This window comes from Salarias fasciatus, chromosome 1 (genome assembly GCF_902148845.1).
Source record: "Salarias fasciatus chromosome 1, fSalaFa1.1, whole genome shotgun sequence".
NCBI classification, from domain to species: domain Eukaryota; kingdom Metazoa; phylum Chordata; class Actinopteri; order Blenniiformes; family Blenniidae; genus Salarias; species Salarias fasciatus.
In genome coordinates, this window is record NC_043745.1 from 1505397 (window position 1) to 1647577 (window position 142181).

Here is a 142181-nt window from a genome sequence, read left to right on the forward strand (position 1 = left end):
ACCAAAATGGAATGGATTCTCAGTTAGCCAAGACCCTCCTTTCCACAAAGTTTGATTGCAATCCGTCCATTACTTTTTCCGTAATGTTGCTAACAGACCAACCAACCAACAAACCGACGTGATTACATAACCTCCTGGCGGAGGTAACAATAAACTACAATGATTTAGAACACTCAAAGTGTAACAGTGTAAAAAAATGTGATTTGTCTAAAGTGTCATGATTCAAACTTCAAATATAATGATGTGTTTGATGTGCTGCTGTTGATCTGCTGTCGGTGTTTTCTGGCTCAGTGTGTTCAGAGTGGCAGCGTTTGCTTCCAGAATGAGACTATTTGCTGGTGTTGTGGTTGAATGAGCTCATTTCCAGATGTGTGAACAGTTAAGTTGGTGAGAAACAGTTTCTTTGGGAAGAGATTCGCTGTTTGGATGGAAATGCAGGCTGTGTTCAGAGTGACTTCAGTTTTAATCAACGCTTGTTAGCAGCTGAAGAAGAGTTTGAATACATTCGACCTGATAGCGAGTGAACAGAGCGAGAGGAAGAACTCCCCAGATGGACTGAGTTCAGAACCAGGACTGTAAAGCGCTGGTTGAGAGGTTCTTGGTCCTGCAGCGGAGGAGGTTCTCCAGGGTCTCAGAGGCGGAAGACGACGGTCTGCAGAGCCGTCTGTCCAGGGTGGAGCCGTCATCCACCTGTGAGCTGCAGATCCACTGGATCTGAAGGATCCGGTCACGAATAAAAACGTGGATTTATTTATAGACAAAGCAGATGAAGCAATGCAACATGTGTGAAACTAAAAAACGATCCATCATTTCAGATTCGGCCTCCTAAGGGAGTCATAATTACAGCTGAGGAATCAAAAAAAAAAAAAACAGGCCCTCACACACACAAAGAAAAGACATGAGACAATTTTCTTCAGTCCAGGCTGGGATACTCTTGGGATACTCTGGGGTATTAATCCATTTTGATTTCTCTTCAGGGTGATTAATCCAGACATGCACCGACAGGACGAGCGCTGGAGCCACGCTGGGTTTGTTGACTGTCTGCTGTTTGAACATGACGGCAGGTTTCTCCACCGCTCCGCCTGCACTGCTGCAGTGGTGACTGGCGTGGCTATTTGTAGAACAAACCACACAGTTTTGGTGGTAAACATAAAACAACCACAGCTCATCCACACTCAGAGTGACGAGATCGTTTACTGAAGGACTTTCTCTCATTGCAGCCAGATGTGAACAGCTGGCAGCTCGTGGCCCACGTGGCTCCATCAACAGAATAACAAATGATGTTTCCTCTCAGATCATTTCCAGCATGTTTGAAGCAGGCGTCATTTAAAATAACTTCAAATTACACTTTGAATTATTGCTGTCGATGGTTTGTCTCCATTAAGGCCTGAGAAGTGAGTAATAATTTTGATCAAGAACTTCCTGAAAATATCCTCAGGATGTAGCAGAGAAATCGATCAGAATTAACCGGCACAGCAGCTCCGTCTTACACGATGTGGAAAGCAGGATATGTTTCTGAACCGTTACTATGAGAAGGTTTTCCTCTGAATGCGGCAGTTTTCTGATTTGAGTTCACAGATTCAAACTTCTGGAATCAAGCAGTTGAACGAAGCCGCCCTCCCAACGGTGTGAGGGGAATGATATGCTCCCAGCTCATCTTTATCACGACTACCTGTGTCTCATGTCACTCAAAGTTTGATCAATTCACCTGGAGGTCGTGGTTTTCAAAATAAAAGCCACAAATTCCTTCAAAGTAAAAGATTTGTTGAATCAAAATTACAGATAATATCTTCAAAATAGAAATTTAAGAGTTAGCAAGACTAAGGGTTTGTTAGGTGTCAAAATAAAAGCCTCAAACCCCTTCAAAACAAAAGCGCTTGTTTATTGAAGTGACATTAAAGGGGCTGTATCCTGCTTTTTTAGCTCGTCCAAACCCTAGAAATGGCATTAACATGGTAATAGTTTATTTTTGGCGCTAAGGAAAAGTAATTTTGTGTGAAATAAAAGATTTTCTGGGGCTAATTCTGAAACCCGGAAGAGAAAACGCTCTGTTTCACTGAAAGTCCCGCCTCTCCCCCTGTGGACTTTGACTGACAGCGAACTTCAACCAATCAGAGCTTCAAAACAAATACGCTAGCTAGCTTTAGCTCTTTAGCTCTAGCTTCTCTGCACGCAAAGACAGGCGAAAACGTCTTTTCCTGTGAGAAACTCACCAAGCGCAGACCCTTCAGACCCTTCAGACCCTTCAGACTCTTCAGACCCTCCAGACCCTTCAGACCCTTCAGACTCTTCAGACCCTTCAGACCCTCCAGACCCTCCAGACCCTCCAGACCCTTCAGACCCTTCAGACCCTCCAGACCCTTCAGACCCTCCAGACCCTCCAGACCCTTCAGACCCTTCAGACCCTCCAGACCCTCCAGACCCTTCAGACCCTTCAGACCCTTCAGACCCTCCAGACCCTCCAAACCCTTCAGACCCTCCAGACCCTTCAGACCCTCCAGACCCTCCAGACCCTCCAGACCCTTCAGACTCTTCAGACCCTCTAGACCCTTCAGACCCTTCAGACTCTTGCTCTTGCTTGACTGTTGCTTTCAGACGATGGTTAAAGTTTATCTCCGTAATCAGAGTTAGAAAAAAGCAGCAACGCTGATTGCCGAGGGCCTGCGGGGGGGGGGGGGCTCAGGGGAGACATCTTCACCGTGTGACGTGAACGTGGGAAACAGAGCGTTTTCACGGTGGGAGGGGCTGCCTCTCTGAGCAGCACAAACACGAGGAAAGCTCAAACACACAGGCATGAAGGAAAAAAAATGCTTTGGGGTGTTTTTGGTGAGAACATAACTATATAACAAGGTTAAAACATACAAAAAGTGAATTTTGCATGATACAGCCCCTTTAAAACCTTCAAAATGGATATTTAGGGTTAAGCTACACATGATGACGTCTCAGTCACAGTCCTGTGGGTCACAAGGTCCTGAACAAGGCTGCTTACAGCTTTAGTTATTTATCAAAACACTATCTTTTTTAATAAAAGTTTTAACACTTATATTCGTCAAACTGAACATTGCAATAACAGGAAAAAAATAAACACCAGCTCAGATTCATATAAACAATATAGGAGAGTAAAGATGCACTATATGTCAAGAAGTCAAGAAATCCCCACACCATGATGTTGGATACACCAAGCTGTACGAATCTCACACAGGGTTCCCAGATTTTAGAAAATGTGTTTGTTTTTAAATGTAATATATCAGATAGTCCAGTGACACCAAATCCAGCACCACCTTCTGATTATCTTCTTTTATAATTTTAGGAAGGAGATTTTCAAATGGAGTAGCTACAGTAGTATTTTTGAAAGCATCTTCCGATCCACTTTAAGAAGAGCTATTGGTCTATATGAGGAACAGGACTCAGCGCACTTCCCTTTTTTTAATATGACAGAACAATTGGCTTCTCTTGGGGTCTGACATAGTCTACTATGCAAAAATGAATAGCTAAACATATCAAGTAATAAGTCACTAAAACCATCAGGTCCAGGGGCTTTTCTATTTTGAAAGGTTTATATATCATTCAATACTTCTTCTTTAGAAATGGGAGCATTAAGATTAATTTGTTGCTCTGTTATGGTAATTATTCTTTTCATTATTAGCATTGTTTTTGGCTGCATGACGCTGAAATAAGATGGCAAAGTCTTCCTGAAAAGAACGGCCACAGTCTGAGCAGTGGAGCTGAGTTTAGGCTGGTGGAATCAGAAACAGATGGTTCATAACTAGAAATGTTCTCTCATCCAGATAAAGCAGCTTGGCTCTTCAGCCAAACCAAGCCGTGTGTATGCCACACAACCAGAAGAACAACAACACCTGCCAAGTTTGATGGGTGAAACACATTTACTTTGTCCATAAAGGTCGTCAATGTGCTGAAATGCTGCAGAGACACGTCTCCTGTCTGTGCTGGCTTTCAGTGAAACATTTATCTCTGGGTATTTTTGGACAGGACAAACAGTTTCCACAGTTCATGTCTGCCGGTGTAAACCGACCAGAAGGCCTCAGTGGCTGAATAGAATCCAATATTTACCTCTTTTCTTCAGCCTCATATCAGTCTCTGATATGAGCGAACACGACTCAGAAGTCTCCAGCCGGGTTTCTCCACAGCGTGCTGCAGCTACGATTCAACGCCAGGAACCTCCACGCCCCTTTGTCATCTGGATTAAACCAGCCCTGCATATTTCACCGATAACGACATCCACACTCACTGTTCAAAGGCTTCAGCGAGATCTGGAGGAGGAAGAGTTATTGAAGCTGGGATTGGCTGCAGCGCCCTGAAAAGGAAGCGTGGATCAGACACTGAATGAATGAGTGTGTAACTCGCTGACTTCTCTCAGTCCACACTCAGAGCTTCACGTTAAAGTTGAAAACTGACTCCGAGGCGACGAGTTCAGCTCATTCTGACAGAACCAACAGCTTCAGAGACGTGTGTGTTTCAGACCCTGTTCTGCAGTTATGACCCAGGTCGAGGACCTGTGAGGACCTGCAGTCTCCTCAGAGGTGTCCTCTCCCCGCCTGAATGACTGGCTGCTTGACTGGCTGACGTGGGGCAGCTGGGGAGTGCTGATTGGTTGGATTTAAGGTGGTCAGCTGCCAGGAGTCCAGGCTTTGGAGGGACAGGGTGTGTTTTATCTGGCACTGCCACGTTTCCCTCCTGCTTTTTCTTTAGGAGGTTCAGATTAGAAATGGTCATTTAGTTCCCTTTTTCTTTTCTCTTTATGAAGGCTTAGGGACCTTGGTATATTTTTGTTTTTGGAACTTAACACTGTTCATAGCCTTAAGAAATTGGTCCTTAAAAATTGCTGGCCTTCTCTGCAGTGGGAAGTAATTGGCATTATTCAGCAACTCTGAAGGTTTATCAATAACCCACAAAACATACATGTGTTGTTATTACGTTTAATACTTTGTTTGAAAACTTCAAAATGTTGGGACACAACACACAGGGGAACTGGTAACTTGTTGAAAAGTCAATAAATTCAGAATTGACTTGGACAACAGTAGGCTGTGAGACAGGAAGCTGCGTCTTATTGTGTCTCATGCTCTCGTCTTCAAAGACGTCTGGAAATGCACTGTTCCTGGTCCTTGTTCCTGTTCCTGATGCTGGCTTTGTACCTGTTCCTGGCCCTGATCCTGGTCCTGGTCCTGGTTTTGATCCTGATCCTGTTCCTGTTACTGCACTCCACGACTGTAATAAACAGTCTCACATGCTCAGTAGATGTAACCTGGAAAAGTCATGTTGACATGAGCAGCGACGAACTGCTTCACACGTCAATCTGGGATTTCACTCAGCAAATCCGTTCGGGGAAGGAGGGACTTGCTGTAGAACTCTTTGCGTTCATTGGACGAAGGACACAGTGCGCCCGCCTGACCATGTTTGGTTTCAGCCAATCACTGCAAAGAAAAAACCTCCTGCTGATCGTTTTTCTAAGACGCAATAGAGGATTCATCCAAAACAGATTTAATCGCTGTCGGGATATCCATTGTTTTCGCTAGCCATGCTAATATTATTAGCAGTCCATCGCTTCCTGCTTCCGTCAAAGCTTCATGTCCCGCCCTAAACGACGCGTGATTGGTCCGGCTGAAAAAAGTCTGATCCCGAGTGCATAGGCGCGAGCGGTGCAAGATGGATTCTCGTGGTGTGTGAGAAATCAGCTTGCCGGTCAGAACAATGTCTCCATCAGTCCATCTCCGTCAATACGTCTCCATCGGTTCGTCTCCATCAGAGTATTTACATCTCCACCCTCATCACCAGCCATGTCGTAGAAATCAAACATGATGACAATGGAAGACCGCCTCCTCGCGTCCTCAGAGAACTTCCTCAGGTGTTATGTTGGAAGTCTGAGGTTTACAGTGAGACGGGTGGAGACGGGTGGTGCTGACCACTGTGTCCGACAGGAGGATTCCCCTGTCCCAGAGGTGGTTCAGTTCAGGCACAGTGGACAGGCTAACATCCACCCTCACCTAACCGCTGATGCTTCCCCATTCTCTCGGTATTTTCCTCAAGTTGGAGTCGAAAACTAAAAACAGTGTCGAACATTTCCCTTCACAAGTCGCCGCTCCGTGAACAGCAGGTCAGACAGGTAGAGTTAAAGACTGGAGATGAGACAACCTGCCCTCACTGACTGATCACTACAACAGGCTGATCCAGCGGCAGTGCCATGATCATTCACCAACATTACATTCATATCAGAATAACTGAACATCAACTCCACAAACAACTGGTTTTCCTGTAAAAGAAAAAAAAAAGGACTAAATTCATCACCTCTAATTATCCACACACCATGACAATAATGCTTCTCTAGTATGATTTGGATTTATTGGATCATTCATTTAGTGCTCTGTCCTCCTCAGGGTCACCGGGGGCTGCAGCCAATCCCAGCTGCTGTGGGCGGGGTCCACCCTGACCGGTCGCCAGTCTGCCTCAGAGCTGACAGCCATTCCCGCCCAGGGTCAATTCAGGGTGACCAAGTAACCTGACATGCATGTTTCTGCACCATAGGAGGAAGCTGGACAACCCGGAGGGAACCCACAGACCCACAGGAAGAACATGCAAACTCCACACAGAGAAAACCCAACAGATCCACATGAGCAACTGCAGGAAGGAAAAACTCCCTTTTAAAAGGAAGAACCCTGCAGAACCAGGATCAGAGGAGCAGAACCCTGCAGAACCAGGCTCAGAGGAGGAGAACCCTGCAGAACCAGGCTCAGAGGAGGAGAACCCTGCAGAACCAGACTCAGAGGAGGAGAACCCTGCAGAACCAGGCTCAGAGGAGAACCCTGCAGAACCAGGCTCAGAGGAGGAGAACCCTGCAGAACCAGGCTCAGAGGAGAACCCTGCAGAACCAGGCTCAGAGGAGAACCCTGCAGAACCAGGCTCAGAGGAGGAGAACCCTGCAGAACCAGGCCAGAGGAGGAGAACCCTGCAGAACCAGGCTCAGAGGAGGAGAACCCTGCAGAACCAGGCCAGAGGAGGAGAACCCTGCAGAACCAGGATCAGAGGAGGAGAACCCTGCAGAACCAGGCTCAGAGGAGGAGAACCTGCAGAACTAGGCTCAGAGGAGGAGAACCCTGCAGAACCAGGCTCAGAGGAGAACCCTGCAGAACCAGGCTCAGAGGAGGAGAACCCTGCAGAACCAGGCCAGAGGAGGAGAACCTGTAGAACCAGGCTCAGAGGAGGAGAACCCTGCAGAACCAGGCTCAGAGGAGGAGAACCCTGCAGAACCAGGCTCAGAGGAGGAGAACCCTGCAGAACCAGGCCAGAGGAGGAGAACCCTGCAGAACCAGGCTCAGAGGAGAACCCTGCAGAACCAGGCTCAGAGGAGGAGAACCCTGCAGAACCAGGCTCAGAGGAGAACCCTGCAGAACCAGGCTCAGAGGAGGAGAACCCTGCAGAACCAGGCTCAGAGGAGGAGAACCCTGCAGAACCAGGCCAGAGGAGGAGAACCCTGCAGAACCAGGCCAGAGGAGGAGAACCCTGCAGAACCAGGCCAGAGGAGGAGAACCCTGCAGAACCAGGCTCAGAGGAGAACCCTGCAGAACCAGGCTCAGAGGAGGAGAACCCTGCAGAACCAGGCTCAGAGGAGGAGAACCCTGCAGAACCAGGCTCAGAGGAGAACCCTGCAGAACCAGGCTCAGAGGAGAACCCTGCAGAACCAGGCCAGAGGAGGAGAACCCTGCAGAACCAGGCCAGAGGAGGAGAACCCTGCAGAACCAGGCCAGAGGAGGAGAACCCTGCAGAACCAGGCTCAGAGGTGGCAGATTTCTGCTATTGTGGTTGGGGTGAGGGGGTAGAGAGAGAGAGAAAAGAAAAAGACAGACAGACTGAATCAGTACAGGAGTCCTCAAATGGAGATCTTTGGAGAGAGAGAGAGAGAGAGAGAGAGAGAGAGAGAGAGAGAGAGAGAGAGAGAGAGAGAGAGAGAGAGAGAGAGAGAGAACAAGAAGGAGAGAGTTCATGGACAATAAGACAAACGATGGTTATTGACATCTGGCAGTGAAACGTGGGGGGAGAAAGGAGAGAAGACGGCCTCCTGAACTGAAACTGGTTCCACATGGCAGAAGCCTGAGGTTCAGCTTAGGATTCAGACTAAGGTTGAGTTTAGGCTGGTTAGGATGTGTTTTCAGAGAGAGAGAGAAAGAGAGAGTCAGAGCCAGGTTTCCTCTGAATTACAGCTGCACTTCTGCGCTGGCTTGATTTTTCAGCACCAGATGTTGGCAGCTGGTCAGTAAGTGTTTCTGCCATCTGAGGTAATCTCTAACCTCAGACTGCTGGTGTCCAAAACTGAGCTTCAGATGATTTTATCTCCACACATTCAGACTATTGCAACAGTCCTTTTCTTTCATCCAACAGATCAGCTCTGGACGCCTCCCGCCAGTCCAGCACGCTGCTGAGGAAGTTCCACATGGCTCCAGCCTGCCTCTCTGTAAGGCGACATAAATGTGTGTCAGCTTTTCTTCCTGTGTAGAATTGTTTCCTCCTCTCTCCAAACTCACATCAACACGTTCTGAACTTTCCCTGCTGGTGCTTTTGTAAATTCAGAAAGCATATATTTCAGATTGTTGTTTTGTATAATCAATTTTATTTTCAATATGAACAATATTTGAACACAGCACTGGAAATTAAAGACAAACACAATAAACATAAAACAACAAAACAACCACAACAAAGAGAAAATCAAATTAGTTTGTCTTGACCCCTTCAGTTATCATCTTAAAAGACCTGCTTCCTCGTCATTATAATGATAATAGCAACAATAATCACACAACAGAAACAACCAATAATATAATGAAACAATATTAATCAAAGAAAATTAATGAGTCAAAAAATTTGATACATAGTTTAACAAGTTAAAAGTTAATAAATTGTTTAACAAGTTAAACTGCTGTATGTTTGGACATCAGACATGCCCTGAATACTTCCTGGTAGTTGGTTATTCTTTGCCTTAAACATGATTCGTGCTGTCTGAACAGTCTTGACCTCAGAAAGCGTGAATGTGTGTGACCGCTCTTCCTTTACTGGCATTACCAACGTTTACTGAGCTGCAACATGTCGGTCTGTCAGTGAATCACTGTTCCTGATTGTTCTCATCGTCTCATCTCACTTTGTTCTCGTCTCACTGTATCCTCATCTCGCTGTCCTCTTCTCATGTCACTGTCTTCTTCTCATCTCTTCAGCCTCCAATCATCTCTCATATGTCAGCTGTGGCCCCGCCCCCTGTGATCAGAACAGCTGACCTGTGATCAGTTTGCATGTGGCCAGTATGCCGGTTTGTTTCTGTGTAATTCTATTTGGTTTGAGGTTCCTGTCTCTGTTTCTTTTCCAGCACCATGACCTGATCAATCCTCGCTGTTGTGGATTTCCCTGATCTCTCTGCTCGGTAGTTCTGCGTTGTGTTTCCTGGTTCTCTGTAAAACAATATAATGAACAATTCATGGACATCAGCTGCTTACTTTGAACAATGTCAGCTAATATTAATGATTTACCCACTTTGTAAAGTCTCAGATCAGGTTAAACTGCTGGGCCGGTTTTGTGCCATGGGCCTTATGTTGAACACTCTAGCCAGAAGAGAAGACGTACTTCAGCTGTCGTTATGGATGAGCTGGTGAAGTTCACAATTACAATCAGAATCAGCTTTGTCTTCATACAGAGAATAATGAAATAGCATGATTCTTCTCTTTAATAAAGCCAAACAAATACAAACATACAGCAAGAAATATGCACACAAACAGATGAAAGACAGGAGCACAAAAAGTATAAATGAGCAGAATGTTGTGTTACAGTTCACTGCGAAAGTTTACAGCTGAGGTATGTGGTTTTACAATTTATAATATCATCAGGGACACCTCGGGTTTCATCAGGTGTTGCTTCCCAAAATCATATCCTAAATAAAAGATCAGTACCTCACAGAGCAGTTCTGCTTTTCATGTTTCTGGAGAGAAAAACACAAATAAAGTCAAACAAGAGTCATTTAAAGCCACACTGTGCAGGACTCCAGGCTTCAGGCTGTAACACCATAACACTGCCTGTCTTAAATGAAAATATTCCCTGAATTTCCCTGTATTTACGAACATGTGGTGCTGTGAAGGCAGAGAACAGCTGAGACACACACATTCAGACACATTCACACCACCTATGCCTGTACCGTTATACTGTGTTTATCCTCAGAGAAAAGGAGCTCTGTGTTACAGAACAGAACAGAGGTTTCTTCAAGCGTTACTTTGTGATTTTACAGGGCGTGGTGGATCGAAGAGGTTCAGGAAAAACTTGGCTCCTTCAGGAAAAGGTTGTGAGTCACTGATATAGACAACAGCTCACAGTGTTATCATAAACTATGATATTGATGAAAAGGTTGCTTTAATTTAGTGGTCTTGATCTTTATCCACGTTTCAAAAGCTTATAGTTGAATATTAAGACATTCAAACTGTTTTCTTGTCAATAAAAAAGAGAAGAAACGCGCACGCATCTGTTCAGGTGTAATGACACACCTGCTCTGCGGTTCACCTGAGACTAGGTGGGGTTTGAGCGGCGGGCGCAGCGCGCATGCGCCGCGCATCAGCGCACTATAATAAGCGCAGCCGGGCTGAGAGTACAGTATCTGGACCGGACCGCGGCGCAGGAGATGGGGGACGGCGCGAAGAGGAAGAAGGATGACAAGTCCTCCGACAGGGTCACGCTCAAGAAAGAGATAGGACTCCTGAGCGCGTGCGCGATCATCATCGGTGAGTGTGCGCAGCCTCCTGAAAGTTGCAGCTCGGTGTGTGAGAACTGCGGGAGCGTGGCCGCCGCGCGGCCGCTCCGCTTCACGGTCACACTCCACGGCGCTCTCAGACACGTCCGTGCCGGGCTCGTGCGGGGATGATGTAACTCCTGCGGCTTGGCACCGAGTAGACGCGCGGAGAGGTGACTTTTACGCACGAGCGCGGGGATGCGCGTGCAGCGCTCAGGGGCTTTGTGTGTGGAAACTGTTGCATCAGTCCGGGTCTTCTCAATATGGACATGCCGACGTGGCCGCATCTCCTCGTGCTCAACTTCAAACACGCGCAGACAAAGGCATGGGAGTGCGCGAGGCGCGCGCTCCCGGACTAACTCCTCATATTGCTCCGTTCAGAGGAACCCTGGACGCACACGCGCGCGAGATCCGCAGCCTCTGGAGAGCACGACTGATTTATAATGGAGGAAGTTGCGCTGCTGCTGCTAACGGTTTCCTGCACTTCTATATGTGGTGTGACGCTACAGTCAGCAGCCACGGAACAGCACAGGAACAGCACAGGAACAGTGTGAGGAACAGCACAGGAACAGTGTGAGGAACAGTACAGGAACAGTGTGAGGAACAGTACAGGAACAGTGTGAGGAACAGTGTGAGGAACAGTACAGGAACAGTGTGAGGAACAGTACAGGAACAGCACAGGAACAGCACAGGAACAGTACAGGAACAGTCCAGAGGAACAGGACAGAGGAACAGTACAGGAACAGCACAGGAACAGTACAGGAACAGTCCAGAGGAACAGGACAGAGGAACAGTACAGGAGAACAGTAGAAGAACAGTGAGCTGAGGAACAGTATCGGAGGAACCCTAGATGAGAGTCTCTTGAGGGCCGTGTTGGCCCACGGGCCTTATGTTTGACGTCCTGGTCTAATCCTCCTGCTCTAGATCGTGCTGAGAACAGATTTATCTGCTCCTGGTCAGTGAGGGGTCGACTATTTCATTTTCAGAAGAACATTAAAACAACTTTAAAATTGTGGATATTAGATTTTCGTTTGAAAATTCAAACATTACACTCAAGGTATTTTTTTTATCAGGGTCAAGAAGGGATGAATAAACTTCTACACTCAGGTTGACTTTTATTCTGTGTGGCCATGAATTATTGATTAGTGGAGACGGAATAGTGATTCAGGCCATGAAACATTCATTTGCGTCCAAAATTTAAAGTTTAGCTTCAGAAGTCATGTCTGTGCTCAGAACGTCTACCACAGGGAGAAGTCTTATTTTTGGCACTCTTGAAACTCAGTACTGTCCTCAGACCTGCTCTTTCTTTGATAACGTCATCTTCCGCTTGTCCCAGATAAACGGTAGAAGGTGGATGGATGGATGGATGGATGGATGGATGGATGGATGGATGGATGGATCTTCCGGGTACACAATGTGGAAAAAAACTGTCGTCTAACGTTTTACTTGTTTTTAGAGAGAAAAAATGAATAATAAACTATTATTTAAAGTTTTGTTTCTCCCTTCTTGACCCCGATGAAGAAATTTACCTTGAATTTTAATTTTATTATTTGAATTTCAGATTGAAAATCAAATATCTTCTGATTTCCATCCATCCATCCATCATGGATGGATGGAGCTGAAAATTAAATAATTCAAATGCACACAGACCTGCTGCTCTTCCGACACGGCTAATAATAACTGCATGGTATACTTGATCCTCCGGTGTTTTATTTTGGTCATAAATCACGTCAGCGTGACAAATGCTTTACAACCTGAGCACATCTTCAGTTCATGCCTTTCATCATAAAATCCCTCCACTCATCAGGTGGTTTGAACATAACGTGCCCCCCCACAGAGAGCTGCTCATCCTGACTGCACTCTGGTGACCGTTGTACCTGGAGCCGTTGGCGTCTCATTTCCTCAGTAATACTGACCGAATTCCATCGGTATTACTGAGTCTCAACTCATGTTAAATTGATCGGTACCATGATTCGGTACCTGAACGCATCCTTGTGACTGTGAGAGAGTGGAAGAGTGTTCGATTTCCCGTGCTGGACTTGAACTTTGCTTGAACTTGAACCATGCTGCTCCACAGAGCAGCATGGCTGAATCACGGCTCCACTCTCCAGAAAGCGATGCAGGTTCCGCTCGCTGTGGAGGGAATGCTTCGAATCTGAGGAAGCCCTGGCTGAGGAGTGCAGTGTTTCAAACAGCTTCAGATCTACGGCTACAACTCCTGCACTCGCTGCCGTTAGCATGCAGCTAGCATAGCATTTGTTAGCAAGCTAGCATCCATTAGTGACTTGTCTGCTGCCAGCAACTAATTAGCATTTTTTTCCACATAAACACACAAAAGTACCGAAGATTGGTACCACTGAGCACCGGTACCGACTCATAGGTACCGGGAAATGGTACTGCATGGGTTCAGATGTGTTCAGATGTGAATGGTACCTGGTTCTGACCTCTGCTGGTCCTGATCTCTGTGGTCCTGACCTCTGTGGTCCTGACCTCTCCTGGTCCTGACCTCTGTGGTCCTGACCTCTCCTGGTCCTGACCTCTGCTGGTCCTGACCTCTCCTGGTCCTGCCCTCTCCTGGTCCTGACCTCTGTGGTCCTGACCTCTGTGGTCCTGACCTCTCCTGGTCCTGACCTCTGTGGTCCTGACCTCTCCTGGTCCTGACCTCTGTGGTCCTGACCTCTCCTGGTCCTGACCTCTGTGGTCCTGACCTCTCCTGGTCCTGACCTCTGTGGTCCTGACCTCTCCTGGTCCTGACCTCTGTGGTCCTGCCCTCTGTGGTCCTGACCTCTGCTGTTAAAGTGCGAGCCTCTCTCAGCGCCCTGCCTTCACCACGTGGCTCTGCGTGAATCGTCCGAGCCTCTCATCCTCCTGCAGACAGTGATTACTGCCTGCGCTCAAACAGTGAGTCCACGTCGAAGAAACTTCGGCCTGCAGAACCGTCAAACACACGGCTGAAATTACAGAGAGCAGACAGGAATGTTTTCAGAGGCTGCTGTTTCCAGCCTGTCCAGAGTGAAGCAGCAGCAGCGGATCACTGGTGCAGGAGTGTTCTTGTCAGACTCACACTTTTATCAGTGGATTTTAGGAAACATTCTTCCTCCTGTGTTCGGACTAAAGCAGCGGTAAACACCTGGGACAGTCTGAACACGTCTGTTCACAGAGCTGATCAGGCAGCACCAGGCCCCTCAGCTCAGCTTGACGCCTGTGTCTGCAGGGTGAATTACCGCCGGGCTGTGAGAGCATGAATACCTGTGTGGGTTTGGCTCCTCCCACCTGTCACCTGCGTCTCAGGAAGTTTAAATACTGGAGAGGGGCTTTCAGTGCACACCCCATCAGACACACTCTGTGTGAACTGAGCACGGATTTAAACCATTCAATATAAACTTGAGAAAATTTCTGCTCCGACGGCGGATTTCAGCTCTTTAACTCGAGCGATCACAGAGGCGCTGCTGTAGAAACTAGTTAATTTTCCCTCAACAGGTCAGCTTAGCGTGGTGTGTTGACTCGGGGGGTGGATGAGGGGCTTCTGAAACACACCGGCGCTGCCTGGTTGGAGGCTGGAGGTCTGTCATGTCAGCAGGACGTCCTGCAGAGATCTCCAGGTTCGAGGAGTTGACGTGTTTGAAGGCTCATCCTCTGCACACACACACACACACACACACACACACACGCAGTGACGCACACACAGATCTTCAGGAATAATTCAGTACGGACGAATTCCTGTTTGGATCCACGTCTCAGTAAGAGATCCCACGTCAGGAACAGTCACACATTCAAACCGTGCGTTCCTCCTTAAAACCCTTTGACCTCATTGACCGTTCCCAGCGTTTAAATCCACTGTCGACCTGCAGCAGCAGCAGCAGCTCTAAGCCTCACGATTTCCTCCAAAGCTGCACTGCCACACGTTAGCTCTCATTTGTTATGCTGAAGAAGGAATGGACACTGAGCTCAGTGACCGAGAGACACTGGACTCTGTTTTAATAATTACGTGGAGTTTGTGTAGAAAATACTTCAACTTTATCATATCTTCTCATGTTTTATGATCATGTGGACTGAATGTTCAAAAGAAATTTTAGTCTTTGAAATATGTTGGCTCCCATTGTTTTCAATCATTTTCTGACTCTTCAAATAGTTAAAAATGAGCAGCGGATGGATGTATGAGAGTTAAACAGCTCAGTTCAGCGTGTTGGAGGATGTGTGTCTCATGCAGACTTCGCCCTGAGTCATGCTGCTTCCCACCACATCCAGCCCACTCACGGCGATCCGGACCGCCGCTGCCTGCGCGCAAAACCCAAACACGGCAAATATCAGCAGTGAACTGGATAGGCAGCTCCCTCAGGGTCAGCGCTGCCGCGGGACCAGAAAAACAGGACCTGGTGCCGCGACCTTCACCGTGCAGCAGGAAGGAGCGCTGTGACGGTGCCGGAGGCGGACTGGGTCAGTCGGACTCTGATTCACGACTTTCAGCAGAGATGCCAAACTTCCTGACATAACAAACACAGCCCCGGCGTTATGTAACATCTCCCGGTGCCTCCGCTATCGCTTCAGACAGTCGTGAACGCTCTCCTCGGACTCCGCCGTCAGCGTGCCTGGCCGGGCGCTCACTGGAAGATCTTCACACTTGGCCGAGTCGGCGTCTCTGTGCAGACAGGAGAGCAAACAGGGAGAAACGGCACAGCCAGGACCCCGTGTCTCCGTTACTATTATTGTTACTGACACATTATTTCACAACCGGACAGAAATCAGAAGCACAAAGCAACAAAATCAGCAACCTGACAGTGTAAACTACCGACACACAGTCAAAACTGAACGATGGGTGGAACGGTTCAGTGACGGCTGAAAGAGCTGTGGGATGAGAAAAAAAAAATTAACCTATTCGAAAAGGAAGACTGAAAACCAGACATAACAAGCCAGAGTATTGTGAACGGTTCCATTCTCTGATCCTGGTGTGTTCTCCGTGCAGATCACAGCACTGCAGCTTCTCTCTCCACTCCTCACTCTGCCCTGGATTCTTCACCCAGTGAAACCATTCATTTAAAACCACTTGGATTGATCCCACCGGGTCCACAGGCCTCACTGGGATTTATTGATGGAGACAAGACCCTCCTCGAACCAGATGATTGTAGGGTTTACACTGTCTGCTCCTGTCAAAACCCAGCTGATATGAGAACATTTCAAGTGAAAACTCTTTTTTTTTTAGTTTTTTTCTTTTCAGAAAACACAAAAACGCTTTGAGCCCACCTTGGCAGCTGTTTTCAAAAGCTGGTGTTTTCAGTGTTCTGTCGTGGTGCAAACGGACCCCCAAAACACCATGAAGGTTTTCTGCCTAACGTGAAGGAGTTGAACTTTCTAATTGAACTGTCACGTTTGTTAGACAGGCATCTTAATTATCTGTTAGGATAAAAATGTTAAATTGCCCTGCAGGGAGCCTCTGCAGTGTGGCTCTCGGAGCAGAAAGCCGGCTGACACGCTCTTCCCAGCTGGCTGTGTCGTAACTCACCTGACATTAAACACCCAGCTGAAATCAAATCGCTCTCATCTGATGTACCGACATGTTCGTGGTGGGATTTTTCTGTACGAGTTTCCTGAAATTCAAAAAAAGCAATATATCATCGTGCTCTCATAAGATCTGCTCCTGGAGCCTGAGTCCTCGGGGCAGATGGAGGAGGGGATAATGACGCTGATGATGAGGGTGATAGGTTGTGGTTTACAGGAACAGATCCTCTCATCAGATTTAACATGTCTCTCCGACACTTGTTTATTTAACACCTTAAATACTTATAGTCTGGCTCCTATATATTTCTAGGTATTTCTATTTATAGACAGAGGAAGATGTAGTGCTGTTTTATGGTATTTGCACAGCTTGAGAATCGGTGCAGGAGCAGAATGGTTCCACCTTAAATCCATCACATTAGACTCAAAGTCCGTTTACACAACGTTTTCACGTGAAAACACAAAACTTTCTTTGTGTTTTGTGGTCTGTTTACAAGACGCCGGAGCTCAGAAGCAATGATAGCTCTTTCAGAAGGGTTCCTAAGGTGGAACGTTTGGAAAACGATCAGGCTCCCTCTCCATGGAAACGAAGGAAGCTCTGCCCCTGGTCCTGGTCCCAGTCTTGGTCCACCAACTAGTGGAACAACATGAAAACTCCATGGTTTTCAGTGTTTCTGCTGTTTCCATGGAAACGCACATCGTTTTTAAAGCATTGCCATGTGAACGCGCACATATTCAGAAACAAAAAAGCCGAAGCCATGCATTTCTCTAAAGCCACAAACAAGAGTTACTATCAGAGGAGATAATCCAGATTATCTGAAGATGTGCTTTTCCTTTTCACCCTTTCTCCAACATCCAACACCTTCCTGAGCGGTTCTACCAGAAGGAACCTGCTGTTCCACCTCCGGCTGCTAGGTGGCAGTGTTTCTGTCCCCAGCCCGTCCTTCCACAGAAGAAGTCAGTGAGGCCTGAGCTCTCCTGTCCAACACACACCTGATCAAACACTCTTTTCAAACCGTTTCAGTTGGTGCTGCTAACAGAGACCAAGTGGATCAAAGTCGACCTCGCACCAGAGCAGCAGCACACATTCTCAGAGTTAGGTTGTAAATTCCTCACAGACGTGTTGAATTGTTCATGTGAAGCGGTTTTTAAATGAAGAACCTGTGAAAACAATGAGTCAGAATCTGATGGCTTCATCATGAACTTTCCCCTTCATGATCATGAAGTGACAACAGAGACGGAGTTCTGAAAGATGGTTCACTCTCAGGGAGTTTCAGTGAACCCCAAGACTGAAAATTCAGACACGGAAACTTCACAGATTAACAAAAATCTAATTCAAATTACTTTAAAAAATCATTTTAATTAAAGCTGATTAACAGTGGCGGGGCTGAAAGTGGTCAGGTCTGAGGTCTGGATCTCATCTGGAAAGTCCTCTACGAGGAGGAACTGAGACTGAGCAGGGCGGAGCGGGATTAAACCGAACCCCAGGGTGGAGAAACAGACGTCTGAGGAATCCTGTGGAGCTGAGAGGGTCTTTATTTGAAGCCTGGCCTGATTTAATACAGGTGCCTAGTGGAGAAGCTGAGGAGGGATGAAGAGGAAGAGGAGGACGAGGAGGAGGGGGAGGGAATGAGGAGGAGCAGGAGGAGGAGGAGGAGGGGGAGGGATGAGGAGGAAGAGGAGGAAGAGGGGGAGGAGGGATGAGGAGGAGGAGGAGGAGGAGGGATGAGGAGGAGGAGGAGGAGCAGGAGGAGGAGGAGGAGGGATGAGGAGGAAGAGGAGGAGGGGGAGGGAATGAGGAGGAGCAGGAGGAGGAGGAGGAGGAGGGGGAGGGAGGAGGAGGAAGAGGAGGAGGAGGAGGAGGGGGAGGGATGAGGAGGAAGAGGAGGAGGAGGAGGAGCAGGAGGAGGAGGGATGAGGAGGAAGAGGAGGGGGGGGAGGGATGAGGAGGAGCAGATGCAGCACAAGCACAGACAGGTAAGAGGAGTAAAGAGGGAGGAAACTACAGAAACCACCTCGCTGATGTAGTTCAGTAGTGATGACCTTGTGTTGTGCAGCCCTTGGTTCTCTCTACATCCTCCACGCGCTGATTTTCTTCTCCATCACTCTTTCAGAGGCAGTTCGGTGTGGAAGCATTCCCTCGTCTTTCAGCTGCTGCTAGTCCTGCTGTCAGACTCATCTGATCGGTCACCATGATCACATGCAGACTTTGACTGAAAATACTGAATGAAGGATAGTAGATGATGTTTCCTCAACAAATAGTGACATTTCAATTGGGGATTGACATATGGTGCAGCCCTCTCAGGACACCATGCTATTAAACACCTCTCCACAGAAAACAATCCTCGTGATCAATTTCAAGTCTTTATTATCTGCCAGGAGGGCGATTTGATCTACATCCACATCTGAGAAGACGAAGACATCAAATTACTCTATGAGCTGTTTAAGACCCTGAGCAGGAAGCTCCAAGGTCTTGAAGTCCTGTGTCTGGACATCAGGGCGTCTCCATCCAGAAGGAATGCAAATATCAGCACATACACACCCTGTGTAGGATCTGGATGTAAAGCTCTTCAGCTCCACTTCACTGCCGTCCTCATAGGAACGTGGGGTCCTGTGGAAATGCACACAGCCTTCAGAATTCATGTGTTAGTGCAGTCTTGTGTAGCATGCAGCTTATCTGTGTTAGTTGCACTCAGCTCAGAAGATGAAGTTCGGCTCCAGGAGTGGAGAGTGAGAGACTGAACACAGTTGGATTAAGGTAGTACCTTTTAATGTTATCAATATGCAAGCAAACAAAACAGTAACAATAGACAAAGAATTTAAGGAACGGCCACTCAAAAGGATTCATAAGGAAATAAATCTACAAATAAATTAATGGTCGACACTAGACATGAAACACCTCTTCGATTGTCAATGATCACAGCAGTAGATATCAACATTTTTTGCTTCTGATAAAAATTGGCAACCCAGCTCATCGGGCCCGACTTGGATCAAACTCCCAGGAACAATCTCCAGGCTTTTATGCCCAGACTAGGCTTCCTGGCTTGCCATCAACCTGGCCAGTTCCACAGTTTAACAGTCACACGGCTCAGGTTCAGACGCTCGTTGGCTCCGGTAGCCGGCTCCTGCAGCTTCCTGTCCCAAACGTACCTCTCTTGCTGCTGCTGGCCGCCAGCTGCAGCCGGGATTTATGCTTTTTGGTTGGATGCACTCCTTCACGTGATCGGATGACCTAACAACACACAACAGCTAGGATTGAACCATGAACTACGGCTGCAATACACGGATTACCTAATATTGAAAGTGATTAGGAGGTTGATGCTGCCGACTAGACTATCTGACAACAGGAATCACTTCTACAACCAGATCAGCCATGTTGGGAGCTTTGGCAGGTCTCAAGTGGACTGAACAACTTCTCATTTAGGCTGGGTAACATCTCTGTTTGGTCAGGGAGTGCTGGTTTCCCCCCAGGTAGAGCTTCAAGAACACATGTAGGTGGTATTCCTTCAGGTTCAGACAAGTTCTCCCCAGAATCGGGTTCTCCTACTCCCATAGCTGAAGAGGCTTCAGTCTCAGCAGAGGACTCACCACAGACAGGTAAGTGCAAACTTTCTGGACCAGGATCCACAGGCTTTGGTGAGGACCCAGGTGAACCAGCAGCTTTGGGCAGAGGCTGAGAACTGAATTCAAAAGAGGGCTGAACAGGTGAACTTTGGACCTGGAATGCGGCTGGCTGTATCCGGACTTGAGGCAGAGTCCATCCATTTTCTTGCTCAGCACAGCTCTTCAGTGAGATCAGCACTGTCTGGTTTCTGGTTTTGGGTTTGAGGACGATGTGGTGGTGTAACTGATGCAGGATCCACATCACCACATGCTGGCAGGAAGGGGCCTGGGAGAAGTAAGTGTCGGTGTAGCGTACCAGTCGGTCCATCTGTCCTGTTCTCAGGCCACACTGTGTACACGGGCAGGTCTCCAGCCCTTTTCACAACTGTGTACACATCTTTCTCCCATTTGTCTTCAAGCTGCTTTCCACAAGTCTGACATTTCACAAAAAAACTCGATCACTTTTCTCTAGACTCATAAACCAGTAACGTCATTACGAGTGCAGTTGTAGATGTGCAGTAGGTTTTACGTTAGTCATTCCACCTCGGAGTCTTGTGCTCCAGTTTTCCAGTCATGTTGAATAGGGTCCGGTTGAATCTCTCAGCTTGGTTCCCCTGAGGATGGTAAAGGGGTGGTTCTGGTCTTTATAATGCCAGCGAGTAGGCAAAGTTCCTTGATCAACTTCAACTTGAAGTCAGGCCCTTGGTCCATGTGGCGGCGTCCTGGGATCCCATAGCACACGATGAAGTTCTCCATTAGACAATTTGCCAAAGTCTTCACCTTCTGGTTTGTTGTAGAAATGGCTACTGAAAACTTTGTGAAGTGGACGGGGAAAACGAGAATGTCTTTTATATTACTTTTTTCGAGTGACATGTCCCTGCAGATTAACTCCAAGTGACGAGTGGTCCTGATGTTAATAAGTGGTGCTGATCTTGAGTCCCTTGCATCTCACACAACAGTCACAGGTGTTGATCTTTGCTTGGATACCATCTGACATGCAAGGCCAGAAAAACTGGGAGTGTACAAGATCTCGGGTTCAGTCAATATCCACGTGACCCATGTCATCATTCAAAGCTTTAAAGCTTTTCTTCTTATCTTTATCCCCTGAGGCACTCACACAGAAAACTCAATGTATCGTCCTTCTATTGGCGCCATCTCCTGCTGGGTAAATGTCTCCATCTTGTTCTGCTTCTCACCTGCAGAAACCAAAACTTTGGTCTTGGTGAGGTTCTCTCCATCACCACTCTTGTTGAAGTGATGCAGGTTTTGCTTGTTTGGCAGTTCACTCAGCTGACCAACAATGATCCTATTCACTGCAGCAACCGCCAGTCCGATGCCTGGTTTAGCAGTGTCACCGCCTTGCATGGACTCCACCTTAAAAGGCAGGATTGACAGGACACGATCCTTCTGTCCGGCCCCGGTACGAGTTCCTGAATAAAGCATTCCAGCACTGTCTGGTGGCTCCTTGGGTTGCTTTAAATCGGTGCTAGCTCTTTCCACCTTAATGTTAAGTGCAAACAATTTCCTTTCTCCAATTGAAAGCTGCTTCTTCTAATTAAGCTGTGAACACTCCTCCAATGAGTGCTCACAGGAGAACTAACACATGTTAGAAGTCTCATATGAACCTGGAAGTGCAAGAAGTACTATCACAGTCAAGCCAATCCCGCCACCAAGCTTGGATTTATGCCAGTTTTTATGTGCACACAGAGTTAAAAATGGCCATTTACTGTGTTACTCCACACTGCTCATACTAAGGATCGACCAATTATCAGCATGGCTGATAATATCGGCCAATATTGGGCATTTTTTTAATAATCGGCATTGGCCTTTTTTTTCCCCCAATAACTGATGAAATAAATGTATTTAAAAACGTGCTCTTTGGATCATATATACAACCGTCTCTCTCTCTTTGCCTGAAGTCACTACTCTGGGCTGTGTAACAATGTCCCACCCACAGCTAAATTTTGACGCCAAAATGTTCATTTATACTGCAAATGAATATCGGTTCAACATATCGGGTATCGGTTTCCAAAAGTACCAATAATCGGCATCGGTATCGGCCCTAAAAAAGCCATATCAGTCGATCCTTAGCTTATACCTTGCAAAGTGAATTATTATGAATCAGCATCCGAGCCAGTAATGCTCACCTCCAGCGGTGTTCCCAATGTTGTCTCGGCCGGCCATCCCCCCTGCCGACTGAGCAACGTACCATCTACGTGTCCTCTCCTGGCAGCTGGTGGAGTCAGCGTCCTCCTGACGAGCTGAGACCCTGCCGCTCACATCCTGGCAGCGAGGCGGTGGTCTCCTCACGGTGTTCCAAGTTGGCGTCACTAACCCTCTCGACAGCAGCTGGCTGAAGGCGTCCCTCACATCCGAGTGGTCATGCGTCCTCTCTCACAACTCCAACGCTTGCAGATCATCGGCGTTCTTAAAATCAGCATGCTGACAGCTCAAATGTCCAGAAGCAAGTTTTCTTGACAAATGTAAGCGCTGTCCACTACCACTTAGTCTGGTGCATGAAGGTGCAGCTTATGACTTGTGCAGAGGCTTAGATGATACCATAACTGTCCAGACAATTCCAGTAATATCTGAACATTTCATTTGTCTTCGTCGTCAACTCCACCGCTTCTCCACAATGCGTGCTCAAAAAACTGTCTGCTCTGTTTCATGCACACCTGCATGACTGACGGTCCTGCTTAATGCACTTCCAGTGCCACCCACAGTCACAAAATATAGAACTTTTTGCAGTAGTGTTTGATTTCTGCCATCTTCGTTTTTTTTCTGTGAGTTGCTTCTTCTTGGCAGCGACAAGTGCAGAGTCTGGGGTTATCGCATTGAGGCTTCATATGGCCCTCTTCACCACACAGATAGCAGTAGCCGGTCCTGGGAACAGGTTCTTTGGTGACATTCCCGCCCTCTGCACCTCACCCAAATTACAGCCAGGTGGGGGCTTGAACGCAGTGAAGTGACTGGAGCCTGACTGCGCAGCAGTGAGGGCTGCAAGTTGCTTCTGCATATCAGCTATTTGTTGAGTGAGTCATCCCAACAGCGGTGGCAGAATTGAGTCAGTAAGTGTCAATCAAAGTCTTTGTTTAAAACTCTGCTGCTGTACAGCCTGATTCAGCGCCACCTGCAGGCGCTGCAAATAGTTTGGTGGTTTCTCTCCATCGTCTTGGAATGTCTCCATAAATTCGATGTATAGTTCATCACCATCCTGAACAGTGCCATACGCTGAGTCAAGTGTCTGTAGATACACTGTTGGTGCGATGTCAGGCCTCAGGAGCTTAACCACGTCAGCAGCAGGTGGTAACAAGCTGTCAGAGATCTTGTGTGAATGCTGGAGATCGAACGCTGCAGGATCCTTCAATAGCAGCTCTACTCCAGACCTCCATGTATCATAGTCTGACTCAGTTTGAAGTCTGGGCGATCTTCCAGAGAAAGCGTTGAGATGCTGTGTGGGGTGCAGAGAAAGTATGTCGTCATTCTTGATGATTTGCTCAACCACATCCCATTGAACTTCAGGTGGAATAAGGTTAGCATGTGACGTACCTGGCAAGGAGGCTCTTGAGGCATATTGGGCTGTGGGATCTGGCTGGACCTTTGGCTGTGGCACGGTGTTCTGGCCTCAGCAGCAGGACAGAGTGGGTGACCACAGGTTTGTTGTTCTGACAGGTAGCTTTCAGTCGGCAACTTCTCTAATTCTTTCGCACAGACTGTAGGTACATCCAAAATCTCACATGTCACCTCCCCATTGTCACACACGTATATACGGTTGAAATGGGCCCCGTGCACCCAGCGCTGTGTCTGAATTATATTCAGCAATGATGGAATGGTGAAAAGAAGCAGAATCAGGTTCATCGATATGTTCAAACTCTGAAGTAGAGCCATACTGCTTTAGGAATTTGATAGTCTCTTCATCTGTTTTAGGTTTTGTTGCTTCCTTTCTCGAAACTGCATTTGAAATCTTAATGCCATGTTCCTCCAATTTGTCCAGTTTTACACAATAAATATATTGGGAATAAGTGTTGGGAAGGCAATATACCGGTTGAATAAGTGGGCTGTAAACGAGCTGCGAGGGGTGAAACATAAAGAGGAGCAGCTGCATCCAGAACTTCCTCCCAGCCCGACCAGAGCAGTGCAGGTTCCGCTTGGATCAAACTCCCAGGAACACTCTCCAGGCTTTTACGCCCGGACGAGGCTTCCTGGCCAATTTCACAGTTTAACAGTCACACGGCTCAGTTTCAGACGCTGGGTGGCTCCGGTAGTCGGCTCCTGCAGCCTCCTTTCTCAAATGTGCCTCTCTTGCTGCTGCTGGCCGCCAGCTGCAGCCATGGTTTATGCTTTCTGGTTGGATGGTCATGTGACCGGGTGACGTAACGACAACATGTAGGAGTAACTGTTATTATTTTGTATCATTAGGAACGAGGGAAAAGGGCTTTTCCCGGCTGGGTTACACTTGTGATTGTTCCACTCCAGTATGGAATCTAAATGAGCGCAGGCCTCTGGTTCTATGGGGACTGACTCCTGTCATCCATGTCTTCACTGCTCTGGCTCTTTAGGGAGACATTAGATCCTCTTAAACCCTGATTTACTGAGCAGATAGAATAATGTGACTCTTCCTCCTCAGGGAACATCATCGGATCGGGAATCTTCATCTCCCCCAAAGGAGTCCTGGAGCACGCCGGCTCGGTGGGCCTGTCGCTCATCGTCTGGGTGTGTGGGGGCGGGATCTGCACTCTGGGCTCCATGTGCTACGCTGAGCTGGGAGTGACCATCCCCAAGTCCGGAGGAGACTACTCCTATGTGACGGAGATCTTCGGAGGGCTGGTGGGGTGAGTCCTGTGTGTGTGTGTGTGTGTGTGTGTGTGTGTGTGTGTGTGTGTGGTGTGTGTGTGTGTGTGTGTGTGTGTGTGTGTGTGTGTGTGTGTGTGTGTGTGTGGATGTGTGACAGTCTTGTGACCAGTCAGCTGATCTCAGGAGGCCACACTGTTCATGCTGCTGCAGCTGTTAAAGAGGTTCTGAAGGAAAGCTATTTGTGTGTTAAGGACCTAAATTACTTTCCCAAGAAACACACACAAATCGCAAACAAAGCCACTGAGCTTTATTGCCAATTCTGCTGAACATATAAAATACACTGTGGAATCAAAATTCCATCTGGCATCCCCTCCTCCGCTGTCACCCAAAATAAACATGCAGAATATAGACAAAATGTTTCACCCAGAGGAGAATGAAAATAAGAAAATCAAGAATAAATGCAAGAAAGAAAGTGCATCAGATTTTAAAATGCAGTCCTGACAGCACTGCCAGTGTTTCCTCGCTGGTGAACGTACAGCACCTCCTCTGCTCCATGTGTAGAGGCTCTGCGTCTGGAAACATGGCCGATACACTCCTGTATCAAGTCCACCGTGACAGAATGATCTGCTCTGCTCACAGGGAGAGTGTGTATCCATTAAATACTTGCTTTACTCAGCCAGTTTGTGTGTGTGTGTGTGTGTGTGTGCCACTTTGATTGAAGACTGGCTTTATGTCACGTACCCTGAGTCTCTCTCTGAAGGAGACCAATCAAACAGGGTCACCGGAAAAAAAACAAAAAAAAAAAGCTAACCATCATGTTGATAAATGTTTTGGATGTTTCCACTTTTCCCTGACTGAGGCAGAACTGGAACATCGGCTCTGTCGTTGTGGCTTTGACAGCGAGTTTGAGTCCCTGCAGGTCCGCACAGGTGGAAACACTTCAGCTGCATTTCTCTGCTCACTCTGTCTCAAAACACTTTAATCTGCTGCAGTGTGCACCCACAGGCCTGGACGGAGAGAGAGAGAGAGCGAGAGAGAGAGAGAGAGAGAGAGAGAGAGAGAGGCCTGGATGGACAGAGAGAGAGAGGCCTGGATGGACAGAGAGAGAGACAGAGAGAGAGAGAGAGAGAGAGAGGCCTGGATGGACAGAGAGAGAGACAGAGAGAGAGAGAGAGAGAGAGAGAGAGAGAGGCCTGGATGGACAGAGAGAGAGACAGAGAGAGAGAGAGAGAGAGAGAGAGGCCTGGACGGAGAGACAGAGAGAGAGAGAGGCCTGGATGGACAGAGAGAGAGAGAGAGAGGCCCAGATGGACAGAGAGAGAGAGAGAGAGAGGCCTGGATGGACAGAGAGAGAGAGAGAGAGAGGCCTGGATGGACAGAGAGAGAGACAGAGAGAGAGAGAGAGGCCTGGATGGACAGAGAGAGAGAGAGAGAGAGAGAGAGAGAGAGAGAGAGGCCTGGATGGACAGAGAGAGACAGAGAGAGAGAGAGAGAGAGAGAGAGAGAGGCCTGGATGGACAGAGAGAGAGACAGAGAGAGAGAGAGAGAGAGAGAGAGAGAGGCCTGGATGGACAGAGAGAGAGAGAGGCCTGGATGGACAGAGAGAGAGACAGAGAGAGAGAGAGAGAGAGAGACAGGCCTGGACGGACAGAGAGAGAGAGAGAGAGAGAGAGAGAGAGAGAGAGAGAGAGAGAGAGAGGCCTGGATGGACAGAGAGAGAGAGAGGCCTGGATGGACAGAGAGAGAGACAGAGAGAGAGAGAGAGAGAGAGAGAGACAGGCCTGGACGGACAGAGAGAGAGAGAGAGAGAGAGAGAGAGAGAGAGAGAGAGAGAGAGAGAGACAGGCCTGGACGGACAGACAGAGAGAGAGAAAGAGAGGGAGAGGGAGGGAGAGAGAGAGAGAGAGAGAGACAGGCCTGTGCTCACCACCACCACCACCAGCAGCAGCAGCAGCAGCAGCAGCAGCAGCAGCAGCAGCAGCAGCGTTGTCCCTGATGTCTTCCTTGTTGCTGTCCTTGCTGGCAGGTTCCTGCTGCTGTGGAGCGCCGTCCTCATCATGTATCCCACCACGCTGGCCGTCATCGCGCTCACCTTCGCCAACTATGTCCTCCAGCCGGCCTTCCAGGACTGCCTGCCTCCGTACGTGGCCACCAGGCTGCTGGCCACCATCTGTGTCTGTGAGTGGCTCCGCCCACAGCGTCCCGCCTGCGATCCATCCAGCTCCGATTCGCTGGCAGAAGAGTGGAGAGTTACCTGGTTGATGAATCATCGTGATTATACTGAATTATCCACAGCCAACATGTTTAGATATTCATGCTCCTCAGTGAAACTGGAAGATGATAAAACTTTTTACACTGAGGAAGAAGTAAAAGGATTAAAACTGAACCACAGCAGTCATCAGGTAAACTCAGCCTGTTTTGGTCTCAGCTGTTTGGCCTCTTGCCGGTTTTACTCTATAATTTCTTCTCTTTCTCCATAACATATGAAATGAAAAGCACTTTATTTCCATTTTGTGGTTCGAGGCCTGTTTCCTCTCCTCTCTGTTCATTGTCATTCAGCATCACACCATCGCGACCAAATCCCACAATGCCAAGCAGTTTGGAAGTAATCTGTCCACAGACCTCCAGCGTTAACTGCATTAGAAAGGTAGATGAAGAGGGAATGTGTTGATAGCCTAGTTTGATTTTCTGAATGAACGGCCAGTGTACTGATTGTAAGCAGCAGACAGGAAGACGAGGTTGTAGTTTTCATGCTGGTCCACTAGTTGGAGCTGTGTTTTTTACACAGTAACAGCAGGATGTGAAGCTTTCAGTGCCTTTTCTCCATCCTCCATGCTCCGGGTCCACTCAGAGTCTGTATGAAGACATGTTCTCCCCCCATGCAGAATGTGGGAAATGTTCTCTGTGATGGAGAAGAGCTGATCTTCATCTACCAGAACTGCAGAGCCACATGGCTGAGGACTGTTCACAGACAGTGGTTCTGTCTGGAATGATCCCCGACTGACTCTCAGCACCGCGGTGAACGGCGCTGCAGCCGTTTCCTGGTTAGAGCTGAAGCCGAGGCCAACTGCTTCTGCCGGATCTTCTCTGAGGGCCAGACGTCCGTCGGAGACACTGGAAGTCCCAGGCGTTGACAGGATTCACTGTTTTCGTGTTCCTGAAGTCAGTCGCGTCAGTGTTCCCTGCAGCTCAGCCCTGCATGCCAACCTGTTGACTGTCCCGGCTGGGACTTCACATCGTTCGAACCAGAAGTCAGGAGCACGGAGATGAAGGAAAATGTGACTCGGCGTGTGGTATGAGATGTGGCGTAAGCTCCGCGCTTCCTGTGAGGGTTCTCCTGATCTGCACGTTCCCTCGGAGCTGGAGGCGTTGAGAGGCTGCGCTGCTGAGGGCCGTCGCTGTCATTTGACGGTTCCCTCTGAAACGCCGCTCTATTTCCAGCCTCTAATCTGATGGGCGCCGTTCTTTGGCATGCCGCAGTGTGTGTGGAAAGAGCCGGTGGCGAAGCGGCGTGTGCAGCCAGCCAGTTTGGTCTTGTCTGAACTGGATGGGGAGGTGGTGTGTAGCGGGATGGAGCGCGACGGGGTGTGTGTGTGTGTGTGTGCGTGTGTGTGTGTCAGACTGGGGTTAACATTTACAGAGTATGGCCATGGAGTGCCACTATTTTTGGAAACAGAATGTTACAACCGCAGTCCGGAGAGGCTGAGTGCTCGCTGGATCTGTGTGTGTGTGTGTGTGTGTGTGTGTCTTACTGTTGTCCTGCTGAGCGTGGTACGGGTCTGTCTGTGTGCACGTGTGTGCGTGTGTGTGTGTGTGTGTGTGTGTGTGTGTCAGCCTGCATAATGGTGCCAGCCTTTGAGGACGCCGCTAATGAGAGGGTGTGTCTGCACTATTGTGCATTGTTTGGCGCTCCTGTCAGTCAGCGCCATGGAAACAGGAAATGGGCAGAATACCTTGCACATGAATGGCGGGGGGCTCCCATTGGCCCGCCGGCGCTCTGTATTGGGTGTTTGTTGTTCCTATTGGCTGCGCGGCTCCACCCCCTCCATCCTGTGAAGTGTCAGGGTGACGAGAGCTTACGTAACTTTTAGCCTCCGTTCCTGAGACATGTGAGGGACAAAGCTTCAGAGAGCGGAGGAACTTCCACGTCTCTCAAACTGCAAGAGAAAGTCATGCACTGAAACCATGTGCGGTTCATGGGCTAGACACTTCAGTTCCCTCCGGGCAGCATCAGAACCAAGAGTTTCATCCACGAACCACGTCAAGGCTCGCCCAGACTGAGATGAAAGGCTTCAAACAGGAGGGATTCAGTAAAGTTCAGCAATCATCTTTGAAACAGTTGACTTTAAACTGTGATAAATCCTGACCTTGTGTCTTTTTTTCCCTTTGTTTAGTTGACTTGGCCAGTTTTAAATGGAAATTTGATTTTGTTAAAAGATAAATTGGTTTCCTGGATTATTGTCTATTGCTATAATCTGAAACTACCAAACATTTCACCAAGCGGGTGAAGTCTAAACTGTTCATGCTGCTTAGAAGCATGAAGGACGTTTCCTCAGTGTCTGATGCTTCTGAAGCCAACACACCCATGCATGGCGGCTGTCCCGCTGGACGTGCCTCCTCACTCAGACTGACGGTGTTTTAGAAACTTTTATTGAACCCTGGGATGTCTACTGGTTGGGATTGCCGTTGCACAGCTCTGAGGTTCCCGGTTCGAACCTGTTGGGCCTCTGTGGGTGGAGTTTGCATGTTTGTGCTCATGAGCCCATTGTACTGAAATGAGGCGGTAATATTCATGTGCAGTGAGCCTGCCTGGAATCTGCATCTGCCGGTTTGAGAAGAAGCCGGTCGTTCTAACTGTAACTCTGGACCACCTGTGGAGACCGAGCCGCTGCCTGTAGGTTTGATGCGGCTGAGCCGCCGGGACAGCGCCTTCGCCTGTCATGGGTCGGAGTCGCTGGGTTTTGGTGGCGAAACATTGTTCTGGTGTCACATTGCAGCGGATCGTCCAGACGAAGTGTTTTTTCTGCTCCGCCGGGTCTCACTGAGCTGCTCTTTAGGACAACTCAGCGTCTCTCAGCAGAGCCTCCATGAATGACAGTCAGCCCAGATATGTGAGTCCTGCCCTCACTGCATGACCGGCACAGGCCAGCCAGGTGTGCGTGTGTGTGTGTGTGTGTGTGTGTGTGTGTGTGTGTGTGTGCGTGTTCTTCTGAAAATAGCCTGTCCTCCAGGTTCAGGAGTGTGAAGCGACGCCGTGGGCTGAGCATGTGATGGGCTGGTCCTCCAGGCTGATGATGAAGATCAGTATATTGGCTTCAGGCCGGCGTTGACAGTCCGGCCTGCTGCCTCCAGAGCTGCAGCTCGACGTGTCTCCCTGAATCACAGTCTGCAGAGGACAGTGACCAAGTGGGCGGGGCAAAAGTGCGGAATCCTCCTCTGATTGGCTGAATGTGGCGAGCCGTGTGGCTCCATGCAGAACGTGAATGCGCGGCGTGCAGAAGTCAGTGTTTCAATGTGCCCTCTGCCTCATGAGGCTTTATTTGGAGACCAACACAGTCAGAGTTCCCTCTTTCAGTCATACGCAGAAACCGCCAGAACCGTGACTCATTCTCACGTTCTCTGGTGATCAGCAGAGCAGAGCAGAGGCAGTTTCTTCACGCTGTCAGGCCGCAGAAAGACAAGACTGCAATTCACGGGCTGAAGCTGCTTTTTGAAAATACAAATCTCTGTTAACACCGTAGAGCCACGTGAAGTCAGAGCAGAGAAACCGGAACGGGGACGAGCTCTGAACGGCAGGAATCCCCACATTAAATCAAATTAAAAGCAGCATGACGCTCATTGAGTGAGCAGACAGACTGATGAGGGAACAGAAGAGGATCTGAGCTCAGAGACAGAAGAGACACTCTGAGCAGGGCGTGTGGCGCTAACCACCGGCAGAGCTTCACTCAGCATCACTCAGTGGCTCCGCTCAATTTAATTAAACACAAAGGACGATAATCCACCAATCTGAAGATTTCATATTTAACTAGAATGTGGCACTCAGAGAGGCAGACCTCCGCCACAGCTCAGATCAGTCACCAGCAACAATAAGAACACCGTATATACTAAAAAACATTTTATTTCTCCCCATCACAAACGATGTCTGGGAGAAAGCGGTTTGCTGCTTGTTCATATCTCAGTGTGTTTCCTCACAGTGACTGACACTCCAGAACCCCCCTATTTTTGTCTGTTCTGGATCCTGGTATCTGGAATGCTTCCTGATCTGGATCAGCAGCTGATCTCTCTTAGAGTCATTAAAGAACTGACACTGTAATGTTCTCTAAGCCCCCTTGTCATTTCTTGTTGAGTTATGCCCAACTACAGGCCCGCTGACAGCTTTGCCTGGGCCCAGGACAACTTACTGTTGGTTGGGCCCAGTCCCGACTGTCTGAGGTCAGTGTGGGGGGTGTGATCGGAGCGCTGCGGGGCGTGGCGTGTGGCGTGGCACAGTGATTACATAACCTCCTTGGCGGAGGTAAAAATTATCATGATCCACTTTATAATTGAGATTCCCAAATAAATCCAAACGATGGAGGAAAACAAACAACTCGCATCTGAGGCCACGCCCCCTTTACACACTGTCAATTGAGAAAACTTTAGTTACATTCATTCATTATGTAGACCCGAGTGCGAGGGCGGGGGTCACCCTGGCAGTTCTCCAGTCCGTCACAGTTCCGACTCATATAGACAGACGACCTTTCACACCTCGGGGCCTTTTAGTTGCATTTTTGGTTTAATGTTACACGACAGCGGAGCTCAGAGCCTCCAAAACCGCAGCGGTTTGAAGACGCTCCGACTCCGTCTCCATGGAAATGGCAGAAGTGCTGCGACTGCTGCTGCGCTCCGCGGTCATAGTAAATATTCACTCTGCAGATGCTCAGTCCAGCGCCAACTAGTGGCTCAACCTGGCAGCGACACCGTTTTCAGCATTTCTGTAAAACAAAATGAAGCCGATGAAGGAAAGAAATCAGAGATGAAGAAGTTTACATCAAGTTCATCCTCAAACTGCAGCCTGGACGGGATCAAGAGCGCCCAGTCCGCCTGTCAGAGGGAGAGAGAGAGGGAGAGAGAGAGAGAGAGCACAGATTAGATGAGAAAGGCATATAAAGTCAGACGTATGGTGACATGTGCATGTAAGAAGAGTCAGGAGTGCATTAAAGGTCTCGGAGCGGTTTAAACTTACCGGCGTTTAATTCAGGCTCACACGAGCCACATGACCCCTTCTGAACAGGGTCGCTGGAGGTCAGCCACACGCGAGCTTCCACGCAACTGAATTAGCCAATAAGGTCACTCGTTTTGCATTAAGTTTCTCATTTTGGCTATCGGCGATCCTCAACAGATCTCTCTGGACAAAGTGTTCGAATCCCTCCTGAGGCCACGTAGAAGTGTGGAAGAGGGCTGGGAAGGTTCAGAGCAGCAGAAGGGCGTGGAAAGACCTTCAGACTTTGATGAGCTTATTGATGAGTGTTTTGTGGGATACTGCGGTGATAGTAAGAACAGCGGCTGGAGGGTTCCTGTCAGTTCGCGGACTCCAGTGACCGCTCGGGGCTCCAGGAGGAGGCGTTCCTGCGGTGGAAGTCCTGCGATGGATCAGAATGAAGTCAGACTTAAAGCAGGCATGAGTTTAGTATTCCAGAGCTGAGGCGGCGCTCAATGGAGGCAGGACACAGATCTACCTGCACTGTCACACTCAAAGCCACTGCACCTCCTTCCTGTCAGGGTGACGGCTGGGGGGTGGGGGTGGGGGTGGGGGTGGGGGGGCTCCGCAGGAGCACAGGAACGGAAACGCATGTAAGGCCTCCAGAGTAATTGACTATAAAACACAGCGGTGCTGTGGAGGACAGAAAGCTGTGCCCAGTGCCACCGAAACCTCCTGCCAACAATTCACACACACGCGTGAGTGAGTGTGTGTGTGTGTGTGTGTGTGTGTGTGTGTGTGTGTGTGTGTGTGTGTGTGTGTGTGTGTGTGTGTGTGTGTGTGTGTGTGTGTCCGTGCCAGCGGAAGCAGTTTGTCCAGATTTGTGTGGTGGGAGGGGATCTGTGCCCCGATGATTGATGACATTGCTGATAGCACCCCCCTTACACGCGTGCGCACACACACACACACACACACACACACACACACACACACACACACACGTGCGGGGGGTGGCGGGGGGGGGGGGGAGTGAAAGGTCAGAAGAGAAGATGTGGAATAAAGAGGAGATGAAATGATGCAGAAAGTGGAGGGATGGAGTTCAGTCTCTCTTCAACACCCTGCAGGCTCAAACACTCCCCAGACAACCAGAGAACCCCGAGAACCCTGAGACAGCTGAGAGCCACAGAACCCCCAGAAACCACAGAACCCCGAGAACCACAGAACGCCGAGAACCAGAGAATCCCGAGAGAGCTGAGAGCCAGAGAACCCATCCCGGCCCTGAGGCTGGAACCCACTGCCCGTGGGCTGAGTGTGTTCTTCAGGTTCCTGAGCAGGAGCCGGTCGGGCTGAGCCTCTGCTGGTCGGTCCAGACCGGGTCCAGACCGGGTCCAGACCAGGCCCAGCCCGGGTCCAGACCCACAGACAAGCGTTCAGGTTGTCCTCGTCTGGATTGTTCCTTCAGTCCCTCCAGGATTCACAGGGACGTTCCTGATGTTTGAGCTTTTCCTGAATGGTCAGGATTCAAGCTGCAGGTTTTTAGGTGGTTCTGAAACAGTGAGTGAAGTTAGGTCTGAATTAATGACACACGATGATATATGATACACACATGATAAAAGAGCAAAAACAGTAAGAGTGGCCGTCTACAGCGGCCTTCCTGAAGAACCCAGTAATGTTCTGTTAAAGTTCATTTATCTCTATTGAAGATTTTTATCTCTGCCGTCATCAAACCAGATCCGCTGTTCAAAAGCTTAAATATGCTCACAGCAAATCCACAATATGAAACAGAAAATATCAAAACACAACCTACAACACAGATTCCACTGTCTCATTGCAAGCACAAAACACACACACAAACACACACATGCACAAACACTTGCAATGTTGGAACTTGACACTGGAGTTTCTGTTCTGATCTTTCTGTTCATTTCTACACATCGGTGCTGATATATTGTGAAAGCCCCTCTGTTGGCACAGAAACATCCAGGTGGCCTTATGAGTACAGCGCTCATGTTCTTGACGTGTTTGGCACAGATCTGATCTAATCACTTAGAACAACGGGGCCTTCCACTGGTTCTCACCTTCTTAAAATAGGTCAGCATCATGAAATCCTGCAGCCAGCATGTCAAAGCTTCCGCTGCGCGACTGCGGTGAGTCTGAGGCTGAGCAGCTGCAGAGTCCGTCCTCCAGAAACCGACTTCCGTAAAGGAAGCGACTGACACGGCTGTGTGTGTGTGTGTGTGTGTGTGTGTGTGTGTGTGTGTGTGTGTGTGTGTGTGTGTGTGTGTGTGTGAGATCTCTGCTGAAGGTGTGTGTCAGCCGTTGGGGTGTGTCTGCTGAGGCAGAACTGGGAGGAAATCCTCACCAGGCTCTCTCTGCACCAAACCTCACACACTGTATCTGAAGATGAACCACACCCACCATAAGTTTCTCAACAATCACTCAAAAGTTGTTCAAGACAACAGGAAGAGAAAGTTCTTCTCAGATTCCGGGTGAGAAGGAAGACTCCAGAACCAGCAGAACCAGAACCGGAGCTTCCACTTAGAACAGATGAAGCAGATGTCTGTGGCCTGTGTGAATGTTCATCAGGATATTCAAAATAAAGATTGTAAAAGTGTCAGAACTGTGGGACGTGCTGTGTTCATGACAGTTAAGACTCTTTATCTGTAGTGTCACATCTGTAGTGTCACAGCTCAGTGTCTGCAGTTCAGCTTTATATAGACAAAAATAAACAGCCCTGTGTGTGTGTGTGTGTGTGTGTGTGTGTGTGTGTGTGTGTGTGTGTGTGTGTGTGAGCAGTGTTCCTGACCTGGGTGAACTGTTCCAGCGTCCGCTGGGCCACCAGGATCCAGGACGTGTTCACCGTGGGGAAGCTCCTGGCTCTGGTCCTGATCATCGTGGTGGGCCTGGTCCAGATCTGCCGAGGTAACACACACACACACACTGGGCCGGCGGAGGGTGGAGGCTGACGGTGGTCCTGTGCAGGTCACTACGACGCCCTGCGGCCCAGCACGGCCTTCCAGTTCAGCGAGGAGCCGTCGGTGGGGCAGATCGCCCTGGCCTTCCTGCAGGCCTCCTTCGCCTACAGCGGCTGGAACTTCCTCAACTACGTCACGGAGGAGGTGGTGGAGCCCCGCAAGTACGACGCGCGCCGACGTCTGTGTGAGCGCCCGAGTGGCTGTGGTGTGACGGTTCTCCCCCTGTGGCGCTCAGGAACCTGCCCCGGGCCATCTACATCTCCATCCCTCTGGTCACCCTGGTCTACACCATGACCAACATCGCCTACTTCTCCTCCATGACGCCGCAGGAGCTGCTGGCTTCCAACGCTGTGGCCGTGGTGAGAGCACACACACACACACACACACACACACACACACACACACACAATGTTCCATATTAAAAGCATAGTAAATGCAGCCCTGCAGGCGTCCTACTGCACTTTTTTTTCCCTTGTTTGAAAACATTTCACAAAACTTCGCTCCTTGGGTCAAAACTCTTCACACAAGTAAATAAGACACATCATGAAACTCTGCTGTCAAAACCTAACAAGAGTGAAAAAGTCACTCTCAGGATAAAATGATGTCCACTTGCATCATAAGAAAAGATCTTCAGATCAGCAGCAACGCACCAGTCCGCCTGATATAAAACACTGCAGTCTTTCATTTTCACTGCTCATTCTGTTCCACAGGAGGCACACTTTCACAACCAGGCAATGTCCTCTCGGCAATCTGTGGAAAAATACAACCGAAAAAAAAAAAAAAAAGAAAAATACAACCGCGCATTGTTACTGTTTGCTTCTTAGTTTCAGTACTGTGTATGCTAGGGGTGTTCAACCTGCGGCTCTGGAGCCACATGTGGCTCTTTAGTCCCTCCGTAGCGGCTCCAAGAAGCCTTCACAACGTGATAGATGAATAAACATTTAACTTATATTTATGTTCTCATATGATTCATCAGTCTTCGTTCAAAAGGGATTCAAAAAAGTAAAATTGGGAAAAATAGCAAAACACAAGAAATTGGGGGAAAATTATCAAACGGCTTAAAAAACCTGAAATGTCTGCAATTTCTAACATAAGAAATGAAATATGGCAGGAAAAAGCAAAGAAACTGTTTAAAAGGAGGTAAAATTAAATTTTAAATTAAAATTTAAATTACATTTTTTAATTAAAATTTAAATTAAAACTGCTAAAATTTCAAATCTGTCAACAAAAAAAGCTTGAAAAGAACAAAACTGTTACAATCAGGTACTAAATTAGGTTCAGTGTAATAAATTGTTCCCTTTTCTGAAGTGTAGTTAAAACTTCATGAATGCATCATAAGATCTAGTTTCTGTTTGAAGCTTCCTGAGCTGCTTTTGCCTCATTTTAATGGTTCAGTGTTCTGTATGCCTCCAGAACAACTGGATTTGGTGCTGGCGTTGACTGCACTTTACTGTATTTACCACAGACAGGAGTGAAATATCTCAACATGCTATCATGGCATGTTTCACAACAGCTGCTTGTGTTGGAAAAGGTGCCTCAGCCCCCTGCAGGACAGCACCTGCATTACAGGACCGGGACATGACACAGTCCTGTAGACGCTCCAGATCCAGTCTGAGGACAGAATCACCTGCTTTCCATCCTCGTTATTTAGTTCAAGGTGTGGTTCCACGTTGTTCAAGGTACAGAAACAACAACTTGAAGTTGTCTTACTCTGGCTTAAAGGTGCTGTAGGCAGGATTCGGCATCTCCGCCATCTTGCTTAGGGTTACCTAAGCAAGATGGCGATTTGACCCATCTAAGATGGCGATTTGAAACCCAGCACAGCCAATCCTGTCCTGTTTTCTCTGACATCACGCCCTTACACAAGTTAAGCCCCTCCCACAAGAACGTGCGACGAACGCCCCTCGACCAATCACGGTTAGAGCCTCATGGGCTCTTCTGATTGGTCAAAGATACCTGGAGCTGTCGAGATTCCTTTTCAGCTCAGAACAGAGACAGATGGAAACGCTGCGCCCTCGTGGTAGTGCAGTTATGCTACACTCCTAAAGGATTATCAATGGATACTCTAACATTTAATCCAAAGAAAACAGAAAAATTAGCATTGACTAGCAAAATCCTGCCTACAGCAGCTTTAATAATGTGTCTGTAGTCAGTGTGCGAACTGTACCGCGGCTGTCGGGGGGCTCACTTATTAAGGGGGGGGGTTGCATGTGCCTCGGAGCGAGTACGTCTGCTTCAAGTGACGCTTAAGGCATAGCGCCCCCACGCTTCAATGGTGAGGACAAGTCCTGCATGCAGGCCGGCAGCTTTATTGAAGTGAAATAGTGACGCGCAAATCTTACATTAAAAACGGCCTGTTTCTGCATGTGATCCATGATAATGATCATGCAAAAATAATAATAAAATAAAGGAAATAGACAGGGGAAACAGCATTTTGCTAATATTTCGGGGCCCCCCCCCAAAAAAAATTCACAAATCATGTTTTCAGGAGGGCTCATGTCTCATCAAGGGGGGCTGAGACCCCCCTGGCCCCCCCGTAGTAGTGTCTGTAGTGTTCAATCAATGGGTAGAAACTGCCAGAATGTGTGTGTAGAGGCGTCCTGGAGGTGACGTAGCGCTGTGGGTTGTGTGGAGGCGGGTCATGGCAGGATACAGCCTTCATTCAGTTTGCAGTGGAGTGTGAATCAGACCTAAAGGCATCGAGTACTACACTCAGGCCCGCCGACAAGGGGGGACAAACGGGCCTGTTGTCCCGGGCCCAGGGTTGGGGGGGCCCAGAATTAAAGGTGGGGGGGGGCCAATCCAGCACCCCACCCACGGCTCCTGACGCAGCATGCAGGCACCGCGCTGCTCTGCTCTGCACGTCACACCGCTCCGATCAACCCCCCCACTCCCACCCCCCCACCCCCCGGGGGGACTGGGCCCAACTAACAGTAAGTTGTCCCAGGCCCAGGAAAAGCTGTCAGCGGGCCTGACTACACTGGTACCGGTACTCGGTATGGGTGAGTACTCGTACTTGACTTTAAAAAAGGAGCATCGGTGCAGACATGGTTGTGTTTTCTGACGTTTGCTTCTGAGTCCTGGAGTTACAGGAACATGCAGGACAAATGATAAAAAACTGAATTTAGTCACACTCAAGATCAAAAATGAGTCAAATGTACCACAAGATGTTTCATGACTGCAAAAACTGCTGCTTTAAGTCGCGTGTGTGTGTGTGTGTGTGTGTGCGTTCTTGTATTTCTATCCTTGTCGGGGCCAAATGTCCCCACAAGGATAGCAAAACGTGGAACGACGTGCCTTGTGGGGACCTTTTTCCGGTCCTAAGTAGGAGAAACAGTGTTTTCTTGACCATGTTGTTGTTACTGAAAAAAGTAAAAGTGCAAAAACATTTCTTTAGGGTTAGGCTTTGTTGTGGTGTGGGTTAGGGTTAGGGTAAGGGTCAGGGTTAGGGGCTAGACATGAATGGGAGTCAATGGACGGTCCCCACAAGGATAGAAATACAAGACTGTGCGTGCGTGTGTGTGTGTGTGTGTGTGTGTGTGTGTGTGTGTGTGTGTGTGTGTGTGTGTGTGTGTCTCGTTAACACTCCTCTCTGTTTCTGGTGTGTTTTCAGACTTTCGGAGAAAAGCTGCTGGGGATGTTCTCCTGGGTGATGCCCATCTCCGTGGCTCTCTCCACGTTTGGAGGAATTAATGGATATTTATTCACCTCCTCCAGGTGAGCAGCTGCTCGTTTCAGCGTGTCGTATCTGGGATCTGCCGTCTTTGCCTGAGCTCGGTCTAGAAGAGTGGTTTTCTGGAAGAAGCTCCGTCTTCCAGGTCAAAGCAGTCGCTCTTCTGGCCTACAGCAGACCAGAGTCCAACGCTTCATTCCTACAAACAGTGAAGAACAGTTCCTTGATTACCTTGGCCTCCTATGATGATGGAGCCTTTCAGGAGTTATTTAAACCCTGTTAATCATTTAAATGGGAGTAACTTCTCTCATATTTCTGGCTTGTTTTGGGCCTTCAGACAGGCCTCCTTCCACTCTACTTTCATGATTTCTCCATGAATTCTGAAACCTGATGAGGAGTCCTTTGAGTTTAACACGATCAGGATATGTGATTCATCTGGGGTCCTGAGGGGCAACATGAGGTCCGTCTGGGGTCCTGAGGGGCAACATGAGGTCCGTCTGAGGTCCTGAGGGGCAACATGAGGTCCGTCTGGGGTCCTGAGGGGCAACATGAGGTCCGTCTGAGGTCCTGAGGGGCAACATGAGGTCCGTCTGGGGTCCTGAGGGGCAACATGAGGTCCGTCGGGAGTCCTGAGGGGCAACATGAGGTCCTGAGGGGCAACATGAGGTCCGTCTGGGGTCCTGAGGGGCAACATGAGGTCCGTCGGGAGTCCTGAGGGGCAACATGAGGTCCTGAGGGGCAACATGAGGTCCGTCTGGGGTCCTGAGGGGCAACATGAGGTCTGTCTGGGGTCCTGAGGGGCAACATGAGGTCCGTCTGGGGTCCTGAGGGGCAACATGAGGTCCGTCTGGGGTCCTGAGGGGCAACATGAGGTCCGTCTGGGGTCCTGAGGGGCAACATGAGGCCCGTCTGGGGTCCTGAGGGGCAACATGAGGTCCGTCTGGGGTCCTGAGGGGCAACATGAGGTCCGTCTGGGGTCCTGAGGGGCAACATGAGGTCCTGAGGGGCAACATGAGGTCCTGAGGGGCAACATGAGGTCCGTCTGGGGTCCTGAGGGGCAACATGAGGTCCTGAGGGGCAACATGAGGTCCGTCTGGGGTCCTGAGGGGCAACATGAGGTCCGTCTGGAGTCCTGAGGGGCAACATGAGGTCCGTCTGGAGTCCTGAGGGGCAACATGAGGTCCGTCTGGGGTCCTGAGGGGCAACATGAGGTCCGTCTGGAGTCCTGAGGGGCAACATGAGGTCCGTCTGGAGTCCTGAGGGGCAACATGAGGTCCGTCTGGGGTCCTGAGGGGCAACATGAGGTCCGTCTGGAGTCCTGAGGGGCAACATGAGGTCCGTCTGGGGTCCTGAGGGGCAACATGAGGTCCGTCTGGGGTCCTGAGGGGCAACATGAGGTCCGTCTGGAGTCCTGAGGGGCAACATGAGGTCCGTCTGGGGTCTTGAGGGGCAACATGAGGTCCGTCTGGAGTCCTGAGGGGCAAAATGCGGCAGGTTGCACTCCTGGTTTTCATGTTTCTGGTCTGGCACAGAGTGCAGTTATGTCTGATGCAGGGATGTGTGTGTGTGTGTGTGTGTGTGTGTGTGTGTGTGTGTGTGTGTGTGTGTGTGTGTGTGTGTTTACAGATTGTGTTTCTCAGGGGCCAGAGAGGGCCACCTTCCTTATCTTCTGGCTATGATCCACTTGAAGAACTGCACACCCATCCCCGCCCTGCTGGTCTGTGTGAGTACTGCATGTGGAACGGGAAGCACACACACACACACACACACACACACACACACACACACACACACACACACACTCACACACACCCCGTGTGAACCTGACGCCTGTACCTTATGTCACACAGTGCATCGCCACTATCGTCATTCTGTGTATCGGAGAGACGCACAACCTCATCAACTACGTGTCCTTCATCAACTACCTGTCGTACGGAGTGACCATCGCCGGCCTCCTCTACCTCCGCAAGAAGAACCCCGCCCTGCTGCGACCCATCAAGGTGCTGCAGCACTGCATGCTGGGAAATGTCTGTCTGAGTTCCATTTCACTGCTGCAGCCGTCACTGTTTTCTCTGAAGCTTTGCTTCATTTATTGATCCGTCCGTCTTCAGGTGGGGTTAATCCGGATCATGTCTCCTGGAGCTGCAGTCAGTTTCATTTTAAAGTGTTGTTTGTCTTTGACTTCGCACAACACTAAGAGAAATGATGGATTACATAAGTTATGTCGCAAGTCATCTCAACATCTAAATATATTTTGAATTATTTCCTAAAAAGAAGAAATGAACAGAGAAGTAATGAAGTTAGAACTGAATCCTTCATCACTGTCTGATGCAGCTTTTTGATCTTTGACTAAATCAGTCTGCAGAAGGTTTAACTGCGGTCTGTGTGGGAAACTGGTTAGAATATTTTATATACTGTAGCCTACTTCATCTTCTAAAATGATTTATCCATTAACTGAGAATTTAATAAGTTGTGAATTTTAAATAATCTTTAAAGTTCCCAGCCACTGAATAACAAACTCATTTGCTCCTATTCACACTACTGCAGGCGCTCAAACAGAACTGTTAGGAGAACGTTACGTCCAGTGAGAACTGCAGAGGAACCAGCTGCTATCGGGTTATTTATGTCAGGTTTAGAAGTTATACTTGGAGTGTTGATTGTTGAGGAGGGATAATTATAGCCATAATAAAGCACGATGAGTAATCTGTGACAGGAACATTTGGTTATGTAACTGAATTTTCTGTCTATACAGAAGAGAAACACTATATAAATCAATACTATGAGAGTTATTTCAGTAAACCTTCAGTAAACCTTTATGATTGATGCTGTTTTCAATATGTAGTAGAGCTTCAAACCTCCTCCACCAACCACTCAGTCCACCTTCATGCTGTTTGCCTCTGAGCTGGAGGTTGGAGAATGGTCACACAGTTCAGGCTGTCTTGTTGCGGTGGCGCCCCCTGGTGTCTCACGTCGTATTTACACAGGATGAGGGGGCTTTCTCCCGTTCAGCTGTTTTATTCAACAACAAAAAGTCTCCAAATTATTAATATTATTATAAATGAAATGAACACTCGAGTGAGGTTCTGAATAACTTGTCCTTTCTCTTCACAGCTTTAACCAACATCCACTCTGTCTTTCTTTAATTTGATCATTTTGCATGTGCAGGTTCGCTTCATGTGTCTCAGCTGTTGTATTTAGTTACTTTTCTGTTGTCTTCAGGCTTTCTCTATTCTACAACAATGGATCATCTGATTGGACAACATGTTGTTAATGAGCAGAGCATGAAAACAGGATTCAGGATTGGATGGATGATGGATGGATGAAGGCTCTCTGGATGGATGGATGGATGGATGGATGGATGGATCGATGATTGATTGATGGATGAATGAATGGATGGATAATGGCTCTCTGGATGGATGGATACTGACTGATGAATGGATGATTGATGGATGGATGAATGATGGATCATGTTAGCAGACTGTCCAGACTCTTGGTTTCCTGTTCAGACAGGATGATGGATGGATGGATGATTGATTGATGGATGGATGGGGGTAGATGCGGTAGGTTGTTTTCAGCCCCTCTGTATGTGTGTGTGTGTGTGTGTGTGTGTGTGTGTGTGCAGGTGAACCTGCTGGTCCCCGTCAGCTACCTGGTCTTCTGGGCCGTGCTGCTGGGCTTCAGCCTGTACTCGGAGCCGGTGGTCTGCGGTCTGGGGATGGTCATCATGCTGACCGGGGTCCCCGTCTACTTTGTGGGCGTTCAGTGGAAGGACAAACCCAAGTGGCTGTACCGGGCCGTGGGTGAGTGTGTACGCTGCTCTGTGTCTGCTCTGTGTTTCTGGCCCGGCTCTGACCCCCTCCCCCGTGGTCTGTGCTGCAGAGAAAGTCACGTACGTGGGCCAGAAGCTGTGCTACGTGGTGTTTCCTCAGGAAGACCCCTCCGAGACGGAGCTGCTCACTGCCTCCAAAGCCACTGACTGAGCGTCCTCATCCCGGCTCTTCTCCTTCCACTTCCTGTCTTACAGTTTGCCACTGTGTTTGCTGAAGGGAGGGTTTCACCGAGGTGGGAGGGCTGCGGGTCTGCAGGGGGGGGGCACCATGGGGCCCCTCGTCTTTATGTCATGATGTTTTGTCAGTGTACGGTTCTACAGTACTTCAGGTACTCGAGGCATTAGCATGTCTGTGTTTCCTGCCGAGGCGTTCCTCAGCAGCAGGTGTTTCTTCTTCTTCTTCTTCACTCCGCGGCGTGGAGGAGCGTCTCCTCCTGTCCCCGGATGTCTCGGGTCTCGCCCCTCGCCCCCCCTGCTCCTGTGCCTTCTCATGCTGTAGCATGCCGGTCTGTGCGGGTATTTCTTTTGTCTCTTAACCTTTTTGAGGTAACTATGCAAGCAGTTCCTGCACTTCAGTCTTCAGTATTCCTGCCGCCGCCCTCGGCTCTGTCTCACTAACTACTCACATTAACGGAGTAGTCCTCTGTCCTGCCGCCTCCGGCCGTGCTTTGGATTATTTTACGGCCTCTGCTTTGTTTTTATTATATCGATCTGAGAGGTTTTCTTTATGTAATGTTAGTATTTAATGGATTGTCTCCACAACCTTCCTCTTTCCAAGTGATACCTTCCAGCCGATAGTAAAGAGCAAAAAGAACAAGTGGGTCTCACGTCAGCAGACTGTTGGTTTCCTGTTCAGACGGGTGACTTTAGTCGCTTCAGATTGTTCCTTCACTCTGGGAATGAATGCCACTGTGATCCCCGTCCAGGTGCTCCAGCAGGTGCAGTTTTCAGGTGTCAGGTTCCTCTCCTGCTTCTCCAGTAGGGACCATGTTGAGTGACGGACGGATGGCGAGCTGCTAAAACTTTGTTTACTAGTTAACAGGCGGGGACACTGTGTCAGGACAACACTTTTATAGACACGATGACGCTGACACGACGTGGCTGAGTCCATGCCTCTCGGCGGGGCGACTCACTGTAAATGTTCCAGTCTAAAGCTCGGGTGCTACAGGTCCTCCAGGCGTCCGGCGGCCAGGTGACGCTGATGCTCGTGTGGTGCAAATGAAGGTGAGCAGCCAGCGTCTGCAGGCCCATCCAGCACATCGTGTCCAGTACAGCAGGTGGAAGAGGATCATGTCTTTCCTGCCATGTTGAGGCGCTGGTCAGCTCTGAGATCTGTAAATACTGTAAAGAAGATGAAGATCACATTCCACAGACAACAAGTCAAACATTTAATGTACAGTTTGATGCCTGTTCCTCTGCTTCAGAGCGCGAAGTTGTACAAAGTTAACACTGTAATTACCTATTAAATAAAGCAACTTCTAAGAGGAGGACGTGTTGTTGATGCTGTGGATGAGAGTTCCATCACGCTAACGCCACTCAGTAGACGGCACCACAGACACAAACTCATATTTTGATTCTGACACACATGCAGACAGTAATTAAAACCTCTTTTGAATGTTTGCACATTCATTGTCTTAAAAAAAAGTAAAAAAAAAAAAAAAGGAGAGATTAAAACTTGAACCAATAATTAGCCCTCAGAAATGATAATTCTACTCATTTTATACAAAGGCATGGTGTGTATGTACAGCATGTAACCTGGTTCTGAACTCAACACCAACAATCACTGATTATGAAATACAAAACTGCAAGGCTTCGCGTCCACATCGGAGGACACCAGTGGAACAGTGGTTCCAGCTGGACCTGAGGACCAGGACTGGGAAACGCTGGTATAGAAGACGAATGGACAGCGTGTTACGTAAACCGTTTCTCATACAGCGTGAATGTTGGCATCAGATGAATATGTGGCATGGAAAGAACGGTGATGACAACATTAAACTGAGAAAATAAGCAGAAGCTTAAAGTTTATTAAATGCAGGCACAGGGACACCAAGTCTAGCAAGCAGAAGGCTGTGCAGGGTCTGACAGGAGCCCCACAGCGTCATGGCAGCAGTGCACTCTCAGCACAAAATACACAAACCAGGGCCTGAACCTGACCAAGCTTCCTGTACCGGTCAGCTGGCGTGATGGGAGTGAAGCGTTAACAGCGGAAACGTCACCCGATCACACTGCTCACCGAGAAAAACCCGTGTGAGGCGAGACGTATGCCCACCGCTGGTCTGAGGAGCAGGTATGTGGAAAACACTTTCCTCTCCATCTTTCATGAGGCCTTAAAGCGAGGGTGTCAAACATAAGGGCCGTGGGCCAAAACCAGACTGCAACAGGCTCCAATCGGCCCGATATGGCGCCAAGGAAATTGTAAGAATTTCAAAGAAAACCATGATTTTTTAACAGATTTCTTCAGAGTAGCAAAACAAAACACTGAGAGCCGAGCTGAGAGCTCCGTGATGCCAACATGAAAGCTCGCTGGTCGATATCAAACCAGACTCAGAGGCATGCTGTCAGGGGGGTTTGAAGAAACTACCCATAAAGCAACAGCGAGCGGAGAAGTTCAGAGGCCACTCCACACAGGAAGTCTTCATTAACACTGGCTTCGTGTTCAGATTGGAGTCGCTTTCTGTAGTAATTGTTTGGTTTTCATCATGACGAAAAACAAGCTTTCAAGTTTGAGTTTAAAGGTTTTCCTGGCTCTGTTTCCCCGGTCCGGCCCACTCAGGATGAGACTGGAACGAACGTGACTGGACTGAGTTCGACGCCCCCGGTTTAAAGTTTCACTCTGGAATCTCTCGGTTGCAGTATACAAGACAACAAACCATCCATCATCCATCCATCCTGTACAACCCAGGGTCCTGGATCTGATCCCTCGCACAGTGTGAAGGTAGCCTCGTAAACCAGCCCCGCCCACTCTGCATCCACATTTGGATTTTGGAGCTGGGGAGGGTCTGGGGACAAGCCAACTTCATGCAGGGGGCGTCGGTTACTCCTTTGACTGACAGCGCACTTCAGCCAATCAGCGCTTCAAAAAAATACGTCATCAAAATGCGTTAGCTTCTCTAAGAGTTAGCTTTAGCTCTTTAGCTCTAGCTTCTCTACACACAAAGACACGCAAAAACGTCCTTTCCTGTTAGAACCTCTCCAGGCCAGACTCTTGCTCTTGCTTGATTGGTGTAATTCTTGGTATTTTGGCTACAACTTTACTGATTGCAGCTTTGAGACGATGGTTAAAGTTTATCTCCGTAATCTCTGCTATGCGCAGTGATGGCGTCACTTCCAGTTTAGCCACCGGAATTCGCCAAAAAAAATTGAAAACAAAAAGCGGCAACGGCCGAGTCGCATTCTCTTTCTATTGGCTTGTCCCCTGACCCACCCCAGCTCCAAAGAGGAGTGGGCGGGGCTGGTTTACAAGGCTAGTGTGAAGGCAGGTTCACCTGAGCAGTCCATCACACACACACACACACACACACACACAGTCACCATCTAAGCTCTCACAGGTTTTTGGGCTGTAGAAGGAAAGTCCAGGTCACCTTCCTTCAAGCAGCTGAGCGTGCTGCCAATCACACTTCACAGGTATTTACACTGTCACAAAGTCACAAACAGCTGGTTTCCTGTTCCACAAGCTCCTTGCTGTGGTAATCCCAGAGAAAGTCCTGCAGCCGGAGCTCCACACAGACACATCACTGCCAAACGCGCAAACCCCAGCAGGAGGCAGGGCTGCAGATACCAGGCTGATCAACACCATGCATGTCACAGACTGAGCCAGGGTGAATGATGTTCTGCATGTCCACGTACCGTCCAGACGGGGTTGAATTCAGTATTTCACTTCAGTGTTTCAATCTCACATCAAAGCTGGGGACAACAGAAAGAAGACCAATCCGTTACGGTGAAGTTCTGTCTGGTTAGCACCGAGTCCGACAAGAGAACGAGCAGTTAGGAATTCTGCACTGCAGTGTGGTGGTCACGCCGCATTGTGTTCACACTGATGAAATGGTCCTGGTTCACATATCATGCAGCCTACTGGGGAGTCCCTGATCTTCACAACACACACAAACAACTGTTAAGGCATTCAGACCTGGAGTCTTCACATCACAACACTCGCAGAGAAGACCTGGAGCGGAGTCCACACTGCTCCCTATGATCTCCACGGTCCTCTACTGACGCTGAGCAGCATTCAGAAAGATCATGAAGCTGGTGTCAAATTACAAATGCTGTTAACTGTTGAACGAGAAAGTGACCAAACGGAGAAAGTCTTCTACATTAAACTGGAGTGTCTGAAGAGACATTAGAGATCACGATGTTCATAAGTGTGAGTTGAGGAAAGCTGCTTTAGGGCCGAGGTCTGCAAACTTTATGGCCTAGAAAGGCGTTTTTACCAACTTCCTACCCAATCAATGTGTCTAAAGCTCCAAATCTTTGTCTAATTAATCAAAACGGGATGTAACAACCAATGACAATATAATGTTGGCCATGCCGAATGTAATAAAGCCATTATTGAACTAACATGTCACGAAGGTCATCAAATATTTAATACAAACATGATCGAGGGTGTTGGAGAGCTGCAGATAACAGAATGAAAACGAAATCCAGCTGATAAGACCCCGTTTAGACGACAACATTTTCAAGTGAACACAGAACACCTGCGGCGTGTCTGGTGTGCGTTTACGCATCCTGGTTCCAGTCCAGACTCTCCTGGATTTGGTAGTTTTAGAGTTGACAGCCACTGTAAGCACAGTCCAACTTGGTGGTCTGTCCGTGTGAATGTCTGAGTTCTCTGTTGTTCATGTTTAGAGTTCATTGTTCTCTGAGGTTTCCAAAACCAACAGCACCAACTAGTGGTTTCAGTGTAAATGGACATCGTTTTCAAACATAAACTTGTGTTTTCACTTCAGAAGTTGTGTAAACGGGGCCTAAATTGTGGTTTCATTTCTCACACACTGAAAACAAACAGAGGAGATCGTCTTTGGGTGAAATGAGACAGCGGAGAGGATCAGGAGGACCTGGGCCTCTCATGGAACATGACATGTAGCAGCCGTTTGCAATCAGAGGGGAGAAACAGCACATTCAGCTCGGTCAGAAACAGCAGGAGAGGACGTGTTTCACAGCTTCATCATCCTCTGCACGCCGTTTCCATTTCACTCTCAACATCCAGCAGAAAAACACACACAGATCCACTTCATCAAGAAACACTTAGATTTACAGTTTTTAAAGTCCGGGTGGTGAAGAGACCGTCTCCCAGAGGAGGAGGACCTGTACATGTCTCCACTGGACACTGGCTTAGAGTAAAGTCCACAGCACAGAAATGAATCTCCATGAGGCCGGGGAAACCAGCTTCAACCAGAGAAGAGCTTCATGCTGACAGTCTGCGGTCAGTCCCATGAAATCCTCCCAGCAGGGAGCTTCTCCTCCAAACTAGTCAAAACCCAGGTTTAACAAATGAAGTCATCATCTCCCACCAGGCTTGAGAAGAATTTCATAAACTCACCGACTGAATAAGTGTTAACAGAAGGACAGCTGGTAAACTTCACCCAGAGCCTGCGAACGAGGAAAACCCCGGTCCCGTCCAGAGCAGCTCACTGCCAGTCCCCAGAAAACCTCCACCTTCCAAATGTCTCAGCTTGTTGTTAAATGACGGAAAGTTTTGTGGTTTAGTTTCTATTTTGTTATTGTCAACAAATATTCACCAAGCAGCCGAACAGAACAGCGCCCTCTGCGGGAGTAAAGGGGAGTTACAGCAAGGCACAAAGATTTTCATCATCATGACTCAAAGAAAGATTTGAGTGTTTACAATGTTTGCTCCATTTTAAGCTTTAAACTGCTCGATAAGTCCAAGCACTGCTGTGGTGTCACATGACTTGGCTAATCCACTCATCTCTCTGTAATTACCCCGATCAACGTATTATCAACCTGTCAGTCACTGTCCACACTGACAGACGTCTATACTTCATTCCAGGCAGCTCATATATTCCAGCAGTGCTAATGATCCAAATGGTGAGTAATTTAAGGCTCGCTGTTAAAAACATGAGGAGGAGAAATCCTGCACAGAAGGAATGATGGGATCTTATCAACGGGAGAACATGTTCTCCTTAAAGTGACCTGTTATCCTTCTGGTTCCCTTCCTGTGTTTACTGACACGACAAACCCGACACACCTCAGAGGACACATTCTGACCTGGAGTTAAATAATCCCATCATAATCTAGAAACTCCACAATTTCATTCAAGTTCTTTTTAAAAAACCTGATAAAGTTTATATTGACAAGGAGAAATAACTACAATTTCAACATTATTCCATTTTAAACGATGCACACTGAAGTAAAAAACCTGTTTATTCCAAGCATGGACCTAGTTTTTGAACTTTGTTGCCACGTTAAAAGACAATGTTGACTCAAATAAAACTGTGCAGCTCCAGGAAATAAAGCAGAAGCAGCAGCTACTACAAAAAAATACATTTCCACATTTAGAAAAGGTAATCCAGGGAACCAGAATGGACCCTGTGGAGGTTCAGCTGTGGCCCCCGGGCCCTATGTTTGACCTCTCTGCCGTAAAGAACAACTTGCACTGGAGGACTACTGAAATATCTGCTACGATCTAAATATCTAATACTGAGGCATGAATTAGATCTTAGCAATTATTTTAAGTTCATTTGTTGACAATATCAAAAATGTAAAATATCCTCTTTCACCGTGTTTGATGAAGTCTGCTTTCACTTTTTCCAGACATTTTTTAACAAGCACAAAAAAAATGAAAATATGTTCATTTGCAAGTGATTTAGTAGTGAACGCTTCATGGAGTCACTGATGTAGAGTCACTACAGAGCAGCTTTACAGTCACTATAGAGGAGCTGTAGAGTCACGATGGAGATGTATCCAGACTGACAAATTTACCAAGAAGAAAACAGTGCAGAAGTTGTCTTACATAAAATAAGGACAGCATCTTTAAGCAAATGAGTTTGATGAATCCCATGTGACCACTGATTAGGCTTTCATGGCTCACAGTGTATCTCGGTGCAGAATGGCTCTCAGTAAAGTCAAAAAGGCTTTTCGGCTTTGCCAAACTTTGGACTGTGGCCCAAATTTTCAGTTTGATTTTTAGATCATGGCATCAAATTACAGGGAGTTTGACCTTTATCATAGGCTTCAACATTTAATTCCTGCAGAACGTTCAAACAGACCTGGAACAGACACCATAATCACTAGCTATGCTGGTTTAGTCTCAGAAAATGACTGCATGTGCATTTTGGCGGCTTTCTGCCATGAAAGTGTTGAACACATTGATCTGTGCCCCCCCTGTGGAGCTCACCTGTTCCTCTGGTACAGACATTTCAAGGACACTTTGTTCAGAACAGGTATTGCAGATGCAGTGTGTCCCACCCTGGATGGAGAACCTCATCACTGAGGGCCCCACTGAGCCTCCACTGGGCCCCTACGTCCCCTGGCCTGTTGAGCCATGTCGCTCCTCTATGCTGAAGGCGAGGGTCCGAGAGGGGACGTCCCCTCTGCTCTCAGAGTAGAGGACGAGGGTCCGAGAGGGGACGTCCCCTCTGCTCTCAGAGCAGAGGACGAGGGTCCGAGAGGGGACGTCCCCTCTGTTCTCAGAGTAGAGGACGAGGGTCCGAGACTGGACGTCCCCTCTGCTCTCAGAGCAGAGGACGAGGGTCCGAGAGGGGACGTCCCCTCTGCTCTCAGAGTAGAAGATGAGGGTCCCAGAGGGGACGTCTTCTCTGTGTCCTGTGAGCAGGGACATCCTAACGGAGTCTGGGAGTTGGTAGAGGGTGAGATGGGGGACAAAGGCCCCAGAGGTGAGTAGCGTCTTAGAGTTACACCCTTCAGGTTGACGGCAAGCTCCAGAATGAGCTTCCTGGATGCGCGGGGGGGGCATGGAGGTATGGGGACTTCAAGGGCGGAGACAGGAAGTCCACTGCGGGGGGAAGAGTCCCTCTGATAAGGTGTGGGGGTTCCTGAGTTAGACACTGGTGAAAGCTCGTCCTCCTCAGGACTGTCCGCTGAGTGGAAGGACAGAGGGGAAGCAGGGCTCTCCGGGCTGAAGGGGGGCAGATCCTCCATGGACCTACAGGGACCCCCACCCCCCCCAGGTCCAGGCCTGGCCGGGGGCCCCTGCTCCTCCACAGTTCTATAGCTGTGCAGACCCAGTGTGACCTGTGTGGGCCCGGGGGGGTCCAGCAGTGGGGCGTGGCCTCTGACCCGTCCTCCGCTCTGGAACAGGCGGCTCCACAGATGACCGAGACGTCGTCGGGAAGAAGAGGAGGAGGAAGAGGAGGAGGAGGAGGAGCGGCGGGTGGAGTGGCGCCGCATCTGTCTGCGCATTGCCAGCCGAAGGCTCTGCAACATGGAGGCCTGGAGGAGGAGGAGGAGGAGGAGGAAGAGGAGAAGAGAATTAGTGTGACTGAGAGGAGTGTTTGCAGCAGGGTGGCTGCTGGTCTCATGGTGGTCCTACAGAGGTGCTACGGTGGTGTTAAGGTGGTCCTACAGAGGTGCTACGGTGGTGTTAAGGTGGTCCTACAGAGGTGCTACGGTGGTGTTAAGGGGATGTTGAGGTGGTCTCACATTGGTCTTTAGGTGGTATTATGGTGGTGCCATGGTGGAGTTAAGGTGGTACTAAGGGGGTTTTAAGGTGGTGTTTTGGTGGTCTTAAGGTGGTGTCACGGTGGTGTTTGTCAGGACCCTATGGGTCCCGCCCCCTGGCCAGGTCTCCCATCCTCTTCTGTGTCCTTCCATGTGTTCTTCGTCAGTCCCACCTGTGTCTGTGTCTGCCTCACCTCATGTCACTTCAGTCTTTCAGTTGTTCCGTCGACCCGTCCTGTCTTGTCCCTTGCCCAGCCTATAGTGTTGTCTCTGTCTTTGTCCACTGCTGGTTCGTCTTGCTTGGTTCCCCGGAGTGCTTCAGGTTTAACATGCTACCTGTGGTAACTTTGTTTTGGGCTTGGGCACCCCTGGACTTGGACTTCTTATTGAATAAATTCTTCTCTTCCCTATCCTCGTGGGGTTTGCTTTTGGGTCCATTCTGCGGTCGTGACCGGACGAACCCGTCAAACATGGACATGCGGCTGGACCTGCTCCAAAGACTTCAGCACCGCCCAGCAACCAGTAGATCGTGGAGCAGGTCAGCTCACCTGGTCTCTGGTGCAGCTGATCCCAGATCTCAAAGCCTGTAGTCTCCAACGTAGCTGGCCCTGGCTACTCAAGCCATCAGTGATGGCAGCTCCACCCGCCTCAAGCATCGTTCTCGGCTGGCTCAGTCCTACAGCCTCTGGACCCGGGAGACCACTGCTCTTCCACGGGGCTGCCGGTCTCCGAGGACATCAGCTTGCCTCTCTGCTTCCACCTCCTGACCGCCTGACCGCGGCATCCCAGCCACATCCTCGGTGCCAAACGGCAGCTTCCTGGCTGCATCCTTGGTGGCTTTCTGCCTCCCTTCTGGGGCGGCTCTGCGCTGTTCTGAGCCAGCCTTTGAGGGGCGGGGTACTGTTGGCTCTGTCTCTGGCTCTGTTTTGGTTATGGTGGTCTTAAAGTGGCATTATGGTGGCGTTATCATGACAAATGGATTTTTAAGAGCTTTTACCAGAGCTTTTTACTATTGCAACAACACATCATCAGCAGGGTAAAACTAACCTGTCTCACCACGGTCTAAACCCAGCTCACGCTCCCCGTTAGTGGGTGAACAATCCAACGCTTCACAATGATAGGAAGAGCCGACATCGAAGGATCAAAAAGCGACATCGCTATGAACGCTTGGCCGCCACAAGCCAGTTCTCCCTGTGGGAACTTTTCTGACACCTGCTTACCTCAGAAAAACTTCAGTTCAGTCAGCGTTTCTCTTCACTCATTCATATATGTATGTAATATATATGAAAATTCAGTCTGACCTCTACTCTCCCGACTGGCTAACCAGCAGTACACATCAGGCGGTGGAGCCAATCATAAAGTGAAAAGTACACATGCGCAGCATCGTAGGTTTCTTCAGGAGATCCTCTTACCTACACAGACTTCCATGTACTGCTGCTTCACCGAAAACTTCCACAAGATGGCGCCACATATAGGCACCGCAGATATATACTTGCACATTCATTCAGTCAGCAGAGGGTCTTCTCTGCATCATATGCCTATGCTTGTCGTGATCATGCTGTCATGCTGGTTCTGGGGTAATGTGAAGTCCAGTTGTTCAGACGTCGGTGTTGAAAACATGGCAGATAGAATTACTAATATGTCATATTATAAAAGCACTGTGTCGTGGTAGGGGGGCTTAAATAGCTTATTGTTGACTGTAGGTGAATTTCACGGGCTTGGAAAAGCAGGATACTGCTCCTTTGAGGTAGTTTTATGGTGGTCTTAATGTGATCTTACCTGGGTGGGGTTGTACACTGGGAAATCCTCCACTGGGGGGATGAGACCCTGAGCTATTAACTGGCCGTAGGAGGGCGGAGCCTCCCTCTGAACAAACTCCGCCTCCATACGAGTCATCTGAGTCTCGAAGGCTCTGTGAGATGAAGAGTTACAAAGTATCTTTAGAAGGGAAAAACACTTTGACCTTCTGCCTCTGAAACTGTGGAGTGTCTGCCCCCACAGGGCAGAAGTAAACTTCATCCATCAGCAGCAAACCCACTGAAGGAGGAGACGTGCAGTGAGACAGTGGACCTAACGAGGTTCTGTTATGTCCACATTGATATGATGCTGCAATGCATGCTGGGAGGATTAACCATCCTGTTTACATCATCAAGTATCTTATGATGAAGATAGCAGCACGTCACAGGAACTTGTGCAAGCTGACTTGTTGAGGATTTCCCAGCAGCAGGCAAAAAGAAAATGAGGCTGGGGTTAAATTACCAGCATTCAATGCTGCAGCTGGTCTTGTTGAGGCAGAACTTTTCACCCTTCAGCAGTGAAAGCTAAGGAGCAGATCGCCAACCCAAAGTGGAACGAGCCTTCCTGACCTGTACTCTCTGGTCCGGAGCGAGTGCAGCTTCAGCGCACAGCCGAGGGCGATGACCAGCAGGAGGCTGCACACCAGGCTGCCGATCAGGGCGGCGGTGATGACCTTCCGGGGCACGGCGGCCAGGCAGTCCCGCTCGTCACTCCCGTCCAGGCAGTCCTCCTGGCCGTCACACCGCCACGTCTCGAAGATGCACAGGTTGGTCCCGCAGTGGAAGTTCCCGGGCTGGCAGTCGAAGCAGTTCTTCTCGTCCGACCCGTCCGGACACCTCTTCTGGTTGTTGCATCGCTCCGAGGGCGGGTAGCACACCCCGGTGCCCCCCTCGCAGGGGAACTCTCCCTCTGGGCACACCGGGCAGGCCTCCTCGTCACGCCCGGACGAGCAGTGCCAGTAACCGTCGCAGCGCTGGCGCTCGGAGTAGCAGCCCTGGTCGCTTCCACAGGGACGCTCGCCAGGAAAACAGTAACCTTTGACCTGGAGAGGAGCAGGACCGAGGAACAATGAGACACCAGGAAGACCGAGTCTTCTTCCAGAACATTCACTGCTTCATCAACCCCAACTCTCAGAAAGCCGTCAGTGGCTCAAAGTCAAAAACAGATCGCACATCAACAGTCTGCACTCAACTCCGCGGCCTGTCGGAAACCAGACTTATTCTCACTTTCACCAAATGCTGAGCCGCAGACCCCGTTGTAACCACAGAGCAATGAAGAGCAGCCCAGTGTTTGTAGCGTTGTTGCTTTGTGATCCGTCGACGTGGGCACTTCCTCTCATCGTGAAGCAGAATTCAGCAAGCGTTGGATCACACCGCCATGAGACAGGCGAGTTTACCCTGCTGATGATGTGGTGCTGCAATAACTGTCAAACCAAACCAAACAGTTTCCACATCATTTTACTGTTTTTCATTTATGCTCTGTCAGTTATTTTTACAGTTTAGTGTTTGTTCTGTCACATATATAGTTTGGCCTTTGTAGTACTTTTAGCTGTTTTCAGTGTTTTGGACATTGTGTGTGTGGATTTCCTTCCACGGTCCAAAAACATGTATATGAGGTTAACTGGAGACACTAAATTGCTTCTAGATGTGAAAGTGTGTGGCTGTTTATCTCAGTGTTTACCCTCTGATGGACTGGAGACCTGTGCAGGTACCCGTCTTTAGGATGAGGGATGGATGGTTCTGTTGCTTCCAGTTCTTGAGGTTGTTTTTGTCCTTCTGGCTCTTTTCTCACTTGTTTCAGCAGTTTATGCTGTTTTAGTCATTTTAACTGTTTGATGTTTGTGCCGTTTTAGTTATGTCATCAGTTTTAGTCGCCATCCTGCTTTGAAGGAGTCATCAGAGATGAGAGTGCCACTACAATCTGTTGCCTTATTGAATGGTGCAGGGAACCACTACAGAGGAGCCGCAGAGCCACATCTGGCCACATGTGGCAGCAGGTTGGAACCTGTGGAGGACATGGTGAGTCCGTACCTGATAGGTGGCGTTGAAGCCATGTCCTGGGCTGCGAGGCTTGGCCACATACAGGACGCTCATCTGTCCCCGGCTGGACTCCAGTAAGGCCGGCCGCCGGTTGTTGTGGTGGGACAGGACCTGGAGCAGGAGCTCGGCGTGCTGGATCAGACCGTCGTACACGTGCAGGGAGTCTCCGGGTCCCAGCTGCAGGTCCAGCTGCAGCACGATGGGCTTGGGGTCCTGCGTGTCCAGCAGCCAGGAGCACCTGAGCTCCGTCAGGACGCTCCGGTTGACCCGGAAGAAGTCCGGGGAGGCGAACGAGCCGTAGAAGTTCTGCAGGCGTTTCCCACAAGTGGTGTCGGGGCAGCCCAGCTCGTCCGAGCCGTCGTGGCAGTCCCGGGTGCCGTCGCAGCGCAGGGCGGCGGGCAGGCAGCGGGTGGACTGAGCCTCGGTGCACGGCAGCGCGCCGGACGAGCACGGGCCCGCCTGGGCCTCTGTGGGAGGCGGCGAGCAGCCGCGCTCGTCCGTGGCGTCGCCGCATTCGTCCTGACCGTTACACTTCCAGAAGCGAGGGAGACACTTCCCGTTCCCACACAGGAACTCGTCCGACTGGCAGCTGCTCTGACCCAGGTGACCTGCACAGAACACGGCATGGATTCTCACACCCAGCCAGGCAGACAGGACACCAGACCATGCACACACAGGCAGAACATGCAAACTCCACTACTGCAACAACAGCACCACCACAACTGCTGCACTACTGCACTGCAGTGTGCTGTTACAGTGGGATCCGCCAAACAGGAGGAACTACACTGTCACATTGTGTTCTGCTGGAGTCCAGCGGAGGGCGGAGCAGGAAGTCTGGTCCAGGAAGAAGGAACAAAGTGATAGAGGTACAGCCATAGAGCCTGATCATTCACAGGCAACTTTTAAATGGAAGTACAGACATCTATTTATATACATCTATTGTGCTTTATCGTGCTATTATTCTATTCTTTATAAATGTAGAAATGCTGTCTACAGTTACAAATGAAATGCCATTGGTGTCCTGTCTCATGTTATCACACAGCAACATTTGATTTAGATTTATGTAGTGTTTCCTGGTTGTAATCTATTCTGTCAAGAGTCCATTGATTTCATTAATCATCGAGACAGTTTTGTCCAAATTCTTTGTTATATTAAAAAAAGGTTTTTAAGTAATGTAATAAGGAGCTACTTTTAAAATATCGCAACTTGGTTACTATTTTGAAGAAGTAACTAGTAAATATAACTAATTACTTTCTAAAACTAACTTGTATAGCACTGCTCACGAGCTGTAGTGCCTCTCTTCTTGTCTGTGCTCTCTTTCTTGTAGTCTTTTAAAAGGGAGTTTGTAATTTCCAGTCTCTTATTCTTGCTCATGTGGAACTGTTGGGTTTTTCTCTGCAAGTCTCTTGAAATGACTGTTTTGTACTTGACACTAAATAAATAAAGCTGAATTGAATTGAATGTTGAGTTGAGTTTTACATTTCACAGTCATAATAATTTAAATGAAAGTGCAGAATATGAACTAATGATAACATTTACCTTAAATGCTTAATAGTTTAATTCAATTTTATGCACTGAAACAAATTTTGCATTAAACGTGCAATGAAATATAAAAATACAATTAAAATTATAAAAAAATAATTACAGTCATTCCTATTTTTCATTATCTAAGAAACTTTCCCTTTAAGCAATCTGTCGTCTCCATCAACAATGTCTCGATGAAGATTTTGTCTTTCCAAAAGAGTTCCGGGACGGAACAAGGTTGCCGACAATCAAGCAGCTCAACATTTTGTTTTTTATGACCGTGCTGCTGGCCGTGCACCAAGGGCCACTGGCCGTGCATGTGCACGTGCATGATGCACGTGCGATGTCGGTCGTGTGCATGCACGCCGTGCACCGCTAGGGCGACGTACCTCAATTGTTTAAACTCACTTAAAGTGTCCCCAACTGGCAACCTGCGCTCTAAATGATGTCATCCGATCTGTACAGCTGCTCATTTGCATATCTAGGTCAAACTGAGCTTTACCACCAAGACCAGAGACGGGTGTAACGGCATCAAAATAAACACAATAGTTAGTTTTCCTAATTAGTTACTTTTAAAATATTGCAACTGAGGTACTAACTTGGTTACTTTTTTGAAGAAGTCACTAATGAATATCAGTAGTCACTTTTTAAAGTAACTAGCCCAACGCTGGTTATCAGCTAGCCTTTTCACGTCATTCCCAGGTTCTGGGGGGAATGTCTGGTTCTTCCTCCCAACTCTCTAGAAACACTCAGCCTGCTGCTTTATGGAGGGAAATTGCGTTTCAGCACAGTGCAGTCAAAGGAATTCCATCTCAGCTCTTTCACACATGATGAAAATACAAAACCTGGGTTTCAGTTCAGAGCTCAGATGAAACAGTTTTCTCTGTGAAACATGATGAACATTGAGGTGGACGCTGTGCTGTGAAGCTGCTCCCCATCACAGCGCCCCCTGCCGTACCTCGGATGTAGGACAGGCGGAAGCCCTGAGCCTGGCCCGAGCTGTTGGCCTGGGAGTGGAAGTAGAGCCACACGCGCCCCCTGGTGGAGATGAAGGGTGGAGGCAGCACGGAGCCACACAGCCGGGACTCTCCGCTCCACGAGGGCATCAGCAGGAGCCAGTCTGCCCCACAGCTGCCCGACTGCCCCACGTCAAAGTCCCGGAAGCTGCAGCCAGAGGGGCAACGCGTCAGAGTGTGTGTGTGTGTGTGTGTGTGTGTGTGTGTGTGTGTGTGTGTGTGTGTGTGTGTGTGTGTGTGTGTGTGTGTGTGTGTGTACGGGTTTTTCTATTCTTGTGGGGACAATAGGAAAACCTGGCACGATGTGCCTCGTGGGGACATTTTTTGGGTCCTCATGAGGAGAAACAGTGTTTTCTTGACCAAGTTGTTACTGAAAAAAGTAAAAGTGCAAAAACATTTCTTTAGGGTTAGGCTTTGTTTTGGTGTGGGTTAGGGTTAGGGTAAGGGTCAGGGTTTGGAGTTAGACATGAATGGGAGTCAATGGAAGGTCCCCACGAGGATAGAAATACAAACATGTGTGTGTGTGTGTGTGTGTGTGTGTGTGTGTGTGTGTGTTTCTACCTGATGGTGATGACCTCCCCCTGACCCCCCTGGATGTGCCAGCTGCAGTTGACCCCGGCGGGGTAGTTGAGGGGCCAGGAGGGGCTGTAGATGACCCCCCTCCGCTCGGTGTGGACCTCCACCTGCTCACTGCAGCCTGCTGGAGGAGAACATGACCTCAGCTCCACCCTGTCTGAACACTCCATCAGCTGCTCCTCATCAACACACACACACACACACACACACACACACACACACACACTTCTCTGTGCTCTCCCATTGTTATTGCTTGGAGTGTATTGTTCTCTGCAGTGTGTGTGAGTGTGTGTGTGTGTGTGTGTGTGTGTGTGTGTGTGTGTGTGTCTACCACAAGTCCTAACAAGTCACTACGGCTCATCATCTCCAAAAAACATGAAAAAACCAGAGTTCAACAGCTGAAACTAAGAGGAAAAACACAGGAAGAACATGCAAACTCACACAGAACGGCCACTACAGTGAACCTCTGAAAGCTCTTCCGAAAGCCGCTGACATAGAGACACTGAACATCAGCTTTCTGCTTCTTCAGCTCCTGAACAGCTGACCTGTGTGTGTGTGTGTGTGTGTGTGTGTGTGTGTGTGTGTGTGTGTGTGTGTGTGTGTGTGTGTGCGTGTGCGTGTGCGTGTGTGTACCACCACAGTCAGTTACCTCAGCAGCATTAATGGTTCTGTCAATATAAAAGCTGCAGGGTGGTGCAGTGGAGAGCTCTGTGGGCTCATGAGTACGGGTTCGAGTGTGGTGCACCGGTGAGTTTCTCCCCCCTTGTGTGTGCGTGTGCGTGTGTGTGTGTGTGTGTGTGTCTAACCCTGATGTGGATGAAGCGGCACAGGAGATGGATGGGTGGTATGATAGCGGGGGGGGCTGCTGCAGAGGAGCAGTGATGTAATGCTGATAGCAGCATCACATTGGTGAAAGAGCATCCATGTTTCCACACCGAGCCCGATCGGTTTCCACCACAGATCGATGGAGACCACTGAGAGTCTCCATCACAACAATGAGAGCAGCTGACTGCACGCGAGCAGGAGGAGCAGGAGGAGCAGGAGCAGCGGGCTGACACTGAGGAGCAGGAGGAGGAGGAGGAGGAGGAGGAGGAGCAGAGATTTCTCACCTGCACGGAGCGCAGAGGAGCAGGAGCACAGCAGCAGTCCGAGCAGGAGCAGAGGAGGAGGTGCCATGCTCCTCTGCTATTCTCTGGGACTCGATCTCCTCTGGAAGATCTGCATGAGATCCAGCGAGGCTTCGGCATGTGTTTCCAGCTCTCCCTCCCTCTCTCTCCCTCTCTCTCTCTCTCTCTCTCTCTCACACACACCGACAGCTCCTCAGTCAGAAGCTGCAGAGAAAAGCATTGTGTCCTCACAGAGACTCCAGAGTGAAGCTGCATGCACACACGCACAGAGAGCTGCTTCCGGTCCCAGCTTTCACAATAAGAGACATGCCACAGGACTTCCTCAGAGTAACAGTCTCAGGTTCCAATCCAGTAGTTTTAGTGACTGATGGCCAATGTGGTCTCAAATGTAAACCGTACAATTTTAGGTAGCAGAGCAAGGTAGACTGACATGTCCCAGAGTGCCACGTGGTGGCGCAGGAGCTCACACCCTCACCCTATTGTGAGAAGGTCATAGGTCATGGGCCTGTCTTTGTGGAGTTTGCATGTACTTCCTATGTACCTCACACCTCCAAAAACGCGACTTTCAGGTTGATGAATGAGATGTTTTGCAGATGTGGATGCAGATCACAGTGTCAGCTGGGAGCGCCGTGCCATGCTGAATTGGATAATGTGGGACTCAACCCAGCAACACTGGTACAAATATTAATGGAGTGGAAACTGGTCAAGAACATGCCTGGCATATTTCAGTGTAAACTGGTAGACACAGATGAACATTCGGATCAAAATGTAGATCATCTTTATCATTCAGTACAAAATCATCCCTGAGCAAGACCCTGGAGCTGCACCAGCAACCCCGCAAATCTCATCTACATTTTGACTTGTTCTTCTGTGGACCGGGTCTGCTGAAACAAATTGTTCCAGTCAGGTGTGATTTTATGTGCAGCCTCAGTTTCATCAGACCTAAACTGTCTCCAGCAACTTTAGCTGTGTTTTTGTTGTTGTTGCTGTTGTTGTTGTTGTTTATTACTTTGTATCCATTGAAAGCTTCTCTGGAAATGTTATCCCTTCCATTTACTTTTCCCTTTGTTGCCATTTAGCCCTTTCATCATATTTGTAATTTGTTCAATTCTCTCTGTTTATCAAACTTCCCCATCTATTTTATGCAAGTGACAGATTTCAAACTACTCACATTTTTTTTAATGTATGATTTATTTATAGATTTTGAGCAAGGAAACAAGCAAGTGGATAACATCAATATCAAGTATCGGAGGCCTACACGAAAAAGTATATATCCACAAATATTAACAGATTTATATTAAATGTGGCTAATAACAAAGAGAACAGAACAAAATCAGAAAAAAAGAAAAGACAACTACAACAACCACAAAACACACACACACACACACACACACACACACACACAGAATCTACACTGACAACAGTGCCAAGTGCTGCTACTATTGTCCTAGCAAAAGATGTAAGTCCTTTCTGAAATGGGTACAGGGGTCATGAATAAAGAACAAAGATCGTGGGTCATGGGTTAGTTCAAGTGTCAGTGACAAGACATGATGTTGAAAGGGTGACCAGACTTTACAAAAAATATCGTCAGAACCTCTAAGAGGAAACTTAATTTTTTCCAAATTCATAAATGAAAGCTCATTCCTTATCCAGTGAGAGTGGGTAGGTGGGTGAGGATCTTTCCAGCACATAAGAATGGCTCTTCAAGCCAGTAGTGTGAGATAAGCAATAAGTTCTACATAATAAGATGGCAAAGAGTGGAGGGTTGGTAGAATCCCAAACAGAGCAGTCATGGGCAATTTTGGAACTGTAACACATGAAATAGTACTACTCACATGTTTAACGGAAATATGACATTTGTCTTCACCTGTGAGATGGACGTGACTTAAAAAAATTACCGTGTAAAAGAAAAAAGATAATTAAGAACAACTGATGAAGTTTGTGAGAGCTGCCAGTACAGATGAGCTGCAGAGTCACTAGAGGACAGTGGTGGGCCGTCAGGGCCTGCAAAGCCTTCTCTGCTGGCCTAAAAAGTATCTGAATTACAGACTGATGTAAATTATATTTTGTCCATAAATAATTAATAAATGATTCCAAACGGTATGTTCCAGTTCCTTTCATAGTTTTCCTGTGGTTGCGTTGCTTCCAGACATGTTTTTTTCATATTAAATCATTTAACCAATCAGATTTCAGGCATCATCTGTTGCTAGGGTCAAAGAAATCTGCCCGAGGCCTTCGCAGTCCGTTCTGATAGCCCAGTAAAGTAAAGTGAAGCGTCAAGCAGACAGTTACTTCAACCACTGCTAGAGGATCTGTATGTGGGCTTACTGCAGAGGAGCCAGAGGCGGCCCGGAGCTGCAGGAGGTTTTGTTTTGAAGAGACAGCTGTCTGACTTCCTGTCTAACAGTGGACCCGTCTTGCAAACAGACAAAGTGCCTCATATTTGATTAATCTTCATGTCTGATTTCTAAAAATCAGAAACTACATATGGTTTTAAGGTGCAGATGACAGGGGCAAGTAGAATCATGTTTCTGGGTAGAAGTGTCCCTTTGTATTACTGGGACCAATTTTTACCTCTCACTGCTGCCCCCAGATGGTCAAACAGAGACACTGCAACACTCTGTAATAGTTCAGTACAACAGCACCTGAAGTAGATTTAAGTTTAAAAGGACAAAGTCTGCATGAGACAAACAATAGCTTCGTTCAGTGAAAAGTTCCATGCAGAGTTTCAGTTAAATGACGGAAACTGTCAGAGAAAGAAAAGGCACCGCTGGGATTCGAACCCAGGATCTCCTGTTTACTAGACAGGCGCTTTAACCAACTAAGCCACGGCGCCGCTGATGATGCGCGATGAAAAACGCGTTTATAAAAATGTTCAGACCTTCTCCTAAACTTGCAACTAAACTCACAGAGTCAGTTGTTCAGACAAACGTTATCCGGATCAAAATTATCCGGATTTGGAAATCCCCTTTTCTGCTGTCCAGGATCAGGTAATCCGTATAATTTCTATGCTGGTTGTTCAAAGCAATATTGGATTACATCACTCAGATCCAGATACAGTTTTGAAGATTACCAAATCCGGATTGTGCTCTGTGTAACATGTCTCAGTGTGGGCGAGACGAACAAGAACAACAGGGAGAAGAGCCAACATGTGGTCGCTTTCAGGTTTGATTGCGAGACAAAACACGAAAGTAACAGAAACATCACTTCTATTGATCACTCCTTTTACGATACTGCAACTGTGCTTCAACAAACACATTGTGGATATTTTGAAAAACTCATCGTCTAACTTGCATAGCTGCTCATTTGCATATCAAGGTCAAATTAGATGGTGTCATTTACATTAGGTGCGTTCACGATGGCAAAGCCAGAGGCAGACGGAGCTAGACGAAGCAGACTGCGCAGCCGTGGGGCGGAGTTATAAGTCAGCCTCCAACTCGGACAACCCTATGGTTCTCCATGTTTGTGTTTCTCATGACTCCCACCGTGGGGGGTGTTTATTTATGCAAATGAAGCGTACTGTAACCTGGTGTTTCTCTATACAGCATGCACTGTCTCTTTAAGAGTCACGACAGTAACTTTTGCCTTACGGCCATAGAGCGGTGATCTTCAGTCAATCAATCAGTCAATCAGTTTTTTTTTTGTATAGCCCAGTATCACAACAGTTGCCTCAGAGGGCTTCAAGATGTTACATTGGTTTTGTAAAAATTTCAAAGATTGATAATGACTTGGATAATAACAATGAATCACAGTGTAGTGTCTATATAAACAGTCCACAGACAGAACAGAGTGAGAACAGTCCACAACAGCTCGTCAGTGACTGAACTAAGTAATGTTACAATGTTAAAACAATAAAAACAGTGAATAAGCATAATGTTAATATGTCAGATTCTCAGTAACGAGACAAAACGAAGCAACCACCGCCTTAGACCCTCACATCCGGCAAGAAAAAACTCCAAAAAAGAAGAAATCTTGGGGAGAACCACAGTATGGAGGGATCCCTCTCCCAGGGACGGACAGCTTTGGCAACAGCTCACATGAGACAATAAGAAGTAAAGCCTAGGACTATGTTAGGGCGGCTGTGGCTCAGTGGGGAGAGCAGTCGTCTGACAATCGGGAGGTTGTTAGTTCGCATTCCTGTCTCCCCCTGTCTGCATGCCGAAGTGTCCTTGGGCAAGACACTGAACCCTGAATTGCCCCCAGTGGATGGACTGAGTGCCTTGCATGGCAGCCGCCTCTGCCGGTGTGTGAATGTGTGTGTGAATGGGTGAATGTGATAATACAGTGTAAAGCGCTTTGGTCTCTGCTAATGCAGATGAAAAAGCGCTATATAAGTGTAGTCCATGTTGAGTACAGTCTGTTGGATGGTCCAGCACAGGAACCACGGATCCCAGAAGTAGAACCGAAGCCAGTCCGCGGGCAGCACCGACAGGATCTTAGAGCGGGTGAGCTGTGAACATAGACTCCAATGCTGCGTGGCGAGAGCAAATGGCTGAGCGGTAGTGAGCCTCCACGAGCCGTCTTGCTGTTCAAATTTGATCATCACTTCTGTCTTCCTGCTAGTGGCGTGAGGGATCGGAGCCAGGCCGTTACCTCGTGGTCCCAGGACTGATCAAGCACTGTCATCCAGCTCATCACATTTGCCACTTGAGTATCATTTTTTTAGAGTATTTCCTTTGGGTAACCAAGTTTTATTTTCTTTGATGGACGTCTTTTTTTTTTTTTTTTTGAGTGAGGATTATCCAGATCTGTGCATCTCTGAGACTTAAGAACATTGACTGGTTATTCAAACACAGGGACTGAAAGAGACAGTACAGAGATCTATATTTGCACTGAAATGACATTTTTCACAACTGTTTCAAATGTGAAACTGTTTGGTTGTTCATATTGGAGTCTAAGAAAAGTTGGTTTTGTTTCTTTGTATATGGATCCGTTTAATCTGTTTTTCTGACTTCATTGAAATGAAGGGAGATCTTGAGTTCGTGAAGATACGTTCCAGTCCATAAAATATTTGATTTCATTTTATAGGACTTAAGTAGCATACTACAGCCAGGACCCAGAATACATTTCCTTCTGAGTAAACTTTGATCTGAGCTCATCTTTGTTTCTGTTTGAGAGTGATATATTGATACTCGGTTACATTATCATTGATGAGGAGAGGGCTGGGGTCCAATCCCCCGCCTGTCTGAACCAGAGAGGTGGGCCAGGTAGCGGTGAGTTGCTCTCCAGCAGCTCACAGCGGCTCCTCTGTGACCGATGTCGTTTGGGTCTCACCAGTTTTCGATGCCCTACGTAGGTCCTACGTATCAGTGACGCCGGGCCAAATCTGGGCGGGGCGGCTCAGAGGTCTTCCAAGTCTGCCTCTGGCTTTCTCACGTCGAACGCACCTGATGTTGAAACTCAGCTAGGAAAGTTCTAAATGACGTCATCAAACAGAAAGAAGGAACCATATTTTAGTGCAAAGTGAGAAATCTTACTTTGTATTCATCCTTGCAACAAACTAATTTCCAGGTTTGCTGAAGTGGGGGTAATGTGCAGTTTTTGTGGAGATGAGCCAGAGACGATCCTGCATTTGTTTTGTGTTTGCCAATCATCTACTGTATTCTGGAGAGACGTGGAGAAATGTATCTGATGTACACTGTGAAATTTATTTTATATAAAATTGTCTGTATGCCTATATTTTCAATAAAGATTTTTTTTTGTGGGGGGGATTTGTGCAAAGTGAGAGATAGTCATAGAGCCCTGATCATTCAAAGGCAGCTTTAAGTGGAAGTACAGACATCTATTGGTATACATCTTGTTTGAAAATGATTCCATCAAGTGTCCATTTATTCCATTAAGCAGAATTTTTAATTAACTTTTTTTAATTTACCTTTATAATTTAACATGTATCCTAACGCTCCATTAAGAGGGATCCAAATTTGACACAACACATTTTTAAAAGAAATGCAATGGTTACTTCACCTAACAGTTTGTTGCTTTTAAATTTTAACTGTTACTGTTCTGAACAAGTAAGTTTAACTAATTATGTTTTTAAAGTAACTTGCCCAACACAGCTTTAAATGTTACAGAAAAAATAATCAGAAAGCAAAATCCAGAGTATTGAAAGGGTCCAGAGTCAGAAGAAATGATCTTAGTTATATCTGAATAAAAGAGAAGACACGTGTCATGGGATACTTCAAATGTTTATTTCAGGACTCCATATACATTTCTGCAGAAGTGTGCTGCTCCACTGGATGTTTGAAGTGCAGGAACCAAAGCTGTGAACATGCACATGGTCTCAGCACGGATACAGACTATAGCTTTTCTCTTTTCTCTTGGGTTTAAAGTCACACACAGCAGCTGATGAAACAACAACTTCAATCTTATACACAAGAACCAATTTTCGGTTGGAATTAAAATAGAAAGGAAAAAAATATATATACCAAAAACCTACAAAGAAAATAATAAAGCTGTAAAAATCTGAAACAAAATCCTACGAATGGCGCCGAGTCCCGATCTGCTCTCAGCGCTCAGCTCCACGTCTCATTGGTTAGCTTCTTAAATTAACTCTTGTAAATACTATGGGAACAAAATGAAGGACAGCTCAGCAAACAAGAAACATTCTCCTCAAAGACTGGTCTCAGTGTGGGCGGGGGGGCAGACACACACACGCACGCAAACACACACACTCCTCTCTCTGCAGGTGGGAACTGGACATGTGACTTGTGATGAGCTGCAGCAGACTGTGGGGTGGGGGGCCGTCAGGTTACTGGTGGGCACACTGGACCCCCGGCCCGTGGTGGCCCCCCTCCTCGTCGGAGCTGTCGTTGTACGCCTCTCTGCGGCCGCCCGCCGACGAGCCCTGGCTCACGTCGTAGTCCTGCAGGTCCACCTCCTCCGTCTCCCCGGTGATGAGGGGGGGCTCCGACCGCGAGGGCAGCATGTCCTCCAGCTCCTGAGAGGAGACGAGGACAGAGGGTGAGCAGACGATCCTGTTTGGACGCCTCGTGTCTGGCGGAGGCGTGCGAGCCCCCCTCCTCGCAGCCTGTCCTGCTTTCCAACTCAATTATAGACACACTGCGCCAAAAACGGAACCGGGACAGACCGAGCCCCGGCCAACCGGAGCACAGCCACAAATCACTTCACTGATATCAACAATGCTGTGAATGTAGACGAGTCGGGCTGGCGAGCGGGAGCTGCAGCTAACGGTGGATCCATCAGGGTCTCATCAGAACCATGTACAGCGAGACCACCTGGTGAGACCACCAGAACAGCTCTGAGCCTCACTCCGCACCGAGAGGTCAGCATCACGTTTCCATTCTAGTTTCATTTTTTTAATGTTGCAGCTGTAGCACCTGGAGCTGTCCAGCTTTAACGTCACGCAGCGTCAGAATGACTACGACTTTCTAAACCAACCACCAGTGAGAGCCAATGAGGAGAGGCTGAGAAGGAAAACTCCGTACCACCAGTTTCTCCGGGCTGATCCAGTTGTTCTCGGGGAACTGGACCTCGAACTTCACGTACAGGTCTCCCTTCTCAAAGGGGTTTCGGTACTGCGGCATCCCCTCTCCTCGCACCACCCTCACCGAGCCTGGAAGAGATGGAGGAGTGTTACACCGCCGCGGTCGCTCAGCGTGGGAGGAGCTCCCACTCGGTTCTCTGAGGGGGCAGAGCAGCGCCGACCTGGCTCGATGACTTTGCCCGCCGGGTACTTCACCACGATCTGCCGGCCGTCTAAATGCTTGAGCATGAACTGGAAGCCGCACAGCGCCTCCACCAGGCCGATCTTATGGGTGATGAATATGTCGTTCCCGTCTCGCCGGAACGTCTGAGAAGCCAGAGCCAGCGTGAGACGCTGCTGTACAACAGGGGCCTGCAGGTGTGAGCGTGCTGTCCTACCTCGTGCTCCTTCTCCTGCAGGACCAGCACGATGTCTCCAGGCTCCACCCCCGGCGCCTGGTCGGCTTCTCCTCCGAAGGTGATCTTCTGGCCGTGCTTCATGCCCTTGTCCACGTGCACCTCCAGGATCTTCACCTCCTTCACCACCTTCTTCCCCTCACATTTTTTACAGCGGTCCTTCTCACTGATGACCTCCCCTGGGGGGTGAAAGACACGGTGTGGGCGGGGCAGGGAGTGTGTGCTGCTGTGGGCGGGGGGACTGGGAGTGTGTGCTGCTGTGGGTGGGGGGCAGGGAGTGTGTGCTGCTGTGGGCGGGGGGCAGGGAGTGTGTGCTGCTGTGGGTGGGGGGCAGGGAGTGTGTGCTGCTGTGGGCGGGGGGCAGGGAGTGTGTGCTGCTGTGGGTGGGGGGCAGGGAGTGTGTGCTGCTGTGGGCGGGGGGACTGGGAGTGTGTGCTGCTGTGGGCGGGGGGACTGGGAGTGTGTGCTGCTGTGGGCGGGGGGACTGGGAGTGTGTGCTGCTGTGGGCGGGGGGCAGGGAGTGTGTGCTGCTGTGGGCGGGGGGCGCCTGCTCACCTTCGCCGTTGCAGTCGGTGCAGACGGACTGCATCTGTTGGACCATCCCCGGAGCCAGCTGTCTGATCATGATGCGCATGCCACGCCCCCGACACGCCGTGCACTTCTGTACGGCCCCCGTCTTTCCCCCCTGCCTGTAACACACACACACACACACACGCCTGGCTTTTACAGGCTGAACAGATTCACCTGGACACACTGACACTGCAGTCAGACTCACTTACCCATTACAAGTGCTACACAGTACATTCTTGCTAAGCTGTAGTTTGGTTGTTTTTCCATTGTAAAGGTCCTCCAGCGACACCCTGCACGCACACACACACAGCATCAATCAGCATGGGAGATTCAGTGGTGTGGTGTGGTGTGGTGTGGTGTGTGTGTGTGTGTGTGTGTGTGTGTGTGTGTGTGTGTGTGTGTGTGTGTGTGTGTGTGTGTGTGTGTGTGTGTGTGTGTGTGTGTGTGTGTGTGTGTGTGTGTGTGTGTGTGTGTGTGTGTGTGTGTGTGTGTAGGAGCAGGGTGTTTACTTGAGTGGGTGGACCATGTCGTCCCCTCTCCTCCGGCCCCCGTTCCTGGAGCGACCCCCCTGTCCGCCCATGAAGCCGAACAGCCCGCCCCCGAAGATGTGGGAGAAGATGTCGTCCATCCCGGGGCCGCCGCCGCCCCCTTCCCGCAGGCCCTGCTCCCCGTAGCGGTCGTACAGCTCCTTCTTCTCGGGGTTGGTGAGCACATCGTAGGCAAAGCTGATCTCTTTAAACTGGTTTCAGAGACAGAGACAGGAGGAGGATCAGAGCCGAGAGACGTCAGGTCGAAAGAACACGGTCGCAGGTCACTGATCATTTCACAGCTGTGGTGAGAGCGAGCACACAGACAGAGGCTTCACGGAGCTTTCACTCCATTTCAGATAAACATTTTTATTTTTATTGGAGTTGCTGCACTAATAAGTGTGAAACTGACCCTGCTGTAAATCCTGCTCTGTTCCTTCCTTCACTTGCCTGTCAACCTGAGAAAGACCCTGAACACCCCGAGGAAGAAGCACATCCAGAGGACAAAGGACAAACTCATCCACCTTGACTCCAGGTGTATGGGTCCTAAACATTATACAAGCTTCAGACATCTGATCTGGTTCACTCATCAGTTCCCTCTATATACAGGAGAAAACTTTTTGATTTGTGCCTCTGCTGCCGACGTCTTCTCTCAGCTGATTAAATTCCTTCATTGTTGGAGGTCAGGGTGTGTTTCAGAACAGAGGCTGACGACCTCCGACCTCAGGAACCCCGACAACTTCCGACAAAACCAGGAAAGCTTCAAAATACATGGAATGCTGGAGAGTAGCTGAACAAAAGTCAAAGGTAACGGAGGACAAGTTACACAACCAATCCACAACAAAGTGACCTAATGTCCAACATGTTGCTCATGAGTTTAAATCTGAACAGATACTCAATTCAATGTGAATTCCTGAGCATCGTATAATTTACAAATGAGCCAATTTAAACAAGTTTTCCATCGTCCTTTTAAAAATGGGATCTCGGCACGTTGAGCACTGATGAATGACTTCAGGGAGAAGATGCAGTAAAGCTTCCCCTGCCGGACCGGTCCTGGTTTGTTCTACACCCTAGACGAGCGTCTCCAGCTTTGTGTGTGTGTGTGTGTGTGTGTGTGTGTGTGTGTGTGTGTGTGTGGTGTTCAGGATGGAGAGGCAAAAGAAGACAGCGACTGTCTCCACGGCGGAGAGCTCTTACCTTGTCACCGGCGTTGGGGTTCTTGTCAGGGTGGTACTCTTTAGCTAGCTTCCTGTATGCCTGCAGATGAGAACAAAAGCCTTATCACCTCACAACCACAACAGTACTCAGAATGACTCAAACGCACAAAAGGAAGCTTATCTGACATGGACACGATCACACAGGCCTCCACAACCAAACCCAGAAAACCCCATCACCAGACTGCCTGAACGCCGCCAAGCAGCCCTGAACCCACAAATCACTCCTCAGTGGTTTCTGGTCCTGAACATCTGAGGCCAGCGGCTGCTTTTCCACCACGTCTCTTTACTCCAGTCAACACCTTGATTTTCCATGTGAGGGTGGCGATACGGAAAAAAAACTTAACATTTATAATCATCTCACAATATACTCTAAAAGGTTAAACATGGGATATGTGTGTGTGTGTGTGTGTGTGTGTGTGTGTGTGTGTGTGTGTGTGTGTGTGTGTGTGTGTGTGTGTGTGTGTGTGGGCGGGGTTAAGCTCTGTTCAGGGTCTCACACCTTGCTCCCCTCTCACCAAGGGCAAGTTTATGCTACATTTTCAAGTATAAACATGGAACCTTTATGTTTTGTTGATCTGATTACTCATCAATAGATCTTTAAATGACTGAGAACGCAACTTTGGGACAACAGCTGAAACTTTTTGAAAATGCCTGGGCTTCATCGCCATATAGATGCAGGAAGAACTGCTTCTGGTCCTGGTCCTGCTCTCCAAGGATGGACAAAATACTGCTTCTGCACATGTTCAGTGATGGACAACAGAGCACTGTTAGCCTCCAGAGAATCATGACTCCCAGTCCAGATTCTGGTCCCGGTTCCAGTCCAGATTCTCCTGGATTTGGTAGTTTTAGAGCCGACAGTCACTATAATAACAACACTGTTGATGTTTACAGTGCATTGTTGCATGTGGCGTGGTTTCACCATAAACAGCATCGACTAGCAGCCTGGCAGGCTAACTACAATGTTTTCAGGCTACTGTTGCCATGGAAACGCCATCAAAAGCTAAACTCTTACGAAACTTGTAGAGCACACCAGCCCGTTCTTGTGATGTGAAAAACCACCACACTGGATGTTAATGGAGGAGGAACCTGGAGATCTGTCCATGTTCTCAGCTGGAACAAGTCTGCGGATCGCTGCAAAAAAGTCAACCTGCTGTCAACTTCTGACATGAACACACTTTACTTTTACAGTTCTAATATGAGCTCATGAGGGGAAAGGTCAATCTGAACGGTTCAAAGTGCTTCCTGAATTAAAGGACGACATGGAAGAGCTACAGAGTGTGTGTGTGTGTGTGTGTGTGTGTGTGTGTACAAACAATACATAGGTTCAATACTGGGCTGTACTGGGTATTGATATGGAATGATGCTTTCCACAGCAGTTATTCACACACATTTGTCACATTTCCCTGCTAAATGTGCGGAGCACCCCAGATTTGCATTAATCCAGGTTGATTTACACTAAAGAACTGTGAGCACGCAGATTAATTTAAATCCCTCTGGAGGTTTTTAAAGAGCAGAAGCTGACGGGCCCACCGTTTAACCAGCTGGCTGGGAGATAACCGTATCTCCGTGACCAGGCTGCTGGAGCTCAGATCAGCCCCGGTGAGGCGTCACACGAGAGGCCGGCTCAGGCGCTGCATTAGCCGGCTAGCTCAGCGAGCAGGAGCCGCTGTCTGGTAACCGTGTCACTTTTAACGGGCCGGTTACAGCCGATAAAACCACAGGAAGAGTCCCGGTGAAAAATGCGGAAAGAGCCGCTGACACATCGGCTGCAGCTCAGATCAGGCCGGGAGGACCGACACATGAAGGGCCGGCTCAGGCGCTGCTTTAGCCGGACAGCTCAGTGAGCAGCAGCCGCTGTCTGGTCACCGTATCTCCGTTAACAGGCTGGTTACAGCCGATAAAACCACAGGCCGGGTCTCAGGTGTGAACCTGCGGGATCAGGGGGCTTACGAGGCGCCTGGAGCCCAGCCCAGCCCCGGAGGACCGTCACATGCAGGGCCGGCTCGGGCTAGCCGGCTACCGCTAGCTAGCAGCGTGTAGCGACGCATTTCCTGATTTTTAGCGGCGTCAACTTGAGAACCGTGCTGCGGCTCCGCCAGCGGCTTCAGCCCGCAGAGAGCAGCTGCTCTAACGGGGGGCTCCGTGGCCGGTTCCCTCACTGGCTTTCACAGGCAAAAACGAGCTGATTCAACGGGTGGCTCCTTGACCGTCTCCGGGACGGAGACCGGCTGCGCGAGCGGCTTTCCCAGGGTCGAAACGTGCTGCGGCTCGGGGACCGGCTGGGTCCTCCGCGGACCTTTACCTTCTTCAGCTCGTTCTCCGTGGCGGACGGGGACACTCCCAGGAGGTCGTACAGCTTCGTATCGGCGACATTGGCCATGGTGTCGCGGCGGACGTCTTGAGCGGAGCGGCGGATGGACAAAGAGACCGAGCCGGGGCGCAGTGTTTGCCTCCACTGCCGTCTCCGCTTCCGGCCTGTCGGAGGGAGCTGCGCCCGCTGCTGCGCCCCCTGGAGGAAGCTGCCTGGTACTGCATGTTGGTCTGCTCCTTCCTGGCGGGGAACCTGCTGCTCATACTTGAATTAAATCAACAGCAGGTGGGTTTTGACAGTGAGCAGCGTTTCACAGGTCGTGGCCACTGCATCCAGTAATCAAACTACCAGCTGGAACTCCAGCCAGCTTTGCTGTTTTACTGAGAAATGATACCTGGTGGAGCTAGTGCTCAACTGATCACATCAGGGGGTCAGGTTCCAGATTTAGACACCAGTCCTCGTGATAAAAAGGATGTTTAACATGTCAGATGGAGCATCGTATCATTTCCAGGAGTCCTTCAGCACTCCACTAGATCTCAGAGGTCAGAGCTCCTTAGTACCCCAAAGCTACTATCAAAGATATCTAGAATGTCATCAAAGCTAGAAGATACAATCTTCCTTCCAACTTTAAAATGGGCAGCTGACCTACCCAATAGCTTTATAAAAATGCATGGTCACAGATATGTTTAAATACCTTTAAAATAGAAAAGAACTCAGATATACAACTAATACAATTCAAAGTTCTGCATAGAATTCATTATACGAGACAAAAGATGTGGGGGAAGTTCTGTTCCCCCAAGACGTCATCCACAGACTCCTTACTTCACCAGGATGCAGCGATATGCTGCCGGTCGACCCTCTGCCAGCCTCTGCCCCCTCTGACCTTCACAGAGGTCAGACGTCTTATTTCAGGATCACTGTCACGTCTGCATGATCAGACTCGTCTTTCAACCCTCTGCACTTTTCATATTCTGCATGCAGACACAGTCACTGTCTGATCCTGTGGGGTGCTATTACTCATGGCTATCTGTTAGGTTTTTCCTAGTTTTTTCCCAGGTTTTTTTCTGGTTTTTAGTTTGTTACATTTCCTCAGCTTGCCTGTCAAATATAGGCATCCTGAGTAATTGCCAGTTATGTTTCCTAACAAAGCCTTGGATGAAGTTGACATTGCTTGGCTTTCACAGGCAGTTTTAAGCACGTCGACGAGGGCAGATTATTTGTGTTGTCCTTGACGCGGGTGACTCCTACCTAGCTTCTGTTTTCCAGTGGCTGAAAGACTTTGTTCACAGGCTTCTCACTTTGTCTTTCCTTGTGGACTTGGCCTGTGACTCTCACATCCAGCTTACACTCCTGCAAGAGGGAGAAAATGAAACCAACATACTTTGCATAGATTCCAGGGGTTAAAACCAAAAGTTTCCCTTGAGAAAAAATGTTTTTTTTTTTTTTCTGTTGAAATCATTGTCGCATGTGTGAAGGGTAGGGATGAAAAAGAGTCCAGGGAGCTCATCACGGGATTCACCACCTGGAGCAGGGACAACGGTCTTATTCTGAACTCCTCTAAGACGAAGGAGTTGATCATTGACTTTGGCAGGAAGCCTCTCATCAACCTGTCATCATCGACGGAGAGAGTATTGAGGTTGTTCACACCTACAAATACTTGGGTGTGCACCTTGACCACAAACTGGACTGGTCAGAGCAGCTCGGACCTGTATAAGAAAGGACAGAGCAGGCTGTTTTTCCTGAGGAGACTTAAATCCTTTGACGTGTGTGGTGACATGCTGGACATTTTCTACCAGTCTGTTGTTGCAAGTGCTGTTTTCTTTGGGGTTGTCTGTTGGGGCGGCAGTATGACAAAAAGAGACAGCAATCGGCTGGACAAACTGATTACAATTGCAAATAGAGTAGATTTTTGTGTTCTGTTTGGTCTTAGTTTTTACTTTTTGTGTTATCTTGTGATTTTGAATTTGTGTTTGTTTTTGTTTTTTGATTATGTATTGTGATGTTTGTCTTCTGAAAATGTACAATAAAGTATTCTAAAAAAAAAAAATCATTTTTGCAATAGCAGTTGTAGTAACCAAACCGTTGTACTCCTATAACAGACATCCATCATCAAAACAAAACAAAAACTAGTATTTCTTTTCAGGAAATGTTCCTGGAATATTGCCTGCATTTTAGGCACATTTATTGAACCATATAATCAAAAGCATTTGAAAAGCAGAGAGACATTCTTTGAACATTTGAACAAAATAACTATATTTTCCATATTTTGGCTACAGTGTCTTTATTCATTTTGAGCTGATATTCTTCTCTTCCTGTTTGACTACAGTTAAGATTAGCTTTTTTTTTAATCAAAGATATAAGATTTACATTTACAAAAATTAGAATTAGAATTATATTAGAATTATATTTCCATCCATCCTTCCATGTCCATGAATTTTTTTATCTTGAGACTTTGTGCTTATTTTTTCTTCCCGTGATACTTAAAGGGCAACTTTGGTTTTTTGACATCTGGACCTTATTTCTAGGTGTGTCATGCTCATATACTCACTCAGACAAACATGGTGCTGCTCGGAGTCCTTCAGAAGTTATTTAGATCCAACCGATGTAGCTGCACTTAGCGGGGGCCACGGCAGGGGAGCTTCAGCGCGGGACATAATCTCTGCAAAGTCGCTCATTTCGGCTGTATTTTTCCTCCATCGGCGCTGGGTTGCCTTTCGGTCGGAAGGGGGGCCTCCAGCGGTGTCCCGCGGCCTGGCTCGGAGCGCGCATCCGCCGGGCGGCGGAAATCTGGATTCTCCCGGCGAGGAGAGCGTTCCGGCCATCGCGCGTCCCGCGGCCGGCGTGGAGCGCGCATCCGCCGGGGAGCGGAGAGACGCTTCCTCCCGGCGAGGAGAGAGCTCCGGCTGCGGTGCGGCGGGCCGTCCGCGGGACGCGCGACGGCCCGGAGCGCGCATCCGCCGGGGAGCGGAGATCTGGATTCTCCCGCTGAGGTGAGAGCTCCGGCCGCGGCGCGGCGGACCGTCGCGGAGCGCGCATCCGCCGGGGAGCAGAGATACGCTTCCTCCCGGCGAGGAGAGACATCCAGCGGCCCAGCGGCAGCGCGCGAGCCTTGCGTCTTCGCCGGTGTCCGGAGCTGAGGGCCATTTTCCAACTCGGCTCCTGGAAGTCAGACGCCGGGGCACCGTGACAGCCGAGGCCGACTCAAAGTGCCTCTCTGCTGGGGAGAGGAGCTCCGCAACATTCCCATCCGAGCTAATTGTGGCTAAGTTAGTGAAAACTGTCAGCTGACCCACCTGAAGACGGTAGACGAGCTGACTTTATGATAACACTGGCGATGGATGAAGAAATATAGCCGAAATGAGCGACTTTGCAGAGATTATGTCCCGCGCTGAAGTTCCATTGCCGTGGCCCCCGCTAAGTGCGGCTACATCGGTTGGATCTGAATAACTTCTGAAGGACTCCGAGCTGCACGATGTTGGTCCGAGTGAGTATATGAGCATGACACACCTAGAAATAAGGTTCAGATGTCAAAAAACCGAAGTTGTCCTTTAATGAGAAAAGGGGAATGAACAAGATTCCTTGTTAAGATCTCCATCTGGTTTGAGATGAATAAATAATTGCATATTTATCGGATTGCTGTTTTGAAAGGGAGGAAAGAAGAGAATTGAAAAAAGGGAAATCAATATTAACATGCTGCAGTTAAGTTAGGTTTAATACACTTTATTGGGACCACAGTTTGAATGTCATCTGATAGAAAAATGTTATGTTGCATAATTTTTGCAAAATCTTTATGCTGATAATTTCTATTCCCCAAACTTTATTTTGTTCACTGAAGTCATTTTTTTGAGCAGGTTGAAAGAACAATTTTACTATTTTCGGTATTCAATTGAGTAACTTAGGGGCCGTGCAACAGTGTTTTTTCTAATGAGAGTCAACACTTTACATTTAAACTCATCCTTTTTTTCTCTTTTTTTTCACTTCTCAATTCTCTTTTGTTTCACTTGACACTTGGGGTTTTACAGCTTGGTGAAGAGAAAACTAAAGCATGATGTTTTCTTCTTCAAGACATGCATTCGAATGACAGACAAAAATAATCTGGTCAAATCAATGAGGTGACAAAATGGATTCTTGTCATGAAACAAATAGATCAGCAGGTGTCGCTATTTTCTTAAACCACTTCCCAGGTAACATTTTATCCACAGATCCTTTCAGCTACTGCATAATTTGTGTCTTTGAAGCAAACAGCTAGGGCTGAACGATGTATCGTTGTTATATCGATATCGGGATATGAACATTCAGGACATTAGTTTCTCAAAATCAACGATATCAAGATTTCCCCTGCTTGCCCTGCATGTCAGCTCGCCCATGCACAGGTCAGGCCAGCCAATCACAAACCTCGTTTACTGGTTGACAGCTGATGGCAGAGGGCAGTTGCAGAATCTGCACAAATGAGTTTGGTGGTAGTGGCAGTGAGTTCTCATGAATAAAACTGCATTTTTTTTTACATCCTTTTGTATTATGATGTTTTTATTTTTCTGAAAAATGCTCAACTTTCACTGAATCCATTGTAATGTATCGATATCGAGATATCTGGCATGGATATCGAGATATGAAATTTTGCCCATATCGTTCAGCCCTACAAACAACGATTCTCTAATTCCTCTGAAATATTTATGGATGCAATAACTTGAACCTGAACAAAAAATGTTTTCAGAAATCACAGAAGAACGATTACAATCTGGTAATGAACTGATTTTGGCTATAATGTCAGATATTCTTGGACTCGAGTCAATTTCTCCAATCTCCACTGCTCCTCCAACTGATCACTGCATGATTAAACTGGAGTTTATATCTGCAGATAGGTGTTTTAAAGAAGGATTAGGAAATTTAACTCAAGTCTTCTGAAAAGTCAACCCTTCTGCCAAGAAATGATTACGATTAAAAATGACATTACCACAGATTTAAATCTTAAAACTTATAGAGATAAATGGTTTATGAATCATAAAACTCAATAGATTTCAATTTCAATGAGGATGAAAAACAAAAACGTTTCCTTTTACGATCCCCATTAGATAAAATTTACATTTTCAAAGCCAAAAATAGCCTACTGTATATCAGGTAAAGAGCTAAGTGGACAGAAGGAGGGAAAAGTTTGGCATATTTTGTAGATTGGATAAAAGAAGACAAGAATGGAATGCAATAACAACATATTCTAGAATGAACTGACCAAAGTTTGATTTGTAAAGAGAAGTTCGAATTCTACCGTGGATCGTCTGGAACTGGGTCCCCGGGGTGCACAATCGTTTCAAAAGCAGATGTGAGGAAGAAATTAATATGGTTGAAGTAGAAAAAGCCTTGAAATGCTTCACTTGAAGATGTTTTTCTCCATTTGTTAAAAGAAATATTTGAATAAAACACTCTTCCAGCTACAATGAAATTGGGAACGATCACTCTGATTCCAAGTCTGGCGAAGATTCAAAACTAATTGGCAATCTTAGACCTATAACTTTGCTCAATAATGATTATAAAATTCTAACTCATTTATATGCTGATCTTTTGAAATCTGGCATCACAAAAGTCATCTCAGACACAATCTGGATTTTTAAAAGGAAGATCAATTCATAGTAACATAAGGCTTGTGTTTGATTTAATAGAATGCAATCAATTGATTGAGGGTGATGATTTTATTTTATTTTTAGACTGTTTAGCATTTGACACAGTTGAACGCACATGCATTTTTGGCACCTTGAAAGCTTGGTGATGGAAAAGACTTTATTAATTTTGTTAAATTGATTGACAAGCGTGCCAATGGCACAGTCCTATTTCCACAAGGAATGCCAAATGCCTGAGATTCTTAATTAACAGAGGAATAAAACAGGGATGTCCAATTAGTCTTTTACTGTTACTGACAGGAGCTGAAAAGCACACTGACCATTGTTACCACTAACCCCTAGTGTTTCCTTATTTATTCTCTTTTTTCTCTCTCTCTTTCTTGGTTTTACTTTCTATCCTTTTGTTGATTTTGCCATTTATTTTGTTGCCTACGTGACATTGTAATCATATTACTGTGCCATAATAATAATAATAATGTAATATAAATGTATTTATTCTTTTTTTTTTCGGCGGGTCGGGTCGGCGCTCGTATGACGTATTAGTCGTGCGACGCCAGGACGGAGGGCGGAAGTCGGCGGACAGGGTGCAGATAAACCTTCTTTGGCAGCGTCCTGAAGCGTTGGCGCAGTGGAAAGAGACCCCGTCAGACGGAGGAGAGGATGAGGTTCTGCAGCTCACTGCAGGTTTATTTCATCACGTTCCGTGTGGCCGAGGTCTGCATGTAGGAGCGGGAGCTCCCTCACAGGGTGAGAGATACTTGTTCAAATCGCGTTTAACAGTCACTACAAAACACTGTAAGAGCTTATCTGAATGAGAGCCGCTGCTGTTGCCAGTCAGCGCGTGTTTGCATTGACTGCCTTTGAAAACACTGTAGAAGTCATCTTGGCCCAGAAAACAGGGTGCTCATCTCCAGAGGAATGGAGGTGGAGAATGTAAACTACAGCTAAAGAAGGGTCACAAGTCTGCAACTCTACAAATACTGCGACCAGTGAGCACAGGGGGAGCCACCTCTGGAGCCCAACACTAATCACAAACACGCCCGTTAGCCGTCCAAATCCAAAAAGGCTCCAAGTCCCAGTTTCAGGCGGAAGTCACCGAGTTGGACCGTGAATCGAGTGGTTTTCATGGGCTGGGCTCCATGTTAAAGTTATCAGAAGCTCCTCGTGCCTTTTGGTTTAAGGCGATAACTTCTTGTGTTGTTTGTTTACAACACATGAGCTGAACGTTGCAAGCTCGACTTTTTCGTCTTTGGTGTATTTTTATGTTGGTCACAGCGCCACCTAAAGGCCTGGCAGATGTACTACATTGTTTGAGTCCTTCTGAGGGACCCCTGGGAGAAAACAGATGGTTTTGTGTGGTGTGGAGAGGGAGGAGGGCTGGAAACAGCGGCAGGTAGTCAGCCTCACAACCTGTGACTGATCCTGGCGGGCGGAGGCGGTTCACAGGGGGTGTGGGGGTCAGTTGGTGGTGAATGTGATAGAATTACACAAAACTTCTACACCTGGCACACACACACACATGCTCACACATTACATGCCTATATGACATGAAGTAGAATTTACATTTATGACTACTAAAGGCTGATTTTGTCTAAAGCATTTTTGGAACGAAAATATGTCAAAATAAGATATATGATGGATTATTTCTGATGCCATTTTACGGACCACAATGCTCCATCAGACATTGGGCCTTTTCCCTTCAGATGACAGCTATGCTTTCCTCATCAACACCAAATGCTGGATCTAACAGATCAACACACCGACCGCAGTCACAGGTTGATCCAGCTTCACGGCAGATTTGACCAGCGTTCGAGCCCCGCCCCCTGAGTGACATTGCGTGATCCCACAATCCCGAGCTTTGTAGCGACAAACGGTTCGTAAACTGCTCAAAAATCTACTGACAACAGAAATGATTCACAGTGGTGTTTATGGGAAGAAGCCGTGTCTGCATTTTTCCTGTTGCTGTGCCAGATTTTCAACACTGCAGCTCTGGATTTCAGTCGGCTTTTCAGCATCTGTTGTTGCTCAAAGTAACAATGCATGCTAGAGGCATCCAGTCACCAGTTAACATGGTTGCAGCTTGATATGGAACACTGGACCAATCAATCAAGCGAAGTGTCAATTTAATACTGCCCGGTTGTAAGAAAGCAGGCAGGAATGTGTTTGAAGCTCGTTGCACCTTGTGCAAGGAATCAGTTCAACTCTGAAAAATGGAAATCAAGGCACTGGAATCACATCAGAAATCATCCCAACATTCTAGGAATTACTCTTTTTTTCCAGTATGGCTGTGAAATATTCATTAAGTTCTGTTCTAAGAAGTCTTCAAAAGTCTTTAATTTATATGGAAATTTATAGAAGCCCTGTAAAGTTCTCTTCAGATGAAGCGCCAATGAAGTGCTTGCCATGTCTCTTAATATCCAAGGTGTGCTGTGCTGTGGAAAATAGGACAGTGCTTCACAGGTTCTGTTGTGGCAGAGCTTGGTGTGCAGGCATAACTCTGCACAACACACCATTGTGCAATTCGCTTCCGATTCATCAGTGTCATATGGGAGAGTTCAAAGAAAAGTATTTTCTGGACTAAATATTGAAGTAAAAACTTGTTGGACATTTTAGGTGAGACATGAACTTTGTTCAACAGATAATGGACAAACAGCCGCTCTGCACGTGGAAGCACGTTTTCCCCTTTGTCCCATTCTTTCCACATTGTGTGTCAGTACACCGCTTTAGACCCGTCTGCGAACCGCTGAGCAAAGCACTCTAAGCGTCGTCCATTGACCGTATTACAATCTGAGTTGACGTCGATGCGCGTTCTACGCATGTGCATTGTTCCACCCATCCTTGTTGACAAACGGCGCCGTCAGTGATGCATGCAGCTTGGTTGTCTGGATGTGGGCCAGGGCGTATGTGCTGAAGGTGTGCCGTCATGATGAGCCCAAAATGGAGCATGAGAGGAACGGCGAGACGAGCCTTCAGTTTGAGAACGAGAGCTGACAGTCTGTGGTTTTTCTCTCTCAGGATGTCTGAAGATGCTGAATGAGGAGGAAGAGGAGGACGGAGCTGACTCTCTGTCCATGAAGAGTGGCCGATCCAAAGATGTTCCTCTCGTCTACGGGACTGAACCTGGAGCCTCAGACTCAAAGTAAGACCGAGTTTCAGCTGTGAAGCGAGTGGAAGTGCAGCAGAGGGAAACGCCTTCGCCTCCTCATCCAACATGTTTCTTCTCTCAACTTTTCCAACCTTCAATGGTGAAAAGTCAGAGCTTCATTAGAAAATCCCTCTGACCTCTCTTCAAAGTCACATCACATCACGGCCGTTTTCATTCTCCCATCACGCAACTCTGCTTGATGTCTTCACATTTGAGTCTTTGCTGAAGTTGAACTTGCTCCCAGGTGAAGTGATATTTGAAGTAGTGTGAAACACATGATCTCAGCCTGAAGTCTGACGGAGCTTTCACTTTGTTTCCAACTTACTGTTTGTAAAATTTCTGAATGTAAGTTGTAGAGATTTACAGTTACAGCTAAAAGTGTGGAAGAACCTTTTAGACAGTTTCTGTTTGTGTTTGCAGAGGTCAGAAAGTGAGACACAGAGCAGAGTGTTCAGCATCCAGCAGGTCGTCTCTGAAAAGAGATCGGCCCCAAGATCGTCCAGCAGACTTCAGTGGTGAAAGCGGACCTTCAGGCTCAAAGTAAGAAGCTCTTTGTTTCCTCTTATGTCTCTAAAACCAGAATGGTCTTGATGTGTTGCTCAGAGTAAATGTTGCTTGGTGTCCACAGAGAGAAGAGGACGAGTGATGTGGGACACCAGGCCTGCAGACAGTGCAGCAGCTCACACTGGGACCAGGGTTCTTCATCAGGAGCCTCCGGCTGTCCTCAGTGTGCAGAAAGATCTGGAAGAAGAGCTGCTCAGAGTAAGAGTTTCCTGGACTTGGTGTTGTGCTGTAGATAGGGACGGCTCCTTTCTGCTTTTTCATTGTTTTCTATGGCAGTTGCACAATATGACCACTAGAGGGCCCTGTGTCTATTAAAATATAGTCCCTCATAATCCCTTTTAAATCAAAGCTGTTCTGGTAGTTATCAGACAAAAGGGCCACCATTTCAGCTATTAACGCTTCAAAACCCAAGTATAGACGTACGTGTGCAAAAAAATTTGACCTCTGAGGTGATGTTGTGGGGCCTCTGAAGAAGAAATGAAAGTGTTTTCAACATTTTTATGTTTTGGGAAAGTTTCAGGGTGCTGTCTGAAGGCCACATTGGGTGTTTCAGGGTGCAAAATTATGCACATTTTTTCAATCTTTTAAATGAAGCTTCAGAGAACATCTGAATGAGAAAGAGAAGAAGTTCCCCAAAAATATACGTTGCAGTGACTTTTTCGGGATATGATGTAATATTGCGGCTTTGGGCTTTAAGAGCAGTTTCCGTTTATAATCACACTGTTTGAACAAATACAAAACAGCCAGGGGGGTCATTTGCAGAGTTGAGTCCCTCAAAGTCCCTCTCCCGTTTTGTGATGGAATCGGTCACATCCTGCTCTCTGCAGAGAACACTTCTCCTGGTGGCATTCTGAAGAGAGAAAAAACAGAATCAAGAAATGTGTACGTTAGTCATACATGTGAATGAGTATCTGTCGTCTCCAGACTAGTTTCCATTCAAAGACATCCTCCTCTCACTGATCCATTCAACCAGATTCATACAATAGTGTCTGGGCAGCCTGTTATTCTCTCCACTTATCAACCCAATGGGGATTATCACGCCTCATCTTCCTGATTATTGTCATCTCCCCCTGGAAAATGCAACCATTTCCCTTTTAGGGAAAAAAACGTGCTGCTGTTTTTTTCAGTACCTAAACCAGATGATGTCTCCAGGACACCATGGGTCTCACAGGGTTAAGTTGCTGATATGCTCACTGTTTTGTCACATTCCTAAGATGTGTTTCCTGTAAAACCTGGCATGCTTGTTTGTGAACTGCTGGCGCTAGCTAGCTGTAGCACTGCTGCCGGCAGCAGTGTCTCTGCTGTTGTCAACCAGCTTTTCCTGACACAGCCTCCACCCAGCAGTATGTCCAGTTTGTTTGAAAAGCTGCCATCGCATCTAAAAGTCAACTTGAATGCAACTCTGGCTGTGTGTTTGTGTTTTTTTGTTTTTTTTTTTAATCGATGTGCCATTGTGCCGCATATCTGTCATGTATGTGGATAACTGCACTAGAGGGAACATTTAGTTTGCTAATGTTATGATCTGAAGCTTTCAGGAAACATCACCCCAAAAAACATTGTTCATTGGCAAAAAAAGAACGAGGAGAAAAATGACATGAGCACAGTTATTGATTTTTCTAAACGGTTCTGATTTATTGTCAGTGTGTTTACATGTCTCGACGTTGGCACCCCTAATCGATACCAGAGCCTTGAGGTTCCAGACGTTTTGCCCCATACCAAACCTGATCGTGATCCAGAATATTGGATGGAATCATTCCAAGTTGTAGAGTGATGAGAGCAGGTTGTTTGTGCGTTGTCTGATTGTTGTCTTTGTCTCTGAGCAGGTGTGGGTCTGCAGCAGCTTCTCCAAGAGCATAAGAAGAGTCTGAGGAGGAGATGTGAACGTGTGACTGAAGGCAGTGATGCAGCAGGAGGAGGAAGGCCTCTCAGCAGGATCTACACTGAGCTCCACATCACAGAGGGACTCAGTGAGGAGCTTCAGAGGGAGCCGGAGCTGAAGCAGCTGGAGACGGCTTCCAGGAAGGAGAGCCTCCGTCACACTGCCATCAGGGTTCAGGACATCTTCAGAGCCTCGGCCCAGCAGCACACACACATCCGAGTGGTTGTGACCAGCGGCGTGGCCGGCAGCGGAAAAACCTTCTTGGTGCACAAGTTCAGTCTGGACTGGGCCGAGGGCCTGGAGAACCAGGATGTGGGGGTGCTGGTGGTGCTCTCCTTCAGGGAGCTGAACCTGCTGGGAGAGCGGCCGTACAGCCTCCTCTCGCTGCTGGCTGTTTTCCATCCCACGCTCCAGAAGCTGACGGCAGAGGAGCTGGCCGTCTGCAAGCTGCTCTTCATCTTTGACGGTCTGGATGAAAGCAGACTTTCTCTGGACTTCAGCGGCAGCCGGCGGCTGCTTGACATCTCCCAGCAGTCTTCAGTCGGCGAGCTGCTCACTAACCTCATCCAGGGGGATCTGCTGCCCTCGGCTCGGGTCTGGATCACTTCCCGACCGGCGGCGGCCCATCAGATCCCTCCAGCATGTGTGGACAGACTGACAGAAGTGCGAGGCTTCACTGACGCCCAGAAGGAGGAGTACTTCAGGAAGAGGCTGAGTAAAAACAAGCTGCGCAAAAGAGTCATCTCCCACATCCAGACCTCCAGGAGCCTCCACATCATGTGTGGAATCCCAGTCTTCTGCTGGATCACTGCCACAGTTCTGGAGCACATGTTGAGCACAGAGCCGAGAGGAGAGCTGCCCCGGACCCTGGCTGACATGTATACCCACTTTACCCTGATTCAGATGCAGAGAAAGCAGCTCCAGCACCATGAAGGACATGAGACGGGTCCACAGGAGCTGACGGAGGCTGACGGCGAGCTTCTTCTGAACCTCAGCAGGATGGAGTTTGAACATCTGGAGGATGGAAAGGTCACGCTCCAGCAAGTCCTAGAGCGGTGCGGCCTGGATGTGAGCAAAGTCTCTCTGTACTCAGTTTGTACTCAGATCCTGCTGAGCATTCAGGAGTTTCTGGCTGCGGTCGACATGTTCTTCTGGTTGGCCTACAAGAAGAAATGTATACCTCTTACCGTCCTGGCAGGGGATGATCACGACTTCCCTTCTCTGAACAACTTCCTGGAGATCATGGTGCTGAAATGCCTCAGAAGTCAGAACGGCATCCTGGACCTGTTTGTCCGTTTGCTTCATGGCCTCGCTCTGAGATCCAACTGGAGACACTTAAAATTCCTGCTGGGTCGGACAAGGAGCAGTCCAGAAACCGTCCGGAGAGTGATGAAGAAGCTGAAGGAGATCAGCAGTGATGAAACATCTCTTGACAGCAGAATGAAGATCTTCCACTGTGTGACGGAGATGGAGGAGCTGTCAGTCCATCAGCAGATCCAGGAGTTCCTGAAGTCGGAGAAAGTCTCCGACAGGGAATTCCCTGACAGCCACTGCTCAGCTCTGGCCTGCATCATGCAGACGTACGGCCTGGTCCTGGACGAGTTTCACCTGAAGGAGTACAACGCATCAATAGCGGGAAGATTGAGCCTTATGTCAACTATGAAGAACTGCAGAAAGGCTTTGTGAGTCCGCATGTCTTCATGATCAGTGTCTCAGTCATGTTTGGACAAAGTAGTTCCTGTACTAGTGGAGTAGATGACTGCAAATTTCAGGAGAATTGTTTCTGGAAACAAGCGCCAAAATTGGCACTCGTCCTCCTTGGGGATTGCTCTTTTGATAAAACACATTAGCTACTTAAAAGTCTATGGTGGTGGACATTTTTCAAGATGGCCACCATTGAGTATACAGAAATACTGCACTTTGCAATGAAATCACAAAGACTTGCCCTATTTGGAAACAGACTTAATCACTGACTTCTTTCTAACATATTTTAATCCTGGAATCAAAATATTCTGCTAAATCAGAGGTTCATGTTCCATTTGCATGGTCGTGTTTATTGTAGTAGTTCCTCGGTGTTGTACGAGTATCATCTTATTCACCACTGCCAAACGTCCAAACTTCCCATGATGTGGGGTTGGTCCTGGTGAGGAGGGGCAGTGAGAGCCTTGAAGCAGAAGGTGTAAAGCGGACATCAGTGCCTAACCAGGGCACACTGGCAACACCGTTGCTGTGAAACGCAACATATTCAGCTGAGACTGACCCACGCTTAGCGCAGCTACGTAATTAGTTTATTGTCCAAATGCTGTCTAGTCAGTCCTGCATCAGTCAGCTAGTGTACATTACATTTAGTTTGACATAGATGTTGAGTCTGATGGCCCTGTCTGAATTGACAGGATGTGGGAGAGCCCTGCCAAGGATAACGGGGTTTTGCATTCAATGTAGTTACCTGAATGGTGTACAGATCACATGGGACTTAAATCACACTGCGTGAACCATCAGGGTAGAAAGATTTAAAATGTCATTTTTAACAAAGAACTGTCTATCAGAGTTTGATTGACAGCTGCAGCTCATCATGTCCTGTCCTCTCTGTGTCTCGTTTCAGCGTTAATGACTTTGTCCTCCCTATTTGTCAATATGAAGCGATCGCCACAGTTCTGAAGTGCGACTCCTCCCATCTGAAACATCTGGACCTGAAGAGCTCCTACCTGCTGGACCCGCTCACGAATGTCCTCTGTGCTGGACTGGAGAGTCCAAACTGTAAACTGGAGACTCTGGGGTCAGTCCACTGTGTTAGGGCTAGGGAGTGAAATGAGTGGGAGGAGTTGAGGAGGAATCCAGATGTTGGAGGGACAGAGGAGGACTGAGCTCTGCCTGCAGCATGTTGATGAGAGCTCTTCAGCTGTTTGAACTTTTCCTAGGGACTGATATGAACATTTTCACTGATGTCTGATATTATTGTGGTTATGGCCGATATTTGTAATATCAACTCTAATATATGGTGCATCTCTGATGTCTAAGCTCCTTCAGTCCGAATCGATCCTTCAGCTCTGTGTCTTCAACATCTAAACTTTGTCTCCTAACATCACTTTTCTCTCTCTTCTTTTCAGGTTGTTCCGCTGCAGGATTCCAGACCCCAGCTGTCCTCCTCTTTCCACTCTGAAGTCCAACCCCTCCCTCCTGAAACACCTGAAACATCTGGACCTGAGTTTTAACAGGCTGAACGATTCAGCCATTGAGCGGCTGCGTGGTGTTCTGGAGAGTCCACTCTGCGTTCTGGAGACTCTAATGTGAGTGTGGGTGGACTTCATGGTGGACAATTCAGATCTGCGATTTATTCTGTTGAATTGTGTCAATGGCTTCAACGTCAACCTCTGATCTCACTTCTTTCTGTCTTTATTCAGTTTGATGAGATGCTGGTTGTCAGAGACCAGCTGCTCTTCTCTGGTCTCAGCTCTGACGTCCAACCCCTCCCTCCTCAAACATCTGAACCTGGCTCAAAACGAGCTGCCGGATTCAGCCGTGGAGCAGCTGTGTGGTTTGCTGCAGAATCCACTCTGTGTTCTGGAGACTCTGGGGTGAGTCAGGCAGTCCATTAGTCCGGTGAAAGTTGTGTTGACACTGAAATCCAGACATGAAGCTGATCTGTAAGTGATCCACACTGAGAGATCAAGGAGAGATCCAGGCTGATCTCTCCCTGATCAGGTTGTTGCGGACCTCCCAGGTGGAGCTCCAAACTGCCAAAAATGCTTGACTGATCAGCTTCATGTCAAGTAGTGGCTGTTGTCGTGTCCCCCTCCCACTGGGCTCTGCTTCGGTTTGGTGTTCACATCAACTCAGCTCTCCAAAAGAACAAAGATGAAATCAGTGAGAATAGCAACCCTGGCTCTTCTTTCAGTTCCTTGGACTTCCTACCTTCTCATGAAAAAGAAATGGAAGACAAGGATCCGCCTGATCAGTCTAAATATGATTAACTACTCATTTCAACTCCTACTTACAATCAAACATATTTAGTTGACAAATGTTGACTTGACTGACAAACCAGAAGCCTCCTCCACACAAACCGGTGTGCCTGGCTGCTGAAAGGGGAACAGGCTGCTTCATGTCTCCAGGTCCTTGTTCCTCCCATGATGGGTGGGCTCTCTGCGACTGCATCTGAACCTCTGGAGGTTGTGGGCTTGCAGCACCCGTCTCTGGAGACAAGGCTGCTGCTTGATTTGGCCTGTGCCAGGAGTGTCAGTGACAGTCATGCACTCAGCGCGCTGTTATTCTCTCATTGTTCTTACAGTGTGGCTGATCTGAGATTAGCATGTCTGGAAATATGAAAGTGTCCTTGTCCCACAGGGAGACGTCATAGTGAACCGGGGTTACATTAAGGTCTGTTGAAAAGGCTGGAATGAAATATTCACACTTGGACCACATTAAAGGAGTTTTACACTTTAAATCGTTTAGAAAAGAATGAAAACACAGCGTCAGAACTAATGTAATTAACTGCATGCATTCAGTTGGTAGTCCAACATGTGTAGTGATCCAGATGTTGGAGGGACAGAGTGGGCTGAGCTCTGCAGCATGTTGATGAGAGCTCCTCAGCTGTTTGGACTTTACATTTCCAAACTCTTCCAGTCTGAACCTTCTTCCGCTCTCAGTGACTTCAGCATCAGGCTCTGTCGTCTAATCACTCGTCTTCCTCTCTTTATTCAGGTTGATTGGCTGCTTGCAGTCAGAGACCAGCTGTTGTTCCGTGACCTCAGCTCTGAAGTCCAACCCCTCCCATCTGAAACATCTGGAGCTGAATGTAACCAAGCAGCTGGATCCCAATGTAACCAAGCAGCTGGATCCAGCAGTTGAGCATCTGTGTGGATTTCTGGAGAGTCCACTCTGTCGCCTGGAGACTCTGATGTGAGTGAACCAGTGAGCCAGCGGTTCCTTTTCTGTTTCTGCTTCAGTGAAACTTAACTCAACAGTGATGGCAGCAGACCGTGCTGAACAACTCCAGTGTAGTATGTTATTTATTTTGTTTGTGACAAATATGGAGTGTTCTAATTGAAAATAGGGCTGAGTGGCATGTCCCAAAGCCAGAGGTCATCACAGGTTAGTTAGTGGGGCTGTGATCGGACGGCAAAGACCCAGAAGAAAAGGTTTTAGTGTAAATTCAAATTGCAGCCGTACTCGGCGAAACAGAAGAATGACTCAACTATCTGCACAGTCACCTCTCAGGCCACACCGGACACTCTGGAGTCCCAGGTTTGCCCCACCGACCATATGTTTAACAGAGCTGAACACAGTGACAAGTAGTTTAGCTCCAATAATGCCCCCATATGCATCGCCCTGCTCTAGAAAACCTAGAAAGAAAAGATACAAACTCTGAGCTTGGTGAGGACGGGAGCAGGACTGGAGCTCTCCTGGACTGGGATCGGTGACCCCGGCTCCAGACCAACCTCTGACATGACTCTGGAAGACATGATCTCACTTCTGTCTCTCCTTATTCAGGTTTAGGGCCTGTGAGATCAGCTGTTGTTCTGTGGCCTCAGCTCTGAAGTCCAACCCCTCGTTCCTCAAACATCTGAACCTGCGTATGAACCATCTGCAGGATTCAGCAGCTGAGCAGCTGTGTGGATTCCTGGAGAGTCCACTCTGTCGTCTGGAGACTCTGAAGTGAGTCTGAACCTTCTTCAGTTCTCAATTACTTCAACATCAGACTCTGTCCTCTAATCGCACTTATTTCTCTCCTTTCAGTTTGAACAGCTGCAAGTTGTCAGAGATCAGCTGTTGTTCTGTGGTCTCAGCTCTGACGTCCAGCCCCTCCTTCCTGAAGCAGCTCAAACATCTGTACCTGAATGGGAACCGTCTGCCAGATTCAGCAGTTGAGCAGCTGTGTGGCTTTCTGGAGAGTCCGCTCTGTATTCTGGAGACTCTGAGGTACGTGTGTGTGTGTGTGTGTGTGTGTGTGAGAGTCTGTGTGTTCTCAGCATCAAACTCTGCCCTCTAATCGCACTTATTTCTCTCCATTCAGTTTGGACGGCTGCTTTTTGTCAGCGATCAGCTGTTATTCTGTGGCCTCAGCTCTGAAGTCCAACCCCTCCCTCCTCAAACATCTGAACTTCAGTTGCAACCATCTGCACGATTCAGCGTTTCAGCAGCTGTGTGGATTTCTGCGGAGCCCACTCTGTCGTCTGGAGAGTCTGAGGTCAGTTGACGCTCTGTTGTAGAAATGTTTGTGATCTGAGACTCTGGTCCTGCAGTGACAGATGAACTGATGTGTGATGAAGATCCACAGTAACAGAACACCTCATGGATCAGGAGCTGCTCATTTATTCTGCTGTTTTCTCTCTTCATTCAGGTTGTTAAGCTGCGACTTGTCAAAGATCAGCTCCTCTTCTCTGGTCTCTGCGCTCATGTCCAACACCTCCCTCCATCTGAAATTTCTGGATGTGACTGGGTTCTCCATGTCGCGTTCAGAGAGGCTGCAGCTTTGTGATCTTATGGGGGGTTTTCCCCTCAGACTGTGAGGTCAGGAGACGGTTGGAGTGAGTCCACGCTGCTTTCAGCAGGTTCTGTACTCAACACAGTCACTGTCAGAACAAAGATCCAGATTGGACAGCAGAGGACACAGTCAGCCAATCAGAGGAGCCACGGGCTCCGTGTGCCAGTCTGACAGTGGTGGTCCTTCATGGAAGCTGGGGAACACTGGACCACCAAAACTGGTGGTGGGGAAGGTCAAACATTGATCACGTTGATGTCGTGTTTGCTCTCTGAAGGAGTCCTGGACCTGACACTAGGTGGAGTCGCTCTCAGTGCTCCATCTGACATGTTTCTGTCTTCATGTGTTTTCATGTCATGCTGAATTTCCATGTTGTGAGCACATTTCCACAATAAAGGGACACTTTGTGGTGATTATTGATCTGTTGATACCATCATCATTGTTGCACCATGTGATTCACAGTTATTCACACACCCTCAATCATTGTCTCCATCTACACTTTTGTCATTCATTGAAAACACAAACATCCTTTTTATCATGAGGTGTTTACCACTGAGTCTTGACTCGGTAAACCGAAAAGCATCACAGCAGAGAGTCACATCAAAAGAGCAGGACTTCAATCAGTGAAACTTCAAATTCAAAAATAGAGTAGTATAGACTTTATCTCACCGTGGAGAAATGTTGCGTTACAGTGGCTTATAGAACACGGGGGGGTGCCAAAAAGTGAGGAAATGTGCAAATAAAGAATAAATAATACTGCAAATCTTAATAAGAATAATGATTGAAATCTAGAAGAAAGGACCTTATATATATATATATATATATATATATATATATATATATATATATATATATATATATGTGAATTTATATTTTAAACTAGAATGTGGCACTCAGAGAGCGCAGACCTCCGCCACAGCTCAAATCAGTCACCAACAACAATAAGAAGACCATATATAATAAAACAACATCGTGATCGGAGCAGAGCGCTGCGGCGCGGCGTGCGGCGCGGCGTGCGCATGCCGTCAGGGGCAGGCCCGTCTGTCAGCGGGCCTGCCCAACTATGTCTAACACTGCCCTATCTCTCAATGATAAAGAATCCTTTAAAAAATTCCTGGATCCAGACACTGATCCGGATCATCACCAAAATGTAATGGATTCTAAGTTAGCCCAAGACCCACCATCTTATTTGATCAGGATATCTCCTTTAAAGCACACATCAACCTGGCTTGTAAAACAGCATATTTCCACTTGCGCAACATAGCTAAAATAAGAAACATTCTACCGAGAAGCGATGCAGAAAAACTCATCCATGCATTTGTTTCCACTAGATTGGACTACTGCAACTCCCTTCTCGCAGCCTGCCCAGAAAGTGTATTAAAAAACGTTCAGTTGGTTCAAAATGCGGCCGCCAGATTATTAACTGGAACTAGAAGACGTGAACACATTACTCCTGTTCTAAAATCTCTTCACTGGCTTCCTGTCGAGTTCAGAGTTAGATTTAAAATCCTTCTCCTCACTTACAAAATCCTAAATGGGATGGCTCCAACCTATCTCCAAGATGCTTTAACGCCTTATCAACCAATCAGAGCTCTTCGCTCTCAAAATGCAGGGTTACTGGTGACTCCTAGAGTCTCTAAATGGACACTAGGTGGAAGAGCCTTTAGCTATCAGGCACCGTTTTTATGGAACCAGCTTCCAAGTGGTGTCAAAGAGGCAGACACAGTCTCCACATTTAAGGTGAGGCTCAAGACGTTTCTCTTCGATGCAGCCTATGATCAGGTCAGCTAGGGATTCTAAACTAAACTCAACTTAACTAAACTAAACTAAACTATCTAAACTATACTAACTAAATACTAGTTTAAATACTAAACTATCCACAAAGCTGCCCGAGGAGCTAGAATGCTGTGGGAAGTACGGTGCACTGAGCCCTGTCCTCTAATGTCTGAATGTTCTTCCCTTTAGTCCGTTCATTGCTTTTCCCCTGTTGTCCCCCCCTTCGAGGGGGAGTCTTCTCCAGTTTCAGTTGCTGACTCCACTATTACGAGGGCCTACGAACAAGCTCCGTCCGGACCGGGAGGACACTCCTGTCGGTGCTGTGCCCTCGGACTGGCTTCGGTTCTACTTCTGGGATCCGTAGTTCTTGTGCTGGACCGTCCAACGGACTGTCCTCAACATTGTCCTAGGCTTTACTTCTTATTGTCTCATGCTAGCTGTTGCCAAAGCTGTCCGTCCCTGGGAGAGGGATCCCTCCATACTGTGGTTCTCCCCAAGATTTCTTCTTTTCCCACTGGGTTTTTGGAGTTTGTTCTTGCCGGATGTGAGGGTCGAAGGCGGTGGTTGCTTCGTTTTGTCTCGTTACTGTGAATTTGACATATTAATATTATGCTTATTCACTGTTTTTATTTTTACCTACCAATGTAACATCTTGAAGCCCTCTGAGGCAGCTGTTGTTGTGATACTGGGCTGTACAAAAATACATTGATTGATTGATTGATTGATTGACCTTTCCACAAAGTATCATTGCAATCCGTCCATTACTTTCTCCGTAAGGTTGCTAACAAACCAACCAACCAACCAACGTGATTCCATAACCTCCTTGGTGGAGGTAATTAATTAAATTTAATTGTCTGTTAGTTTATATCTGTCCTAGATTTATATTTAATTTTTCTGTTTATGGTTGGGCTTTGCAAATTTTCACATTTCGTTTTTTTTTTATATTTCTTTCCTCTGTGCTGCCGGAACACAGCAATTTCCCCTGTGGGACAAATAAAGGAATTTTAATTCAATCAATATAGACAACATGAATCTAAAATATAACAGAAGCCATAACACATACAAATGTGTACAGATATGTTTTAGTGCAACAGAATACAATCCACAGTAACAGAACACCTCATTGATCAGGAGCTGCTCATTTATGTTCCTTTGCAATGCCCCCAGTGTAAAATTCAGCGGAATGTCTTCTCTCGGTGGCATCGTGCCACCTTCAGCCTGCATTCTGCTTTCTTTTCTCTTCGTTCTGCAATCAGTGGTCAAGAAATCACAAAGTTCAGTCAGTAAAATTAGGGCCAATGTTTTCCTTCACATGTTTGCTTCACAAAGCCCTCTGGTGGGCCAGTTGTGGTCTGCGGGCCTCAGATTTAGCACCCCTGCAAAGAAGACATTTCTTGTCACAAAGCAGTTCATACTTATAATATACATAACCTGAGGTCAAACCCAGTGACCCTGAACAGGATGAAGTGTGGAGGATGGAGGATGGGTGGATGGCTTCTGTTACCACTTTATCCAGTTCAGGGTCTCAAACTCCTCACAGGCAGACTGCACCTGGACTCAGACCCACGACTCACGGCTGTGAGGAGAGAGCTCTTCCCACTGCACGTCTCCATCTGTGCTGCTGTTTGTCACATTGGAGTTTACCACGAGGAAGCTGCAGGGGGCGCTGCAGTGCCACTGCTGCAGAGTGGAAGAAAAGGTGATCCATCCAAACGGAGCCTGCAGTGTTGTGAAGCCAGAAAGTAGGACTGAGAGCTGTCCACTGCTGCGCCGTGAGGCCTGTTCCTCAGTGTTCTCTGGCTTCCAGCTGCTCACCACCCCCAGCAGGATGCTCTGACATGTGCTTCAGATGTGCCAGAAAAACAGCAGCACGTCACGCGTGACCAGGAGGAGCTGCATGAAGGTCACACACTGTCAGAAAACAGCCCAGAGCTCCAGAAAGGACAGATGCATGCTGACAGCAGAGAGAGGGCTGAGTGAGGACACACCGAGGAGACACTGACGGGAGGACAGTCTGGACCTGCTCTCACCGTCTCGCCTCCAACTGGAGCCCTTTCCTCTTTGCAGGTCAACCAGGTTCACGCCATCCACCTCGGTTAGGCTGCATTAACCCCTTATCTTCAATAGTTTTAATACTTTTAAATGGATTGATTTGCCCAAAACACCAAGAACACACAAAAAAAAAAAAAAAAAAAAAAATATATATATATATATATATATATATATATATATATATTTTTTTTTTTTTTTTTTTGTGTGTACAGCTGAAAATCTCAGGAAGCGGAACATTTCTGCCATGGTTACTCCTCAGGGTGACCAGGTGGCTCATATGTATCTCCTGCTGTGAGAAAAGTGTCAAACGGACACATTTCATGGTTTATAGCTCAAAAATGTGCTCAAATGGGAAATATTTCTGTTTCTGTGAGAGAACAGTGCCCAAACCTGTCTGACAACACTTGGATTTTGTGCTTTTTGATCAACTGTCAGTTTTTGTCGTTTGATTTGATTTTGTAAATAAAAACAGGCAGCAGTATGTCCATTAATTAAAACTGTGGGCCAGCAGCGTCATGTTTTGTCCTGATTTACTTCTCTGATTTCATGTTAGCTGGAAGAAGCAGCAAGCTGTAAAATCCAGCCGCGTTCCTCCAGTGTTCTTCCTGGTCCCCTCGAGGACACGTCTCCGGCCTGCAGAGGGGTTTTCTGGGTGACGGTGGACAGAAAGGCTCAGACGGCTGGTGGGTAAGCTCTCATTTAATTCAACAGAATGAAATTATACACCCAGTGGTTGAAATCATAAAGGCTAACACTCCAGGAAACAGCTTGTGCTTGTTTTACATACTTGGTTCATGAGGGGAAAATTGAGAAGATACATTTTCTTCTGTTAAAGGTGGAGGAGGGGGAGGTTTGGTGGGGGTCGGGGTGGGGTCACGATCCGGATCCAGTTCGTGTTTCACATCCCACACATGATCACTCTCAGCCTGGTCTCCTCAAACACTATAAAACACTCGTGCTTTTTTTAAACATTTCTTACCAAAATAGGACGTTGCTTCATGTGCTCTTCCTGAGGAGAGACCGAGTGGAGCATCTTCATTTTCATCTTCATCATTACCTTCAACACACTCTGATTACCTCCATAAAAGTATCTGAGCAACAATTGAAAAGATTAACGAGTTAAAAGCCGAGCATGGTCATGGGGCTGATATATACTGGTCTGAACAGTACAGAACACTGACAGAAATAAAGACTCAAATAAATTATTAGAAGACACACTATCGATCATATATCATATATCTGTGCATGGTGGGTGAAGACATGTAAAAACCCAGAGTCTCCATCCCGGAGGTCAGCAGCAGCTCTCGGAGGGTGGGGTTCTTCTCGCCTCTGCTCCGGACGGAGTGGAAACTGGCGGCAGGTGGAGACCAATGACGGGAGAGGAAACGCTTCACTTCCACTGTCCTCCGCCTTCCTCTTTCTTTTTTCCAGAATGAGTTAAATGCGGGGTGGGCCTCCTCCCTCTTCTCCACCTAGAAGTCCATGGACATGGAGCGCTGCTGTGGGTCCACTATGGTGGTGCTGTTTCGAGCGCTGTTTCCACGGACGCTGAGGGTCCCGCAGGCCCCCGCCATCCCGATGCCACCGGCGATGCCGCTGGGCCCGGCCATGCCCCCTCCTCCTCCCATGCCCATCCCGCCGCCCATGGCCACTCCTCCGGCGATCCCCACCGCTCCGCCCGCGATCCCCGAGGGGCCTCCGCCGCCCATGGCTCCCCCGGCGGCGCCCGGCCCCGCCCCCGCCGCCCCGCGCCCGTAGATCTCGCAGGGGATCTCCTCGGTGACGCGGTCCTCGATGACCTGCTGGTCGCAGTCGTGAGTCTGTGAGTGCTGCTTGTAGCCGTAGCAGCTCTTCTTGTAGCTGGAGGTGGAGTTGAAGGTCTTCATGGGCGGGGGCTTGGAGAAGTCGTTGTGGTAGGACAGCTCCATGGAGCTCAGGGTGGTGCGGCTGTGCTTCATGCTGCCTCCGCCCGTGGCCACCGAGGCCTGCGAGCCGCAGTGGTGCTCGTGGACGCAGCGCGACATGGTGGAGGAGCGGCGCAGCTTGTGGAAGCTGTCCAGCTCCTCGGACAGGTCGGCCAGGTCGGAGGAGATCTCCTTGTCCCGCAGAGAGAAGAGCTCGTAGTGCGGAGGATCGAACACCTCCTGGAAGCCAGCCTTGTTGAAGACGCCTGGACGGCGAGCCACCACCTGAAACGAGAGACAAACCCAGTAAACGGCAACATCCAGGGCCTGACGGAGACACCGGGCAGGTTTCTGGAGAAGAGGACAGCGTGTCAGACTCAAATCTACTGATTAACCATACTCCTGATCAAAACTATTACTATTACTATTACTTTTAGAAGCCCAGGATACTAACATGTCAGTGAGAGCTGAGGTTTGAACATTGAGCATGGTCAAAGAGCTGTGAAGGAACATAAAGTTACTGTCAATAATTCTGACATTTATTCAACAAATGTTTCAGTGGAAAAGTACAAACAGTGTTTTATCAGGCAAGATATGAATAAGAAAATGACTGATTTCTCTGGTAAACAGAAAAAATGAGTTTAACTAATAAACCTTAACGTTACAGGGTGGCTGACTCCAGGTCTTAATGAATATCAGATTAAAAAAAAGGTTTCCCAGTGAGTCACTGGAATGGTTTTATCCTCAGATGACTTCAGAGAGGAGTAAATATTAAATCTGAAGCTCCAAAAAACTAATAATGCATCTCAGTCAATATTTTGGTAAATCTTTGCCCCAGTCAGAGGAAAATCCAATCCGCAGCAGACTGAGGCTCCAATTACTTTCCCCACTTCATGACTGTCATAAATAACTGCTTAGTGAGGGAGAAATGGTGGTAAATCACAGACTGCGGTGGAAAAACAAGATGAGAACGCTCCACTGAAGCAGAGAAGTGAAAGTCTAAAGCTTTAATAATCCTCTGGGCGAAAAGGTCCAACTGAGGATTATTCACCTTTTTTCTTGGCTGCTTCATCTGGACCAGGATGGAGATGATCAGCAGAACCAGGACGATTCCCGACGAGACCCCGATCACGGTGCCGTGGGTCTTAGTGATCTGATGGAAGAGTCCCTTCGATCGCTTCTCTGGAGAACAGACGGACCAGAGGTTAGTGGTGAACAAGAAGAGGCGGCGCGGCGGCAGCAGCTGGAGCGGAGCCTCACCTTTGCAGTGGTTCTCGTCCCAGGGGTACACACAGTTCTGAACCCCGTTACACACCAGCGAGTTGTTGATGCACATGTTGCTGTGGCAGAAGAAGGTGTTGGCAGTGCAGGGAGCTGCAGGCAACAGGACACACACACACACACACACACACACACACACACACACACACACAATAGATGGCGTTTAGAGAGGAGAAATCTCTGCCTCACAGCACAGCGTGGACTGTGACTGGACTGAGCTGTGGTTCTCATGATCAGAACCAGGAGAACATGAAGGAACAACGTGAAACACGAACAGGCCCCAAGTGAATACACACCCTACAGCCTCCACACACACCCTACAGCCTCCACACACACTCTACAGCCTCCACAAACACCCTACAGTCTCCACACACACTCTACAACCTCCACACACACCCTACAACCTCCACACACACCCTACAGCCTCCACACACACTCTACAGTCTCCACAAACACCCTACAGTCTCCACACACACCCTACAGCCTCCACAAACACCCTACAGCCTCCACACACACCCTACAACCTCCACAAACACCCTACAGCCTCCACACACACCCTACAACCTCCACAAACACCCTACAGCCTCCACACACACCCTACAGCCTCCACAAACACCCTACAGCCTCCATACACACCCTACAACCTCCACACACACCCTACAGCCTCCACACACACCCTACAGCCTCCACACACACTCTCCAGACAGAGCAGCTATTGTAGCAGGATGTTTTATAGAAACTAGTATTTGTCCTTGTATATTTTCGTGCCGCTGATTAATGCAGTTCATTGAGTTAAATTAAATACTTTGATGTGAATAACACATTGTAGTGTGGGGGTGTAGTTCTCAATAGTGTTTAAAGTTTAATTATTTATCCTGACCCTTAAAGAACGGGAGTATCCTCCAACAGCCAAGGGTTAAATGTTTGATTCACACACAGTGTTTCATGAGGGTGTAAACACTTCAGCATAAAGAGGAGAGCAGCCGGCGCCACAGCTATTACTGAGTTATAAACTCAGAGACAATCAGCCATGTTCAGTAGAACACTGATCGTCCATATCAGACCAGATCAAACAGCTCTCACACACACACACACACTGATAGCGGCCAGTAGTCTGACGCAGTGTGACTGTGTGATGGATGCTGGTGGAGTGTGATGCTGAGCCGGTGTGCTCAGGAGGAGGATCCGCTGACGGCGCCGCTTCCTTGGAATGATATTGATTAATGGTTCCCTCTGAGCGCCCAGTAAACTTTGAGCCACTCGTTGACTCCAACCAAATAAAGTTTGGGAGCTACTGAAGAGTCTTCATCTGCCTGCGAGACGAGCCGCGTGATCGGAATTAACGAGTGTGTGATCGTCCCGAGGACTCTGAATGTAAAAGCCATTAAGTCCTGACTGCAGCTCCCTAATGAAAACAGCATTAGCATGCAGGGTCTGGGAAATGTGCTGGAGAATGTGACAAATAATATCTCAGCGTATTCAGACATTTAATGAAGAAAAACATTCTGCAGGCAGCTTCTGGACAACCTTTCCCAGTATGAGTGTAAAGTTCCCTGTCTGTCAAAAAGGACGCTGCCGAAGGTTTAATTACTTCCACCAAGATCCATTAACCCCGCTCAGTTTTCCTCCTCACCACAACACACCAAATAAACGTGTATTTCCCTGTTGTAAGTGACCTATAATAAGCTAAGTGTGACGCTCTGACATGCATATCGAGAACCGATTCAACGCTTTCAGTTCTGCAGAAAAATGTTGGAGTAAATAATTGGTTTCTCAAGTCTGAGCAGTGTAATTATCTTTTCCTGTGTGTGTGTGTGTGTGTGTGTGTGTGTGTGTGTGTGTGTGTGTGTGTGTGTTAGTTAAATGAATCCTGCATTCATCAGCAGGACATAAGGCCCATGAATCACAGCGTTTTCTCTCGACGACCTGATCAGGCTGGCTGAGGTATTTATTATGATCAGTTTCACATGTCAGGATTCGCTGCGGGGAAAATAATCTGATAGTTTTGGGGTTTTTTTCACAAATATTTTTATTGAAATTTTACTTTGAAACATGAAGTCACAATACAAAGAAAAACAAAAACAAATACGTACAAACATAAAAAACCCTCCCCCCACCCTAAAACACACATTTCACTCAAATGCGGCACAGTTGTTTACATGTTGACATTTTCCACAAAGCGAAGAAAGGGTAACCACATTTCTTTGAAGTCAGTTTCTCCAAAGCCAGATTGCTGGACATCAGTTTGATCCTTTAATTTACTCAATGTCTTTCCAGTGTAAACAGTGGCATAGCTGGGACGTATTCCACATGGGTTTTTATATGGTTTTTATGTGGTGCCAAGAGTTGCCGAGTGGGGGGGGGGGGGGCATCCGAGCGATGCCCGAGTGGTGCCGAACGGTGCGGTGCTCACACGGAGCGGCGCAGAGCGGCGCTCACTCGGAACACGTCGGAGCGTCGGGGCGCCAGGGGGGCCGTGGGTTTTCATAACCCACCAACCCTCCGTAAATTACGCCTGTGAGTGTAAAGCAATAATGTGTTTGGCCTGTAATAAACAAAAATGCACGAGTTTCCTGTCATTTCATGTGCCTCTGAAAGTGTTCATGAAGATGTGTAGAATAAGAGTTTGCCGTCCAGTGGTACTTTACAGTTGATCAAGTCAGAAATCACATCTGTGATTTCTTTCCAAAACAACTGAAGTTCCACACTTTGCCACATACAATGAAAGAGTCCGCTTTTCCCTGCCACATTTCACACACACATCTGGAATATTCGGATTAAAATAAAGAAGTTTCACAGGTGTAATATACGTTCTAAATAACCATTTGTATTGCAGCAGCCTGAATCTGGTGTTAATAGATAATTTTTGTGCCATTAAGCAGGATTTATTCCATTCCTCTACAGAAATATCAACCTCCAGATCGGTTTTCCATGCCTGCAGGTATGAGAGGCTGTTTTCTTTGGAAGATTCAAGTAAAATACTATAGAATCTGGAAAGGTGCCGTCTTCTTTGGTGATAGTTAACACATAGGCTCTCTATTGTGGATAACGGAGGCTCGGAGGTCGATTTAAGATTAGAGGTTATGAAGCTTCTGAGCTGCAGGTACGTGAAAAAATGTTTTTTAGGTAAATTAAATGTAAGCGTTAATTGTTCAAAGGACATCAATATTCTATCCTTATACAAATCTTTAATTTTATTAATGCCTTTATTCATCCATTATTTAAATCCCATGTCTGCGCGTCCTGGTTTAATAGAGTTGTTACCCCAAATTGGCGACAAACCCGAGAGCTTGGGCTCCTCATTTAGTGCTGTATGCGATTGATGCCAAATATATATTGTGTTACGAAGAAAAGGATTTTTTGTGTTTTTTAGTAGTCCCTTTGTATCCGCAGAATAGATGGAAGATGGCAACGATAGTTCTAATTCGGCACTTTCCAGTTGTATCCAAGATGGGGTATCAATATCAGAAAAATAACTTGTCGTAGCACTCAGCTGAGCTGCCCAGCAGTACAGCTTAAGGTTTGGCACTGCAAGCCCGCCACGATCATAAGGCAAATATAAAGTGACAGCCACAATCGTGGACGCTTATCACTCCATATAAATTTGGTGAGGTTTTTTGATACAGAGGAAAAGGATACCGGGAGATGTATGGGGATAGATTGAAAGAGATAGAGGGATTTTGGGAGAATAACGTTAACTCGACCTATAAGTGAGGCTGGCATCCCCCTCCACCTCTCCAGAGAGTCCTGTATTTTTTGAAGTAGTGGGTCATAATTTACTGGGACTATCTGATTTATATCAGGAACGATTTTTATCCCTAGGTAAGTGAAGCCCTCATAAATGCATGTAAACTGTGTTTGAATTGGTGGATTATTTATATTCAGCAGTAATAAAGAACTTTTCTTTTGATTACCTTTATCCTGAAAATATTCCAAAAGTTTGCAGTATTTTATTCACAGCTGGAATTGATTTCTCCAGATTAGTTAAAAAAACAAAAAACAAAAAAAAACCCCAATATCATCAGCAAAAAGGGATAAAAGGGATGTTCACCCTCTCCCACCTTAATGGACTCTATGCACAACTTCACCACTTCCTGACCTTCTCTGTTTCCTGTCTTTCATGATAGGACGAGCTGATTAATGCAGGTGTGTCTGACCTCTGTGAGACAACACTGATGTTCAGACACACCTGCATTAACCAGCTCGTCCTATCAGGAAAGACAGGAAGCAAGGAGCCTCCTGAAGTTCAGGAAGTGGTGAGGTTGTGCATAGAGTCCATAGGCATCGCAAGAGGTTCTATGGCAAAAAGGAATAGGAGGGGGCTTGAAGGGCAGCCTTGCCTTGTCGACCTACAAAGGTCTGTAGGTTTTGACAACTGGCTGTTTGTTACAACTGTGGCGACTGGTTTTGTGTATAGTAGTTGAATCCATTTCAGATAAATTTCTCCCAGGCCAAAGCTCCTCAGGGTCTGAAATAAGTACTCCCACTCTATCCTGTCAAACGCCTTGTCGGCGTCTAATGACAGAAAGGCATGGTCCATTGAATTTTGTTTTATATACAATAGATTAATTAAACGTTGAATGTTATGGAATGCTTGACGACCAAGTACAAATCCATTTTGGTCATTTAGGATTAATTTAGGAATGTGGGACTCAATCCTCCTCGCTAAGGCCTTGAATAATATTTTAGTATCGCATGACATTAAAGATACAGGACGATAAGAACCCACATCTGTCGGGGGTTTACCTGGGTTTAACAGAACAGAGATAGCTGCCATTCTTAAAGAAGGTGGGAGGGTGCCGCTCTCATAAGACTCATTAAACATTTCTAGTAAGTGGGGCAGCAATTTATCCGGAAATGTCTTATAAATTTCAGTCGGAAGGCCATCCATCCCAGAGCAGTTCCTGTATTCATATGATTCAGCGCTTCCTTGAGTTCTTCAACAGATAATTGCTTGTCAAGATCATTTTGGCCACCTCTGACAACACAGGAAACTGAAGCTGGTCTAAGAATTGGTTTTGTTCACCTGAATTTGCTGGCTTTTGAGATTTATATAAAATTGTCATAATATTCTGCAAAAGGATTATTAATACTTATTGGATCAACAAGGTTCTCCCCACTATCAAGAGTAATTGAACTGATTGCCCGCTCAGTTTGTATTTTTTTAGCCTCCAAGCTAGGAGCTTTCCAGCCTTTTCTCCTTGGTCGTAGTATGATTGTTTAAGCCATAACGGTTGCGTTGCAATTTTGCTTGTGCTGAGCTCGTTATACTCAGATTTGAGGAGCAGTAATCTCTTTTGCTTTTCATCGTCATCACTGTGATACAATTGCTCCTGCAGTACTTTTATTTCTTTTTTTATACCCTCCAATTTATTCAAATGAGTTTTAGATATTTGTCTGGTAAAACTTATTATTTCCCCCATAAATAAGCCTTAAAGGCTTCCCATTTGATAGATGCACTTGTTTGATTTGTATTGCATGAGAAATACTTTTCCCCTCAATAAACGCTACAAATTCCGCTGACTTTAACCATCTTGCTTGAAATCGAAATGGGCGAGGGGGAGAGCCATAGTTTGGAAATTGGATAGACATAACAACTGGTGCATGTTCAGACAGTATAATAGAACCATAAGAGCAATCTTGGACCAATGACACAAGGCTGGAGGAGATCAAAAACTAATCTATACGAGAATAAGTTTTATAAGTACTAGAAAAACAAGAATACTCTCTTACTGGGGTTGAGTTGTCTCCAAATTTCAACTAAATTAAGGTCTTTGGTGAATTTTCCTATGATTTTCTGTGATTGTTGGTGAGAATTATCAGAATTATTTGACCTGTCTATTGCGGGGTTAGTCACACAGTTAAAATCACCTCCTGTTATGTACTGACCACTATAAGATGACATGGTTAAGAATAGGTTTTGATAAAAAAAAAACAGGGTCATCTCTATTAGGTGCATACACGCACACAAAATTAACCAATGTAGAAATGATAGTACCACTAAGGATTATAAATCTTCCGGAGGGGTCCAAGGATTTATCTCTTAGTTGAAAAAGAATTGATTTATGGATCAATATTATAACCCCACGAGCATGAGATGTAAATGAGGAGAAAAATACCTGTCCTGGCCATCTGGACCTTATTCGACCTAAATCTTTTTCTAATAAATGAGTTTCCTGTAAGAAGCATATAGTACTTTTCAACTGTTTAATCCTGCCATGCACTTGTTTCAGTTTTACTAATTTATTGAGACCTCTAACATTCCAGCTCGAGACATTTAGACATAAAGACATTACATTTTTAGTGAAATTTGTCATTACCCTTTCCATCATTTCTCTGGCATGTAAAAGTACAGATACCTGTGACAAACCACCATGAGTGAACCCCCCCACACATAACCCCTCCCACATTCCCCCAAACGAAACGTGATCCCGAACCCTTCTAACTTATGAACTTTGGTTACATAAAACGTTCCGTCCACACAGTGGGTAACGTATAGAGGTGAGCCGAATACTCGTTTTAAACGAGTACTCGATACGGATAATGCATTTTTTTCAAATCCGAGTACAACCCGAGCATTGTCCGTCATTATTCGTCCTCGTGCTGATGGGAGATCCTCACTGGTCCTTCATTCTGCTCCGTGCTCCACCGAGACGACAGGATCCTTGTCAGAGAACCAATCAGTGCTGGTAAATTAAAAATTAGGTTTTTTTATTTCTTTGTAGCGTGCATTGTGCCTGAGGACAACTTTTTAAAGTCGAAATGTCGCGCGACTGTGCACGCTCGGTTTTTTTTTTTTTTTTTCGGAGGGGGGGGTTTAAAGCTGCTGTAGGCAGGATTTTGCTAGTCAATGTTAATTTTTCTGTGTTTTCTTTGGATTAAATGTTAGAGTATCCATTGATAATCCTTTAGGAGTGTAGCATAACTGCACTACCGCGAGGGCGCAGCGTTTCCATCTGTCTCTGTTCTGAGCTGAAAAGGAATCTCGACAGCTCCAGGTACCTTTGACCAATCAGAAGAGCCCCTGAGGCTCTAACCGTGATTGGTCGAGGGGCGTTCGTCGCACGTTCTTGTGGGAGGGTCTTAACTTGCGTAAGGGCGTGATGTCAGAGAAAACAGGACAGGATTGGCTGTGCTGGGTTTCAAATCACCATCTTAGATGGGTCAAATCGCCATCTTGCTTCGGTAACCCTAAGCAAGATGGCGGAGATGTGGAATCCTGCCTACAGCACCTTTAAGTTTCGTTTTCCCTCGCAGTTTTGTTTTTCCTTTTATCTCTTATTTTTCATAATAGTTTGGGCTTGTGCTCCAGCGGGAGGCTGTGATCTGTGGGAGAGAGATGATAACTGGTCCGAGGTCCATATGATCGGCGCTGCAGCCGCGGACAGGACCAGGAAGCTCAGCAGGGGGGATCAGAGGTTTTCCGGGACACCAGGGAGATTCCGGTGGGGACCGTGGGGGAGGCAGTCCCAACCCAGGAAGCCCTGTTCCTTTCCTTGGACTCCAGCTGGAGTCTGGACAACAATTATAGAGAAGCTGTTATGTAAATTCATTCATACACTTAAAAACATTCATGTTCTGCCTCAATAAAAATACTTGTCCTGTAAATAGTTCCTTTACTATTTTGACAAAAAAAAAAATTCAAATCTTTATTCTGAGGCTGTTGTGTGAATGAATAATCATTTATATAACTTTAAAAATGTTCATGTTCTGACTAAGATAAAAAAAAAAAACTTGTACATTGTGTAATTGAAATGGTTCTGTAAATAGTTTTCAAATAAAGAACAAATATAGCAACTTCTGAGCAATCCATATCAATTTCAGGCTTAAAATAGTGTGCTAATTTCTGCCCCACCCCATTTCCTGTTAAACCACGCCCACTTCCGGTTTAGGCCACGCCCCCTCCGAGTACAGATACGGATACAGAATTTGGATGGGTAAACAGATACAGATACAGATAGTGGTGTACTCGCTCATCCCTAGTAACGTATAATTGCGCTCTCATAATGAAACAAAAAAACAGCTGTCACGTGAGCTCCCTGGCGAGAAGAGGAAATGACCAAAATAAATAATAATAACAATAGGACTAATAATAATAAGAACACTAACATAAATCAAGTAACAGTGGAGCAGAATAATAATAGCAAATAATTAAGCATGTGTCCTGTGAAAAAGGAGCAGAAGGGTGTCTACAATATCAGAACCTTGTACTTACAATACGCCCACAGGTGCAGTGTCAGTCCCAAAATGATGTACAAAAGTCATCAATCCTCATCACACGCTGATTGTGGGGATATTTTGTGGATGTATCCTTCTGCTTCCATGACCGACCTGAAGACCATGCGCCTGTCGTGTGTGATGATCAGATGAGCGGGGTACAGCATGCCGTAGCGGATATTCAGGGCACGAAGCCGGGCTTTCACTCCATCAAATCGCCGCTGCGTTTGACGAGGCTCCACAGACACATCCCGAAAAAAGCTGACTCGCTGATCCTCGTAGTAAACGGTCTTCAATTTCCTAGCCGCTCTCAGTGTGGATTCTTTGTCTCTGTAATTCAGAAACTTCATGATGACAACCCTTGGCGTTTTAGCATTCGGATCTGGGGGCCCAATTCTGTGCGCTCTCTCGATTACGGGTGGCGAGGCGAAACACTCACCGAGCGCCACTGTGAGCCACTTCTCCAAAAACGCGCACATATCTGCGCCTTCAACTTTCTCACGCAGACCAACCAATCTAAGATTAGAACGCCTGCTTCTGTCCTCATTTTCATTTGCTTTGCAGCGAAGGTCTTTCACCGTTTGTTCCAATTGTGTGACCTTCTCTTGGAGGGACGCTACATCATCTTCAGTTGTTGCTATGCGGCCCTCCGCCTCCTCCAGTCTGTGGGCGTGCGACTGTATGTCCACTTTTATACCATTGACAGCCTCCAATCAGTCTGCAGCTTGTTTCTCGGTGTTCCCCCGTAATGAACGAATTGCTTCGGGGATATCGCCGTTTGTAGTCGTCTCCTTTTCAACTGTATCCCCGGGGTAAGCGGCACTGTTATGTTAGCATTAGCCGCAGTGGCTCCGCTAGCAGCGCTAGCCGGGCTAGAACGTTAGCTTCTTTTTCTGATGTAGCAAACGACGCTACTTTTCCAGCCTGTTGACTTGGCTTGGGGCTTTTGGGTGGCAGGGTGGTCGTGAAAACAGTTCGAAGCTTGATTAGATGCGTAAAAAAGACAGACGGTCAAGTTTCTGTAATTATTTCAGGGTTTTAGCCGGGAGCCATTCATGCTTGCGACTGTACGCCTCTACGCCATAACCGGAAGCCCGATAGTTTTGGTTTTTGATAAACTTCTGAATGAGATAATTTTGCTGTAAATTCACTTCTTCTGTGAAAGACAGACCTTAAAAAAATATCTAGAAAATCAGGTTCTTTGAGTTTTTAAGATTAATTTGCACTCTGTAGCACGGGATGATTATTTGACCCAAAGGTCAGATGCTTCCTGCTCCTCAGCAGGTTGGTACAGACTGCAGCAGCTCCTCCACACAGACCTGGTCCAGGTCTTTCAGGGTTCAGCTCAGCTGACTGGGGGAAGGAGGCTGTTCCGTGGCCTCATCCATCCTCCTCCCACTGCACTGCTCCCGTCTGCTCACCCTTTCAGCATGATGTTTTTTGGTCATGTGACCTTCTGTCATGTGCCTCCTCTGGATCATAAACTACAGACCATAGAAAAGACAGACCTCCCTTTGGAAATGGGCACTGTATCGAACGTGTTTCCCCACTGTGTTCACGTTTCACTCTACATTTACCAGGACAGGAATTTGTTGCATTTCTTGTTCTCAGGCTCCACGAAACTCACCAACTGTCAGACAGAATCTAACATTCCACAAATAACAACCTCAGAGTGGGATTGTTTATGTACTAAACTGATGCTTTTCACAGGAAATAAGGCTGGATTTTTGCTTTATTTGCTTCATATACCAAAAAACTATGTAAGGTTTGTTGATATCAGTGACACTCGTAAAAAGTGCTTATTTTGTCCAGAGGAGGCATTACTTCTGTCATTATCTCAATGCAGAGGTTTATCGGGTTTTGATTGGAGTAAACAAATTATTGGAGACATAATAAATCATGTTGACTAAGATCTGAGAGGATATCATTCTCATAAATCACTTTTTATTCTGTCCATACAGACCATCCAAACTCATTTCCCTCTGCAGTTTGGCCTCGGCTGACCAGCACAATAACCCAGAATAAATAACAACATGTTTGTTTTGGTGCAAAAACAGTGAATTCCGTCAGCTGACGTATCTTCACCGATAACGGCGGATGCGGTTGACTCACGGTCGATGAAGGAGGTGAAGAGCATGCGGAAGCGACTGAGCCGGCTCTTCTCGTCGGCCCACATCCGCACCACCCCGACTCCGTTATCCAGCATCACGTCGTTGGCCACCGTGCTGCAGAACTTGGCCTTGAGGTTCTCAATGGCGCTGCTGCCGTCGTACACGGCCACAAAGTTCTTCTTGCACTCATTGGAGTGCTCCATCTGGTAGTCAATGAAGCGCAGATAGATCTGCAGACAGACAGGAGCAGGGAATCAAACCACAGGCCCATTCATCGCTTCATCTCACTGCTGTTCAACAAATAATCACAAGCTGGACTTTTTATTCAACACAGAGGTTTATTTAAAGCAGCTGGGAAAAATCAGAGCAGAACTGTCCCTCCCCTGAAGAGAACCAGGGTTTGAACCTCCAACCACAATCTGTCTGTCCTCTTTCTCTCTCCTCTCTTCACAAACCAGAACAGCTGGGTCTCTGAGTCTGGGTTTACAGAAACTCTCCTCTGACCCTGCTTCTACAGGTTTCTCCCTGTTGAAAGAGAGTTTTTCTTTTCCTCTGTCTTCTCCTGTGGAATTGTTGGTTTTTCTCCCAAATAGTGTCTTGAAATTACGGTATTGTATTTGGAGCAATAAAAATCTAGAATTGACTGAACTGAATGAGAACAGGGCACACAGGGTCTGATCCATTATGATGAATGATGAAATGAGAGTTTTGCTGAATTATTGCTGGAGCTCACCGTGAAACTGTTGGAGAGTTGAGCCTGAAGCACAACATGAAATGTGAATCCATGGAGGTGTTTATGAAGAAGGTCACCGAACATATCGCAGAACTACAACTAATAAATCTGAATGTGCTTCAAAAAGAACAGAAGAAAACAGCATTTTGGGAGATGATGAGAGATTGATGACACATTTCCAGACCTGAGAGGCTGCAGCAGAGCCGGTGGGGGGCAGAGGGTGCGACTGCCCCGGGCCCATTTGATTAAATAGCCTTGTTTTCATTGCTCTGTGTTGTGGACTGCTGTGTCTCCTTGGTTGTTGTACATGTCACTTGTACACCTGTTTGCTGTTCTGTCGGGGTTGATCATGTGTGACTTGATTATTCAGGATATTAAGACTAGATGGCATCCATCACCACTGAATGTCACTGATCTTCTATCCTTCTTTTCCCACCCTGTTGGTTTAGTCTGATTTATTTTTTAACCTTTATCTGACCGCGTCTTGAGCAAAGTATTGGTGAAGTATATGGCGCTGACCATGTTGCTGAAATAACCAATCAGCAGTTGTGGTGCAGGTTATCAGCAGGCCGCTGATTGATGATGAATCCATGGCGCTGTCCATGGTGCTGAAATAGCACAAACTGTTGTACAACTGATCTTGATCCAGTCTCTCTCCGTTTTGCCCTTCAGTCTCGTTTACCATTATTAACGCTACTAATTGATCAGCTGTGTCATTACAGGCTGTCACTGCACAGTGTCTAATGATGGATTGACTTTGTTTTAAGTTTATGAAGCAAACTGAGTCTCTGTTTGATGGTTCAAAGTGCGAGACTTTCTTTTTTGCAGCTAAAGCTGTTCATTCAGTCCCGTTTGGAAGTGGCCACATACAGCTCAGATCCAGATTAGGTTAATGTGAATTGTTAACAAGTGAAATGAGCAATAAGCTATGAGGGCTCACTACAGGTCCCTGCCCTCTCAGCAATGTGACACTGGCTCTGCGCCTGCTGAGAGGTTACAGGAGAGAAAATATCATCATCAGTTGTTCAGTTGAGGAAATGTCTGTCTGCTGCAGGCGGATCTGAAAACCATTAACAGGTTCAAACAGATGTGATCATGAAGATCAAGAAACATTTCCATGAGTCGTGAATGACAGTGTGTGTTGAACATTAGTCCAAAATAGTGAATTCACAATTCGTTTACAGTTTGGATGATAGATGTGTCAGTGTTCCTGCAGGTTGATCGGTTCTCCTGTGTGAAGAATGACTCTGAATGAATATGATGTGAAAGCATTCTCTGTCCTCTGTCTGGACTGAGCAGCTTTCACATGTAAAAGGCTTTAACACTGAACTAAAATGCACCAATTAGCAAACAGCTCTAACACTCTTTGGTTGTTCTGCTTTAAACTGAAGCGAGTGTTAACAGTATAAAGAACATTCAGAGGAGACTTCAAGTTTCATTTCCCAAAACTTTCCCGTCCCAGCAGAGCAGCAACAGACTGAAGTGAGTCGGACTCTTCAGAAGAGATAAACTGAAAGACCAGCTGAGATCCAGTCTCTGTTAACGCAAAGCTTTTCTCCTCTGGGCTTTATTTCAAGTCCTCTCAACGGGAAAAGCTTATCATTTAATAAATCAATGAACTGAAACAAGACTGAGTCCAGAAATCACTCTTTCCTCTTTTTGTCTGTGAAGTAATCTTTAAAAGTCTTTCTGACAGACTTTGTTCTGCTCAAGTTCACTGCAGGTCGAGTCAGTCCACACGACAATTCAAATTATTTTGGTCAGAGTATTGTAGTTTTTTACAAAACCCCTTGTCTTACAGTGCAATTACGAGGCCGTACCCAAATGAAACCAGAATTTGGTTGTAACTTTTAATTTCGTACATTTCAAAATAAAACACCACTGCCGCCTTCAAAATAATCTCCATTCGCATTAATGCAACGCTCCAGCCGTGTTTCCCACTTCAAAAATGCATCGGGAAAACTTGTGCGTAATTGTGCCTTTAAGAACCTGCTGCGTTTTTTTTTTCTGTCACCTTCTCTACGTCTGCAAACCACCGTCCCTTCAGCTGCTTCTTCAACTTGGGGAACAAGAAAAAGTCACACGGGGCTAGATCCAGCGAATCATTCAGATCGGGGAGGACAGTCATCCCATTCTCCGTCAGAAACTGCGTGACGCGCAGCGCCGTGTGCCACCATTTTGGCAGAGACCCGGCGCAGCCCAAAAAATCCTGGCTTATGATCCTCTGGCAGGGACCCCAGGAGACCCCGGTCAGATCAGCCACCTCTCCAGGGACCCCAGGAGACCCCCGTCAGATCAGCCACCTCTCCAGGGACCCCAGGAGACCCCCGTCAGATCAGCCACCTCTCCAGGGACCCCAGGAGACCCCCGTCAGATCAGCCACCTCTCCAGGGACCCCAGGAGACCCCCGTCAGATCAGCCACCTCTCCAGGGACCCCAGGAGACCCCCGTCAGATCGGCCACGTCTCCAACGCCCTGGCGTCGATCTTCCATCACAGCCACTTCAATTTCCCCGACAATTTTGGCTGTGCGGGAGGTGGAGGGTCGTCCTGATGTGGGCTGATCCTCAATGGACATCTGGCCCTTCTCAAACCGCCTGAACCACTCACAGACCTGCGGTTTCCCCAGAGCATCATCCTTGTAGGCTTGCTGCAACAAGCTGAGTGTTTCTGCTGCTGTTGTTCCCGCAAACAGCAGAATTGAATGTTCGTGTGCTGCTCTAGCTTTCCAGTCCATTGTGGAGAAATCGCAGAGCGCAGCAGCACTCTGTTACTATAAATAGCGCGTTACAGACGTCAGTGTCACTCTGGGAGCTCAGATTTTTCACAGATATGCACGAGGCTTACCTGCAGCACATCTGATGGCCAGAAGTCCAAACTCATTATTATTAGTATTTTATGACCAAATTCCAGTTTCTTTTGGGTCCACCCTCGTATATTTATTTCTATTGTCTTTAAGAAATTTGGAAATGTAAGAACACGTTTCCATGTAGCCATATTAGCCGGACCAAGTCACATATGGATAATACTCTCAGTGACCACTAGATGTCACTGCATGACCACAGAATGCTGGTAAAGAACCACAGAAACCCTCCGTCACTCCAGAGCAAGAACAAGGGCTCCAGAGTGAAAAGTGAGAAGTGAGAAGAGAAAACAGAAAGAAGAGCTGAGAGTGTGGGAGCAAAGCAGACGACAGTCACTGTGAGGAAGAAAACAGCAAAGGCTACGTGTGGCTAAAAGCATCACCATGGAAATGATGCCTTGCATTAAAGATGCCTCTGAATACAGAAGCTTTCAAAAACATCATCAGACTGAAAACTGGATTTCTGAGAACGCTCTTAAAGAGACGACGTGAAACTGAAACAAGAACCCAGTCAAACCAGTTTAAATGCATGAATGAGTCAAATCAGACACATGACATGTTCAACAAATCATGTTTAAATCTGAGGAATTTAACACTTTCAGGTGACTGTCCTATATGAACAATGGAGGTGGTTTGATTGATCGTCAATGTTTACGTCAACTGCTCTACATGTGATGCTGTTTTCACTGCAGCTTCACTGTCTGATCATTTGCTTTATTTACTTCTGAATCGATGGAATGATTGTACACCTGCAGCTCCAGTAATGCTGTTCAGTGGTTGAAACTGCTGTATCACAACATCAGGGTCCAGGGTTCAAGTCCTGTGTGGAGTTTATATGAACTCCAGAGCATTTTCTCAGACAGGGAGGCTGGACTGGGTGTGGTTGTTTCTACGTGTCAACCTTTTATCAGATCATGTCTGGTGGCTTCATGTCTCCATTTTTCTTCTAAAACATTGCAGGGTTCATGAGAGTCAGAAAAACATGCGTGATGTGACGGGTTGGAGTTGCTGCTTTGTGTAGAATTGATAGAATGAATGTGAGTCATGATGAAACTTCTCACACCTCCACATATCCACACCGGCGGTTTTAACCTTCTGCCTTCTAAAAACCCTGAAAAGCTCCACGTCATCTGAGCATGTGGTGATGTGAAGCAGATCGGGAACATTTAACTCTCTGCACCTCCAGTCTGAACGAAGAGGTTTGAAATGCAGTGAGTTCGTTTCAGCGGTTTGATGCTCTGGGCGTCCTCCTCTGTGTGACGTCCAATCAGCTTCTGCTGCTCTAACATACCTGTTCACAGTTTTGTTAAATTCTTTCAAAGCTTATCGGAGACACCGACCTCAACATGCAGCAGTGTGAGGAGGAGGGAGTGTGTGCACTGACCTTGGACTGAGGGGGGGCCCTGATGGTCCAGATACAGTCCAGAGCGTCTCCAGGCTTCACCCGCTCCTCCTCCTCCACCTGGCTGGAGCGAATAATCCCATCCCATCCTCCAATCTCAAACTGACAGTCTGACCGGAGGAGGGCAGAGACACCGGGACAAGAGTCAAGACAGTAAAGAGGGAGAGCAGGAGACAGAAAGAGAGGAGGAGGACAGGATGGGGACACAAGATGGACTTCACTTTGGAGACAAAACGACTGAACACTGAACTGAAGTGAGCCTGAGGATCAGGATGAAGGAAAAACACACAACGACAAAAAAAAGATGTGCATGTGTTCATCCTGGGTATGTGTGTGTTCATCCTAGATGTGTGTGTGTCCATCCTGGGTGTGTGATCCAGCATCCCGGATTCAGCAGAAGCCAGCATGAGGAGCCAGGATCTCACCTGGGATGGGGTTCAACAGTCCGCCCACGTGCAGATGGAAATCAGGGTCTGGAATGATCACACATTGTTCTGAGTTCACACAGCAGAAACAGGAAGGATCCGTCTGAAACTGAAATCGGAGGCCTGATATTGGGGTTAAAGCATGAAAACAGGCTGGACGATCGATCAGCTGAACAGCTGTACTGCGCTGTCCATGGTGCTGAACCAACAGCTACACTCAGATCAAACTACATATAAATAAACAGATGTGCTTCCTTCACGCTCTAATGTGTGTTTGCGGTGAGGGTGTAATGTGCAGCTACTCTTCCACACACAGCCGTGGAGTGTTTACCTGCGATGAAAGTGTACTTGATGCGGAAGCCGAGGCCTTCCAGCTCCTCGTCGCTGGTGAACTTGATCCACATGAAACGGCCCGTTGAGGTGACGAGACCCGGATTTTTCCCTCCGCAGAAGCGATCAATGAGCGGCGAGAAGCCGAACGGTCCGTCTCGAATCTCGATGTGATCGAAGCGGCACTCGAAGGACGGCTCGATGTAGTAATTCTTATCGAAGGCCAGCTGAATCCTCTGTCTGGGAAGAGCTTTTAGAACACCAGCAGAGAGAAAACAAAGACATGCCATCAAATTCAAGAATTTTCTTGTAGCACAGAGATAATGTGTGAGGTGTTCTGAAGCAGAGTCAAATATGAGTTAATCTGGATTTTTAAATTGACTGAAGCCGCTGCTTTCATCTTAGCACAGAACAAACTTTTTTAAGACTTACCTGCAGAGGACTCACTGAGTCCTGCTTCCTGACTGACGTAGTGTGACTTTTATCTGTGATTTTAAATGATGACTTTCTCTGTCTTATTATCTCCACATAACAGTCTTAATTTTGTAATAAAATGGTTTCCAACGCTCCTTTAAGTCTGTAGACTGCAGTGAAGCCTGCAGGATCTGAAATCCAATCAGTACAAAAAATTCAGTAAATCATGTATTTCAGGTAAAACATGGCTGGCACAACAGCGAGGCTGGTGTCAAATGACACCTGAGTCTTCCTGAAAGCTCTAAATCAGAAATGGAATGGTGCAACATTCAAGCAGAGGATGAAATGATTGTTGCTTCAAAGATTTTATATGAACTGCTCATAAAAGACGTCATCAAAGTGAGCTGAAAGACAAGAATATAACTGAGGGAGTGCCAGGATATATAAAAACAGGGAAATGAGTGGAATTGTTCCAGTTTTACACGTTATGGTGAGATGGCAGATAATAACACACAGGGACAAATATAGCTTACACAGAGAAACAAGCAAAACCAAAACAGAAAACGTGGCTGCTGTAGGTTTGGTCCCTGGTCCAGAGGTCCACAGCTCCAGTGTCTGAGTGCAAAAGCCAATACATGATGAAATGTGAACCATCTGGGGCCAAAAGGTGTAATGAGGACATGCCCAGGCAAAATGAAGCAAGGATCAATTTTTTTTCTTTTTTTTTAAAGGCTGACAGCATGGAATCCTTCAATATGACTGGTGCACAAATAAAGATGAAAGATCAATAATGCTCGACCAGAGGTGTCCAACATATGGCACAGGGGGTAAATCCACCTGTCCAGAGGGTCTGATCTGGACAGCTGGACGGCTTTAAGGGAAAAGAAGAACAGAAGACACTGACTGCTGTACAACCAACCACTGGATCACAACACAGAGTGACCCACTGGCATTAGCAGTAAAACCACGGTGAGGGAGGATCTGTAAAAAACACGCTGCTGCTGCCAAGTGAGGCCAACGAGAACAGTTCAACGTGTGCTCCTGCTCCGTCCGCCGCACGGCCCTGGACTGAAACCAGCTGAGCAGACCAAGCATCCAGGCTCACATCCATGAGCATTAAAACCCCAGCAGCTGTCATCAAATCCAACCAATGTCTCTCACACACGCAAACACACACACACACACACACACACTCACACACACACACGCATACACAGGTTTTGAAACGCTACTTCCTGCCCGACTGACTGAGGATGTGAATGACGGAGCGTTCTGAATCATGTCAAGCTGGGAGACGTTAGCGAGCTCCAGAAGAGGAGAAAACTGAGTCGGGGTGGGGAGAGAACACGTGTGACACTTTCCTCCAGTGAACTAAAAAAAAGGTGAACTGATTCCTTTATGCCTTTATGAACTGCAGCCTCAGTCTTCTGCCTCAATGAGCTGCTCATACACTCGTATTTCCTCCAGCATGTGTGCTGCACACACACACACACACACACACACACACACACACACACACAGAGCAGAACATATAATCACTCAATCTATTGAGCTGATGAACTCGGGGGACATGACACAATCAATGAGGCTCACTAACCACGAATTATGATTACAAAGCTATCTGATTAGCTGCCGCAGCAACATGTGCATCTCTGCCTCTGAATAAAAGGCTCAACTCCTCAGCTCCAGTGTGAATGAGACTATTCAAGAACCAAACAATAGCAAATGATAGCTTCCATCTGGTGTCCGGAGCCTATGTGAGCAGCAGCTGCTCTGTCCACAGGGGGCGCTCTGGAGCCCAGTGTACAGCTCAGGGATCCGTCAGTCAGAAAACAAAGAGCAGGACTGTTGATGTCCTGTCCAGCAGCTGTCTGATGCTTCCAGAATGTTCCAGGACGTTACAGGACGTTCCCACGTCTGAAGAACGTGGTGTTTCTGAGCTCTGACGCTGACGAGGACCAGTTGGTCCTTTCTGCGATGCTCCGTTCAACACACACACATCTCCTCACACATGATGCTAATCGAGGTTCCAAAACCTGTGACAACACTCTGACTGAGGCTCTACCCATAATGCATCACTCACCATCATTTCAGGATGCGTGTTTAGAACAGTACGATAAACTGAAGGTAAATGTTTCAGAAAAGAGAGAATCAGAGGTTCAGTCTGGAGTGGCTGTGAGGATGAGGAGAGGAGGATGAAGGAGGACCCCAGCTTTACCTTCCAGGATGTAAACACACTCCTTGTTGGGTGGATAGGTGTTGGGGTAGTTGGGTGATGTAAACACCCCGCCGTTGATGTTGCGGACCCAGGTGCCGCACTCGTTCTGGTTGGGGCTCTGACCACCATGGTCACTCGGGGAGTCTGGAGAGGAGACAGAAGAGATACTGGGTTGATACTGAGTATGGAGGAAATGACCCAAAAACCATCTGATGCATAAATGAATGCAAATTTAGGCCCTGAAGTATTGTCATATCGTGGCACTCGAGAAATTTAATAAAATGGAAAAATGAAGCTCTGGAGTGCCAAAATGTGCTCTCTAGCACCATGTATATGATCTAAAATGGTCCCAACGCCCCCCAGGACTGTCATAGAGAGATCAAACCAACACTCACTTGTTATTCTCATCAAGACCTAAAGATCATGTGCTGACACATCCAACCTAAATCCAACAGGAAATCCACAATTTGCCTTTCAGTGTAAGATTTCGCTCCATTCAGATCATGTGACATGATGACTCCTCTTGGGTGAATATTGTACATCATTCACCTGCGAGCAGCTGTCAGCCACAGGCCACAGGTCTGTCATAGCTCCACCTGAGGGGCGTGGCCGTGAAACAGGAAGTGAGTTGTAAATAACCTGAACGTTGTCCAGTGGGGCTCAAACTTTACATGTTGCATCAGAGTCAGGATCTTATCACTGGCAAATGACGCTTGTCCATAGCTTGTCCACATTTGATCCGACTTTGGCCCTGAAGACATCCATATGATGACGAACAGTCTCGGTTGTAGCTACTAGCAGCTTTGATTTGTATTGTATTCTGTCCATCACATCAGGCATCAGTGAAAGCAGCCATGGCTCCAGAGGACGTGAGTGGATTAACACATCTCTGCTTTAGACATCTGAAAGGTGAACTCTGAGTGAAGTGTGTTTGTGTTTGAGCTCACCTTTAGTTCTCTGTGCCAGAGAAAAGCCCTCTTCTATCAGGAAGAAGAGTATCCACACTGAAACACACAGATCACACATCAGGAACAACACACACACTCCTGATCAATCAAAGTCTTCAAAACCAAAGAAATCCATCATTATGTGGTCCAGTGTCTTCAACATAAACACATATGACACCTTGCAGACCAGGCCTTCGTCAACATCTGATGCTAAAGTCAAATCACGTCCAGCAATACAACGATTCTGTGAGCTAAAGAAGAAGATCACTTATATTCAAGGAGTTAGAGTCCAACTGTAACTCTGGGACGATTTCTGTAGAATGTTCTGAGCATTACTGTAGAAACCCAGAACAGTCCAGCTGTGTAACATCCTGAGGGTTTATTCTCATATGTGGACTATTTCTCCAAGAATCAGCTTAAAATGTGTTCGATTTAATATTTTTTACATGAATATTAACGTTCTACTTGGATTGTTGTGGCTTGATATGTCAATTATTATGAATAAAAAGCTTTCGAAAAGTTTAAACTGATCAAAGAAACATTGTGTTTCATCAGTTACAGTGAAAAAAATCTATAAACAGCATTCAGCATTCAAAAGCTTATACCATCCTGACTCTGCTTATTCATCACATAGTACCAGTGAGCTGCAACACATGCATTCCACAGAAATACTGTGTTTGTGAAAGTTACAATGGTTTTTTTTTTTTTTGAACAAAGAAGGTGGAACTAACCGTACCAGGAGACTTAAAGACATGAAAAGGCTTGAAAAATCTAAAATTCTGGAAAAAAGAGCAAAATGTATCTGCTATAAACCTAAATTAAAAAACGTTATGAGAGCCAATACACCCAAAGAAGGAAGGATATAGGAAGAGAAGGAGAGTGCTGAGAGAAAGAGCCACAGAGAGAGTGGAAATGAAACTCCATGGAATATTGAATTCAACCTTTTAAAATTATCTGGAAAAATAGTTTTCATAAACTTTTTGTTTTTCATCAAAAGGAATCCTGATATCACAGGTGTCGTGATTTATGTACTCACTTCACTGCCAAAATGTTTGGTGATAATTTACTCTGCTAATAAGACACATCTGCTAGTGACAGAGACAGAGAGCTCTGGTTCTCAGGGATTTGAATCCTGGTGTGAATGAAGGAACCCATCCTCCAATGCGGCCTAATGCTGAGACAGCCTACCTCAAGCATGAGTCAATAGGAGAAGAGTGGAGTCATACGGGTCAGATGCCACTCGGTTCAACAGGTTCTGCGTCAGTTGCTAGGAAACCAAAGCAATCCAACGACCTGCTACACTGTACAGCAGCAGTACTCCCAGAGGAGCTGGGATGCTAGACCGACACGGCACATCAAAAAATCAGAACCCTTCCTGAAAAGATGGTTCAGATAAAAGCAGCATGGAGGAACAAGCTCTTCTTTCCTCAGGCCCTATGAACCGCTAAACAGAGGCTAACAACTCTATCCACCCAGCTAAAGAGATGCACCAGAGTTTGAACCAGCTGAGGTACTCCTGCTCTCATTAACAGTGAAACAACGGCTCGTGGGCCTGAGAACTGACCAGAGTCCAGAGCCAGAGCAAGAACCCGAGAGCATCTCTATGGCAGACATCCAAGAAAGAGTATCTAAGTTGAAGAGGTGGACATCAGCAAGCCTCCGTATGATTCATACACACTTCCTGGAGAATCAGGCTTCACTCCACAAGAGACTAGCAGCACAAATGAACCAGCTGTGAAGGACAGGACCCATCCACAGAGCTAAACCCAGGGTAGAACAGTCCTCACCATGAAGGATCCCCAGAAGGGACCCATCCTACCCAATTATTGATCGATAGCGTGTCTCTGTACAACATGGGAGCTCCTGTCGGGGTCCAGAGTAGCGAACACCAACAGGCACATGGTCCAATCCATGAGGGAGGCCCAGAAAGAAATTGATACCGATGCCAGATGAGCCAAACAGCTCCTGACTGACAGAGCAGCTACCACAGGCTGCAAGAACAGACAGTCCAACCTGTGGACCAAGTGGATTTAAGATTGAAGAAGGCCTGCACTGGAATGGAACTGGACAAGATCAATAGGACACTAAAAGCTTTCACAAAGAACTCCATGGGATGGTGGAAGACAGCCCTCGAAGCAAACGTAAAGCTGATCACTCAGATAATCATCAAGTGTGGCAAAGAGGATGCACTGCTGCTCTTTAGCTCTGAACCCGATCTGAGTCAGATCACCACGAAGACTGAGTAGGGATGCCCATTCTAAAGCGGGGAAGCAATCAGCCGCTTGTTCACCTGCCACCAACTCAATGACACACTCCACCAGTGTTACATTGTTTTTAGGATTCTTCTGTGTGTCTGTTCAGTTTTTAGAAGAAGCAAAAGAACCTGGCCCCATGAGGAGGCTCAGAGGCAGGTGAGGCTATTCACTGTCCAGAATGGCAGCTGCTCTGCTGCAGGAGAAGGAGAAAAACTGTGCAGCTTCAGAGTGTGGAAGGCTTTGGAGACGCCATCGGTAGGAATTTATGTGATTATTTGGGTGTGTAATGGTAAATACAGGAAATGGGCGGGCTTTAGGAGCTGATTTAGGTGTAAGTATGGGTTGATTTGATTGGCATGTGGGGGTTTTAGATTGTGCACATTTTGACATGATTTCTGATCTTATTTCCTCATGATTTGTTGGGGAAAGATTGATTTTGATTCAGTGCGAAGGTAAATTTTTTCTTGCTTGTGTCAGTTCAGTTTTTAGAAGAAGCAAAAGAACCAAACAGACAATGACAAAGAGAAATTGACAATGCTTGATTTAACTACTATAATGTGTCTATTCCTTTGTTTAAGGTTTATGACTAATAATGAAAAACACAAGAAAATAAAGAACAAAAAACTAGTGAAGTTGTCCAACGTTCTCCTTTGCCTTCCAGGCTGTCACACCTCAAAGAACTCGAGAACCTGTATCTACTGTACTGACACACTCCACCAGGATGTAGAAGTGTGGTGGGATGGTATGATCAGAACTTGTGGAATCAAGTTTTAAGATCTCTTTTGATCATGGACAGAGAGGGGTCTGAGGGGTCTGAGGGGGGTGAGGGGTCTGAGGGGGGTGAGGGGGGTGAGGGGTCTGAGGGGGGTGAGGGGGGTGAGGGGTCTGAGGGGGGTGAGGGGGGTGAGGGGTCTGAGGGGTCTGAGGGGGGTGAGGGGTCTGAGGGGGTGAGGGGGGTGAGGGGTCTGGGGGGTGAGGGGGGTGAGGGGGGTGAGGGGGTGAGGGGGGTCTGATGTGCAATGGCAGCTCATTGCACAACTTTGGGGCAATGACTGAGGAACTCTGTCCCCTCTGAGCCTCCGCCTGGACTTGGGCACCTCCAGGAGCAGCTGATCAGCTGATCTGAGGCAGAGCAGGAGTGTGTCGGGGTGAAGCAGCTCAGAGAGGTCAAGCGGGGCGAGACCATTCCGAGATTTAAAAACAAAAGAATGTTCAAATGAACTCTAAAGAGCTCAGGCAATCAGTGGAGGTTAGGCCAGGATGGGAGTGATGTTTTCTCTGTTAGTACTCCAGTCAGTAGCTGGCCTGCAGTGTTTGGAACCAGCTGGAGACCAACAACGGATGTATGACCCCAAAACAGAGTGCCTTACAGTAATCCAGCCGAGATGTAATAAAGGCACGGATTGCTGTCTCAAAGTGCTAGAACAGTGCAAGAACAAGTTTCACATTCACCAACTTTCTGAGGTGGAAGAATCTGGACTGAACCCAGCACCGATCTGTGAATCCAGTTTAAAACCTCTGTCCATTTTAAAACCCAGGTTTAAAACAGTCGGCTTCACATGTGGAGTCAAAGGGTCAACGTCAGCAGGTGGAGGTTCACAGGAGTCACAAACACAGGACCAAACACTGTCACCTCTGTTTTGCTATTGTTAAACTTTAAAAAGTTTCGGGCTGTTCAGGTTTTAATGTCCTCAAGTCATCATAATAGAGGCGTCAGTGAGAAGAGTCTTTCTTCTTCAATAGGACATAAATCTGGCTGTCATTTGCATATCAGTGAAATGAGATGCTGTGACTTCTAAGGATGAACCACAATGGTATTAAATAAAGTGAAAAAAGCACTGGCCCCAAGATTCAGCCTTTTGGAACCCCATAAGACAGAGGAGTGAAAGAAGATTCAAACACACACAGCTCTGTCCATCAGGTAGGACCTGAACCACTGCAGTACAGGACCACTGACACCAACCAGGCGCTGCAGTCAGGAAAATAAGATGTTTTGGTCCACAGTGTCAAATGCAGCAGTCAGGTCCAGCAGAACCAGAACCAGAACCACATAGCCACCAGAGTCATTTACCAGGATGATGTGGTTAAAAACCCTGAGAGTCTGAAGGTCCAGCATCCTGAGGACACACACCAAGACAAGGTGAAACATTCAAAATCAGGAGTACATCAGGAAGACGGTGCCAAAGGAAGAGCTCCTCAGTGAACCCTGATGAGAATGAGGAGGAGCAGATAACATGGAGGAACAGGCCCCTACGTAGGGAGACAGGTCCATACGGGGAGGGACAGACTCCGACATGGAGACACAGAGACACAGACCCTCTATAAAGACAGATTTCTACATGAAGAGACAGGCCCGTAGATAGCGAGGCAGGCCCCTGCATGTAGCAACAGGTCCCTGTATGGAGCAACAGGTCCCTGTATGGAGCAACAGGTCCCTGCATGTAGGAACGAGCCCCTGCATGGAGGAACGGGCCCCTGCATGGAGGAACGGGCCCCTGCATGGAGGAACAGGCCCTGCATGGAGGAACAGGCCCCTGCATGGAGGAACAGGCCCCTGCATGGAGGAACAGGCCCCTGCATGGAGGAACAGGCCCCTGCATGGAGGAACAGGCCCTGCATGGAGCAACGGGTCCCTGCATGGAGGAACGGGCCCCTGCATGGAGGAACGGGCCCCTGCATGGAGGAACGGGCCCCTGCATGGAGGAACGGGCCCCTGCATGGCATGTGGAGCTGCCAGATAGAGGGCAGGGTCTACTATAGATTAGATCCTAGCACATAGTAGCAGGGCGTAAAGACAGCAGGTCTAAGATGTAGGACTTCAGCTTCCAGACTGATAAACAGCTGCTGGCTCAACAACCAGACATTATGGTGGATTTCCAGCAATAGAAGAGGGTGAGCAGTGACAGATGTGGCAGTACCAGCTGACGGCAGCATCAGGAGGAAGGAACAGGAAAAGGTTAAGTATCAAGGCTTGAAGGAACATCTGGAAAAGAAAGGATCAGGACTTCAGAACATCTGTGCTACAGTATAGCAGTATTATAAACTCAGACTGAGTGCCGATGAGGTGCAGTTTGTGATATGAAGAAATGTAGATGGTTTGAGAGATTTCATGTCATTTCTAGAAGTGAAACAGCAGAAATTCAGAAGTGGTCTCACTTCTTCAGGCTGAGATTCAAACCATTATTAAACAAGAAGATACGAATCAGGTAATCTGCAGCCTGTGGGAACTGGAAACATAAAGCATGGACAAAAACATGGATGAGAGCTGAAGACAAGACATGAGGATGAGAGAGTGATAAGAGAAGGAGAGGGGGAGAGAGGGAGAGAGGGGGAGGCAAGAGAGAGAGAGAGAGTGGAGGTGAGAGAGAGGGGAGGTGAGAAAGGGAGAAAGAGGGGAGGTGAAAAGGGAGAGAGAGGGGAGGTGAGAGAGATAGAGAGAAGGGGACAGTGAGGGAGTTGTTCATTTCACTTTCTCATATTCTTGCTGTTTTAAGGTTTTTTTCTGGCTTTTTTTACGCTGCTTTCACTATTTTACTTTTTTTTAGTTGGGAGAGAAGAGTCCTTTTTAAAAGATAAACATATAACTCTTAAAACGAATTAGTTTCCGTGCAGCCGAGTGACAGTTAAAGGAGCTGCAGACTTTGGTTGAGTGCTGTGGATTCTTTCAGACTGTGTGGAGATAGACCTCAGCTTCAGCCGCCTGCGGACGGTCATTAAAAGCTTCTTGGTCTCCTCTGAAACATGATGTGTCTGCCCTCAGCTTATCGACCAGAACAGAAGGAAACCACGGCGCGGTTCACCTCCCGCTGGTCCAGGTCCTGCCGCTTCACTTTTACATCATTTCTCACTTTGGAAATTCAAGCTGAGCGAAAAAACCAAACAGATCAATCATCTTCACACAGAGCTCGACACACAACACACACAACACCGCTGGTTATTAGCAGACTAACACTGCATGCAGATGTGAAAGACAATCAAAATCCATCCATCAGAAACATCAGCTGATCTCTCCAGGTTTCTCCACTCTGAACGTTCAGTTTGATGCTCTGCTTCCTCCTCCATGAGGATCATTTCAGCATCACTGTTTCTGGAGGAAGCAACAGCGTCATGACAGACACTGAAACTTGTCCTGGCCAGCTGCAGCTGCTCTTTATCTACCAGAAATGCAGCAGGAGCACCAAGAAACCAAGAAGCCCTATTTTATTCCTCTACGAAGGAGATGGAATGCTGACGGCTCTCATTACATTCCTTCATTCAACATTTTCAATGTGTTACAAGCACTAAACGGACTTGATTCATGATTTCCCTCCACTAGAGGGAGCTCATGTTCCTCTGGACGGACACTACCTCAGTTTGACAATCAGAAAGTGTGTGTGTGTGTGTGTGTGTGTGTGTGTGTGTGTGTGTGTGTGTGTGTGTGTGTGTGTGTGTGTGTGTGTGTGTGTGTGTGTGTGTGAAATGAAAAGGTAATGCAAATGTCATTTGATTTTCTGCTGAGTGGTTCCGATATTCAGACACGTGAGCAGGACAGAAAGGTGGAGGATGTGAGGGTGGAGGATGGGTGGAGGTCAGTCCTCCAGCCTCGTCCTCTTCAGGTAACTTTACTCACATCAAATTGAATGATCAACATTGGAATACAGCAAAGCGTTTCTTCCTTTTCCTTTTTAAATGTTGTGGTTTAAGTTGTGTCAGTTTTCATTTGTCCAGTTTATCAATTTTACTGCTTTTCAATAATAATCCTATATAATAATAATCCTAGCTGATTGAAGATACTGTTATAAAACGATTGCAGCAGTCTCAGTAAATTTAGTTCTTTTAGCCACTTTGTTTTTTTTTGCCATCTTTGCCATTTTTACTTGCTTATTCACAAATTTGACCATTTTCATGTTTTAAATGTTTTAAAAGCACTTTTACAATTTTAGCTGTTCAACTATTTTGTTTAAAGGGTCTTAGCAGATTTTATTTTCGTTATTATTTTTTTAATCCCTTTAAATAGTTACACCCATTTGAGACATTTTTGTTTTTCATTTTTACCTGTTGTAGTGATGTTATTCCGCGCGCGCGGATGTGAAGGGGAATGGATGAAATGTGACTGAGTGAATCCCGCAGGTTTTCTCTCAGAGGAAACAGGCTTCATGTCTCCTCGTGGATGGATTTCAGATCCTCTCCTCCGTGACCTCTGCTGGGGATCCTCACACCGCTCACACTCTTCACACACTCCTCACACCGCTCACACTCTTCACACACTCCTCACCACAGGAGACCGAAGCCCAGCTGCCTCCTCACGAGCGCTTTTTCCAGGTGTGTTCAGCTCACACCGGAACCCACAGGAGACTGGAGGGGGGTTCACGAGACCACGGTTCCGCTCCAGACCTCCTCCTGGAGCCACCGGGAGGAGCTGAACGGGCTCCGGTGGGCTCCGTGTGAGAGAAAAGCCTCGAATGACACCAATGCGCTGCTTCGCTCGGTGTGTGATGAAACACTCCGCAGATCCACCATCTCACCTCTGAGCATCTCCTCTCACGGTGGGAGTCCTCTCAAAGCCAGAAGCACCTCTACACACGCCCTGCTGCGCGCTCCATTCCGGATCCGAGACCTTCAGCAAATCCAACTTTTCTCCGACAGCAGTAAATCCATCAGGAGAGCTGCGCTCCGGGAGCCGCAGCACCGGGATCCGTGGACCCGCTCCGGGAGCCGCAGCACCGGGATCCGTGGACCCGCTCCGGGAGCCGCAGCACCGGGATCCGTGGACCCGCTCCGGGAGCCGCAGCACCGGGATCCGTGGACCCGCTCCGGGAGCCTGATGCACCGGGGACCCGCAGACCTCCTGCCAGACCGGCTCAGCTCTAAGCAAGGAGAGGAGATGCTGGGAGCCTTCAGCCTGGAACCATCCTCATCATCTTCATCATCCTCATCAGGATCAGCAGCTTTCAGCCCGAACAAGGAGGAGGAGACATGTGGAGGAGAGAGGAGCGATCCTGAGCAGAAGAGAGGAGGAGGAGGGAGGGAGAGAGAGAGAGAGAGAGAGAGAGAGAGAGAGAGAGAGAGAGCAATGAGGAGGAGAGTAGCCTCTACTCCCTCCGTCTCTGCTGCACTAACTGTTCGAGGCGAATTGAAGAGAAATGAGATTGAAGTTAGAAATAATCCTTAAATTCAACTTCCTGCACCTTCTCAGAAATAAAAGATTCATAGAACAGAAACACATTTCAAATGAAAAATGATAAGCAGTCAGATTTATGAGCCAGGGAGGAGAATTAGGACCACAGTAAATAACTTACTTCATAAAATAATAAAAACAGACATTTTTAGCTTTAATCTTCTCCCATGATAATTCAAATGCTTCTTTTTTCAGCCGAAGAAAGGAGTGCAGGACTGTTTTAGATCATTATGTTTCCAACTTTGGAAGATTAGAAGAGAGATTTATGTTAGATCCACTGAGTTTCACACGAGTGGATTTAAAATCTGAAAAAAAAGAGTAAAGAAGATTCATTTAGTTTCACTGAATAAACCAGTTAATTAATAGATGTATGGATGAGTCAAAGAATAGGAATAATACATTGTTTTGAAACTCTGAAACTTCATTATATTTCCTCCTTTTATTTTGTAAAGCTCTGCCGGAAAATTCTGAGCTACGTACACGCACACACACACACACACACACACACACACACACACACACACACACACACACACACACACACACACACATACACACACAGTGTTAGCATCGTGCTGTCAATGGTACTGAAACTTCTACAGACATTTACCTGACACACGCAGACACACACGCACATATGCACACATGGCGAGAGAGAGAGAGACAGAGAGAGAGAGAGAGAGAGAGAGAGAGAGAGAGAGAGAGAGAGAGAGAGAGGCTACTGCTCTGTCCATGGTGCTGAACCAACAGCTACACTCATTTACTACAGTGCTTTCCAAACATGCACAAACACACGCACGAACGCACACACGTGTTCATGACGAAAAAAGGATCATATTGTGTAGTACAAGGTGCTGAAACAAGGACACTCATTTACTAACAACAGTGCTTTTCAAACTTTTCCTCACCACCCACCCACCCACACAAACACCCCCCCCCCACACACACACACACACGTTTTGTATTTCTATCCTTGTGAGGACACTCATTGACATAATGCATTTCCTAGCCCCTAACCCTGACCCTTACCCTGACCCTAACCCAGACCACCACACAGCCGAACCCTAAAGAAATGTTTTTGACCTTTGACTGTTTTCAGTAACAACATGGTCAAGAAAACACTGTTTCCCTCATTAGGACCGGAAGAAGGTCCCACAAGGCACATCGAGCAGGTTTTCCTATCCTTGTGGGGACATTTGGTCCCCACAAGGATAGGAAAACGCACACACACACACACACACACACACACACACACTTACCCTTCAGTGTGAGGACCTCCTGCTCTGCACATCGCTCTTTCATTATAAATGCAGGGTGGTGGTTAGGTGTGTGTATCAACGGTGGGGTGTCGGCCTCCGACAGCCTCCGGGGGCCTCCGAGGGCCACTGCCAGGGGCCCCAGGTAAAAATAAAGGGCAGTTTAATTTCAGTGCTGCTAAAAATTCAGCTAACAAGAGAAAATAAAGATCACTGAGAGTTTTTCCCTCCAGATTCCTGAAATTAAAACAGCTTCAGGGAGGAAACATACTCCGGAAGGGTGGAACTGAAGCTCCTCAGAGGGGAGGGTGGAGGTGGATGACGCTCTGCTGGCGGGCTGAGTGGAGCAGTGAAGGGGTGGAGGTGGATGACACTCGGGTGGAGCAGTGAAGGGAAGCGGTCCAGAGCGGGTGAAGCAGAAGAAGCTTTATTATCAACCTCGTTACAGAAACATGGAGCAGCTTCAACATTCATTTGAAAGTCAGATGAAGAAAATCCAATAAGTTACACTCACTCAGTTAATCATTCATTAAAAAAAAAGTGCAAACATCATGAAAGGCCTGAAGAGGACGGCGGTTAACAGACACCAGAGTGTGGAGACATCAAGTTAGGTTGGACGAATCAGTAGGATTCCTGCTGTCCACAGTGGTCCAACCAGCAGAGAGGAGGGGACATCACAGCTGATCTGAGGGGGTGTGGCTACCAGGGGACAGAAAGACCGAGAGGACAGAAAGACCGAGAGAGACAGTGTGGGACTCATCATTGGACCCGTTCAGTTGAAATGTGGACGAGACAGAAAAGTCCAGCGGTCCCAGCAGGACCGGGCAGAGCGTCTCCACGGCCTTGTTCCACGTCTGTTCTTCCAACACCTCCATGAATAAATCAAACACCACATCAATATTTCACTTCTGACTCCAGGACAGAAAAAAATATCAAAAGAAACGATTTGGGGCGAATGAGGCCCGTTTAGAGGAGGGCATGAATGGGGGGGGGGGGGGGGGGGGGGGTACAGGGAGGAGCTGGGAGGAGCAGGAGAAGCAGGGGGTTCTCTCCCATGATGCATTTCTCTTCCTTCACATGGCGTCGAAGTGGAAGCGATGAGCTTCCTGCCTCTTCTCTCTGTCGTCGGCTTTCTGAAAGACAAAACAGTGAAAAGTGACTTTATTTGCAGAATCCTGAAACCAGGGTGACATGACGGCTCCCTGACTCTTCCTCTGCCACAACTCTGGCCATGACAGGCTCGTTGTTGGGGTGATTCTGAAAACTTCTTACAGCCGCTGTTCTAAATGGCAGCACGCCAGGCTTGTAATTTGACACCAGTCTCACTGACAGCTAGCATGCTCAGAGCAGGAGACACCATGACCTGTAAAGCTCTGGAAGGGAATGGAAGCTGTGCTGAACCAGAATATTTCACATGAAAGCCCTAAAATGGGTCCCTGTGTGTGTGTGTGTGTGTGTGTGTGTGTGTGTGTGTGTGTGTGTGTGGTATTATCTCTGGAGCTCAAGCTGTGAAAACAGCTCAAATGTTTCCTGACAAGCTGCAGCGAGCTGTTCGGAGATTCCGGGTATCTTTTATCTGCAGTCTCGATGACAGAGGAAGGAGACCTGGCAGTTAAATGAACCGGGGATATTAGGAGGTCACTCCACCCACATGAACCCAGCCAGCTCCACCCACATGGAGCAACACTTCACCCTGCTCCACCAGGCAAAGCAACACTCCAGGTATTAATCAGGTTCTCAGTAACAGCAGGAGTCGTGCTGCTGGCAAACAGTTACATACTAAATCAGACTGCTGCATTTCCTGCAGCCATGGATGATATTCTGTGTATTTAGGTCATTTTTTTGGTGAAACTAATTAACTGTATGAAAAGTGCTGAACCCTGTAATGTCAAAATCTCTTTTAAGGAACAACAAGAAAAATATTTATCTTAATTAAACTTCTGGTGGGAAGTTATTTCATTACAGGCCAAACAGGTCAGAGAAAGTCACGTTAGTTAGTTAGTTATGTTCATTATCACGGCGAATATTCTCTGACACTGTGAGACAGGTTAGAGAAAACTCATCGGATTTTGAGTAGAGTGAAGATCAAACAGTGTTGGGAGGTTGGTGAGACTTTCTAACAGCTCTGAGGTTCCAGTGTGTTGCTGCAGGCTGAGTATCAGCTCCACCAGCTGAAACGTGGTTTTCATTAGAACATCCTCATATGCTTCAGACTGGATTCATCAGAGCACTGCAACCTCCAGCTCTGGAGCAACATGTGACTCCATGTACCCTCTACAGCAACTCCACATCTCTACATCTCCTCTGCAGCTACTCTACATGTCTTCTTACAGAGCAAAGTGAGACATTTCTTCATGGGCTGTGTTCTCTTTAACAGTTTGAACATGTTTTTGACACCAGATTGGGTGTACTTGGTAGAGAAAGCTGCTCTTTTGACCCCCGTGTTAAAGCAGGAACAGTAAATGTTTCAGAAAGCTTCAGAGTGCTGGTGTTATTCGCAGAACGGTGGCTGTTGTGGTGAAAACATCCCAAGTTTCCCCAATTAGTGGTGACGGAGGGGAAGAGGCTAAAGTTAGCATGACCTCAAGACAAACTGACGAAGGCAGACGGCGCTGCTGTCCTGCAGTACTTTCACACACGTTCAACCTGCTGCCTGGTTTCAGATATGAAGCAAACGCAGCGGGCTGATATCTGAAGTGACGGGAATCCTTTTTACAGTCCCGATCTTGACTGATCTGTTGCATCCAGCTGAAGGGCAGCAAACCCTCAGTCCATCTATTCTCTGTGGTCAGGCTCAGTTTGTAATACAGCCTTCATCTATCTTCAAAGATCCAACGTCTCATATTGATTGATGTGCTGTTTTTTGCCTCTTTTTTAATGCAGCGTGTTTTTAGGGAGCAGGAGGATTGATGGGATGTTTTTTCCTCGGGATCCGCTGGGCAGGGCTCCTGTCGAAGCACCCTCTAATTGACCGTCGGGGGGATACCACCAAACAGCGTCCTGACGCTGGAACGGCCATTAAGCCGCAGAGCATTGATTTGTGTACATGGAAAGGTTGTGGTGACACGGCGGAGGGTGTGCGCCTGGAAGCAGGTGCTGTTAATGTCAGCTAATTAACTTCAGCTCAGATTGATCACATCCACCATCGTTCACCTTTTGTTTCCAACGCACCGCGCTGTGAGCTCAACACAGCCACTGTATATCACAAAGTTACCAACACACCAACATTCACACAGGCTGGAAACACCTAAACCAGGGGTGTCAAACACACTTCAGCTCAGGAGACACAAACAGCTCATTTTCATCTTGAATGAGTCGGACTGGTGAAACAGTGCCAAAATAACTGTTAAATCTAAACTTCTCTTTGTTGAGTTGCAGCGTATTTGTGATGGAAATGTCTTAAAATGAAACAATCACTACTGAAACTGACTCCAATCTCAAGTGAACTTTTCTAAAAAAGCTTCTCTTATAGCTGCTGGATGCTTCATGTTTTTATGAACTCCTCCTGGTGGAATGGCTTTGAGGCTAACGCTAGTTAGCTAGCTTTCATGGCAGCACCACTGATCTCAGCTCGGCTCTGCTGTGTTGCCACACTGAAGACCTTTTTTTAAATTTGCTTGCTGGTTTTGCCCTGTTGGAGCCTGTTGTGTTCTGGTTTTTCCCATGGAGCAAGTGTTTGACACCCCTGACCCGCTGTATGTAGCAGAAAACCTCAAACAGGAGGTCCTTGAATGCTACGTAGCAGAAGCTAACGGTTTTTACCACTTTCCAACATTACCTTAACAATGGAAGGTAAATGGTTCAGGGATTTCACTTGTTCTAGCATTTTTCCACCACTTGACCAGCATCCAAAGTACTGTTAATGACATTCACACACACACACACACACACACACACACACACACACACACACGAGGACAGCTGCCATGCATTAACCATTCAGTTTACAGTCCAAACCACCTCGGCTGTTTTCCCATGTTTTAGCCTTTTATAGTGGTATCTACATAAATGTCACATACTTAAATGAATCTGATTTGATTGTGTTGAACTTCAAGATCAGACTCATTTTGAAAGACCTAAAATGTTTATTTCCATAGAGGTCAGTGTTTTAGTCAGTCTCTACAGAGAAACTGAAGAGCCACTACAGAGTCCATACGGAGGAGACAGAGTCAGTACACATGAGATATAGGGTGCTGTCACATCTAGTAGTCTGCTGGAGTGGTTCGGTTCGGACATAAATGTCGCAGCGTCAACTAGTTCGGTTCGCGTTCACACCACTTGTTTTTGCAAGTTATGACCCTCCAGCCCCTTAGGGGCGCTGTTCACACAGTAGTGTGTTTTGGGTGACGGAAGTGAACCCTGATTGGCCAGCATGTGTTGCTCCGGAAGCCTCCGCCAACCAAAAAGCCTTCTCCACAACAGAGTGGACAGGACCGAGGCCGGTCAACGTTCACACCAGCAGCGGACCGCACCGAGACCGCACCGAGACCGCACCGGGACCGCACCGAGACCGCACCGGGACCGCACCGAGACCGCACCGAGACCGCACCGGGACCGCACCGGGACCGCACCGAGACCGCACCGGGACCGCACCGGGACCGCACCGGGACCGCACCGAGACCGCCTCCTCCAGGAGGTCTCGGTACGGTTCGTTGTCCCGGACCAAAACTAACTGGTCCGCTTTCACACCAGCGCGTACGAACCGGACCTGCAGGAGTTGGGGACTCTAGTCTGCTTCAAGCGGACCAAATGCTGTAGGTGTGAAAACTAGTGCTGTCAATTTTAATCACGATTAATCCATTGAGGTCTGCCAATTGGGTCAAAGAAAAGAACCAGAGGATAATAGTGTTTTTTTTCCTGACATTGGGACTGATTTATGAGGATTAGATTCTTCATTGCAATTAATCTCAACTTTAAAAAAGTTAATTGTTGACAGTTCTCCATGAATTAATCACGATTAATTGCGATCAATGCGATTAAATTGCAATCAATGCGATTAAAACTGACAGCACTAGTGAAAACACACATAGAGTCACTGCAGAGGAGATGTAGAGTCAATATAGAGTCACTACAGAGGAGATGTAGCGTCACATGTGGCTCCATGACTGCGGTTTACAGACCACTGCTTGATGCTGTACTCCGTCACCAGCCTTTTCCTTTCTTTCACATTGAGCATCAGTTCAAATGAAGCTGATGCACACACCCACGTCCCCAAAAATAGGGCAATTAGAGCGCTTGTGTGTGTAACCATGCACACATGCCAGCCTGCGTTCGGACACACTCACACACTAGCTCACATTAAGCGCACATGCTCACACAGCAGATGGTTTGCAGGAGATGCCAGAGACTTCCTGCACGGCTCAGAATGAGCAGACAGAGGACGAGGAGAGAAAAACACACACAATAGGAGTGTATGCTAAAAGACGTGACGCACTATCTAATTATGAGCGTTTCGCTCAGGCAGTGGGGTCAGCGGCCTTGAAGCCCACCTCACTCATGAGTCCACTCGTCTACAGGAACCCTTACTGTCTTCCAAAATGTGTTTTCAGAGCTGAGGACACAGTTGGGGTAATGTCAGGGTTAGGTGAGGGGACGACATTCTGGAGGCCAAGTAATGCTGTACAAGCGTCTGTGTGTGTGTGTGTGTGGAGTGTGCCTGTGCCTGTGTGTATAAACATCTATCACATGAGTGGCTGAGGCACAAAATGCACATGAACACATGCATGGACTCCCTGAAGGACATAACGGCTGATCTTCTGTGCTGAAAGGACAGAAGAAGGCAATTACAGAGGAGCGTCCTTCCAGGTTGTGGCCCGGGGAGAGGGACGTGAGACGGAGTGTGTGTGTGTGTGTGTGTGTGTGTCAGTGAGAGGCTGGAGGACTGTAGGATGTGGACAAACCCATCGGCTGCTGGTTCCACCAATCTGTGTGCACACACACAGACACGCACGCCCAGACACACATATAAATACAAACAGTGTTGTTTAGTCGTATCTTCCATGTGTGTGTGTGTGTGTGTGTGTGTGCGCGCGCGTGTGTGTGTGTGCTGACCTTCTCCTGCCAGTGAAGGATGCCAATAATGACGAGGATGAAAACACACACTCCGATGAGTGCGATGGCCGTCAGCAGGACGCTGTTGCTGGGAGTGAGGTACAACTTAGCGCTCCAGCTGAAAAAAGAGAAGAGTGTGGGTGTGAGCTTTCACATGTTGTGCTTTAAATTTGGCTGGTTTTATCTGACAGAAGAAAAACAATGAAGTTAGAGAGTGGTGCTCATTAGAGAGAGGCCGAGTCCTAATTCGGTTGAGATAAAGAAGAAAGCTTGTGTGTGAATCTGTTTGAAGAGAGAAGAGACCACTGCGACGCATCACCTCACAACCTGTGAGCTCATCACGTCCGAAGAAAAACCTGCACCTGCTTCTCTCCTTGTTGGATATCTAGTCACTGGTGGTGGTGTGTGTGAGTGTGTGAGTGTGTGTGTGTGTGTGTGTGTGTGTGTGTGTGTGTGTGTGTGTGTGTGTGAATGGCCATCTGGAGCTCCTGCTGGGGTTTGAGCTACAATGAGCGCAGCAGCGTCATAACATGAGGACACACTGAGAGGTGAGGGTGTGTGTGTGTAAGTCATGGAGATGTTCAGTGCATGAGCTGCACAGACGTCTGTGAGGAACTGAAGTTACTTGATTCACTGCGATCAGCCACCAGGCGTTCTCCATAGCAACAAGCATCAACATGTGGAGAAAGGGAGAGTCAGGGAGATCTCCACGGGTGTGTGTACGTCATGTGGAGGTGTGTGTTTCTGGAGGTGTGTGTACCTGCGGGGGTTGTCGTGAGGAAACGGGATGACGATGAGCTGGGAGTTGGGAATGATGGCGGTCCACTCCTGCTTCCTGATATCCTGAGAAAAGAAGGGAAACATGTGAAGATGGCGGCGCCGGCACGCAGCTGGTATGTATGCTGAGTCCTGGGAGGCGCAGTAATAAGGTCCCCTGGTCCTCCCGGCTGCCGTGCACGTGCTATTTTAAGCTGTGCGTTTAAGACAAAGACAATCTGCTCCACAACAAAATAAATGACTGGCTGCACGGAGGAGCACGGCCACTCCTCCTTCAGCTGCACGCTGGCTCTCATGTGCGTCCTGGTGTTGCATGGGTCATTAAGTATTTCTGCGGCAGTTTGTGGGAGACTGGAGCCATCTGCAGAAGTCATAATCTCAGTCTCTGTCTTGATATAATATACATCGTCTTTTCTGGAGTCGTCACAGCGGAACAGAGGGCTGCTTCCAAAACAGAATTCGCAGGAGGAGCGTGCAGCAGCTGCTGGAGTGTTAGCCACATTCAGAAAGCACAGACACAAGGTCACTGAGGAGAACTGCTGCACAGAATAGAACAACCGGTGGAAAGAGGTCACACAGCACAGACCAGCCAATTCTCTGGGGGAGCTCAGCCGGCTGGTCCAGGTAAAACCAGGCTCAAAGGTTCAGGTTTATTCACTCTGAAAATCATGTTTTCTCTTCACCTACAGGATTTCCTCTTGCTTTGGCTTTCCTTACTCCTTACAGGACGTTAATGTGACTTCCCCAGGACACTAAAGTCAAAGCTTCAGTTTGAGGGAACGTTTACATTCCGTATTTACAAAAGCAGATATTTCCACTAGGGGTTTGAGAAATTTTAATTTCCACCAACCTGCAGAAACACCTGGTTAAGGGCTGCATTGAGCACGACAGACCTACAGGGGGCAGTGTAAAGAGAAATATGAAGCCAGGCTAGCCAATCAGAATCCTGGAAAGCAGTAAACGCAAGTCTCACACACAGACAGGCCACTGGTGGAGCTTCTGAAAAAGCCCAAACGCATTGAAACATCACTGTTTTCACTTGTTTTTGTTTTTCTGTAAAGAGGTCCTGAAGAAGCGCCAAGACCAAAAAGACTCATGAACACAGATGGGATGCAACACACCTGGATTAAGGGGAGTGAGAAGGACCGATGGGGGCTGAGCAGGACTGAGGAGGGCTGAGACAGGAAGAGAGGCGCTGCTGAAGGTACTTCCGAAACAATGAAGGCCCAGGTAGAATTCAGTCCCACCAGAGCCAGTATCAGTGGGAAGTTAGCCAGGTCTTTATCCAGGTTCAGTCTTGGTCCAATAAGCCAAAGCAGAGAGGACAGCTGCTGTGTGTGGGACCTCTACAGACTCACACTGAAGTGTTGAAGCTGGGATCTTAAACAGTCGATACCTTCAGGTGGTTTTCGTCACGGTGTTTAAACAGTGGAGTCACTTTGACTCTGCAGCCTGTTTAATGAGCTCACAAACCAAAATGAAGAAGGCAGCCTGCTGATGTGGTCAGTTTGTTGTTGATGCTGATTGACAAAAAGTCTAATCATGGAGTTTCAACTCTGCAGAGCAGGAGATGCTGTGAATGAAGTGAAAGAGAACAGAGAAGGTGGCAAACCAAGACGACTGCCTGTTACCTCCATCCTGCACATCTGCAGTACTGCATGTTCTACCTGAGCTCCGTACTCTTCATCTGAGCTGCCAGTACAACTATCAGGCTGTGCTTATACACAAGTGTTGCCCTCTCTCCAGCCATGTTCGCTATCTTCACCTGTGAGACATGGAAATGCACGGCCAAGACGGACAAGCATCAAACGCTTTCCACGACATGCGCCTTTAAAACTCCTAGACTACCTGTCCTGAACGGGCCAGTGAAGAAGACACTCGGGAAATCAAGGTCTCACACAATCCAAGAGATGGCCACGTCTCGTGGGCCACATCCTGCTCCTCCCAGAACCCCGTCCAGCCTGAAGGGCCTTGGCGTGGAGTCCTCATGGGGGAGAGACCATCGATGACCTGGTGAAGGACAGTTAATCACCTGGCAAGGCTGTCACCAAGCTGCTGCCGACCAGCAACGCTTCAGACTGGCCGCCTGGCGTTCCTGACTGAAGAACCCAGACCGGACTGAGATGAACCGAGCGTCTGCTGGATGATCTGTTCTCGTTGCTCCACTTTAGTTTGACGTTTATTTTTGATAATTTGCACAGGGATGAACTCAGTAAATCCTGGAATGTCTTCAAACAGACTGATATTACTCTGAACGTGAAGATGGCGTTAAACATTCGATCTCAGGTTGTTTTCAAGCCTGTGCTCGCAGCGCTGACTGGCAGAGTTTGAGTTTACTGTTTCAGGTTTTCAGTGAGATGTTCAGGGTCCGAGTCCGGTGGAGGTACACCTGACACCATGTGGGTGGGATTTAGCATCCTGAGGGGCTACATCCTCCCTTCAGGTGAGATTTGTGGTGGATCTTCCCCGAACCCCTGCTGTGGCTCGTGAGGGGTTAAGAGTTCAGAGCGAGGTGGGCACGCCACCGGCGGTTTGAAGTAATCGTGCTTGTAAGCCAGAAGGAATTAACATTGTGGGTTCTAACATTTGCCAGAATGTGGAAGTGCGGCTGCTCTCTAATTGTAATTCTCCGCTCCTCATCAAATGAGAGGAGCCACATCTTGCAGCTATTTTGAATGAGCGTGCAGCGACGGCGCTGCTTTTACATAACAAGCACACTCTCGCCGGCAGCCATTGTCGCTTAGCTCTTGGAAAGCGCCGTCGACGATGCGGCAACTGGCGGGGGAGCGGAGCTGGAGACGAGTCAGGCTTCCTCCGCTGCTGCCTGGGAGCAGATCCGATCTGGCTGTTTGGAAGAGAAAAGTGTTCCCAAGTCTTCAGAGAGGGAGAGAGATACTCTGGTTCAAAGCCAGGGAAACTGGCACACTATGAGAGAGGAGACAGAGATGGCGGGCGAGAGGAAACCGAGTTAGAGACTGAAAGTGACAAGTAGGGGACTGATTAGTGGAGTAAACCACTTTGAGTAGCAAAGGGAATCCCCTGGGTGGGAGATAAGTGAACAGGAGGAGAGAGAAAGATGGGAGGAACGAATAAAAGAGAACAATGATTGGACAGAAGATGGAAGACATTCAAGTAGATTTTACAGAAGCGTCTCCTTCTGTGAAGCTGCAGGCGAAGCTCTCGAGGAGGAGGAGGCACAACAAGGGAGACGGGGAGATTTCAGAAACCGAGTCAGGAAGAGACGAAGGTGAGGAAGACGGATGGAGACACTTAATGAGACTAAACCCGCTCCGCCAGGCTGCACAACAAATCCCAAACCCATGACCATCACGGTATCAACAGTCAGCATAAACATCGCTAAAGACAGAAAATGATGTTTCCTGTCTGTTCAGGCTCTGCATGGTATAGTTGTCACATCAGGTGGGGTTGACTACAGACTGCATCCACTTTATCACTTCAACACTTCCAGGTGGAGGAGCCCAGGTTTCTCAGGTTTCTCAGGTTTCTCAGGTGATGGAGGAGGATCCTGAGGCCGGTAACATATGCTCTGTACTGGGCCGCGGTGAAGACCAGCTGAGCCGCGAGGTATAGCTCTTTATCCCCACCCTCAGCTGTCCAAGGTCCAGGTCCTGCTACAGCGGGTCTGCCTCTGGTTTGGTTTAGGAGGTAGCTTGAGTTAAAGAAGACTGAGACGAGAGCTCCTTTGTTCTTCAGAGACCCGATGTAGACCCAGAGACTGGTCTGGTTCAGACCAGATGTCAGAGGCACAAAACTCAAGAAGAGAGCCTGAAAAGATGAAAGTAAACCAAAAGAAACTCTACTGGAGGAAACTGTAGGCAGAAGAAAAAAGAACTGATAGAAACACAAATGACTGGAATCTGGTCCAATCAAAGGAAGAGCTCTGCTGTTTCCTTTCTATCCACCGTGGGGCGTGTTGTCAGCTCGGCTACGGTGAGTTTAACCATTCAGCCCAGTGAGTGAGGCCTTCACCAGCCTCCTCTTCATTCCAGGAGTCGATCTGAGCTTTGCTCCTTCATTATATCAGTTTGTAGAAGGATGGAGAAGGTGCAGAAAGAATGGAAATATGCAAAAAGCAGAGATCACCAAGTCACACGTGGAGAGGGGAGAGAGAAAGCAGCTTGTTTGAGTTGAGTGCACACAACAGCTTCTGCGGTGGACCGAGCCATCTGCAAGTCTAATCAGCTGCTTCCTGGAGCCGGTGGTGAGAAAGAAAGAAGCAGAGAGATGAGAGGAGTGTGAGACAGAAGACAGAGATGGAGATGAGCGTGGAGAGCAGAGAGAGTGAACTGCTGGAGGAGAGCAGATTAAAACCTGAAAACTAATCAATTATTGACTGTATTAGGAGAACATGTGCTCAGTGTGTAACAAAGCACACACAGGAGTCAATTACTGTCTACATGCAGAGATGTCAAACAAAGATCAGTGTGAAATAAAAAAAATCATTTCTCTTCCAGGGGGGGCTGGATGATGATCAATCGTGGCATCTTTTAAAAACAGCTGAGCAATCTCTCCTCGTCGATCTGAAGTCACTCACAACCTTAATTCTTCTTGTTTTAGCTGCATGAATATGGAAACGAGCTTGACTTCAGCTCCATCCTGCTGCCTGATCTGACATGTGGAGAGAGGAGGGCTGTTTGAAGAGGGAGCTGCCATCAGAACACCTGAGGGAGGACGTGGCTTGTTCTCATTATGAGGGGAATGAGCGCTGATCACCCCGGTGCACACTGGGGCTGCTTCTGGTTTTAAGGTGAATGCAAACTAATTATGGGAACAACAATCCCAGGTAGAGGTAGTGACTTGGGCTTTGTGCTGAATTAGTCAAGGTATGTTTCACATGAATGTCATTTCATGAGCTTCATGCGGTAGACTGTTTCCATCTGTAATCATTCATCCTGTAAGGCTCTCACTATCACCTGCAGCCCCACAGCATGATGGTACCCCCTCTACATCCGAGATTAGACCGTTAGGATTTAGATTCTCTCTGGGTCGTGTTTGATTGTTCTTGATATTCTCTGTTACACCCTGCACTGCTGCGGCCACATGGAGGCGCTCTGTTTTATTCGTCTCCTTCTCCTCAGGTGGGCGGTGCTGGGGCGGTGCTGGGGCGGTGCTGGGGCGGTGCTGATGGAAGTGTGGGCCTGGCTATCACTGCAACTGTGTTCAGCTGTGATGGGAGTGGAGATCACTTTCCCGATGAAGAGGGCATCCATCACAGCGGACCTCAGAGTCCACTCCGGCTCTGGATCGTAGCTCAAACTACAGTCAGTTTTCGTGATTTGTGTTTTTGCTCCTGGCCTCCTGAAGCTGTGATTAGCACACGTCTCTGCTCTGCTTCTAGTCTGAAGTCGGCCCAGTCAAACCAACCTTCCTGCTCAACCTGCCAGCCTCAGCTGCTCACCTGCTCCGCCTACTCTTTGGCTCTCAGCGAACCTGCTCGCCAGTGTCTTTCGGACCGGCTCTGCCTTCCTGGAGGAATTATTCCCTGGCACCCGACTCAGGAATGAAATTTGCAATAAATCTTTGCTTCAAACACACACTTCTGTCTTTGTCTGCAGTCCGCATCTGAACCTGAACTGCCACCTAAGATCTGATCCTTCAGTGTGACTGAGCACTGCTGTTACACACTGGCCGCTCGACACACTGCAGACTTGGACTGACATCGGCTCACCTACACTGTTTCTTGAATTTCTCAACAAGACTAGTGTCTCAGTCCAGTCGTGTGTTTTTTTTAAAGCTGGTCTGACAGATGATCTGTGGTCTTGAAGCTGAAATGATTTCTGTTCCGTGGGCGGACACACATGAAGGGCTCTTTAAAACTGGTTAGTAACGTGGAGAAGAGCTCACTCTCTGATAGCTGAAGTGTTTTAACAGAAGAACCCTCTGTCTGCACAGTGGGGGGTTTATCTAATCGGGACATCTCTCTTTGACTCTTTATGCGATTAATCGCTGAGCGCTACGCTGCACTAATCTGCTTGAACCGATGGTTTAAATGCACATACCAAACATTTTGTTCTCTTAATTGTGGCTATAATTAAAGATAGCTTCTACCAGCGTTAAATGGTTTTGCTAGCTTAGGGAGAGGCTGCTGTTTCTCTTTCTGTTTGTTTGGATTTTCTAATTTTTTAAGAAAACAGGGAGAGGAATTCCCTCTTCTGAATCTTTACTTAACTGCTTTCAAACAAGTCCCACAATCCTCTGAAGAAGTGCCGCATCATGTCTATTATGAGGGGAAGAAAAAAAAGGAAAGAGCTGAAGCAGGAGCAGAAAAACAACCATTTCACTCTCTGCTCATGACTTTCAAAGCACTTAAATTGCTCTTATCACAAATTACTCCATTTTTTTTTTTTTCTTGAAAAGTTTGCTGGCTCTTCACAGAGTGATCCTCAGGCTGTTTCTGCTCTTCTCTCACAGCCTTTTATTCCTCCACTTACCACCAGACATTAAACTTCTCAGTCAGGCATGCCACATGCTGTTAAATTCAGGACAGGTTAGGATGCTCAAAAATGACTTCATTTGACTGCAAATGTCGTATTTAGAAGCAATGGCACCCGGGGGGTTGAAAGAGGGTTCCTTTGGCACCGCTTCCTATTTTTCTATGTCTGCATCAGTGAGAATATTCAAACGAGAGTCCTTTAAACATTGCGAGCCGGCGCGGCGCCCTGAGCCGTCTGGGTAACGGGAAGCGTCACGGCTCCTCACCGAGTCTCCAGGCTGCCGCGGGATGCCCACAAACAGGTGGTCCAGGAAGTTAGCGCTGCGGCCCAGACCCAGGACGGTGTAGGGCAGCTGGAGGGACAGGTGAGCTGACTGACTCAGCTGGCCAGCTGCAGGACGAGAGAGAGAGAGAGAGAGAGAGAGAGAGAGAGAGAGAGAGAGAGAGAGAGAGAGAGAGAGAGAGAGAGAGAGAGAGAGAGAGAGAGAGAGAGAGGTACGCGTTACACAGGAAGAGATCTTTGGAACAGATTCACAGTGAAACCTGCAGTCTTCTGCTAACGTGACTCGTTCTTGTCCGTGGATTTGAAGGCACCATGACGTTGATCTACCAGTGAGTGAAACCCTGAAGAAGAGGAACGCAGCAGTCCTCTGACAGGTGTGGAGGTTTAGGAAACTCGGTCTGTGAGGATGGCTCAATGTTTATTTTTGACACTCATCCAACCAATCACAGGTGAGTTTTACCCGACTGAAGATGTGTGGTTGCAACAGTAACGTGAGCAGACATGGAGACTCATCAGGCCAGGACAAGTTTTCCAATCTCAGCCTCGAGAGTTTCACTGAACTTTATGTTGCTCAGGCTATTTTACAGTCTAGAGACGTGACAAAACTCAATTCCCAACAATGCCTTGAACACATTGGTGAGATGTTTACACAATTCATTGATGGTGAAAAGGTCAAAACAAAATCTGTAATAAGAAAGTGAAAGAACAAGAATGATATTGCAGACTATCATGATGGGTTTCCTTCTGATAGCATGATGTGTAGCGAAGTCTGTTTCCTGACATGATATTTTCATGTTATCATACTGCTTTGTTCACTGTGCTTCATTTCTTCTCAGTGTGTGAGTTTCCCAGATGCTTTTCTTATAAGGTGCGGTCATCCTTTATTTACTTCTGCACATTTGACTGTAAAAGTATCTAAAAACCTCCCTGATGGGTAAACAGCGCGGTTACCTGCTGATGGCTCTGGTGTGAGTGCTTCATGTGAACACTGCTGTTAGTGAGCGATGTGACTAATGGAGCAGAATAACACACACATCCCAAACACACAGTCCATTCTCCTGAGCACGCTTTCTACAACATTTCATCAGCGAGGTGTATGGCGCACACGCGGCTACGTGTGAAACAATGCCATGGTTATGGGAACATCACTCACTTTTAAACCACCAAACACAGTTTTTCCCATAAGGAGGCAGAATGTGAAGCGAGGAACCGGAGAAAAGCCCGCTCCCTCTTCGATTCTTCATGTGTCGGCTTTTTTTCCTGTCTCATAAATATCGAGTGCTTTGCTGACCGCTTTAAACATTATGTAAACAAGGCGTCCCAAAAGCTTTGCGCCGTTTCATTTATCACTCTCTGCTCAATATATGTGATTGAAGCATAACCACGGCCCCCGTTTGATGGAGTGATGGTGCTAATGTCTGCAGCCGTCCTGAGCTCCACCCAGCTGCTACCGGCTGCATGAGGAAGCAGAAAGGAGAGCAGCGTGAGGCATGAAGAGGCTTCAGAAACCATCCCAATCAGAGTGAGACACCCGAGGCCAGAGCAGCACCTCCACCCCCCCCCCCCCCCCCCCCCCCCCCCCCCCCCCCCCCCCCCCTCACTTACTATTCTCATCCCAGCCTCTGGTTTGTTTGGCTTCCTCCTCTCTGTTCACCTCTTCATTCCCTCCCCTGATACATCACTCCGATTTGGCCTTTTGCTTCCCTTCTCCTCCTCACTCCTCGCTGTTGTTTCCCTCTTCTCCTCTCTCTCTCTCCCCTTCAGCTGCTGTATCTCGCCCACGCCACCCAACTCTGCCAAGTGCAGCCGACATAAATCAACCTCTATGTGGTAAACAAAGAGAGGGAGAGGAGGATGGAAAGAGGGAGAGAGAGAGCCTGGAGGCAGCCAGTGATCAGAACTAATGTGGATGGACTGCGTATTGCAGGATGAGAAGAGCCTCGCTTCTCTCTTTAGTTTGTTTATATGTCTAACTTCACTCCGTTTCTGCATGGAGAACGATGTTGTTTCACCACGGGAACGCTGAATTCAGCGGCTCAAAGTGATCAGCGTGCGAGCGGGAGTAATTAACCCGTGGTGGTTGGTGTGAGGTGTCCATGCGCCGATGTCCTGGCGCTCCAACACGCTGGCTGAAGCTCCAGCAGACGCCGTCGACATGTGCCACCTTCTGCCACACAAAGCTTTTCATCATGCATCTCTTCCCTCGCCTGCTGCCGCTCCGTGTCTTCCGTTTTCCCAGCTTCTTAGTGCCGCGCTGTCGCAGAGATGCAGTGTAATTGCCTTAATCGCATGGCGCGCATCGTGAGAGTCGGAGGAGGGAGGCAGACAGAAAGCTGGCCGTTTCCAGGAAGCGCTGGAGACGCTGACCTGTTCAGGGCAGCAGAGAGCCTCGGCTTCGAAGGTCTAACGCTCCAGGAGTGCAGCGATGTGGGTGCAGTCAGGAGTTTTATAGGACTTTAAGCAAAAGTGAGAGATCAGAAAATGTCATTCACTGAATGCTGCTTCTGAGTGTGTGAGGGTGGCAGCGCTCACTGCAGAGCTGTGTCTGCACAAGATTATATATGTATATATATCACAAATGTGATTCAGCTCTGGAGTCGGCAGACGACTTTCTGCTCTTGTGCAAAATGTGAATTTCTCCCATTCAAAGGTTGAATTTTCCTGTTGTAGTTTGTTCCATCCAGCCTCCTGGACGATAACTGGACTCATCATATTTGTTCAGGCATTGCTCTACCCTCATCTTTAAGAGGCCCCAGCGGAGTTGTGTTAGTCTCCATTCAGGGAGATACTTGGCCAAGTTTTCCTTTTCACTGAACTCCGGGAGGATTGTGCTTTGGACTGCTATCGCGCCGAGGTATTCCTGCTCCACCGGGCCTCTGGAGACGGGACTCGTCTGTCAGACACCCAGCAGCCTCATGCTGCCGTCTATAAATGTCATCTCCTCCTCAGCGCCTCTCTGAGCTCACAGATCTGACTCTGGTGGTTCTGCTGACAGAAACACCACAAACACATTTATCTCAGGCTCATCTCACCAAACACTGTTTCCAAT

General features: G+C 47.6%; 6 protein-coding genes and 1 non-coding gene across 7 annotated transcripts in view; 2 read left to right on the plus strand and 5 right to left on the minus strand.

The window, feature by feature from the left end:
• The first annotated feature begins 10640 nt into the window (after window positions 1–10640).
• slc7a10a (solute carrier family 7 member 10a) lies at window positions 10641–43973 on the plus strand. The gene is made up of 11 exons (XM_030096159.1): window positions 10641–10760; window positions 24492–24696; window positions 26685–26836; window positions 34632–34757; window positions 34818–34971; window positions 35046–35169; window positions 38424–38527; window positions 40110–40206; window positions 40334–40483; window positions 42106–42283; window positions 42363–43973. The coding sequence occupies exons 1-11, from the start codon at window positions 10661–10663 to the stop codon at window positions 42461–42463; spliced, it is 1491 nt and encodes a 496-aa protein (XP_029952019.1). The 5' UTR covers window positions 10641–10660; the 3' UTR covers window positions 42464–43973.
• A 5848-nt stretch (window positions 43974–49821) lies between these two features.
• Window positions 49822–67803, minus strand: lrp3 (low density lipoprotein receptor-related protein 3). The gene is made up of 9 exons (XM_030093458.1): window positions 67791–67803; window positions 64985–64989; window positions 59008–59155; window positions 57884–58022; window positions 57265–57470; window positions 54774–55390; window positions 53313–53785; window positions 52726–52858; window positions 49822–50718 (listed from the first exon to the last, which is right to left on the minus strand). The coding sequence occupies exons 3-9, from the start codon at window positions 59072–59074 to the stop codon at window positions 49822–49824; spliced, it is 2532 nt and encodes an 843-aa protein (XP_029949318.1). The 5' UTR covers window positions 59075–59155; window positions 64985–64989; window positions 67791–67803.
• On the minus strand, window positions 61788–61861 carry trnat-agu (transfer RNA threonine (anticodon AGU)). Its single transcript has one exon. It is a non-coding gene; the product is annotated as a tRNA-Thr (tRNA).
• dnaja2a (DnaJ heat shock protein family (Hsp40) member A2a) lies at window positions 65192–71729 on the minus strand. The gene is made up of 9 exons (XM_030092718.1): window positions 71541–71729; window positions 69219–69278; window positions 68004–68233; window positions 67704–67784; window positions 67480–67613; window positions 66907–67103; window positions 66691–66835; window positions 66471–66598; window positions 65192–65962 (listed from the first exon to the last, which is right to left on the minus strand). Exons 1-9 carry the CDS (start codon window positions 71616–71618, stop codon window positions 65774–65776), a joined length of 1242 nt encoding a protein of 413 aa, XP_029948578.1. The 5' UTR covers window positions 71619–71729; the 3' UTR covers window positions 65192–65773.
• Window positions 71730–77723: 5994 nt separating this feature from the next.
• LOC115394041 (NACHT, LRR and PYD domains-containing protein 3-like) lies at window positions 77724–89746 on the plus strand. The gene is made up of 13 exons (XM_030099168.1): window positions 77724–77908; window positions 80177–80300; window positions 80727–80846; window positions 80935–81068; window positions 82694–84431; window positions 85352–85525; window positions 85857–86036; window positions 86151–86324; window positions 87448–87645; window positions 88237–88401; window positions 88483–88665; window positions 88760–88933; window positions 89087–89746. The coding sequence occupies exons 2-13, from the start codon at window positions 80188–80190 to the stop codon at window positions 89253–89255; spliced, it is 3522 nt and encodes a 1173-aa protein (XP_029955028.1). The 5' UTR covers window positions 77724–77908; window positions 80177–80187; the 3' UTR covers window positions 89256–89746.
• Window positions 89747–93738: 3992 nt separating this feature from the next.
• On the minus strand, window positions 93739–123842 carry neto2a (neuropilin (NRP) and tolloid (TLL)-like 2a). Its single transcript, XM_030082499.1, has 10 exons — window positions 123659–123842; window positions 115900–115956; window positions 114953–115096; window positions 112322–112570; window positions 111991–112038; window positions 111548–111675; window positions 106570–106798; window positions 96220–96333; window positions 96011–96141; window positions 93739–95244 (listed from the first exon to the last, which is right to left on the minus strand). Exons 1-10 carry the CDS (start codon window positions 123666–123668, stop codon window positions 94528–94530), a joined length of 1827 nt encoding a protein of 608 aa, XP_029938359.1. The 5' UTR covers window positions 123669–123842; the 3' UTR covers window positions 93739–94527.
• Window positions 123843–125978: 2136 nt separating this feature from the next.
• Window positions 125979–142181, minus strand: part of itfg1 (integrin alpha FG-GAP repeat containing 1) — a 183227-nt gene continuing 167024 nt past the window's right edge. Inside the window, exons 15-18 of the mRNA XM_030082604.1 lie at window positions 139116–139240; window positions 132379–132461; window positions 131619–131736; window positions 125979–126700 (exon numbers count right to left, since the gene is read on the minus strand). Coding sequence (XP_029938464.1) covers window positions 126641–126700; window positions 131619–131736; window positions 132379–132461; window positions 139116–139240 — 386 coding nt within the window. The 3' untranslated portion in view covers window positions 125979–126640. The remainder of the gene's footprint in view (window positions 126701–131618; window positions 131737–132378; window positions 132462–139115; window positions 139241–142181) is intronic.

Excerpts from the sequence above, each read along its gene's own strand:
- LOC115394041 (XM_030099168.1), top strand. The coding sequence starts at position 80,188 with ATGCTGAATGAGGAGGAAGAGGAGGACGGAGCTGACTCTCTGTCCATG. Across the intron at positions 85,526-85,856 it reads TGTAAACTGGAGACTCTGGG|GTTGTTCCGCTGCAGGATTC; the intron begins GTCAGTCCACTG and ends TCTTCTTTTCAG. Across the intron at positions 88,402-88,482 it reads TGTCGTCTGGAGACTCTGAA|TTTGAACAGCTGCAAGTTGT; the intron begins GTGAGTCTGAAC and ends CTCTCCTTTCAG.
- dnaja2a (XM_030092718.1), bottom strand. The coding sequence starts at position 71,618 with ATGGCCAATGTCGCCGATACGAAGCTGTACGACCTCCTGGGAGTGTCC. Across the intron at positions 67,614-67,703 it reads CTGTGTAGCACTTGTAATGG|GCAGGGGGGAAAGACGGGGG; the intron begins GTAAGTGAGTCT and ends TGTGTGTTACAG. Across the intron at positions 67,104-67,479 it reads CACCGACTGCAACGGCGAAG|GGGAGGTCATCAGTGAGAAG; the intron begins GTGAGCAGGCGC and ends TTCACCCCCCAG.
- lrp3 (XM_030093458.1), bottom strand. The coding sequence starts at position 59,074 with ATGGCACCTCCTCCTCTGCTCCTGCTCGGACTGCTGCTGTGCTCCTGC. Across the intron at positions 53,786-54,773 it reads GCTTCAACGCCACCTATCAG|GTCAAAGGTTACTGTTTTCC; the intron begins GTACGGACTCAC and ends GCTCCTCTCCAG. Across the intron at positions 52,859-53,312 it reads CTCCGGACCAGAGAGTACAG|AGCCTTCGAGACTCAGATGA; the intron begins GTCAGGAAGGCT and ends TTCATCTCACAG.
- neto2a (XM_030082499.1), bottom strand. Across the intron at positions 106,799-111,547 it reads GGGCCCCCCCTCAGTCCAAG|ATCTATCTGCGCTTCATTGA; the intron begins GTCAGTGCACAC and ends GTCTGTCTGCAG. Across the intron at positions 95,245-96,010 it reads TGAAGCAGCCAAGAAAAAAG|GTGGTGGCTCGCCGTCCAGG; the intron begins GTGAATAATCCT and ends CTCTCGTTTCAG.
- slc7a10a (XM_030096159.1), top strand. The coding sequence starts at position 10,661 with ATGGGGGACGGCGCGAAGAGGAAGAAGGATGACAAGTCCTCCGACAGG. Across the intron at positions 35,170-38,423 it reads CTTCCAACGCTGTGGCCGTG|ACTTTCGGAGAAAAGCTGCT; the intron begins GTGAGAGCACAC and ends GTGTGTTTTCAG. Across the intron at positions 40,484-42,105 it reads CCCTGCTGCGACCCATCAAG|GTGAACCTGCTGGTCCCCGT; the intron begins GTGCTGCAGCAC and ends GTGTGTGTGCAG.